This window comes from Dama dama, chromosome 5 (genome assembly GCF_033118175.1).
Source record: "Dama dama isolate Ldn47 chromosome 5, ASM3311817v1, whole genome shotgun sequence".
In the NCBI taxonomy this organism is placed as follows: Eukaryota; Metazoa; Chordata; class Mammalia; order Artiodactyla; family Cervidae; genus Dama; species Dama dama.
This window is the reverse complement of record NC_083685.1, coordinates 85,730,331-85,872,781: the sequence shown is the minus strand read 5'-3', so window position 1 is coordinate 85,872,781 and position 142,451 is coordinate 85,730,331. Positions and strand designations below refer to the sequence as shown.

General features: G+C 52.3%; 2 protein-coding genes across 2 annotated transcripts; one reads left to right on the top strand and one right to left on the bottom strand.

The window, feature by feature from the left end:
• The first annotated feature begins 44,096 nt into the window (after window positions 1–44,096).
• TMEM132E (transmembrane protein 132E) lies at window positions 44,097–102,529 on the top strand. Its single transcript, XM_061140738.1, has 15 exons — window positions 44,097–44,193; window positions 44,474–44,650; window positions 44,880–45,122; window positions 45,215–45,337; window positions 45,442–45,571; window positions 45,727–45,904; window positions 46,053–46,287; window positions 88,862–89,792; window positions 91,800–91,946; window positions 92,201–92,393; window positions 93,082–93,225; window positions 96,088–96,293; window positions 98,150–98,435; window positions 99,294–99,485; window positions 100,451–102,529. The coding sequence occupies exons 1-15, from the start codon at window positions 44,097–44,099 to the stop codon at window positions 101,504–101,506; spliced, it is 4,338 nt and encodes a 1,445-aa protein (XP_060996721.1). The 3' UTR covers window positions 101,507–102,529.
• Window positions 102,530–130,426: 27,897 nt separating this feature from the next.
• Window positions 130,427–131,329, bottom strand: LOC133055892 (cysteine-rich PDZ-binding protein). The gene has a single exon (XM_061140979.1). The coding sequence runs from the start codon at window positions 131,254–131,256 to the stop codon at window positions 130,951–130,953; it is 306 nt and encodes a 101-aa protein (XP_060996962.1). The 5' UTR covers window positions 131,257–131,329; the 3' UTR covers window positions 130,427–130,950.
• Between the last annotated feature and the right edge of the window lie 11,122 nt (window positions 131,330–142,451).

Sequence of the window (142,451 nt, the reverse complement as noted above, 5' to 3'; positions counted from 1 at the left end):
GGGAGAAGGGAGATTCCCCTGAAGGAAAGCTGGCGCGCTCTTTCCCCAAGAAGGGATCTCAAATGAACAGGCACAACAGGGCTCCATGACATGACTTTTCAACCTTCTCAAGAAGGCCACAAACCTCCCAGTGCCCTGTCCCCTTGTAATAACAGGTTCCTCTTATTCAATGCCCAGGACCTCCCCAGCGCTTCCCAGGGGTTTTCTCTAATCATCACAACAATGTTTCAGTTGGGTGTGAGGATCCCCTATTTTACAGACAAAGAACCCATGGCTCAGAGGGGTCAAGTCAGTTGCCCAAAGGCACACAGCTAGACCATGGCTGAGCTGGGATTCAAGCCCTGAGGGAAAATCAAGCCCTCGTTCGCCTGTTCCCTCTCCCTAGCAGAAGTCCCGCAGCCAGCTGGCATCCGCGCTCTCGTGGCTGGCACGGGTGTGCCCTGTTTGCTTTCTGACAATGACTGAAGGCTCTTGAAGGAGGCTCCCTTGCCTCTCTCCATTCCGCATCACCCTTGGGTGGGCGGGCTGGGCGGGCTCCCCCAGAGGAGGCCGGGATATCCATTACAAGGCTAACAAGCTCGTGTGCCTGTCGTGCGGTCACAGTGCCTGGGTGAGCCTTGCAGACTGGCACAGAGGGGCTGTCTCCACCCGGCTGGCATGGCGGGAGGTGCGCCAACGGGGCTAAGCCTTGCTGGGCATAGCCACAGCCACATCGGCAGAAGGGCCTCGTCACGGGCATCTCTGGCGACTGGTGATGGTCTCCTCAGACTCCACGCGGACCCATGAGAACCTGCGAGGCAGGGACTTCAGGTTCTATTTCCAAATCAAAACAGGCAATGTAGCATATGGGATGTGGAGCCAGATTGCCTGGTTTGAACCCCACAGTATTAGTCGCTCAGTCGTGTCCGACTCTTTCCGACCCCATGGACTGTGGCCCAACAGCCTCCTCTGTCCATGGAATTCTCCAGGCAAGAATACTGGAGTGGGTTGCCATTCCCTTCTCCAGGGGATCTTCCCAACCCAGGGATTGAATCCAGGTCTCCTGCATTGCAGGCAGATTCTTTACCAGCTTAGCCACAAGGGAAGCCCCGGGTTGAACACTAACTCTACCATTTATGAGCTCTAGACGATGCTATTTAACTCCTGTGCCTCAGTTTCTTCATCTATATTATCCTCAAGGTGTCATCATGAGGAAATTGTAGAATAATATTTGTAAAAGGCTTTGAATAGTTCTCTGTCAATACCAGACACTACTATTCTATTGACTCCTGACCCAGGGAACAGGAGGAAAGGGAAGAGATGGCAATCTCACCCTCCAGGGGAGAATGACTAGATCTGTCCCCTCCCAGGGGCAGCTATGACATCTCAGCTAGCCTCCCAGTTCTGGGTCCAAGATGTCCTATGACCCTGGACAGTTCTCTTCACTGCACGGAGCTTCAGCTTTCTTATCTGCAGAGCAAAGTTAGCAACACCTGATCTTCTCTGTGGGTTCTAGCAGTGACAGCATCATGTGTACCCTGAGTGATGGTCAGCCTTCACAAAGATGCCTTGGTAGGAATATCAGGAGAGTAGGAGCATGAGGAAGGTAAGCAGGAGCTTTGGGCCGCTAAGGAGGTAGAAAAGCAATAAACCAGGCTCTGGCCATAGGGATCTGTAGGCACTCTCATCACCATCACCACCACCATCATCACCATTACTGTCACCATCATCACCATCATCAGAACATTGACACTAGATGCCTGATTGTATATGGCAATGGATGGAACTATTTGTAGATTATTATGTGAACTCTAGAGTTGCCTGTGGATCAATTATTCTCTACCTCAGTGGTTCTCAACTGGAGTGGCTCCCCCTACCCAGAACCAGTTGACAAGGTCTAGAGATACCTTGACTTGTCACAAGGAGTGAGTAAAAGGTGAGGGATGCTGTTAAACATCTTACAACATGCAGGACAGGCCATAACAGAATGAGCTGGCTCAAAATGTCAGTAGTACCAAGGTTGCGACTCTGCTCAATATCTACACCCTTGATAATTAAAAGTGTGACTAAGATCACCTGGGAGCTTATTTCTCAGGCCTACTGAATAAGAATCCGTCTACATATTAAAGTTTGGAGTACATGGTCTGAAAAAAAAAAAAAAACATGCAGAGAGAATATAGAGCCAGCAAGCCAAACTCCTTGAGTAAGAAACTAGACATGAGTTTCCATGTCAATGGACATGAGTTTGAGCAAGCTCCAGGAGATGGTGAAGGACAGGGAGGCCTGGTGTGCTACAGTCCCTGGGGTCACAAAGAGTCAGACATGACTGAGCAATTGAACAACAAAACCAAACTACTAACCATATAGACCAAATTTAGGGCATTTGGGGTTGGGGAAAACAGAAGACAGACTAACATTGGTTGATGGAAGGATGGATGGATTGGTAGAATTAAGATTTGCTGAACACTTAACATTCTCCAGGCTTCATGCTAGATACTTTACATGGGTTACCTCATTTATCTCCCAAACAACGTGGTAGGTTACCGATGCCTCTATGGGCAAAGTCTGGAGAGACCACACCACACCATGGCCTCCCTATCACGTATCTTAAAGTTTTTCAACATCTGCCTACTCCCATCAAAAGTGGATTATATAAAGAACATGGTTTCATACATCACTTGCATATAAAATCTTATTTACAGTCAACATCTAAATGTTAATTTCTAGTTTCTTACTCAAATAGAGGCGTGCCATTTTTTTAAATTTATTTATTTTTTAACTGAAGGATAATTGCTTTACAGAATTTTGTTGTTTTCTGTCAAACCTCAACTTGAATTAGCCATAGGTATACATATGTCCTCTCTCTTGAACCTCTCTCCCATCTCCGTCTCCATCCCACCTTTCTAGATTGATACAGAACCCCTGTTTGAGTTCCCTGAGACACACAGCACTTTCCCATTCAGTTCAGTCATTCAGTTGTCTCTGACTCTTTGCGACCCCATGGACTGCAGCACACCAGGCCTCCCTGTCCATCACCAACTCCTGGAGCTTGCTCAAACTCATGTCCATCAAGTCAGTGATGCCATCCAACCATCTCATCCTCTGGCGTCCCCTTCTCCTCCTGCCTTCAGTCTTTCCAAGCATTACGGTATTTTCCAAAGAGTCAATTCGTCACATCAGGTGGCCAAAGTATTGGAGTTTTAGCTTCAGCATCAGTCCATCCAAGGGATATTCAGGACTGATTTCCTTTAGGATTGACTGGTTTGATCTCCTTGCAGTTCAAGGAACTCTCAAGAGTCTTCTCCAACACCACAGTTTCCATTGGTTATCTATTTTACATATGGTTATGTTAGTTTCCATGTTACTCTTTCCATATATCTCACCCTCTTCTCCCCTCTCCCCATGTCCATAAGTCTGTTCTCTATGTCTGTTTCTCCATTCCTGCCCTGCAAATAAATTCTTCAGTCCCATCTTTCTAGATTCCATATATATGTGTTAGTAGACGATATTTATCTTTCTCTTTCTGACTTACCTCACTCTGTATAATAGGCTCTAGGTTCATCCACCTCATTAGAACTGACTCAAATGTGTTTCTTTTTATGGCTGAGTAATATTCCATTGTGTATATGTACCACTTCTTTATCCATTCATATGTCGATGGACATCTAGATTGCTTCCAAGTTCTAGCTATTGTAAATAGTGCTGCAATGAACATTAGGGTACATGTGTCTTTTTCAATTTTGGTTTCCTCAGGGTGTATGCCTAGAAGTGGGATTGCTGGGTTATATGGCGGTTTTATTCCTAGTTTTTTAAGGAATCTCCATACCATCTTCCATAGTGGCTGTATCAATTTACATTCCCACCAACAAGAGGCACTACATTTTTATACATGCAAAAAATTCAATTTCCTCCTTGGTTTTCACTTGAAAGATCAATACACATTTTGTTTTGCCTTCAACAAACTTGAGTGAATTCTCTGTAATCTGCATTATTTCCTTCCATTAAAAGAATACATCTAAGATTAACAATAAAACTTAGTAACATTGAGTCTTTTTGGTCCAAAAGCTCAATGATTGCAGCACAGGAGTATAATAACAATATCTCTGCCATTAAATTAAACACCAACTCTTTGTGATAAATAGGCTTTATATCAGCACCTCTAATTGGCCACATAAGCTTATTCCCAACTTTCAGAGGAAGAAATGAAGGATAGGTTGGGCCATGGCATGAAGGGATGGGTTTAGGTTTAGACATGAGAACTGCCTGGCTCCAAAACTCAAGTTCTTTGCCTGCTCCAACCTGCCTCTTGGTCAGTGTAGTCCTTGGATCACCCTGGAATGTCAGCCAAATATAGCACAGGCTTTCAACTCAACATTTTCGTTCTAGCCAACTGCCTTCATTCAATCTCTGAGACCTTGTTTGCCCAGGTGTCCTGCTTCCCTCCATCAACTGGCCCACTTTCCCTCCAACCCCAGGTTAGCCTCAGGCTTGGAAGGTACCACATACCGCACAAGGGCCTCAGTGCTAATGATGGATGGCTATTGACCTGGATTGATGATCAGCAGATTTCTTCCATAAAAGGAAAAGATTTTCAATAGCTTAGGCTCTTTGAGATATAGTTTCCTTCGCATTTCCTCAACTCTGCTATCACGGCACCAGGGCGGTCACAGACAATATGAAAACAAATGGATGTGACTATGTTCCGATAAAACTTTACTGGTTAAAAAAACTCAGGTGGCAAGCCAGAATTGGCCCCAGGATATAGTTTGCCAACTCCTAACCTGTGCCATCTCTAGGGTTTCTTCACACCCTAGTATTCTGTGGCTTACATAGAAGAGAAAGTCCTAGATGAGAAGCTGAACATGGTGGTCTAAGGCACATCCAGCCCACCCCCACAGATTGTGCCCAACCCAAACAGAGTGTTTCTATTTTAAGAACATTTCAAGCACAGCCAGAAGCAGGGACTAGTACAATGAACTCACAGGAACCCATCATCCAGTTTCAGCAGCTATCACCCTTTACCAATCCCATGTCATCTATTTCCGCCCCCCTCCCCTGATATGTTTTTGGGGGGAGATATTTTAAAGCAAATCCAGACATCACATTATTTCGCCATAAATACTTCAGTACATCTTTTTAGCAAGATAAGTTCTTTAAAAAAAACACAATCGTTGCCATCTTAACAAAATGAAGAACAATTTCCTTATTAGCATCCAGTACCTCTTACATATTTCAATTTCCCTAATTATCTTGAAAATGTCTTTTTACAGGTGTTTTGTTCGGATCCAAATAAGTTCTACTCATTGTATTCACACAGAGCTTTTAAATTTTTGAATTGGTTGTCAACATTTGAAGATGTGGATTTCACATAAACATCAAATTTTCAACTTTTCCTGGGAGAAGAAAAGTTGAAATATTTGCAACTTGGCAGCTTCATCCTTGTGAGGGCAGCAGCACTGAGCAGACAGCACACAGGGGGTGAGGACTTTCATTCCTTGCCCACCCCCACCCCACACCCCCCAGGGTACCTGCGGGCATTAGAGTTTTCCATGCCTACTCTACATTTTCTGTTTTTCTCTCATTGCACACAGGAAGTCACTGCGGCCAATCTCCGGCCCACTTTTTCCTCCACTCAACCCCAAACTGCCCCTTTATCATTATTTTTCCTCCATCAGAGTCTACAGGATTCCTCCTGGAATTGGGGGTGGGGCAGAGAGGAGGGGTTTACCCAGAAAGACTGACCAGCCCTCTGGCTTCTTGGGTGGCTGCTTCCAGGGCACTGGGAAAGCTCCCCTGACCCTTAAAATGCTCCCAGCCGGCTCAGCTTCTGCCTGATGCTCGAAAAGAACAGAGCTCCCACCAGCCCCTCTCCCAAGTAGAGAACAGATCTGCCTTGAATTCACTGTGCCCTTGAAGGAATCATTCTTTTCTGAACTGCATTCGCACCTTCCACACAATGAGGGGGTTTGTGGGAGCAAAGTTAGGTTAGAGAACAATCTAAGTTGGGTTTCTGGGTGAGACCTGAGTAATTCTGAGCCAACAACCTGTGATCCTGTGAATTTATTGGTCAGGCATGGTCTCTCCATCCCATCTCCGGGGATGGTTGGCAGGAGCAGAGAGGTGCCTCCCAGGGGTGGAGGAGGAAACAGTCTGCACCCCCACTTTCCCTTCCATCTTTTCAGGCCACCGTCTTCTAACTGTGGGTTCATGCTGGTCCTTGATTCTCTTCTTCTCTGGATATTGACCAGCTGTGTCTGCCCGCACCTCTCATTGGCACATACAGGATATCCGCCAGGGCAGGACAGACACCCAGAAATGCTAACACTGCTTCTAAGCATGTGCAAGGGTGGGATGTCTGTGTGTATGCAAGAGATGGGATGGCAGTGGTCAGCTCAGGGTCTGAAAAATGGAATTCAGGCTACAGCCCATCCTGGGGTGCTCCGTCATGCACAGGACTCCAGCTGCAGGGAAGCCAGGTGGCAGTCGCAGCCCAGGAGGGGAGTCAAACACATAAACAAGCAATTATAATAAACAGTGATAAATGGGAGAATAGAAGCCTGCATCAAGCACCTTGGGAATACAGAGGAAAACGGTCTCTCTGTTTATCGAGATATATATGCCTCCACCTCATTCCAAAAATGATTTGAAGAGGCCAGCAAAGCTCATTGCAGAAAAAGTGGAAATTAAGTAAACAAGGAAAGAAAAATCATGTAGGAAGATGGAGGTGAAAACAAGGGTAAAGTTAACATCCAAAATATCTGCCAAGAGGTCTACACTCTGGCTAGAATCGAGGCATGAATTTGCCCGTGAGCTTCCTAGTAGTCAATGCAAAAGCAGAAACCCCCAAATTCGTACAGTTCACAGTATTCCTTAGAATAAAGCAGGGGAATAACTCCAGAGATGCATATGCAATCCCAGTGCCAGGATCTGAGAGAAATTCCTCTCCTAGTGGTTCTCAAGAAGAGACCCTAAAACTCCTGGGCTATATTTGAAAGCTCCCTATAAATCTAAAAGTATTCCAAAATCAAAGGTTTATTTACCAAAAAAAAAAAAAAAGTCATCCACAGATAGAGCCCCAGCCTTGCTCCAAGAATTGCCTCCACATTGCATGTGAGACACAAGTTGGCACTATCCCTACTTGTAACTTCACGGGGCACCACTCACATCTACATAGTCTCTGACACCTAACAGGGGTTTTGTGTTTTTGCTTGTTTTTAAACTTGATTAACAATGTTATGATGGTTTCAGGTGGGCAACAAAGGGACTCAGCCATGCATATACAGTATCCACTGTCCCCCAAACTTCCCACCCACACTTTACCAGATAACATTGAAGAGTTCCCTGTCTGCTGCATTTAAAAGGGATAACCAACATGATCCTACTGAATAGGTTTTTTATAAATATCTGCTGAAATATTTCTTGAGTGGTCAAAATGGACATTCAAGGGACATTTAGAAGTGACTGTACATAATATAGAAAGGATACGGACTCTGAAACCCCAAGGGTTTTAGGGGTGTTTTGGTGAGAAGCTGGGGGGTTGTTAATGTATCATATTGAAGTATAGTTAATTTACATATGTATATTCTTTTTCATATTCTTTTCCATTATGGTTTATCACGGGGTATTGAACATAGCTTCCTGTCCTATACAGTAGGACCTTGTGGTGTATCCATTCTATATATAATAGTTTGCATCTTCCAATTCAAAACTCCCAATCCATCTCTCCCTCCCCTCCCCTCCCCCTTGGCAACCACAGGCCTGTTCTCTATGTCTGTGAGTCTCTTTGCGGTTTGTGAATAAGTTCATCTGAGTCCTATTTTAGATTCTACATATAAATGATATCATATGACATTTGTCTTTCTCTTTCTGACTTACTTCACTTAATGTGATAATCTCTAGGTTCATCCACGTTGCTGAAAATGGCAATATTTCATTCTTTTTTATGGCTGGATAATATTCCACTGTATACATGTTCCACATCTTCTTTACCCAATCATCCATCAGTGGACATTTAGATTACTTCCATGTCTTGGCTATTGCAAAGAGTGCTGTTATGAGCATAGGAGCATGTATAACTTTTTAAATTATTGTTTTGTTCTGATATATGTCCAGGAGTGGGATTGTTGGATCATAGGGAAGCTCTATTTTCTAGGGTTTTGAGGCTGCTCCATCCTGTTTTCCTTTGTGGCTGCATCAGTTTACATTCTTTAGGGGCATTTTAAGCAACATCAACAGGAATCAATCTTTTGGGTTTTTTTTTTTTTTTTTTGGTCTCCATTTACTAGTTTCTGCCAATGTCATGTCCCTGGGCAGTGACAAAGTCATAGAAGAGAATTCAGAGTGGGATTTACAGAACATCACAAGATTTAGGAGAATCACCATTTTGAATAAGCAAGTGGACTTTGCCTTCTTTTTTTCTTTTTCACAACTATTAACTTGAAAGTGACACAATAAATTTTTTTCAGTAAGAATATAGCTGCTCATGGCCAGAACATTATTCAGGACATCTGACCTTAAGGCTACAAGGAAAACAAGACAGTGGGAAGGAAATTATGGAAGGCATTATGCTGAATTCTGCATTTTGTGACATCTGCCTTATTTTAGTCACTCAAGATCTTATTCCATTCGAAATTTCTAGGAGATCTCTAGACCAGTTCGGCAAACTACAGCATAAATATGGGATGTGCCTTGCAATAAATCACAAGATTCTTAATCAGAACATGATTCTTAGATTGAAAAATGCAATCATTTTATAAAAATGCTGCAGTGTACTGTTTAGCTATATTTTTATAATATGAATAAATCTATCTGCAGTTTCCAGCCTCTCCCCCCCTCAAAAAAGACCCTGGGTAATGGAATGAAAAGCAAAGGTCTCAGTCACAGCCTTGTGGTTGATACAATAATAAAACAGCAAGTTTCCCAGGGCAGGAGTATCCAGCTCTACCTGCAGAGATCAGGGAAGCCTTCCCAGAGGAGGTGACTTTGGACTGAGTCCTGAAGGATCAATAGGAGGTTGGAAGCCACCAAGGGAGAGAGAGTAGGACTTCCAAGCAGATGGAAAGGCACCAGTGCACCAGATGCCTTCCATTTGCCGCCCAAAAACACTCTTTTTGCTCTGCTCTGGGTCCCCTGGCTGGACTGAGTTTAGCCAAGGGGATGCTGAAGATGCCAATGCATTACCCATGTTGGCTAGGCTTGACCTTCTGCCTGAATTTATGTGGTATCCTAGTATGGCCACGAGAGAGAGAAAAAGGGAGAGAAAGAGAGAGGTCATCTGCCATGTGTCTCTTTTCTAAGAGCACTAACCCCATCTTTAGGGCCCCACTCCCATGACCTGATTACCTCTCAAAGGCCCCACCTCCTAATACCATTACAATGGGGATTAGGGCTTCAATGTGTGAACGTGGGGTTGATGGGGACACAAACAGTCTATAGCAGCAGGTTATAAACAAAGAGCCCCATCCAGCCTGCTCACCAGAGCTCTTAATTATTCCAGCCTTGAGCCAAAAACCCCATCCTGACCCATCGGGAAAGCAGAGGTGAGAGGGATACAGCTGTCTGCCTGAGTTCCAATCACAGGTCCAAACAGGTCATTTCAGGCATTTCCCCAGAAAGGACTGGAATGCTTGTCCAACACAGGAAGGTCAGGACAGGGTCAGTCACAAAGCCAGAGCCTGTGGTCTCAGAGAAGCTGCTCAGAATCTCCAGTGCTCCCACTCCCCTGCCCTTGCATCCTCTTGACCTTGGTTTTGTGGCATCTTTCCAGATATCACTAGGGAAAGATACAAAGATCAGAATAATAGCACTCAGGATTTAGTGCACATCAGGACTTGGGGAGCTTGTTAGCTTGTTGAGAATACAGACACTGAGATGGTTACCAAGCTGCCCTGGCGGCTCTGAGGCACACCAGAGTTTGAGCCCGATGGACCAGAGAAATCCTGGAATGGAATTTTTTAAAAAGTCTTCTCTATTTGGTGAGTATTTCTTATTGTCATGACTATTGCTAAATCACTGAAGAATTGAATTTTATAGCAAGTGTTTATCACAGTCAAGTAGAATAATGACAAAGGCTTCCCAGGTGACTTTAGTGGTAAAGAACTCGCTTGCCAATGCAGGAGACATAAAAGACACAAATTTGATCCCTGGGTTGGGAAGATCCCCTGGAGGAAGGCATGGCAACCCACTCCAGTATTCTTGCCTGGAGAATCCCATGGACAAGAGAGCTTGGGGGCAACATTCCCTAGGGTCACAAAGACTCAGACATGATTAAAGCAACTTAGCACACATGCATGCATGCAGAATAATGACAATGAAAATATCACAGGTCTTGTACCTCACATGTACTAGGTTCATTACACACGGTTAAAATGCATCCTTATATAAACAAAATATGGTATATGCAGACGATGGAATAGTATTCAGCCTCAATAGCTGGATACAACATGGATAAACCCTGAGGATATTATACTAAGTGAAATAAGCCAGCCCCAAAAGAATACATACTGTGTGTTTCCATTTCCTTGAGATTCTGAGAGTAGTCAAATTCACAGAGACAGAAGTTAAGAATGGTGGTTGCCAGGAGCTGAATGGAGATGGGAGCAGAAACTTACTGTTTGATGGGTATGAATTTTCAGTCTGATGGTGACGGTTGCACAGCAATACTTGACACCACTTAAAATAGTTAAAATAGCAAATTTTATGTTATGTATAGTTTTGCACACACAAAGTGCTTATGATAAAGCTAGGCCGGGAGATGAACCATGAACTTCGGAGTCAGGGAAGTGTGAGCATGAAGCCCAACTGTCTGAGTGATTTGGGGCAAATACGTCTTGATCTCAGAGCTTCTACTTTCTCTTCTGTGATACAGGCAGGAATGGGGGCCAGGACAGGAATTAACATCTCAGGATGCTGACAATGGCAGTCATTTCACAAACATCATCTCAAGTCACTGTTCCCAGCACTGTGAGATGGGTGGGTATCATTAACCTCGCTTTGCTGAAGAGGAAGTTGAGACTCAGAGAGGTTTGTGACACGTCCAAGGTCACACAGCTGGGGTAGAAGATGTAGGTGTCCAAACATAAATATGAGTATAAAACGAGGCTCTGTGCTTCACAGGGCTTCCCAGGTGGCGCTAAAGGTAAATAACCTGCCTGCCAGTGCAGGAGACACAAGAGATACAGGTTCAATCCCTGCATCGGGATGATCCCCTGGAGGAGGAAATGGCAACCCACTCCATTATTCTTGCCTGGAGAATCCCATGGACAGAGGAGCCTGGTGGGCTATGGTCCATATGGTTGCAAAGAGTTGGACACGACTGAGGCAACTTAGCATGCATGCATGCATCTGTGTTTCATACACTGTGATCCCCCTGCTGCCCCCTTGAAGCACATGCGGAATCTTGCTTTGGGTTTGAAGACTTGCAGGGTGCAAACCCAGGTGCTCAATTTAGGGGTTTAATCTTCAGGTTCTGATAACAAATGTGTTGTTTTTGAAGCCAATACCCAGCATCTCTCAGATTACGGGCCTCCTTTATATTTACAAGTCCTACGAATGTGCAATTGAAATAGACCCCCCCCAAAAAAAATGTGTCTCTAGAATCTTACGTGCTTGGAAATCAAAGCAGGACACATCGGTGAAGGGAGAAGCTGTTCTGAAAGCTGAAGTCTAAATTATGGGAATCAAGTTGAAATCTCAGTTCTGGGAGTAAAGTTCAAAATTCACAGCGAGCCAGACAAGATAACAGGTATCACTGCCAAGAGAAGGGAATGGAACTTCAGCTGGAGAAAAATAAACCCCATAGAGTTCTCCATCTGAGAACTCAAAGAAGTAGATTTTCCATCTTCGCCTCACTGCCAAGGGCACCATCACACAGAGACAGAGATTGTACACACCTCCAGGGGGTTCCATTTGCATGTTCAATAATACAAACGGCACCCCGCTCTCCCCAAAGCTGTGCATCATGGCAACCCTCTCTGCCTTCAGGTTAGGAGATTTCTAAGGACATCAGGCAGAGTGGGCATCCAAGGAGGATGGGGAAGAAAGATGTAGGAAATGTCCTGACTTCCTTAGGGCTTGGAGATCAGATTTTAGAAGGTGAAAGGAAGATATCACCAATATGTGTAGAACCCAGGGGGTGCCTCTACCATGCTAGGGTTTCAACCATTTTGTCTCATTTAATCCTCAGGGAGAATTGCTCAGAGAGTTTCAGTAACCTATGTACAGTCACACCGCTAGGGAGTGGTAGAGCCAGAACTGGGACCCAAAGCAGTGACTCCATGCCAGCACCTCTCTATCCAACCGCTAACTGGGAAGACTCTGAACCGGTCTGGATGTGGCTTCATCTAGGCAAGAACGGGCCACTGAGCCACCATGAGATGTAAAGAGGAAATTATGCCACATAAAAGTTGACCTGGAGGGTTCAGGGATAAACAGATCAGGGGGACAGAGACTCAGTTCCTCCAAGCCTTGAGGATGGAAGGGACAAGAGCTGGGGTTGATCAGTTATCAGCAGCAGGGGTGAAGCTGTCTTGGTCTATTCCCTCTCCCCTAAGTCTCTGCCCTTCCAGCTCTCACTGATGAATGACCAAGCTGTCTCCTGGATCCTGCACATCCTGAAGATGGCTCTGCTGGGACAAGGAAGGACTGAAACGTAAAACTCTGAATGGGGATCAAGAAACCTGTCTCCGGCACTTGGGTCCAGAGGTATGCTGTGAGCTGAACACTGGGAGACAGGGGTCTGAGGTCCAGGCCTGCCTTGACCACTTTAGGCTTGACGTGGGCACGTATCACTCTTCTCTGAGACCCCATTTCCTACCTCCATTCTGTGCAGGCACTTAGATTATTATCAGTGGGTTATTTCTGAGCTTTTTCCCGTCTCTAACATCCTTTGGTTCTAAAATGTACCTCTGCTTCAACCAGAAAGGCTGAGGGAAGCCTTCTCCAGGGTGCTGGCCTTGTTTTGCCGGCTCTCTCAGTCTGGGTGGCTTGGCTGTGTCCCACCCTCTCCCAAGCCACACACTCCCAGGCTCGGGGCTCATTAGCCAGTCGACAAGGGGAGAAGGACGGGAGGGGAGCAGATTCATCTCGCCTTCCTGCGTCCCAACACCTCCCTACCTTTCTAAATTTTTAAAAATGCCTTTACTCAGAATTCATCAAAGATTCATCAGGCTTGGGATTGGCCCAAGCATTTGCCTGCGGAGCCAAGTAGAGGTGAAATGTGAGAGGAGGCCAGGGGCCGGCAGGCTGGGCGGGCACCTGGGTCCCCGGAGCTGCTTTGGGGCTCGGCCAGCCCTGGCTCGCTGACTCAGTGGAGCAGGGCTGAGACCAAGCAGGCGCCCTAGTCCCCCGAGGATATTCCACCTGGGCTCTGGGCGCCTTCCCTCCAGCATGTGGATGGTCCTGTCCTTACAGTGGAAGCACCTCTGTCTGCCCTGCAGTTTACAGCAGGCGATGAAGATCCCCGGGGCAGGGCTAGGACCCAACTCTCTGCGGAGGACAAGTGGTTTGCGTCCCAGCTGACCCTGTGTGTATGTGTTAGTCACTCAGCTGTGTTCAGCTGCTTGTGACCCCAGGGACTGTAGCCCACCAGGCTCCTCTGTCCACAGGATTCTCCAGGCAAGAATACTGGAGTGGGTTGCCATTTTGCCTCTCCAGGGGATCTTTCCAGCACAGGGATTGAACCCCAGTCTCCTGCATTGGCAGGCAGATTCTTCACCGTCTGAGCGACCAGGGAAGCCCTCCTAGTTGACTGTAAAGGAAGGCATTTGAGAGTCGTTGGCAAAGTGTCCCAGTCAGAGCAGATGTCTGGGTAAGCGAGAAGCCATGGGTCAGACTCTCTGCCACCGGTTTCCAAGCTCCCTCTTTCCTCTGCCTTCATCTTTAGTTTCTACAGGAGATTCTCTTTAGAAAAAAAAAGAGCACCTTTAATGTTTTAAAGCTTGCAGATCATGCAAATGTTGCAAATCCTTAAACAATTTGCCCCTTCATTTTGCAGATGAGGAAACTGAGGCTAAGTGGACACTGAGGCTAAGTCTGAGGCCACTGACCAGTCAAGGGCAGAGTTGAGACTAGATAGAGCCCAGGATCCTGGCTCACAGGCCGGGAGCCTTCTCCTTCTCCACCAGCCTCACCTTGATGATGCCTTCACAAGGCCGTGCCCCTCCCAAACCAGAGGTGACCTTGCAGCGAGCAGACCCTGCCTGACACGGGAGGACATTCCCCGGGTCAGCATAACTAGGTTGGGTGGATCTTCATCCATTTCCCATGATGGAATATTCTGGATTGTGTTTGCCTTGTCAGTGCCCTGGTTTGAGTCTTTCTGTGGAACAAAGCAAAGTTCCTCCAGCCTCAGTGGATACTTGGACTTCAGCCCTCGGAGCACTGGGTCATCTGGTTCAATTCTCCAGTTTACAGAAGATGCTGAAAGCCAAAGAAGCCATGGGTCAAACTGGCCCAAGGCCTCCCAGGTGCCAGGTTAGTGCTCTTTCCACCACGTCACTGTCCCTCCCCAGATCTCTGTCCTCCTTCACAAGTATTCCTCTGTCCCCACTCCCCCCTCCTCCCCTAGGAGGTGTGACAAGGCCAGAAATCAGAGCAGACCCTCTCTGGGGGTCTTCACCCGTATCAGAGAGTCTTGGCCGGCTCTCAGCCCCGAACACCCACCTCGGACCTAGAGAGACAATAAACCATGATAATCATGCTTTTAATAATTGCCTGGAGTTTGTTTAACATACAATCACAGACAGCAATAAATCCAAATTAAAAGCCCAACCGGGAGGCCTAAGTTAAGCTGCCTGGTTGGAAGAAGGAGGGAGAAGAGGGGTTGGAAAAAGAAGAGGAGCCAGGAGAAGGGGTGAAACCTCCCCTCAAGGACAGGATGCCCTCAGCAGGGAAAGGAAGGCACAGCAAAGAAACGAGCAGGTCCAGGTCTGGCTGCAGCATCTAGCCTGTGTGGCTTTCTTACCTGAAAGCATTTCTTCAATGGTCCAGGCAGAGATAACAGCTAAGGTCCCAAACCTCAGAGCTGTAAAAGAGACAATATTCATCTCCCTGCCTGCAGGCACACCAGCTCCCTACGGCAGGACCTTGCTTGTCATACACAGTTCTGCTTCCCCAGGCCCCTGGCATCTAACAGGCAATCAGCAAATATTTGCAGAATAAACAAATGGATGAATGAAGGCAAGTGAAAGCTTCCCATCCTTTTATTAATTGCCTTGGGATTTTCCCCCTGCAAATACCTATTGTGTCTACGGCACCATTGGGATGCAGAGAAGCAAGATCTCTGCTGTCTAGGAGCTCACTGCCAAGGGGAATGGAAAACCGATAGATGATTTTGGTCTGTTTTATGTGCACTAGAGAGAGCACCCTAAAGGATAAAGGGCAGGATCAACAAGGGCTTCCCGGAGGAAGGGGCTTCCCAGGTGGCACTGGTGGTAAAGAATCTGTCTGCTGATGCAGGAATCACAAGAGACATGGGTTTGATCTCAGGGTCTGGAAGATCCGCTGGAGGAGGAAATGGCAACCTTCTCCAGTACTCCTGCCTGGAAAATCCCACTGACAGAGGAGCCTGGTGGGCTACAGTCCATATGGTCACAAAGAGTCGGACACAACTTAGTGATGGAGCGTGTGCGCGCCGTGCACCAGGAGAAAGTATCTTGAAGCTGAATCCTGAGAGCAACTCAGTGTTAAGTCTGAGGGGGAGAGGACAGCATTGGAAGGTGACGCTGACCTGAGCCTGGGGTTCCAGACAAGAGAAACCAGTTGTGCAGGGGCAGGGGAGGGAGGGAGGATGTGGCAAGTGTAGAGAACTGAGGAAAGGTCTGTGAGCTGGAGAACAAAATCAGGGCTGGAAGGGAGGGAGGCCGGGAGGGAGGGTGGTGGGTGGACGTGGCAGGGGCCAGATAGCAAGGCGTTATGTGAGCATGCTAAAGAGTTTGGACTTTATCCTGAGGCCAAAGGGAAGTTATTGAAGGGTTTTAAGCCCGGCAAGGACATGACCAGAATTGCAATTTGGAAAGCTCACTCTGGTTGCAGCGTGGAAAATGGATTCGAGGTGAGGGAGCCTGGGGCCAGGCAGAGCGGTTAGGAGGCTGCCGCACTGATCCTGGCAGGGAGCACGATGGCCTGGACCAGGAAACTGTGAGGAAATGGAGGGACCAGTATGTATCCACTGGGGAGGGTCAAAGACAGGGGCCAAAGAGCCACGGCAACTGAATGTGGGAGGAAGGCGGGGAGGCAGGGGGACAGGCAGGCGTCTTGGGTGGCTGGGCGGATGGACAAACTGCTGAGGATGGAAGCAGGACATGCTTGCAGAGGCACTGGGTCTGTTGCAAACACCTTTTGGGGAGAAAATAGCCAGTCACCCCAACAGTGTCCACAACTCTACAGGAAAGATGGGCAGAACACAACAGAGCTGCCCAGACCGAGAAAGCCCACCACCCAAGGCCACCACCCTGGGCGGGAAAGACTCACACCGACCTTCGTGAATGAAACAGAGGCCAAGTCCAGAACCTGAGGGGCCACTTGCCACCAAACCTGCCATTTCTAAAGGAGATGTCTGTCCTTCCATAGGTCGGCCTTCAATCCAGTTTGCTGCAGTGACAGGCCCAGGTCCTCCCCTGGAAGGTCAAGTTGTGAATCCTACAGTGTCTCAGCTGGAGCGGGCCTCTGGGAAACTTCTCCATCAACCCTTTCATTTGACAGCCAAGCCTAGGAGGACAGGGATTTGCCCGAGGTCAACCAGGGAGTTGGTGGCAGGGCTGGGAACAGAGTCCAGGCGTCCTGACTCCAGGCAGAGACTGTCTGCAGAGATTGCTCCGGCGCTGAGCATCTGGCTGGTGCTCTCTGAGCCTCAGTTTCCTCAGCTGTGAAAAGAGAACCAGATGGGTTGGAGATGAGCGTTGCATACAAAGATGCACCTGAAAGGCCTCTGGGGATCGAAAACACCACAGTTAGGTATCGGCTTTCTGCTTCCGTTATTTTTGAAACAAAGACTTGGCCTGTTCCTGGTCCAGTCCAGAGGTGCCTCTAAATGCCATGGAGGGTGCAGAGGTGACTGGCTCTGGGGCCGCCAGTGAGAATGGCTCGTCCTCCACTGGCTCTGCACCCTGGAGAGCAGCGCATTTCAGCAGGTGGGTCCTTCCTGCCCGGGTCCCCCTCACTGCCTCTGGCCTCAACCATACTCCCTCCAGCCCCCGAGACCCCACCCAGACCTATCAGCCCAGGGAGGGGACGGCTGGTAAGCCATCCAGTATTCATTCAACAACGCTTTATTGTATGCTGAGTTCTCTGCACCCAGAGAACCGACAGTCTGATTACCCTGAGGTACAGAGCCGTCCTATTTGCAAAGACATCATGTTTCCCATCACACTTGGATCAAAAAGCTGAAGCCTTCCCGGGGGTCTCGGGGGTTGGGGGTGGTGGTCTACCACACTGACCTCGCGGGCCAGGACTGTCTCTCCTTCAGGTCATTCCTGCCACATGTACCCTGCTCCCCACACACACACTTTCCTTTAAACAGGCCAAGAACAGTAAAACCACAAGGCCTTAGCATTCACTGTACCCTCTGTCTGAAATGATCCCCCCACAAATATCCACACGGTTCCCTCCCTCCCTCCATTCAAGTCCTTACATAAATGTCCCCTTCCTTGACAGGGCTTCCCTGATCGCCCTAGCTAAAAGCCACCAATCCCTTCCCCTCCTCCATCCTGCCTTCTGCATACGTGCGTGTGCTCAGCTGTGTCCGACTCTTTGAGACACTTTGTACTGTAGCCCGCCAGACTCCTCTGTCCATGGGATTTCCCAGGCAAGAGTACTGGAGCAGATTGCCATTTTCTCTTCCAGGGGATCTTCCCAACCCAGGGATCGAACCCACGTCTCACGCTTCTCCTGAATCTCAGGCAGAATCTTTACCACTGAGCTATTGAGGATTCTTGTCTGGAAAATCCCATGGACAGAGGAACCTGGCAGGCTACAGTCCATGGAGTTGCAAAGAGTCGAACATGACTGAGAGACTTCACAATTTTTTTTTTAATTGAGGAAGCCCCACCCTGCCTGACATGTCATCAAAACTCTGACCATGACCTTCATCTTCAGTGACTTAGATTAGGTTTTTATTAGGTTGTTTGTTTACATTTTGTTTCTCCCAATGGAATACAAGCCGCAGGAGATTTTGTTTTTGTTCATTGCTTCATCTCAGTGCCTAGAACAGATTTCCATAAATCTTGATGGACGGATTGAATGAGTAAATGAATAAAGTCAATCCTTGTGGCCCTCAGGCCATGAGAGAATCACCTCCTGTGTGTCCCTGTTTCTAAAAGGCAAGTCTTAAAAACATCTGCCCAATTCTGAAATGTAGATATGAGTACTTAAAGCAGGGTTTCTTCCCCCCACCCCCACAAGCTATTATGAAATCGATGGTGCATCTCACAATCAATGGCCTCTTCCAGTTGAGGAAATGCACAAGAACCCAGAGAGGCAGGGACTCCTCCTCCCCAAGGAGACTTGGTGGAAACTTCCCCAGACAGAGCACATTTAGCAGAGCATCATGGGATGAGTGAGCATTTTCTGTAATGCGGTTGTAGAAAGGGCATTCCAGTCAGGAGAAACAGCACACACAAAGGCACAGGTGTTACCTTCTCTTCTTGTGAGGTGAATAACATCATGATTCCCACTTCACAGATGAGAAAACTGAGGCTACTGTATCAGCACCTACATATTCCTGGTCCGTGTGCGTATGTGTGTATCACTCAGTCATGTCCAACTCTTTGTGACCCTACCCCGTTCCTCTGTCCATAGGATTTTCCCTAGTGAGAACAGTGGAATGGGTTGCCATTTCCTCCTCCAGGGGATCTTCCCCACCCAGGGATCGAATTCGTGTTTCTTGGGTCTCCTGCATTGCAGGCTGATTCTTTGCTGCTGAGCCACTGGGGAAGCCCCAAGTGCCTAGTCCATCATAGACACTCAATAAACACTTTATTTTCCCATAAGCATTAACTGAGCATCTATTGTGTACAGGCGCTCTGGCAGCCTCTACTTTTAAATAAAGTCTATACCTCTCATGCTTATTCTGGTCCCTCTGCATAGAGGCCTTTACCACCTAAAAAACTCCCTCAATACTTCAAGATGCTGCTCAGATACCATGCTGTCTGTAGCCTCCCCGTGCAGGACCTGTCACTCCTACTCAGCTTTCCTACTGCTTCACAGGGCTTTCTGCACAGCACGGGGGATTCACTTCTGCTTCCCCTTCTTTTAGGGCAGAGACTGGGCCCCACACACCATCTGGCATGCGTGCATGCATGCTCAGTTGCTCTAGTCATGTCCGACTCTTTGCAACCCCATGGACTGTAGCCCGCCAGGCTCCTCTGTCCATGTGATTCTCCAAGCAAGAATACTGGAGTGGGTTGCCATGTCTTCCTCCAGGGGATCTTCCCAGCCCAGATATCTAACCCATGTCTCCTTCATCTCCTGCATTGCAGGTGGATTCTTTACCCACTGAACCACCTGGAAAGCCCTTGGCAATCAGTAGGTTCTTCAAAACACACTGGCCACTTGTGACAACTGAGTGATCCACAAAAGGTGCTGCCCTAATGGAGACCAGAATCAAAAGGGAAAACCAGGCAGAGCTGAAATATGTGTCAGAGAAGGCCAGCCTCACCCTCCTCTGTTCAGCCAAGCCCTGGAATGCTCTGAGCAAGGAGGGAGGGTTTCTGGGCTTCCTCCAGCCAGGGGCGGAGGATGAGGAAGGCGTTCATGGAGGAGAAGCTATGCACAGGGCTTTGGATGGGGACAGGAAGCCCTTTCCATGGAAAAGAAAGGGGGGTTGAGGACAGCCAGGCAGGCTTGTCCTGACAGCAGCCACGCCTGGGGAAACCAGGGTCTAGAGTGCTCATTTAACAAATGGAGCTGGCATTCCACAGCCCTTCACCAGCAGAACAAAAGCAATCTTTGGATTTGCAGTTAATTTGTTCTTTTAATGGACCCATCTTGTTATCAGCTATTAAAATGGGCTTTCCCCATTAGCAATTGGAGTCCAGGGAGGCAGCTGGTTTTCCAGCCCCTCTGCCTTAACAAGGAGCAAATGGGCTGGCACCTGTGTGTCCAGGCACCCGGGGGCAGGGGAAGCTGTGAACTTGCCAATACACACACTAGCTCAGGCGCATTTGCACCCTGAGGATGTGCATAGTGAAACTTACACAGGGTGTGTTGAACACAAAGAGTTGTGAATTTCACAAATGTCTGCACACATGTGTGGAAAAGACTTAGTGACTCCTATTTATATAAAAAGGCAGAGCTGAAAAGGGCCTTAGGGACCACTGAGCTTAGAGCCCCTCTTGTGATAAATAAAGGGAAAAGCCCAGAGAAGGAAAATAATTTTCTTGAGGCTGCACAGCACCTTGATGCCAGAACCAGACCTGGAAGCCAGGTCTTCCAGTGTCCAGTAGCTCAGGCCTCCTAAAATATCAGCTCCAAAGACTGGTCCAGCTCCCTCAGAACTGGGCTTCACAACAGTTCCCTAGAGTCCCCCTTCTAGTTCATTTTCCACTGCACCAACCTGTCTCCCAAACCTAAATCTGATTATGGCATCATAGCTCAGCTCCCAATAGTTATAATAGCTACACTCCCAACCACCAGGCCTGCGTGCAGCACTTTACAGTTTACAAACAGTTCTATCTCATTAACTCTCCATCTCAAAGGTAGGCAGAGCTGGTATTATTTTAATCCCCATTTTCCAGATAAGGAAGCCAAGGCTCAGAGCCGGTAAGGGATTTGCCCAGGCTCACAGCTATTGGAAAGATAAGGCCTGGATTCAAAGTTTCAGGCCTCCCAAATCCAAATGCCAGTACCCCCAGGGCAGCATTGTGACTGCTGGGTGCAGAAACCAAGGCTCCTTCTCCTAAAACCATCCTCAGAAACAGGAGCTTGCAGGCACACACAAATGCACCCATCACCCCAAGACATGTGTCTGCACAAATGAGCAGGGCAGAAGTGTGTGCACAAATAGCCTCCCTCCACTCACATACTCCTCCCCCCAGCCAAGGCTGGCCCCAATCTGCCGACACTCTGGGCACTTAATAAGCAAAAACATCAAGTCACTCAATCAATAAGCTCAGCTGTTGACAACAAGCGAGGGCCGCGTGCTCCTAAGAGCTAATAATGCTTTGAGCTATAAACATGGCCATTAGCCGGGCTCCCGCCCTGCCAAGCGGGCTCTGTGGCGGTGGGCAGGGGCACCCGTGCCTGCAGCCAGCGGCCATGGCATTTCGAGGTTGGTTGAACCCACTCAGCTTGCCCAGACAGTGTTGCTGCTGCCATCTCCCTCTGTTGACTTGAATCCCCCTGGAGACCCCTGCTCAGGACCCAAGAAGGAGCTGCCAGGCTGAGGAGGCCCCAGCTGGGTGCTGCCAGAGCACGTGAGAACCCTGAGGGCCACCTCCAGGACTGCTCACTTTGGCACTCACAACCACCAGTGCCACCCTTGGGAGTTGCCAGGGGAAGATGTTACACACTCAGACCTCAAGGCGGCGCATTTTCAAAGAGGCTGTCTGGCTCCTGGCAGAGCCATTTATGAGCTGTAAGACTGTGGACAAATCACTTCTCTGTACCTCAGTTGCCTTATCTGTAAAGTGGGACTAATCATGATCTCCCAAGGTGATTGGGAGACTTGAGTGTGATCCCTATGCCTGACAGAGTGCCCAGAACAAAACAGATGCCTGATAATTAAAGAAGGAGGAAAGTGACCCCAGAAACCTCCTTCAAGGCTGGGGAAGCCAGCACAGTTGGAAGGGGGAAGGAAACAGGAGCCAAGTGACATACCTTGACGTCAACCCAGTCAGGCAGCCAGCAGGGGGTCTGCCTGTTTCCCCAGCTGTTTCTTCCAGATGATGCCTGACCTTAAAGACCCAGCTCAGCCAGGGCAGGTGGGGTATTAGCCAAACTGGATGGCATGGAAAGACAGTGACCTGTCAGAATGCCAGCCCTGTATTAAGGAGGGCACTGGGATCCCATTGCCGATCTAAATGCAGGCAGGAGATTCCACCAGTCTCTCCTCTGAAATGAATCAGCCCCGGCAGGATGTGGCAACATCTGAGGGTTACCCTTAATTAGTTGTTGTTTCAGCAGATAGAATCAGGGGGCATGTACTCCCCCAACTTCCCAGAGGAAAATAATATACCTTCTTAGTAAGTAGGATTATTTGAAAGTGATGTCAAAACAAAAGCCATTTTTCCCCCTCTCTGGAAATCTCTCAGCATTTCTGAATTTCCAGTGGCTTCTCCCATCTACCTCTCTCTCTCTCTCTCTCTCTCTCTTTCTCTCTTTCTCTGTGAGTCTGTCTTCTCTGTGTTCTTTTCTGTCTGTCTTTCCCTATGTGTCTCTACTTTGTCTCTCTTTTATCTCTGAGAATGTCTGTGTGTACACACGAATGTATACTCAGTCTTATTTCTCCTACTACTGACTCTTTACTCAGTTCAGAATTTCAGGAAACTTCTGAATAAGAATTCCCACCAATGACCCAAGACTAATAAAGGAGAATTGCCTTCTGGGTGCAGGGGCGGGGGTGTGGTGCGGGGGTGATGGTTCAGGACCATGGACAGAGTTTTGTGTGGTCCACACGGGACTTCCAGGCCCAGAGGAGGAGGTTCTGGGTCAGAGTGGGTGGGGTGTAGAGAGGCTGGGCAAGATGATGCGAAGAAGCTCCTGGAACTGATGAAGGCAGAATAGGAGGGGCCTGAAGTGATGGGAATGGGCTGGGTTGGGGACATAATGAGGATAAAAGTAGAGTGAGGGTGGAGGGTCTCACTCTATACAGTGAGTATAGAGGGTATGAGTTAGGGGTCCTGGAGAAAAAGTGAGGCGAGCAGAGCTGTGTACACCCATGAGTGTGTGCAAGAGCATGTCTATTTATTTGAGGGGATGTGAAGGCAGATATGAGGGATGGAGAGATGGGTTAGAGTCAACCCAGACCTAGAACTGGGTTGCTGTCAGTCTTTCGATTCCCTCCTCCTTACCTCCTGGGGGTGGGCAGTAGGGGCCCCTCACAGGGCTCAGCCCCAGGGCGGGGGTGAGAGGCGGGAGAGCTGAGCTCACGAACTGGGTTCCGCTCATGGGAGGGGAGGCAGGGAAGGGAAGTAGGCCATTCCACCAGGCTGGCGGGTAAATATTTAGAGGGCTGTTTCCATGAGTATAAAAACTCAGCCCGTCTGCTAGGCTGTGTTTGCAGAGGCTGGGAGGGGAGAGCTGGATCTAGGCCAGCAGGGAAGCCTGTTTAAACCCTCGAACACACAGCTCCCCCAGCCCACGCTGCACTGGCCTTCTGGCTCTCAGAGACACACACAGGGCACTCAGCCCACTGGTGCACAAACCTGCACTCACCAGCACCCTGCACATGGGGACATGATCACACACACACACATACATACATACATACCAGCCCCGCTATATCACACACAACCAAACCACATAGCTCACATATCATTACAAACACATCCATGGTGGCCCATACAATTCATACAATAATACATACACACACTCGGTTCATGAGGCATCATGCCCACAAATGTACCTGTGACTTAAACATGCATAGATCAGTCATCATGTCTGCATGATAAGTCACTTCAATCATGTCCAACTCTTTGCAACCCCATGGACTGTAGCCCTCCAGGCCCCTCTGTCCATAGGATTCTCCAGGCAATAATACTGGAATGGGTTACCATTCCCTTCTACAGTGGATCTTCCCAACCCAGTGATTGAACCCGGGTCTCTTACATCTCTTGCATTGGCAGGCAGGTTCCTTACCACTAGTGCCAGCTGGGAAGCCCCTCAGTCATCATAAATGAAACAATATCACAGGTGGACCAGCCATGTACACAGAACATATACACGATCCCTCCCAGGGGTCAAAAGACTTTACATAGCATGTCACTTATACACATAAGCACAGGTACACACAGAGAGGCATTGAACACTTAAGGGCGCACACATCTTTGACATGACCACAAGCACAGTTTATTTGTCAAAGGCCTTAGACATGTCCTGCAGCATCACTTGCTGTCTTGCCCAGTTGGCTCACCACCCTCTGGGAGGCTTTATACTGTAAGTATGTTTATTTAGTAAGAGTGAAAGTGTTAGTCATATCTGACTCTTTGTGATCCCATGGACTGTAGCCTGTCAGGCTCCTCTGAACATGAAATTCCCCAGGCAAGAATACTGGACTGGGTAGTCATTCCCTTCTCCAGAGGATATTCCTGAGCCAGGGATTGAACCTGTGTCTCCTACATTGGAAGTGGATTCTTTACCAGTTGAGCCACCAGGGAAATCCCATAATGTTTATAGGATAATGGTTAAAAGGCTCACTCTGGAATCAGTCAGCATGGGTTAGAATCCCACCTGTGCCATTTATGAGCTGGTCTTCGGGGAGGGGGGGCGGTGTGTAATAATTCAACAAATTCATGAACCTAGCATGGTACCCAACACATAGTGAACACTCAGAAAGCTCTATCTATAATTATCACAGAGTCTGCATATATAATTCCTGCCCCTATTCCATAAATAAGGAAGTTAAGGCCCAAAGAGTGTAAATGACTTGCCTCAAGCCATAAGAAAATGACAATGACGGTGGTAGAGATGCTGATGATGACGGTAATAAAACAGTAGATACTTATTCTGTGTTTATGAAAGCCAGGTATTATTCTAAGTACTTTCATTGTATACTATCTCATTCAATCCTCATAACAAGCATAGGAGAGGGGCCCTGTTATTAGCTCCACTTTACAGTTGTGGAAACTGAGGCAGAAAATTGTTGAGTAACTTGCCCCAAGCTACACAGTAAGGCTTAAGCAGGAGGCTGTTTCAGAGTCAGTGCAGAGCTGAGTAGACCCTGCCTGCCATCTTGGTCCACCTACTCCCCAGCCACCCTCCACATGAACTGCAGGCCCCTTAAGTGATCCTGTGGTTTCTCTCTGTGACTCTTATTCTCTCCATCTGTAGGGGTCTTTCTCACTGGCTGTTAAGACCTCTTTTCTGGTTTGCATTCTTTTCTCGGAGTCTCAGCCTTACCCTTGGTCCAAGGCATGAGAAGCCCAACGGGACTGGAACCAAGAGCCTAGATTCCACTCCCAGGCCTGTGACTCAAAGAACCCAAGGCCTGGCCAAGTTCCTACACCTCTCTGGCACCCAGTTTGCCATCTGTGAAATGGGAACGACTGTGTTTCCCTCGGATAGAATGAGCACATTCATGAGCACTAATGGCCTTTGTAAACTATAGAACCATCTATAGATATTGATGGCAGCATCAGGGAGCTAGCTAGCTCCCAGAAACCTTGGCTCTCAGAATCAGGACCTCAATTTAACTCTGGTGGGAATGTCCACAAACACTGGGGTATTTAAGAAGTGTTTATGGAGCAATGTCCTGGGACCAACAGGTGCCTTAGAAGCAAACTAGCCTACATGCTTTTTTATAGCAATGAGGGAAAGATATGTCTCAGGCAGGAAGGGTCACGTTACACTGTAGTAACAAATAGCCCAAAATCTCAGTGGTTGAAACCAGAGTATTTCTTGCTCACACTAATATCTACTAGCAGGCAGCAGGGAGCTCTGGTCATCACTGGATCCAGACTAAGGAGTAGCTACCATCTCTCCAGCCGCCACTCACTACTTGAAGGACAAGAGAGCTTTGGGTCTCACTTTGGCAATTAAGTGCTTGTCCTGGAAGTGCCAGATGTCAATTCTGCTCACAAGTTGGGAGTCAGAATGAATGTCGAGCCCCATGCGAGGAGACCAGGTAGTGCAAGCCTACCACGTGGGTAGAGATGGCTGGAAATAACTGGATAGCAGTCCTGAGGATGACCACAAGGAGGAAGGTGGAGTAGCTGTGACAACTCTGGGTGCACGGCACCCTGCAGCCACAGCTCCCGGGGAGACCCAACCTCTGTGGCAAGCCTGCCCAGTCCTGTGGATCATCCCCTCCCCATGACTTTCCAGAACTTTCCAGAAGGCCACGGGCTATGGAGACCCAGAGGCCTGGATTTGAACGCTGGCTCTGGGACTCAATGCTATGCGATCACGGGAAGTTCTGTCCTCTCTGAGCATGTTTCCTCTTCTGTAAAACAGAGTAAACTCCCTGCCAGAAACTATGTCATGAAGATTGCACCTATATCGTGTCTGCCACCACACCTGGTACATAGAAGGCACTGAATAAATAGTGGCTTCTTCTCCCAAGGGCTCAGGTACCAAAGAGACCCATCCTCTAACCTGGCTCCAGCCTTGCCCCCTGGGTCTCCCCTACCCGATGAGCCCCCTGCTGGCATGGGTTTCCACAGCTCCATCATGCTCTGCAGTGAGGCTGACCCATCTCCCGCTGGTGGTACCCACCCCCGTGGAAGGAGACACAGGGATGCTGGCCACCTGGCAGAGGGTGATCCGAAGAAAACCTCAGTGGCTGGTGTGCCTGCTCATTAATGAGGAAAACAGTCATCACTGAAATTATGGACTGAAGAGTGAGAAAGACGTTCCAAACAGCCCTGATACCCTGATCTTGAGCATCCTAACCTCCACAGAAGGGCCAGTGGGAAACTCTTAGCTCAGGTACCCAGTGAAGGGGGAGTCTGTCCTCTACAAGTCTATCCCTGCCCAGCTTCCTTGTCTTATCTCTCTATTCCTTCTCCCAAGTTCCAGGCCCAGATGCCCTTTTTGTCCTGGGCACCCCTGTGTCCGAGTCCACAGACAACCCCAATTCAACCTGCCAACCCCACTCATTGTCTATCTCCAGCCCGCCCCAAACCTGGTCTTCCCCTCATAATCCCTATGTCTGTGCAGGAACTTTTGAAGCTATTCATTTGTTCAACATGGTTGTAATGCTGTCTGCCTGCCAGGAGCTGGGGATGCTGAGATGAAAGACATAGTCTCAGCCCCCAGCAAGTTCTCTGTCTAAAGGGGAAGACAAACCGGGACCAGAACCCCAGGGCAATTGCAGGGGCTCATGGGGCAGGCAAAGGAGGGACCGACTTTGCAGATGAGGCAGGGGGTGGTCAGGAAACTCCCAGCAGAGGTCATCTGAGGGATGAGTGTCCTGGGAACAGCTGGGAGGGAGCATTCCAGGCAAAGGGAACAACGCTAAACAGCATGGTGTGTTCAAAGAACACAGTCCTCCGTGGCAAAAGCATTAGGGCAAAACTGGATGAAAGGACGGCTTCCCAGGTGGCACTAGTGGTATAGAACCTGCCAGCCAATGAGGGAGACTAAAGAGATGAGGTTCCATCCCTGGGTCAGGAAGATCCCCTGGAGGAGGGCATGGCAACCCACTCCCGTATTCTTGCCTAGAAAATCCCATGAACACAGGAACCTGGCGGGCTACAGTCCATAGGGTCACAGAGAGTCAGACACAACTGAAGTGACTTCAGATGCAGGCCTGCACAAAAGGAGTGAGTGGGGGAAAGAAGGGTGCAAACAAGTGGGGTCACATATTTCAGTGTTGCCTTGTTGGGTCTCTCCCTCCACCGATAGAGGCGTCGTTGGTAGGAAACACGAGAGACAGGTGGTCTCGCTGGGGAGCTGGAGCTCTCTGGGGATCCCCTAGCAGAGCCCTGGGCCACCCTAGCCTCCGACCTACACTCTGCTTCCTCCTCACCTGTGCTCACGTGACCCATTCAGACTCTGATTCTGCCTCATTTTTCTGGCCTCTTTCACACTCTCTAGTCCCCTGGCTTCCCAGGTGATATGGTGGTAAATAATCCACCTAGGAATGCAGGAGACCCAAGAGATGTAAGTTTCATCCCTGGGTTTGGAAGATCCCCTGGAGAAGGGAATGGTGACCCACTCCAGTACTCTTGCCTGGAAAATCCCATGGACAGAGGAGCCTGGTAGGCTGCAGTCCACAGGGTCGCCAAGAGTCGGACACAACTGAGCGACTTCACTTTCACGCATTGGAGAAGGAAATAGCCCACTCCAGTGTTGTTGCCTGGAGAATCCCAAGGACGGGGGAGCCTGCTGGGCTGCTGTCTATGGGGTCGCGCAGAGTCGGACATGACTGAAGTGACTTAGCAGCAGCAGCAGCAAGTGTTTTTGCATGGAGAATCCCATGGACAGAGGAGCCTGGCAAACCACAGTCTATGGGGTCCCAAAGAGTCAGAAACGACTGAGCATGCGTGTTGCCTCTACCTTTTTCTAGTCCCCTCCTGCCTTGGGTTCCCTGCCCCTGAGTTAGGTCCTCTCCAGGTCCAGCTGGCTGAGATCTAGGGAGGGGCCCGTGGCTGCCTCATGCGGGTTGGGGTGGGAGTGAGCAGCCCAGCCACCTCCAGGTCTCATGCTGGGGAAAATCCAAGGAAGAACTTGGACTCTAATTTGAGGGTGATGGGAAGCCATAGAGAGGTTCTAAAGAGGGACACGACCGTGCTGGATCTGTGAATTAAACAGATGATGGGAAGATGTAAGTGATGGCCCCACTGAGTGCTTGGCTGAGAAGAGCCTGCTGGGCCGCTCAGCAGGGGGGCAGCCCCGGCCCGTCTGCCCATAAAGCCAGGGTTTCACAGCACAGAGGGCATTGATGAGAGCCAGACTTGAAAGAAGTCAGTTTCCTTCTCTGCGGGCGGCAGGGCTCACCCATTCCCACCTCTTTGTGTCCATCAGAAGCTCAAGGTCACTGTGTGAGCTGTTACGTGAACTAAGCTGGCGCCCAGTCTCCAGTCCAAGATAGCAGAGCCTCTGTGGCTGAGAACTGACAGGGGGCCTCATGGGAGAGAAGAAGCCGTTCACGACCCCCTGCAAGGGCGCAGGGAGCCCCCACAGGCCCCACCCCAGCTCCCTTATGAACGCAGCCCGAACCTGCCACCTGATTGCTTCCAGGTCCCCATTTTTCTGGATTTAACATGACAAAGGCGAGGGGTGCCAGATCAACACCACTCGCTGGCTGCCGAGAGGGCAGGGCTAGAGAGAGGTAGAAAGCCAGGACGAACGTCCCAGCATCCTTCCTCTTGTCCAAACAGAAGATTCCCACAAGCTGCAACTCAACACATGGGGATGCACACATGAGCACACGAACACCCTGGAGCTGGGCTCACAGTCACAGCCCTTCAGAAGCACCTCAAGGCAGCACAGGCTGTCCCTTCTTTGTTGTTTGTTATTTAGTTGCTAGGTCGTGTCTGACACTTATGCAAGTCCATGGACTGTAACTCAAGTCAGGCTCTTCTGTCCATGGGATTCCTCAGGCAAGAATACTGGAGTGGGTTGCCATTTCCTTCTCCAGGAGATCTTTCTGACCGAGGGGTTGAACCTGCATCTCCCGCTTGGCAGGCAGATTCTTTATCGCTGAGTCACCTGGGAAGCCACCTGTCCCTTCCTTAGGCAATCCTCACTCTGAGACGGGACAGGAGCCGAGTGAAGAGACCACCGCACACAACGGCAGCCGATCCGTCCTGCTTTTCCTCCTGGGCTTTGGCCTCTGAAATCTCTGACATGTTCTTGGTTGCTTTCTGGCTTTCTGTCTCTGTCTCTATTTCTGTATCTTCCTGGATCTTAATGAGGCTTTCAGCTATGTCTTCTTTGGTCTCTCTGGATCTCTGTCTTGGTCTATGTGTGTCTATGTCTCCATTTCACTGTCTTTTTCTATCGCTTCCTCTCTTCTGACGGCTTTTTTCTGCAGCACCATCACAGCCTAGCAGGGTAGAAAGAGCCCTCAGACTTTGTCAGGTCCCAAATGTACTTGTGGAAATGAGAAAACTGGAGCCCAACAAGGGGAAGGCAAGTGCCCCTGGGCAGACACCTGGGTTTGTACTATTATGGCCAAAGCTCTCTTGTTGTATCAAAGCTAGAACCTTCCTCACCAGTTCATGCTGATGCCAAGTAGGAGGAGGAAGCACGGGAGAGAGGACAATGGTGATTCTACAGCAGCGAGGTGGGGGCAGGAAGAGCTTTGAGCCAGTGGCCAGAGCCCAGTTCTACTAATAGCTGGTCGGTGAGCTTGCTGTTGAACCTTGGGCATGTCACTTACCATCACTAAGCCTCAGTTTTCTCTGCTGTGAAATGGAGATGATCAGAAGAAGGCTGCCTGTTTCACCAGCCTGTGATTAATTTTTAATTAGACGGAGGATACAGAAGTGCTTTGAAACTGTAAAGCATCAGGCAGGAATGGAGGGTGGGACAAGGACAAGGACTGATGACAGTGATAAGGACAACCCTTGATGTGGATGGTGACGGCGATGATGGTGGTAATGACCTTGATGGTGGTGGTGACGATGATGGTGGTGATGGTATTAGTGGCAGGGAGAGTGGTGACAGTGATGATGGTCGTGAGCGCGATGGTAGTGGTGGTGATGGAGATGGTGCTGCGTACTGGGATGGTGGTGATGGTGCTGACGACAGCCGTGATGTTGGTGATAGTGAGAGGGGTGATGGTCGTGGGAATGATGATGGAGATGATGCTGATGGTAGTAATGACGGTGACGGTGGTGACGATGATGAGGGCTGTGATGAGAGTGACCCTGGTGGTCACGGGGGTGCTGATGGTGATCATCTTGTAATGTCTTGGATTCAGTCTTCTGAGGCTGAGATATAAAACAGCAAGTATTCTCTGGTGCAAGAGCACCCCCTCCAATTCCGCCTTCCCCTTTAAGTCACCCCAAACTGTAGATCCAGGCCTCCAGCCTTCCCGTCTCCTCCAGCTCCTCCCTGGCAGATGCCACACTAGCCGGAGCCCGCGTGTCACTTCTCTCTCTGCAGCCTCAGCTCCCCTTCCCCAGCCACCTTCCCAGCCTGTTCTTTCCCTCGACTCACTCCTACGCCTAGGCAAGGAAAAGGCGCACGCTCACCATAGCTATTTATACCCAGGAACACCTCACATTTCTCCTGCCTTGGCCTCCTTCCATTCCCCAGCGGCCTGCAGGCAGCTTTCTAAGATGGGAGGTAAGGTGCGCAGGGCCCTGTCTGCGACCCCCCACCAGCCCCCCACCACCCTGCTCTCCCTTCACCCCCTGGGACCACTGCTGGATGCTCACATGGTGACACCACCAGGTCCAGCCCCCTGCCTCAGTTTCCCCACAGAGAAGTGACCTCTTAGTCTCCGGAGACAGTGAGAAGAGCCCGGCACCGGTGAGGGTCAGGGGCTTCCCAACTCTGTCGTCGCCCTGGCCAGTCCTCAGCAGACGGGAGCCAGCAGAGTGACGGGAGGCTGAAGGATGGGTTGGGTCTTGTCTGTGTCCTGGGATACCCATGCCCTCTTCTACAGCCCTGCTCTCAGCACCGGGAAGAGTTGGGACTGGCCGGGGACCAGAAGGGATGGAGAGAAGGAGGGAAACAGAGCTATTGGCCAGAAATGAAGGCAGAGGGTTTCTCTGGTGGCTCAGTGGTAAAGACTCCAGCTGACAACGCAGGAGACACAGGTTCTATCCCTGATCTGGGAAGATCCCACACGCCTTGGAGCAACCAAGCCTGTGTACCACAGCTACCGAGCTTGTGCTATAGAGCCCAGGAGCCACAACTACCGAAGCCCATGCACCCTAGAGCCCGTGCTCATCAGCAAGAGAAGCCATTGCAGTGAGAAACCCGCGAGGAGCCGCCGATCGCCGCAACTAGAGAGAACCCTGGACGGCAGTGAAGACCCGGCACAACCACAAATAAATAAATAAAACTTTTTCTAAAAAAGCAAAGAAGGCAGAGCTTTGAAGCTCTGGCATCTACATCCCAATACCAATAACATTTTCCGTCATGTCACCCTCTCTTCTTGTGCCTCAGTTTCCCCTCTGCAGGAGGCAGAAGACCATCGGGTACCCTCCCTGAAGAAGCAGTCAGGGCCTGGCAGCCTCCCACCACCCTGGCCTCCCCAGAGTCACTCACAGACTCCCCACCCCGTAACCCTGCTGTGGCTGCACCTTTGACAAGAACCACTGGGAAATCAATCACCCCAGCAGAGCCAGGCCCGGGCCCCTGACATTCCAATTAAACACTTCACTCTGACCTTGGTTGCATCATCTCGGCTTGGAATAACGTCATCTATCTTCCCCAGACGGACAGAGCCTACAGGCCAGGCACGGGGGACCAGAAGTCTCCCACCCTCTCCCCACCAGAGCTGGCCTCAGCGCGACAGGGACACATTTCAATCAGGGGGAACGACAGCACTTTCAGGAAGAAAAGCCGTCAGCCTTCCCAGGGACAGGCATTCATCTCCGCAGGGGGAGAAAAACAGCCTTGGTCCCTGCCAAGGGGAGCCCCGTGTTTATGCCTCTGCCCTTCCCATTAGTCGGGCTGTCACCAGCCAGCTGGGCCAGCCTTGAACTCTGAAATCCCAGGGAAGGGGCAAGCAGCGGGAAGGGAGACCTAGGACAGGGTCTGATGGGACCTCTTTGGGGGAGGGCGGGGCCCCTGGGCGGGGTGCCCTTCTCTAATGAGGCAGCTTCAGTCTCTCCATAAGGCAGCCCCCAATCCGAGAGGGGCAGATGTGGTTCTACCCCAGAGCCTCTTCCAGACTGATGACAGCCTTGTTTTAGGGGAGTCCCAGATTAGGAGGAAGGTCTGCCCTGGGGATCCCCCTTTCTGAAGGGGGAGACATAACCCTGCCTTGTGGAAAGCCCAGTCTGAGAGACAGTCCCTGCCCAGGGGACCTACCACCCCACCCCAGGCGTAAAAAGGCAGACAAAACACCCACCTGGGGAAACATCATCTAATGGCTAAACCTGGTCTCTGCTCATGAACACGTGTCCTGCACGCCCACCTCGTGGGCACTGGGGATGGAGAGCTCCTAATGCAGGGCTTCCCAAAAGACCCTTGGCATCAGGCAGGCTTGACCAGAATTCAAATGCCAACTCTCTGCTTTCCTTCCTGTGTGTCCTTGAACCAGTGACTCAGCCTCTCTGAGCCTCCGATCTCGAACCCGGAACAGGGGACCTGCCTTGAGGAGGAGGTGGGAAGGCTGTGTATGTGAAACACCCAACAGAGTGTCCGGCACACAGGGACCCTCAGTGGAGGGCGATGGCCTCCACGACAGGTCAACTCAGAGGACCAGGCAGAGAGGCAGCCTGGCCAGCTCAGGAACCCCGGCCCTCGAGAGAGGGGAAAGGAGCCCACGTCCCACGAGGTAGTAACTGAGCCAGCAGTGGGACCAGCAATGGGGCCCCAACAGCCCTCCTGGGGCATCAGAAGATGTCACAAGGCCAGATGCCCACGAGTATACTGAAGATGACCCAGTGGCTTAGAGTCTGGGGGCAGGGAGCCAGGACCCACCACCCAAAGCAACTCCAGATTTTAAATTAGAATCTATCACCCTAGAAGCAATAGCAGAGGCTTCTTGGACGCCCCCTCCTCCAAGGAACAGCTTCGGGGCTGGCACCGCTTCCCTTGGGGTTATTTTTAGCTTGTTTTCCCAGTAATGATCCTTTTGGGTGGATTTCAGGGTTGTGGCTGCATGCTTTCTGGGAGAGCAGTATCCATACAAAAAAAAAAGAGAGAGAGAGAGGGGGTTTTTTATTCATAGTAATTCAACTGGATTTGTAAAGTTATTATTAAGCATTTGTCACCACAAAAGTCACTTTGACTTGGTTTTCTTTGGAGCTGCCCTCCCTGCCCAATTTTGCTTGCTTATTTTACACAGGACACCTAGGGAGTTTGGGGGTCTGTCAAGAACACACAGAAAAAAAAAAAAAAAACGAAGACCACTCTTCACAGAAAGAGAAAGGAGAAGGCAAAGCCTCTGGGGTTTGCCTCTCAGGGAGGAGCATGAAACTGCTAACAGTGACATAAAACACGCAGAGTGTTTGCCAGTTACTGCTCCCAGCTGCGCGGCACACTCCCCGGCGGGCACTACCGCCGTCCTCATTTTACAGGCGGGGACCTGGACACAGAGATGGTAAGGCAGTTGCCTAAGGTCACACAGATAGTAGACATCAGAGCCTGGGCCGTTTGACTCCAGGAACCAGACCCAAACCACCCTCTAGACCTGCTCAGACAGTGAAGGATCCACTTGCAATGCAGGAGACCCGGGTTCGATCCCTGGGCCGGGAAGATCCCCCGGAGGAGGGGATGGAAGCCCACTGCAGTGCCCTTCCCTGGAGAACTGCAGGGACAGAGGAGCCCCGTGGGCTATAGTCCATGGGACTACAAAGAGACGGACACGACTGAACGACTAACACTTTCACTTTCCCCACCAGACAGCCCCTGGTAACTGCCCACGAGTTTCTGAGAGACAGGTGGTGAGGTGGAAACCAAGATGCCTTCCAGTTAGCCTGAGGATGGGGGCAATCTCCAAGGAAAACGTTGTAGTCACTTCAGACTCTCTCTGGGATTCCCCTGCTGCTGGTTTCCAAGGTGGGCTTGAGGAGTCCTGGGGAGACCATCTTGGGAGGGTATTTATAATCCTATGTGCTCTGAACAGGTGAAAAGAACACAGGCTTTGGGGCTGACAGAACTGAATCCCAGCTCTCTCACTTTCAAGCTGTGTGTCTCTGAACAAGTTGCTTTGTCTCTCTGATCCTCAGCTTCCTCATCCCTCAAGGGGGATAATATTTACATACTGGTCAGAATTATACTGAACATTAAAAAAGGTAACAGGAAGTACCTGAGACATTGCAGGACACTGGTGTCCAGACTATTACCTCTGTTGCCCTTCATTCATTCATTCGTTCATTCAGTAGAGATTTATTAAACATTTGTTTAATGTATGGGACTGCATTCAGTGTCATGGGAGATTGAAGGATGAATAAGATATAAGCTTTGTCCTTAAGGATTTTATAAGCAGAAGCTAAGCGAGCAGGTGAATTCCAACTACAAGGTAGACAGTGATTGATTCCGTCTGGAGTGATGAATAAGGCTTTGCAGAAAAGGCTCCACAAGGAGCTTGGAAAGGAGGAACAGGTATTCCAAGCAGAGATTATGGCAGGCAAACGGCACCAAGGCAGAGAAGCGTACAGCCTATTTAGGGTAAAATGGTCAAAGGCGGGCGGGGAGTCAGGAGCTTCTCCAATGGCTGAGCTATAAAGAATCCATCTGCGACACAGGAGACAAGGGTTCAGTCCCTGGGTCGGGAAGATCCGCTGCAGAAGGCCACGGCAACCCACTCCAGTATTCTTGCCTGGAGAACTCCATGGACAGAGGAGCCTGGTGGGCTACAGTCCACGGGGTCACAAAGAGTTGGACACGACCAAGCAATATAGCATGAGTGTGGTCAAAGAGGGAGAAGGTGTGAATCAAGCACTAAATGCACATCTGAAGAATTGGGAATCAATCCTCCAGGCAGTGGGGTGCCATAGATATTTTGTAATTTAATTTTTCTTTTTATTTGACTGCACTGGGTCTTCAGTGTTGGGCACAGGCTTTCTCTGGTTGTGGCGAGCAGGGGCTACTCTTCATTGCAGTGCGAGGGCTTCTCATCACAGTGCCTTCTCTTGTTGTAGAACATAGGCTCTCATTCCTCCGACTCAACAGATGAGCTAAGTTGCTCCGAGGCATGTGGGGTCTTCCCAGACCAGGGATCAAAGCAGTGACCCCCCGCAATGGCAGACAGATGCTTAACCACTGGACCACCAGGGAGGTCCCCATAAATGTTTTGGTAACAAGAATGAGACAGGAGGAAATTGAGAATCAGATTTGAGAGGTGGGGTGGGAAGTTAAAGCGAAGATTCCCATCTTAAGGGAACAGGAAGCAGAACCTGGATTTTGATCCAAATCCTGAAATGAGTTCCCTCTGTCCAGCAGAGGGATCACTGCTCTCCTTCGCGCCTGAAACACTCATGGGTTTCCTGGATGGCCTCTAACAATCACACACATCCGCGGTGCAAGGACTTCCTACCCAGTCGTGGCTCCCCTCTCATCTTTCCCAGCAGCCCAGCCCGGCGATCTCTACCCAAAGCAAGAATCCTGGGCACTGCCGACCCCAGGAGCCGGGCAGAGCTGGTTCGACAATTCTGTGGGGGTGCAGACAATGGCTGTGGAGGCTATGGGGAGAAGTTGGGTCCCTGGGTCCTTCCTCTTCCCCCTGCATCTGGCAGCCCAGTTGGTGAATGAAAGAGAAGCTGAGTAAGTTGTAGGAACATCACAAGTTGACTGCCATTTAGCTGCTGGGCTGTGGCAGAGAGAGCGTGCTTGCTCAATCTGTATCTTTCTCTCTCTCTCCCTCTGGCTCTGGCTCTGTACGTCTCCGCTTCACATTTGATCAGAGCTCTGCCCTGGAATTAAGCGGAGCTGTGTGGGGGTGGGGAGGAAAAGAAGGGAGAACACAGCCCAGCCCGCATGGCCTGAGTCCAAATCCTCCCTTGGCTGGGCGCCTGGGGGGTGGTGCTAGCTTACAGTCCTCTTGTGCCAGAGGGAGGAGGGAAGGGGGATGGACGGCTAGATCAGGGTTTGGTAGGGGGTGGGGGTGGGACAGATGCACTGCCTGCTGAAGAACTCAAGGTGGGGTGCTCCAGGGAAATGAGAGTAGAAAAACTGTAAACAGTTCAGGGGGCAACTCATTTTGTAAAGAGTTGGGATGTGTGTGTGAGTGTGTGTGTGCACGCACGTAGGCGCTAAGATGCTTTACAAGCATCTCTGAGTCTTTGACCAGTGAACATGTGAAGTTTGGTGCAACTGAACATAATAACCCGGGGGCACGTGTCATCACAGGCGCATACCTTTGTGTGCAGAAGCTGTGCGCCTGCTCATCTCCCAGCCTCCCTCCCCAGCGCCTGACCCCCAGCTCTCCACAGTCCAGATTCTGTTTCCTGATCACGCTGTATTCCCCCCTCCACTTTAGCACTTTATAAATAATCTGCTCTCTCTTCCTACAACAGCCTCTTCTCTTCTCTCTCCTCCCCATCTCCCTGGCCCACACCAACTTGTCTTTCCTTTAATGCAGCTCAAAGCTCACCTCCTCCAGGAAGTCCTTCCTTTTCCTGCAACACCCACGACCTAGGCTAGATGCCCCTCTTTACAGCCCCCGTAGCGCCTAGGCTTCCCTCTACGGCATCCCTCAGAGCCACCTTTGTGTCATACTCCCATGTGTCTGCCCACTTACCTCTTTCACACAGGGTGAGCTCCTTGAAGACAGAGACCATTTTATTTAGCTAGCATAGCTCCAGATACATAGTAGCTGGTTAATAATTTATTTATTCAATAACCATTAACTGATGTCTTGAGGGTCCTTTGGAGATCAAACTAGTCCATCCTAAAGGAAATCAACCCTGAACATTCATTGGAAGGACTGAAGCTAAAGCTGAAGCTCCAGTACTTTGGACAGCTGATGCGAAGAGCCAACTCATTGGAAAAGACTGATACTGGGAAAGAGTGAAGGCAAAAGAGGATGTGATGGTTAGATAGCATCACTGACTCAATGGACATGAATTTGAGCAAACTCTGGGAAATAGTGAAGGACAGAGGACCCTGGCGTGCTGCAATCCATGGGGTTGCAAAGAGTCGGACACAACTTAGGGACTGAACAAGAACAACAAACTGATGTTAGGTGAGGGCACACCATAGGGACGCTCTTTAAAAGAGACAGACAAAGCAACACACTCTGACATGTGCTCAGATGCAGGAATCAGGGCCTTAGAGGCGCACAGAATAGGGATGGGATGTGGGCAGTGTCGAGCAAGGCTTCAGAGAAGAAGAAATGTCCAAAGTGAAATGGAATGAGTGAATGAGGATGTAAGGCAATGACTAAAACTGGAGTCCAAGATTTGAGCTAGAGCAGCAGCCATGCTGAATCAGGATTGAACTCCCAAAATAATGACCTGGGGAGCCTCACCCCCTCCATCAAATGGAAGACTGGTTCCCAAGTCCATGGTGGAGCTGAGCCAGGTATCGAAACTTTGGGGATGGGAACACTGCTCCTTCCCATTTGGGGAGGGAGCCAGGCCCGGCCTTACCTGGGGGTATACTCCTGTCCGTGTCCTTGGGCCAGTCACTAGCTTTCTCTGGGCCCTGTGTTTTTCCAATGTATCAAATAGGAGGAGGGTAAATTCTGACCTACAATCCTAATCGAGAACATGACCTCATCCCAGAGGGGATTTTCTATGTAGTGATGACTGGGTCAATCCTAAAGGAAATCAGTCCTGAATATTCATTCAAAGGACTGATGCTGAAGCCAGCTTTGGCCACTTGATGCAAAGAACTGACTCATTTGAAAAGACCCTGATCCTGGGAAAGACTGAAGGCAAAAGGAGAAGGGGATGACAGAGGATGAGATGGTTGGATGGCATCACTGACTTGATGGACATGCATTTCAGTAAGCTCAGGGAGTTGGTGATGGACAGGGAGGCCTGGCATGCTGCAGTCCATGGGGTCGAAAACAGTGGAACACAACAGAGTGACTGAACTGAACCGATGACTGGGTGCTCAAGATGCAGAGAAAGCTGGAGCAGAGGGCAACGAGATCTAGACTTGGACCCTGACTGATTCCCTAGACTCTGTTCATCCCTTTTCCCCATGAGGTCATGTAACGCTATCACACTGAGTCTGGGAAGACTCTTGAGCTGGAAAGTTAAGATGGGCAGGATTTCAATTGGTGGAGAAGAGCATCAGTGAAGCAGAGAGTAAGCACAAGGAGTAGTGTGGAGGGAGGAAATGAGTCTGGCAGGAAGAGGGACACGCCTGGTGGTGCTGGTGGCCAGCCTGGCCTATCTGGGGCAGAGGATTCAGGCTGGGGAATAGTAGGAGACGAAGATGGTTCTTGTGTCATAGCCCAGGCCCCCACTGGTCAGGGTGAGGTTGGCATGACAGCTGAAGGAACTCCAGCCTCAGCAGGGACTGGGACACAGCAGGATCTGGGACAGCCACAAGGAGCGTCAGGGACAAAGGCGACCAGGGCAGTGGTCTCCTAGGCTCTGGAAAGCCTGGTGAGTGAGGTTCCAGGCAGAGCCCTTAAGTGAACTCAGCCCCAAACCTGATTATAAAGACTGGGTATGATCAATGATCTGAGTACAGAAATCAATGAATGTGGATAAATAATCCCATCTATTTTTTTGAATGCATATGCCAGGCATTCTAGGCACCCGGATACACTGGTGAACAGTTCATAAGAGCTTACATTCTGTCACAGGAGACAGATTAAACAAATTATAAAATTAAATGCCAAAAAAATAATAAAATTAAATTAAATGTCAACTGCTGTTGGATCAAACTATAACAGGGTGGGACTTCCCGGGTGGTCCAGTGGTTAAGACTCTGCGATTCCAATGCAGGTGATGTGGGTTCGGTCCTTGGAGTCCCACATGCCACGAGATATGGCCAAAACAAAATTAGAGCAGGGCATGAAGATAGAGCAATGAGGCAGAGTGAGAGTTGTGTTATTTTAAATCAAGTGGCCAGGGGAGGTGTCTCAGAGGAGGTGATAGTTGAGCAGTACCTGAATGAAGCAAAAGAGCAAGGCACAAGTTCCAGGGGAAAGGCATGCCAGGTGCAGCTAACGGGAAGCCGGAAGACCCTGAGGCTGGGATATGTTTCATATTACTGCAGGGAGGCCTTTGTGGCTCCAGTGTAATAAAATAGAAGGAGAATGGTAAAATGAGTTTGGGAAAGCAGCTAGGGGTCAAATTATCTAGGGCTTCGTAGACCATAGTGAGTTGTGTGATTTCAGTAACAGTAACAGTCAACGTTGCAGAGCACGCGTTTTGCCCAGTACTACTGGGCAATCAGTATGCATTAGCTGCTAAGTGACTAGGGCTTGCTATGATTATCCACATTTAACCAATGAAGAAACAAACTAAGGCTTGGAGATGTGAGGCCCTGAGCATTTGCTCTTAGTTGCTGACAGTTTCCCAGTCTCCCGGCTTGAGGATCAGTGCGTGCATGTGTGTGTGAAAAGTTGCTTTAGTCATGTCCAACTCTCTGCAACCCTATGGACTGTAGCCCACTGGGCTCCTCTATCCATGGGATTCTCCAGGCAAGAATACTGGAGTGGGTTGCCATGCCCTCCTCCAGGGGGTCTTCCCGATGCAAGGATTGAACCCATGTCTCTTATATCTCTTGCACTAGCAGGCAGTTCTTTACCCCTAGCGCCACCTGGGAAGCCTTTGAGGATTGGTACTGGTCCTGGAATCTGAGCTGGGAGATCAACCTGCAGGGTTGAAGCAAGAGATTATTGTAATAGCTACACACATGCAAGACTGTGCATTAACCAGTGTATATCTTTCTTAAAATTAATTGTTAGCCGCACCGTGTGGCATGTGGGATCTTAGCTTCCCGACCAGGGATCAAACCCGAAGCTCCTGCATTGGAAGTGTGGAGTTTTAACCATTGGACCTCCAGGGAAGTCCCAACTGGGTGCATATCTAACAGCATGTAGGTTTGAGTCTGGGTGCTGAGGAAGGAGAGGCTGCAGAAAGAGCGCAATCCTTTCATCGCGGGCTCCTGTGCCCCCAGACCCCCGTGCTGGCCTCCACAGCACTGCCCCCTCCCTGCACTGAACGACTTGAGTCACAAAGGAGGGCTACTCACTGTAGCCCCTCCAGCCAGAAATGGTAGCTTTGTCATCTATGTAATCCTGGGATCTTATACCTCATAGTAAAGTGATTCAGTGGGTTACAGACCTGAGCTGTGGCTCAGCTACTTTCCAGCTGTGTGACCTTAGGCAAGAAACTTAACCTGTTCTGAACCTCAGCTTTCTCATCTGAAAAACGGCAGTAAGAATAGTAATAGTAGTAGTATCCACCTAACAGGGTCCAGATAAGGCATGCAAAATGCCCAGCACAGTGCCTGGCAAGTAAAAAGTGAAAGTGAAAGCGTTAGCCCTTCAGTCATGTCCAGCTCTTTGGGACCCTATGGACTGTAGCCCACCAGGCTCCTCTGTCCATAGAATTCTCCAGGCAAGAATACTGGAGTGGGTAGCCATTCCCTTCTCCAGGGAATCTTCCCCACCCAGGGATTGAACCCAGGTCTCCTGCACTGCAAGCAGATTCTTTACTATCTGAGCCACCAGACACATAAAAAGCACTCAGTAAATGTTAGCTATTAATAGGAATCGGAGCTCAATATGGGTTTGTGGAACTAAGCCCTTGAACTTCCCCACCGGGGTCTTGTCTGTCTATTCAACCTATGTATTCTGCTACCTAGCACAATGCTGCACACACAATTTAGAGCTCAATAAAAAAAAGTCAAGGTATTTAAGAAAATGAAAGTATTTGCAGCTGTAAAATGAAACAGCTAGCTTAGAAAATCCCCGAGCTCCTCCCCAGCTGAGCCAGACTAGGATTCCAGGGGGATCCCAGGAGCCCCACACAAATGGTGAGCTCTCCCAGGCCCACACTGGACCATCCTATCTTCCTCTATGGGCGTGCATGCACGCTAAGTCGCTTTCGACTCTTTGTGACCCTATGGACTTTAGCCCACCTAGCTCCTCTGTCCATGGGGATTCTCCAGGCAAGAATACTGGAGTGGGTTGTTGTGCCCTCCTCCAGGGGATCTTACCAACCCAGGGATGGGACCCACGTCTGTCTACCTGCATTGGTAGGCAGGTGCTTTCCCACTAGTGCCACCTGGGAAGTCCTCTTCTATGGGCAGGGGTCCTGAAAAACATGGGCGGATGTCACTAGGTCCACCTTGGTGGCAGGTCTGGCAGAAGAGGAAGAGGGGGCCAGATTCTGTGTGGGCTCCTGGTGGGCATCTATGCAGGGAACTGGGCCCAACCTCTGCCCAGCTACTTGGCAGGAGGCTGGGACTGTTCCAGGGCCCATGAAGGGTAACTGGAAGGCCCATAGATGGTAACTGGAACAATCTGAGGCTGAAGTTACATTCTCTGATGACAGCAATTTGCCTCCCCACGACCCTTCCTGACTCTGGGTCTGTCTTCTCCATAAGATGAGCAAAAAATGCCTAAGTTTTTATGCAGCATATCTTATCACAGCTGTAATCAATTACAAGCTTAGTGTCTGCCTTCCCCCCACCCCCAGAACGGAAGTTCCATGAGGACAGGCTAGGTCTGTCTTGCTCACTGTTTTGAGCAGTGGCTTGACATCAGAAATATGCACCATCTCTTGTAGGGACAGAGGGAGGGAAGGAGGGAGGAGGGGAAACTGAGTGGGCCAAGGGAGACTAGATTCTTATTACCGAAGGGTTGTAGGTGGCAGGGGGTGGAGAGAAGAACCAGTCTCCAGAGGAGGCCAGGAGAGTGGGTTGAGATAGCTGATCCACATCTTGGGGACAGTGGGTCCTCAGCTCAGAAAAGCAAACTTGTGTTTGTCCTCTGGACTCCTCTTTCTAAGCTCTGGGGCCTTTCCTTGGGGGGGAGGTGGGCAGAGGTGGGAGACCTCCCTGCCCCCACCCCCCATTCCTCTACCCCAGCAGGGTCTCAGGAGGTAGTTTGTTTCCCCCTTTCTCCCGCACAAATCTTGATTGCTGGCTCGCCTCTCAGTGGGATGGTTAATAAGCCCTTGGGTGACATTAATTGCTAGCAGGCATTAGGGGCCTAATGAGAATCGCCTGCCTTGACGACTCCAGCTCCTTCCATCCCCAGGGCCTCCGAGGGCCAGTCCAGCCCGCCCCACGCTGCACCCCCGGAGCTTCAGACAGATGGGGGGGCGGTGGTGGGGGCCCCCGCAGGCCCCAGTACTGAGCTGAGGAGCCACAGCCAGCAGGCGGGGAGGAGGGAGGCTTCTAAGAACCGTTCGAGCCCATTTTCCAGACAGGAGATGTCACTTTTCTAGATGAAAAGAACACTCACCGTGTCCGAGGTCTAGGACCAGTCGAGCAGATTGAGGGACAGAGGGGAAGCACCCCAGGGGGACTTGCTCTGCCTGCCTCTACCCACACCCTCAGTCAGGATGGGTGAAGAAGTTTGGGGGGGGGGTGACCCTAAAGGTCCATACACCACCGCCCCCTCCCGGAAAGAGCTATGTCCATAGGACTGAAGACCCTCTTCCTCCAGAGTAGAGTGGGACTGAGACCCAGCCCTTGGAGGGTTGGGGCTTGATTCCCAGCGAGACTATAAAATCATTTCTATTGATCCGATGCCTGGCTGACAGCTGACGGTTGACTTGTCTGGTCTGATCTGGGTTGCGCTCTAATGGAACCAGCCTGACGGTGAGAGAGAACGCCATCCCAGCCCCCCTCCCCACCCCCATCAGCAGGTGCCTGGGCGAGTGTGCAGAAGGGCAGTTTCCCACCCCCACCCCACGTCCCTTTAAAGGTTTGCAAAACAAGTTGTGGGAAGGCACGTTCCCTCCTCTCCGTGCCCCCTCCAACCCCAGCACCGTAGAGGTTTTCCGGGGCACCATCCCCAAACGAAGCTGGGCGCGGCGGCCCGGCTGATTCCCACCCGGGGCTCTGGAGAGACCCCACGCCCAGACTCTGCGGGTGCAGATAGGGTACCCTCGCTCCGCGCCTCTGGCCGAGAGGCTGCAAAACAGCTCTGGCGCCCGGCGAAGAGCGAGCATCCTTTGAAAAGGGACAGCGGGCGGCTGCGGTTGGCGTCTACCGGGGGCGAAATGCGGCCGCCGCAGCCGGCCGGCGGGCCCCACTCGGGTCCCAGCGCTAGCCTACACTGGGGAGGAAAAAAATAAAACCTAAAACAGGGGATCGCGGAATCGCGAGGTCGGCCCTCTCCCAAGTCTCATTAAGGAGCCGCGCGCGCCCCCAGGCTGGGAATGCGGAATGGACACGTGGACCAGGGAGGGGGAGTTCGGGCGGAGGTGGGGGGGTCTCCGTGGCGCGCGAGTCGTGGGCCGCGCGCTCCGAGGCCACGTGACCACGGGGAATCTGGGAGGGGAGGGGAGCGGAGCGAGCGCGCCCGGCTCGGCGCCCGCTGCCGCCGCCGGGGTGGGCGCTCGATCCCGGACCGGGGAGGAGGGCGGGCGAGCGCTAGTGTGTGTGTCTCTCTCTCGAGTCATTTACGGCGGAGCAGCCGGCGCGATCGCCGAGGAGGCGGCGGCGGCTGCTTCGTGCAACTGTGGCTCCCCCACTCCGCCCCACCTCCTCTTCCTTTTTGCTCCTTGATTTTTCTTCTCCCCACGCCCCCCCAACATTCGTCCATGGGGAGCCGGCCCTCCTGCCGGCACCTCCTCTCCGCTTGGCCCGGTAGGCACCAGCTGCCGCCTCCCCGGCCGCGGGCTGCGCCGGCGCCCGGTGCCCTGGCCCCTGGCGTGGCGCCCGAGTCTCGCCGCCCGCAGCCCAGCCTGGCGCGGCGCTCCGCTCACCCAAACTGACTCGGCGAGAGGGAGAGAGAGCGCGAGCGGATGCCCGGCTGCACCGAGACCTCGGGCGTCCGGGGGCAGGGCGGGGGCGGCGGGGAGAAGGAGGCGTCGGAGACTCTGAACCCCGGAAAAGTTCAAGGTTTGTGCAGGCTCCCCCGGGGAAGGCGAGGAGCGCGGCGGAGCAGCGCGCCCCTCGGCTGAGACAGCGAGACCCGGGAGGAGAGGGAGGCGACCCGGGGTTGCCGCGGGCTGGCCGAGCCCCTCTCCATCCCACTACGCTCGCGGCCAGGAGGCTGGAGTCGGCGCCCGAGGCCGGAAAGGCTGGGCTCGGGCACTGTAGCCCGCCTTCCTGCTCCGTAGCTTCTCCAAACCCCATCTCCATGGGGCAGCTCGTTCCGGCTGCCCCACCCTCGCCCCAGCCGCGGTGCCGCTGCCCGGGCAGGCGGCGCTGAGCCTGCCCGTGTGGAGCCCGGGCCCTGGTCGAGACTGGAGGGAGCGCCAAGCAAGGGAGCTCGGCGAGGGGACCAGCCGCTGGCCGCCCACCCCGGGGTCCTCGGTGCGGGCGTTGTCTAGGGTCGTGGCGACCCGCGCTGCCGGTCTCAGCACTGCACGGAAACTTTTCCTTCTCTAGATGGATTAAAGTTGCTTGGATTTTCTCTTTCATTGCGAAAGAAATTATTCATTTGCGCCTAACCTGGGATTTTTATGCTGGAGCTGCTGCTGCTGTTGCAGGCTGTTCGGGAGGAAGAAAGCCGCGCTATCCATGTGGGGTTACTACCGAAGCCGAGGAAACTGGGACTTGCTTTGGAAATCTACACCCTCCAGCTAGTTCGGATTCGAGCTGGGCCGCGGGGCTGGGGAAACGGACACTGGGCTCTCGGCAAGCCTGCGAGACGCTAGTGGCCACCCGGCCCGGGGACCGCACGTGCGACTCCCCCCCTACTAGCCGCACTGATCCTGCAGGGGGCACCAGACGGGGGGAGTTAGAGGCTCCTCCCGCCCCGAGCGGCGCCCCCACCAGTTCCGAGGGTGTAGCCGGCGGCGCCTGGGACGCCCCCTCCCCTCAAAGTGCCCCCGAATTGCACTCCCTGGCCCCGGGAGCCTCAGCAGAGACAGCCGGACGCCCACGGCCACCTGAAGTTGGATGTGACCAAGCCCAGCCTGGGACCAAGTCGTCGTCGACCGCTGCCCCCTGCCGCCCCCTCCTCGGCCGGCCATGGCCCCAGGGATGCCGGGCCGCGGCGGCGCCGCCCTGCTCTGCCTCTCGGCGCTGCTCGCCCACGGTAAGTGTCGCGGCGCGGACTTGGGAGTGAAGATGCGGCGGGGACCGCTGGAGCCGGCAGACAGGAGCCTGGAGTAGACGAACCCCCACCCCCTGGACTCGCAGCCGCCGCTCCCAGCTTAGCATCTCGGGCTGCAGCTCCAGTTACCTCTAGCCCCCGCAAACCCTTTGGCGGGAGCGGAGGCTGCGAGCCCCGCCCTGGGGGCCGAATCCGGCCCCGGAAAAGGGCGGGAGGGTGGGGGGTGTATCCCTCCAACCCTCTCCGGATTAGAAAAAAAGGTCCAAACCCGGGAGTCTTGGGGGCGTGTCCACCCACGGAAATCTAAAGGGACCCGAGGGATCCGCCGGATCGCGTCCGGGCCACCCCTCCTGTCGCTCCCAACCTGGCAGCCGGCGGGGCCCCGGGGGGCTGCTCGGGTCCACGGGGATCGTGTCTACCCCTCCACTGGCGCGCAGCCCGGTGCGGGGCCGCGCCGCCCACTGCCTCGCTCCCTGCGGCGGTGTTGGAGAAGGGGAGTGGACTGACAGGGGCCCGGGGAGCCGCGGGGACTCGCCCGCCCGCCGTCCTGTGAGCTGCATCTAAATGGCCGGCTGAGCCCAGCCGGAGGGCGGGGGTCTGGGCCGCGGGCGCAGGCCGGGCCGGCGGGCGGAGGGAGCCGGCTCCGTTCTCGCTCGCTCTCGCTCGGGTTCTGCAATCTGTTGCGTCTGCTCCCCAGGCTCGCCTCGGGCTCCGCGGTAAAGGGGGTGGGAGAGGGAGGAGCCGGGGTTGGCGCGCTTTGGCAGTGGGACAGCAGGGATACGGATGGGGGCCCGAGGGTCGCGGAAGAGTACCCCTACCCCCGGAGTGGGAGCTCAGATCCGACGGAAGGAGGCTGCAGCGGGCCTTACGCAAGCTGGAGGCGCTCCAGGAGGTCAGGGGCGCTGACCAAGCCGGGAGGGAGAGAGCTGGAGGTGGGGAGGAAGAATGAAGAAAGAGAGGCTCCGACCCCTCCCAACGGGAGACGAGCGGAGCTGGGACACACTTAGCCAACCGGCAAGGGGGTGGGGGACCTGGTTGCCCCTCGCCTCGCGGAGGGGTGAGCCTGGACAGCCTGGAGAGGGGCTAGGATAGAGGGGGCGGAGGACCATCCGCAAGGGCGGAGGACCATTCGTGTGCCGCGCTCAGCTTTTGCCGACGTCGACCCGGTTCTTAGGAACCTGACCAGGCGGGCCGTGAGCGCGGTCAAGGTCTCTAACCAGCGGCCTCTCTTACCCTGAAAGAATAAGAGAAATAGGCTCTGGGAATCTAGGGTCCTGAGGCTAGGAGTGGGTGGGGAACGGTCTGACTTCCCTCTACTAGTAGATTGATTCTCCCCGGCTTCAGGGGACGGGGGTGGCTCGGGGTGGGGGGCTATTTTGCTTTCATTTCACCAAGAACAGCCAACCTCGGTGCTTTAACAGAAGAATGGGCTAGGGGAACGCAGCTGAGAACCAGAAATCTCTCGGGCTTTGCGTGCAAGATTGGGGGGGGGGGGGGTGCAGATGGGGAGGGGACCTCTGGATGTCTGAGCACTGGAACCACGGGGGTTGTGCTTGTGACCTGATCCCAGGGAATTTGGGGTTGCAGTAGAAAGGAAACACAGCTCAAGGCTGGGTCTAGGCATGGTTCTGCCCCCACCCTCTGTGTCTTACTACCAGAATTCTCTTCCAAAAGCCCAGCGAGGGTCTTACCTCCAGGCAGCTCAGACACTCTCAGTAGGTTCCCATGTGCACCCTCCTCACCCCTGAGCCTCCTATTAAAGATTCTTTGGCCTCCCTCACCTGCCAGAATCTCACCTGCTTCCTAAAACCCAGCTCCAGTAGGGCCTCGGTGTCCTGGCTTTGCTTCTCTTGGAGTAAATCTATCTACCTTAGCTTCTCCTTAGATATCGGTGTCTTCTCTGTGCTCGGCTAGTTATGGAGTAGTGGAGGCAGGTGGTGGGCTTTTTCTGCCTTGTCCCCCACACTGCCAGGGTTAGCACAGTGCCCGGGACACTCAGGGCCCTGGGTGGACAGGTGATTTGTTGTTGACCAGTCGCTAAGTCATGTCCGACTCTTCGCAACCCCATGGACTGTAGCCTGCCAGGCTCCTCTGCCCTTGGGATTCTCCAGGCAAGAATACTGGAGTGGAAACATATACACTAACATATGTAAAATAGGTAGCCAGTGGAAACTTGCTATACCACTCAGGGAACTCAAACTGGGGCTTTGTGACTACCTAGAGGGGTGGGATGGAGTGGGAGGTGGGGCGCGAGGCTCCAGAGGGAGGGGACATGTGTATACCTGAGGTTGATCCGTGTTGATGTATGGCATAAACTATCACAATATTGTAATTATCCTTCAACTAAAAATAGATTTTAAAAAAGAGAAAAACGTAATGTGGACACATTTTGCTAAGAAAAGAATACTGCAGTGGGTTGCCACTTCCTTCTCCAGGGCATCTTCCTAACCCAGGGATCAAACCCTAGCGTCCTGCCTTGGCAGGCGGGTTCTTTCCCACTGCCACCATGGAAACCCTAGACAGGTGGTTAGAAGGAAGCAATTTGAGGAGATGGAGCAGGGTCCCCCCATGGAGCAGGCATTTCCCCCTCCTGGTTTTCTGTCTCCCTTTCCAAGTTTCTTCCCTGAATCCTCATCCCATGCCTCAGTCTCCGCTTCCTTAGGGGAGGGTACCAGCAGATGCTCAAAGTTTGGGAACCACCCCCAGATGGATAAGGCCAAAGAAGTTCCTCCCCCCGTAATATCATCTCCCCTGGGCCTTCCTCCTTCAGGAATACCTAACACCTGCCCACCAAAAGCATGCCTCTATCAGGAAACGGGTACATGGATTTAGTCTCATTTCAAACTCACTCTTGGTTGAGTTCGGGGCTCTTCGAAGATGCTGGGGTGGAGGTGGGGGTGCAATTGCAGCTTTTCATGCCTGGCAGGCTCCTGAGGCCACAGGGCTCTGACCACACAGCCAGACTGGGAGCCGAACAGCCTGGGTTTCTGACTCTGGCACCATCGGGTGGGGTGACCTTGGGCTGCCTCCCTCATGTCCCCCATCTTTCCCAAGCAGTGTGGCCTCTGGCCCATCCCTCCCCTCCTCACTGTCTGTCAAGACTCCCGGGCCAATGACATCTGTGAACAGCGTCCTGCTACCTTTCAGGGCCCGGCTCAGCCCCAGGGGTGGCAGTCCCTACACTGCTGTCACCGTCAAGCCTTCTGCCAGAAGCCATCTGAGAAGGCCACTTCCCTGCATCTGGTCCCTGGGGAGGCCTTCTGCTCCATTTTTAGTTTGGATAGGAGTTTGGTGAGGCATGGTGGTGGTTTAACCTATTCAAGGACTGATTATGTCAGCTTCCCACTCAGTAGCCCTCACTGGTTCCCCACTGCCTGTATGATCAAGGATACACTCTTTGCTTTCTTAACATACAAAGCGTTATCTGTTCATGTCTCAATTTACATCTTCACTTCTGTGGTACTGTCCTCTCTTCATCCTCCATGCATCTTATGAGGTATCATTCTTCTCACCTTCTTGCCTTTCTGCTTTTGCACCCACCAGCCCCTCTCTATCTGGAATACCTTGCCTTCAGAAAGCCTTACCTTGCCTTCAAAGCCCAACTGAAATGTCACCTCTTGCAGGGAGCCTGCCTAGATTACTCCTTGGCTTCTCATCAGCAGCATCAAACCCCCAAGAGAAATAACTGGTCTCTTTCTGGTGCTGCTTTGGCCCCTCATGCCACCTTCCCAGCACTCCTCAGGGACAGCAGTGTGTGTGTGAAGGGTATGTGTGGGCATATTTACAGTCATATTTATATGTGTACCCCTCCTCATCCCCACATACTTGCATTTAAGGCAGGAGCCGTGTCTTGTTTTGGCCCCACTCTCCAGTGATGGGAAGACAACTCTATTGTGGGGCCCTCACAGTATTAATTGCAACTGGAGCTCTGGGGTGTGGAGCATAAGAGGGCAGAGGGAAGAGACAGAGACTCCAAGAAGAGAGTCAGGGGGTGGGGCAGGACTGTGCCACACCCCTTAAGTGGCACATACAGGATACACATGTCTGGGGTGACGTTATATAACACAGATGTGAAGGTAATGTCTCATGATGCTCTGAATACATGATCTCAAGTGCCTGTGTCCTCACCTTTGTGGTCACCAGTCCGGCTTCTCCTCGGTCTGTGCCTGTGCTCTCCCCACCCCGCTGATCACCCAAGCTCTGGGCCCCTTTGGAGATGCAGGGAGGACATGGCAGGAGGACAGGGTCACTGCTGCCCTTGGGAGGCTCCCTCGCTGCTGGAAGTGAGACATGGTGCTCCCCCGCACCCCCCAGCACACACACCCATCTTCCAGGCCACATGGAGCCCTACACAATACAGCCTTAGTTAATGTTTAAGACCAGTAGGTGGGGATGTGTTATAAACTTGGTGGCAGAAAATGAGCTTTATTGGAATCCATTCTGAAGATAGCTCAATGCTTGGCTGCAGGAGGTAAGGCCCCTTTGGAATACCAGGGTGGGACCTGGGCACCTCCTAGGTCCTCAGCGGGGGCCTGTCTGAAACCGATAGACCCCCAAGCCTGAGATCAGTTGTAAGTACTTGTGATGCTGCAGACTCTGAGACCTAGAGAGGCACCAGGGCAGAGGGATGGAGTGGCCGGGGGAGGGGGTCTCTCTCTGTTGCCCTGCCCACAATGATGTCCATTCACAACCCTGAAACTAAAAGAGATCACAGAAGCTGCAGTCCAGCCCTCGTGTGGAGGTGGAAATGGACACTCGGGGAAGGACCAGCCAAGGTCATCCTGCCAGTTCATTCTGGAAGCAGAACCAGCACTGAAGTCCAGCTTTCGAGACTGGCAGTCTGCTCCTGGCCCCTCGGCAGAAGTTCCATCTCCTCTGTCATACCCTCTGTCTGTGGCTTTGGCTTCATGCAAAGATACACTTCCAGCCTCAAGCTAGCTTCGGGTCCCACACAGTCAAGATAATCAATCACCGGTAGTGTTAATAAGCCTTGCCAAGTACTCCAGAGGGCACGTGGATGGTCTCAAAACCTAGTCATCAACTCCTTTTCATGCACTTGAAGTCCAGTTGGGGAGAGGAGAAAAAAGACTCTGATTCTGACATTCGAGGCAGCCTGGAATCAGAGTCCCCAGGATCCAACAGATAAGGCTTCAAATCCGGACTTGGTCATCCACCTGCTGTGTAGCCACAGGACAGTCATTCCCACTCCAAGTCTTGTTTTTTTCTCTGCCAAGTGAGAGCAGGTGATGCCCACCCTGCCCCCTTCCAGTTCACTGGCTGTGCCACGGAAAAGCCTCTGGTCACCTCCCTGGTCTTCCCGTCCTTGGAGACCAGCCACAGATGCTAACAACTGGATACGATTCTTCCTCTCTGTCCCCTCCCCAGGTCTTCTTTACTTCTTCCTTGCCAGTGCTCAGCACAGAATTTTAATAAGAGATTAATGAACCAGTTGTGGGTTTGTTGTTTTTTTTGTTTTTTTTTAAATAAATTTTTTTCTACTTTCCTGCTCTATTTTTTTAAATGAAAAGTGGGCCTCCTTATCATCAATTCAGCTGGCGATGCCATACTCCACAGGTCCGCAAGGATGGGGCAGTGTATCAGGGAGCGTCAACACTCAGCCAGCTACCGCATCCATCTCCAGAGGACCAAGAGGCTGCCAGGGTAGGGAAGGATGCCCTAAGACAGGTGTGGCCTCTTGGGAGGCAGGCTGAGGATCCAGAAGTCACTATCTCCTTTCCTCTGCTGTGTTCACCCCTTTCTGATCCACCATCACCTCCCCAGCTCCGCCTTCCCACACCTCCGCCCCAGGCCCTGCTGGCTGGCAGACAACCCAGCAGGATGAAGTGGAAAATGGAAGCAATTACCTGGATATTCAATGCTTGTTGCACAAATGAATGAATGCAAGAATGAATAATTCAGTGCCAAAAAAAGAAAAGGTAATTGAAGAAAAAAAAATTTTTGTCCAAATTATCTAGATAATTATCTGCCTTTGCAAAGTTCTGCTTTTTATCGAACTTGAGTCCTTTCTGCTTCATTCTTGCCCACATTTTTTCTGGCCCATGAGGGTGAACAACTGGTTACTCTCTTCTCTTGTGTGACATCCTTGTCCGTTCAAGCTGTAGGGCAGTGGGCAGGCTGTGTGCTTGCTGGAGGAATTTCTCAGCTTGTGTCTGTTTCCTGAGCCCGCCATTTACTATCCTTGGGGCTAGGAGAGTCACCTGGATAGAGGATGATGCTCAAAATGGTCCAGGTTCTCAGAGGCATCTCATCCAAGGATCCAGGTCTGAACACCATCAGACCCTATAGGACGGGCCTCTCACTCTGGGAGAGAACAGGCAGCCAGGGCACCCTTAAGCCTGACCCCCTTCCCAGGGACACCGCCCCAGAGGTGGTCAGCTCTTAAACAGAATCAGCCAGAGTCACATTGAATGACAACCTCACTGCTATTCGGGGGAAAGAGGGGAGATGATTCCTGCTCACAGGGAGTGCCTCTTATGGCAAGGGAGACAGTCTCATCTTCAGAGAGGTCCCGGTCTGATGGGGGAGGCACCAATCTGATGAGAGAGGCCCCTGTCTGATGGGAGAGGCACTGCCCCAGCCCTCAAGGGTGACCTTTGTCCTCCTGCACATTGAGGGTCCGATGGTGAGAAACAAGATGACCTCATTGGCTCAGCAATTGTAGCACCCCACTTTTCAGGCCTCCCTTCTTCCCCCCAGCCTCCAAGGCTGTTGAGGAGCCTGGCTCGGGGCCAGAAGCAAGTGTATTTTTGGCATCTTGGGACAGATGATGCTGCAGACTTGTCACGGCAGGAGAACGGTGTCGGTGGGAGCTGGCAGTGCAGTGCGCTCAAACGCGCGCCCACACGGTCATGGGCACTCACCCGGACGCTTGAGGGTCCCAACAGTTCTTTGGAGTTTAGCTTCGCGATCTCATTTGATTCTCCCAGCAGCCGCCAGGTAAAGACAACAACCATGATCCCATTTTACAGAGGGCAAAGCTGAGGCTCAACGGAGTCCTGGCCACACCAGCTCTTGCCATCAGGTTTTCTGACCCTGAATATGGAGGTCTTCTTGCCCTACCCCCCTGTTTCACGCATACGGGAATCAGCCCAGATGGACCGACGGCCACATGCCCATGTACTTGAGTGAGGGTCCCACCTATCCCACCCAACTCAGCTCTCCAGTCCTTTAAATAAGTCACATTCTTTTTCACGTCAGAGCCTTTGTACATCCTGTTCCCTCTGACCAGAACACTCTCCCACCCCATCTCCTACTCAGCCTTCAGGCTCAAGTGTATCCACACTTCCTCCTGGAAGCCCACCAGATTCTGAGTTGAACACAGACCCACCAACCCTGCTACCCTTTCATTTTGCCTTCTTTGTAAACTGCATTGCCTGGCCTCCCTGATGGCTGCAAACTTGGATGGACCTGGAAGGTATGGACCACTTGCCTGCTGCTGTATACCCTGGGGGCTATCAAGATGTAAGGAATAAAGTAGGCATTTAACGTTTTGTCAGATGAGTCAGTGATCATACAGTCACTCAAATACATGTGGCAGAGACCTCTTCCTTGTCTCTCAGCAAGTATTCAGCTAGTAACTACTGTTCTAGGTACTTGGACTTAATCCATGAATATAGCAAAGAGTCCCGTACTCCTGGAGCCTTTATTCCTAGGCAGGTGGAAGAGAGGCAGATAGTAAGTAATAAATGTGAAAGTGCAAGTCACTCAGTCATGTCTGACTCTTTGTGACCCCATCGACTGTACAGTCCATGGAATTCTCCAGGCCAGAATACTGGAGTGGGTAGCCTTTCCCTCCTCCAGGGGATCTTGCCAACCAAGGGATTGAACCCAGGTCTCCCGCATTGCAGGCAGATTCTTTACCAGCTGAGCCACAAGGGAAACCCAAGTAATAAATACATACGATAAATAAATTATATGATGTGTTAGAAGACAATGAGAACCAAGGAAAATAAGAAAAAGATAGGGTATGGGAATTGGGGATTCCAGTGTGTGTGTGTGCATGTGTGTGAGTCTGTGGGAAGAGGTTGTGCAGTATTTAAATGAATGATCACTTGATTAAGTGTCATTAAGCAGACATGAATGAGGCAAGAGAACAAACTAAGCGAACGCCTGAATATCACACTGGGACCAGTCCTAGGGCAGGGCTGAGTACCATTCCAGACAGGAAGGAGGCCAGAGGGGCTGAGCACAGGGGAGGCGTTGTGGGCTGGGGAGGGTGCAGGGAGGCTAGGGGAGCGGGGAGGCCCTTGGGAGAAGATGAACTGGTAAGCTGAGTGAGATGGGGAGCCATAGCAGGCTTTGGAGCGGGAGTGACCTGAGATGCTGGGAGCTGCAAGCTTGCAGAGCCCCAGACCTGTGGGGGTGGAGACCCCACCCCCGGCACCACAGAGGGGTACCTGCCTCAGCTCTCTTTATAGCCCCTTGCCCCTCACCATCCTGGCTGTGACTGTCTTTCCTGCCTTCCTGCGGCCATCCCGTCAGAAGCAGGACCACAGTGTGCAGGGGGCAGGCTGCTGCAGAGACCGCCCAATGATTGGCAAGGCTGGCTTCCAGACGCGTCCGGCCAAACTAGCAGCCTGTTCCGTGGGCTCAGGCCTCCTGTCTGTAAAATGGGGCTGCAGCCAAACCCAGTCAGCCTGGATCTCTGAGAAGTCCCACAGGTGGCTCCAGATTACCTGTTGCTTTGACCCACCCCCCTCCCAGCCCCGCCTGACCCTGTTGCATGTCTGCCGGGGTTCGGTCGGTCACCTCCTCCTCCCACGTCCAGCCCCCTGCCGCCGCAAGACTGCAGTAGCCCACGCCTCTTAGCCAACATGGTGAACTGCCCCCGGGCTAACCCACACTCTCCCCTGACCTGCCTGCCCTGGGAAAAGAGAAGTATGTGGGGCCTTTGTCCAATAGGAAGGATTCTTGGATAGGAAATAGGAAAATTTGCCATTTTCTCAGCTGCCAACACAGCAGAGAAATGATCTCAATTTTCTGTGACTGTTCTCTGCGGGAGAAAAACTGCTAGCCGCCAGCCCCTTGCATGAGGCCTGATGCTGGGGAAAGGGGGCTGGAACTAGATGGGGTGGTCTGATGAGAAGCAGGGGTGGGGGCCAGACTGACTTGGCACAAAGGACTGGGCTCACCACTTGGCTGCAGCCCTCCTATCTGGGAAGCCCTTCCCCACCCAGCCCCGCTGACCACGCACATGGGTCTGAGCAGCTATTGGACTATCTAGTTATTTTAACAGTCATTACTACTAACAGAGCACCTAACACGTGCCATGGCCTGTGCTGGACACCCTTGGAGCCAGCAGTCGACTGTCTGGTTTCTCCTGACGCTCGAAGTTCTCTTTTTCCACCCCCACCCTCTCCTGTACTGAGCTCTAACACCAAACTGCCTGGCTTTGTCCATCCCCTTGTGGTTTCTGGGCCAGTTGCTTAACCACTGTGCCTGTTTCCTCATCTGAAAATGATTATCAAAACATCCAGCTTAGAGGACTGTTGTGATGATTGAGTCATTATTCCAAGTCAAATATTTAGAATGGCGCCTGGCACAGAGTGTCTGAAAATGATAGTTCTCAGTATTATTGTTACCAATATCATCAGCGCCATGCCAGGCACTGTGGTAAATGTGAAAATGAAGACAATACAAGGCCTGTCCCACGAGGAACTTCTAAGGTGGTGTCCCGGGGAGATGAGCCATTTCTGCACAGACCGTGATGAAATTCAGCCATGGATGTGCTGGAAGGGATACAGAGTGCTGTGAAGGGAGAAATCGTGAATCTGCTGGAGAAATCAGGGGAGGCTTCATGGAGGAGATGCCACTGCAGATGGCTTTAACAAGCTCAGGAATCCTGCCTCTCAAGACTAATCGGTCAGCATCCACTGTGTGTTCAAGACCCTGAGGGAGACAGAAACATCGGACAAAAGTGGTCCCTGGCTTACCAGCTCTGACCAGCACGGGAAGAGCCACAGCTGCCTGTGAGGGAACAGCAGGCTAGGGGGCCAAGTGCAGGGTTACCTGGATGATCTCTTAAGATTTCTCAGAACTTTGACCCTGTGTTCTGTGGAGCACTAGGGAGCTGTGGAGCATTGTGCAGCGAGGGAGTGGCTTGATCAAAGCAGGAATCAAACAACAGTGACTTTTAGGGGCAGTTTGCAGATGGTAGCAATGCTAAGGAAGGTATTCCAGGAGCTGATCCCGGGGGCTGAGAATAAGGGCTCTTGGGATGGGGGATGACCACTGGAAATCATCAGAGGAGCCAGCACATGGCAGAAGGCGCACTCTGAGAAGCAGGGAGGTGGATCTGAGAGCTGGCTCTGCCTCTTAGCTTCAGCCTGGCCTCTCTTTTCTACTCCTTGGTTTCTGCCTCTGTAAGACTGGATGGTGGGCTTCCCAGGTACTGTGAGTGGTAAAGAATCCACCTGCCAATGCAGGAAAAGTGAGAGATATTGATCCCTGGATTGGGACAATCCCCTGGAGAAGGAAATGGCAATCAGCTTCAGTATTCTTGCCTGGAGAATCCCACAGACAGAGGAGCCTGCTGGGCCACAATCCCTGGGATCACAAAGAGTCAGACACGACTGAAGTGACTTAGCACAACACTGGATGGCAAATGGGGAGTCTGTAGCATGTGGCTCAGTAGTTGGAGCTTTTTTGTTTATTATTATTATTTTAGCAGTTAAAGTCCAGAGAGCAGAAGGGACTTCCCTGTGGTTCACAGCCCGTTCTGACTCCCTTGGGTGATGACTGGAATGTTTACTGTCGGTTCCGGAGTCTTGGGGAAGGTGGCCCAGTGGGAGAACTGAGACAGATGGGATCTTCTTCACGATTTTTAATAGAGGCCCAGCCCCCCTCCTCATCCCTCACCCTGACAGCCTGAAGCTGAGGGGTCGAACCCATCAAGGGTCATTCTCAGTGTTTGGATCCAGGAAAGCCTCAGAAGAAGTCAGTCACATCAGACTGGGGTGGGTTTTCGCATTGCCCCAAACCAAACATAGATTGGAATCACAGCCCTGCTACTGTGTGGCCAGGTTACCCAGGAACCCTTGTCCTCTTTGTCTTCCTGAGCCTCAGCTTTCCCATCTGCAAAATGGGAATAATACCATCACCTCTCTCCACTGGGCTGCCACAAGGCTAAGACACCAGTGTGCGTGGACATGCCCAGAACAGAAGCCATGTGCCTTCCCCAAGGGCTCAGGAAACAGTCCGTGGGTTTGTCTCCTTCCTTTCTTGCATGGAGCCAGGCCCCGCTGCCAGGAAGCATGTTTAAGACAGTGCCAAAGAGTTCCCGGAGAGCTGTTTTCTGGAAGTTGGATTTTTGGTTTGGTTTTTTAGGGGGTCTTTTTTTTAACCCTTGATACCTCCTAGCAACATACTGCTTGTTTTAAATGTTTTAAAAACAGCAGTGGCCAGGTGCCCGCCCCTCTCCCTCCCTGCCTGCCTGCCTCCTTCCCTTCCTAGGAAAACAGTCTCAAGCCTCGCCCTGCCTTCTCAGGATCTCTGCATCTCTGAGTGGAGGAGGCCTTCCTGGGAACACAGCTAGCCCCAGCCCACACAATGCCAAGGTGGTACCCAGTCCTCAAGGCCACGGCATCTCAATATTTGCATCTCCTCCGCGGCATCCCCCAAGCTGGGCATAAAAGCTGCCTGGATACCATCAGGGCAGGCAGCTGGTGCCATCACCAGAAATAAGATCTAGGGGTGTAAGAAGTTTCTGACAGAGCCCAGGGGTCCCTGAAATTCTTCCTCTGGCGCCTCCTGCAGCCTGAAAGCTTGTGGGAGACCCCGATCCCAGAGCTGACTCCTCCTGCTTTTCAGTCTCAGATTCCTCATCTGCAAACAGGAAGAAAAGCAAAACCATCCTGGATGGTTATTGGGGCCTGGAAGCAGAGACGTCATCTGCCAACAAAGGTCCATCTAGTCAAAGCTATGGTTTTCCAGTAGTCATGTACAGATGTGAGTGTTGGAACATAAAAAAGGCTGAGCGCCAAAGAACTGATGCTTTTGAACTGTGGTGCTAAAGATTCTTGAGAGTCCCTTCGACTGCAAGGAGAGCCAACCAATCAATCTCAAAAGAAATCAACCCTGAATATTCATTAGAAGGACTAATGCTGAAGCTGAAGCTCCAGTACTTTAGACAGCTGATACGAAGAGGCAACTCATTGGAAAAGATGCTGATGCTGGAGAAGATTGAAGGCAAAAGGAGAAGGGTGCGACAGAGGATGAGATGGTTAGATGGCAACACTGACTCAATGGACATAAATTTGAGCAAACTGGGAGATAGTGAAGGACAGAGGAGCCTGACCTGCTGCAGTCCATGGGGTTGCAAAGAGTTGGACACAACTTAGTTATTGAATAACAACAACAGAAAATAGTCAGAATTCAGTGCGGGGTCTCTATAACCATTTATAATTCATCATGAACCCTTAGGAGTCCTCAAATGTCCCGATCCACCCAGTGGGCCCTCATCTCCCCAGTGTCCTACCAGGTTCTTCCTCTGCCTCGGGTGTTCTGTCAGCCAATTACTTGCCTTTGGAAAAATCCTTTCCTCCTTTTGGAGTTTAGCTTCCCTGCCCATGAGACCAGGGTTGCCATGCTGGGCCGGTGCTGTTCAACAGAAATGTACCATGAGCCTCATATATAATTTCAATTTTTCTAGTTATCACACAAAAAAGTAAAAAGAAACAGGTGAAATGAATTTTAACAGTGTATTTCAACCAAAATATTCAAAAGGTGATCATTTCAATATGCAAAGATTTTTACATTCTTTTTTTTTCCCCTTTGTGTTACATCTTTGAAATCCCCCATGCCTTTTACACTATCAGCAGCTCATCGCAATTCCAGACTGGCCCCGTTTCAGCTGCTCAGTAGCCACACGTGGCAAGTGGCCGCCCTCCTGGATGGTGCAGGCCTGGGTGATCCCCAAGGGCCCTACCACCTTCTCTCCCTCGAGAAGTATTTTTGGGGGTGAGGATTCAGTGCTCTGGGGACCTGTGAGCCCTGGGGACTCTCTGCGGTCCTTCTTGGAGGTTCCCTGCCCAGCCTGGAGCTCACTCAGCTCCTCCCCAGCCCTGGCATGGTGCCTGCTGGCCCTGGGGGCTCCCATTCAGGCAGGCAGCAGCTCTCAGCTCCTTCCCCTTCTACTGGGAGATTCTGTAGACCTGGAGACCGTAGGTCTGATCAAGTCACCCTCCTGCTCAGAACCCTTGAGCTCACTGAAAGTGAAAGCTTGAGTCCTTCGGGGCGGACAAGGCCACTCGATTGTCCCTTTTCCCGGCAATGCTTCTCTGACCGTATCTTCCTCTCCCCCACTCAGCTCCAGCTGCACTGTCCTTTTTGCAGTCCATACCCATGCCTGGCACCAAGCCTCAGGTCCTCGCTACCTCTCCGCCTGGCCTTTCGCCCCACAGAAGCATGTCTCACCACCCCCTCCCTCTTTCAGGTGTGTGCTCGAGTGCATCTTACCAGAATGGCTCTCCCTGGCCACCCCTTCCTCTGCCCCGACCCTGCTCCATTTTCCTCCTTCTGACATACTATATAGTCATGTCTCTGCTTGTCATGTCTCACCCACTCCCCTTGGAATGGAAGCCCCCGAGAACAGGGCAATGTCTGTTCACAGCTGTACTCCCAACACCTGGACTGGCACCTCACCCAGAGGAGATGCTCAGCATGTATTGTGTGGAATGAATGAACAGAAATGTTGCTCCTTTCCTTCCTCTTACTGCTTCTTCCCAGGGCACCACCAGGAAGAAATGTCTGGGCGCTGAGTGGATGACAGGGACCAGAGGGGTGATGTTTATTTCTTCCTGCCTACTTGTGCTCAGTCCAGCACTTTGGGATCCCATGAACTGAAGCCCTCCAGGCTCTTCTGTCCATGGAATTTTCCAGGCAAAAATACTGGGGTGGGTTGCCATTCACTATTACAGGGGATCTTCCTGACCCAGGGATCAAACCCACGTCTCTTGTGTCTCCTGCATTGCAGACAAATTCTTTATCACTAGCACCACCTGGGAAGCCCCCCGCCTGCCTGCCTTCGTTCAAACATTCAGCTGCCGTGTCCTGGCTTTGAAATCTCGGGAAAAATGACTTTACAACGCCATGGCTTAGGTTCCACATCTATAAAGTGGGATAATAAGAGTACCTTCCTCATAGGGTTGTAGTAATGAATAAATAATTAATGCATGCAGTGTGCTTGGAGCAGAGCCTGGCTTGTAGTAAGTGCTCAATTAAAAAGTAGCTACAGGTTGATTCAGTGTGGGTTTTTGAATATCTGCTCCATGCCAAGCACTGTGACAAATATCAGTCACGTGGCAGGAAGATATGGTTACCGGCTGATGTAGGTAGAGGATGCAAATTTCAGTGCAGGGTGGAAGAGGTGAAGGCAACCAGAGACTGGCTAACCTGGACTTCAGAGAGATGCTACCAGTGCCCAAATCTCTGCGATCTGGTGCGATGAGTTCCAGCAGCCACATGGGGTGACCTTTGCCCACCTGCTACAGTGAGAAGTCCACAGCATGGCAGCAAGGAACCCCCACTCTGCCACCAACCCGGAGGGAGTTACTTCTGTTCCCTAAGCCTCAGGCTTCTTATCTATAAAGTGGGAGAAGAGCAAGTACCACCTGCATCTCAGATCACGGGGATTCAATGAGCCAATGTGTGTAGAGTGCCCAGCACTGCCTAGAGGCTGGATAGACAAGAGAGGCTATCTGTCCCCTCCCTGCTGAAGTACTGGCCAAAGGGAGGAGAGTGTGTGAACCTCCACGGCAGTGCCTGCATGCAGCTGGCCCTCCATCAGCGCCTCTTGGATGCACTGGAAGCTGGTTTGCACCCTGAAATCCTCTCTAGACTGTGGCACAGAGGGGCCACTCAGTAGCGGGGGAGATACTTAAAGTCAGGGGAGATAGATGGGAGCTTCCGGCATCTCTCATCCTGGAAACACACCTATCTGGAAGGTGGAGACTAAGGTCCAGAGAGGGGACCAATCTCAGTCCAGCACACACAGCAGTCAGGAATGGCAGAGCCAGACCCAAGACCCAGGTCTCTTCGCCCAGGCCAGTGGGCTTGCTGTTGTGTCTTCAGAGGTTTCACACGAGGGTGTTTGAGGTTGAGGGGGAGTCAGCATGGCCAACCACCACGAGAGGAAGCTGATTGGTCACAGATCAGAGCACCCCACACCCCACCTTCAGCTTCCCTAGGGGCATTTCCGAGGGATGGGCCAGCCAGCATGCTGTTTCCATGGCGTAACCAGATTTCATCCCCAATAATCACATCACAAACAGCCTGAAATATAAACTGTGGGGACGATTTTGATAAATGTATGGCCGGTTTTCTCTTTTTCCCTCCATTTCCCTCCCTAGGATCCCCACTCCTCTTCCACATCACATGCGTATGTACACACACACACACACACACGCACGCACGCACGCATGCACCCACACACCTGCATTCCCCAGGCATCCCATCAGGCCTCTGATCCCAGCTCAGGGAAGGTCAGTTTTGTCCTAGTCCAGCCCTAGAAGTGTGAGTTCCCCATCTTGGGGGTGGGCTCAAGGAGCGGGTATTCGAAAGTCAGGTCCTCAGCCCTGAAGTTTCCCCCTGATCTCCACCATGACCAAGGCTCCTGGAGCCACTGGCAGTTGAAAAAAATGGCTACACTTTATGACCTCATCACAGGTAAAGCCTCACCTGTGAGGCTGACATGCCCATAATGTGGATGGATGAGGAAACTGAGGCTTCAAGAGGTGAAGTGATGGGTTCGGGTCTCAGAAGAGAGGAGGTGGAAAGACTGTGTCTCCCACTCCCCCTGGGCCCTAATCTCCTGAGTCTGCAGCTCTAGGTCCCAGGGCCCCTCCTCCGGGCCCCAATATCTTAGAAGTGACACTCCCGTTCAGCTTGGTCCCCGTGTGGTTCGCTCACCCCTGCAGGGGTCCTGATTACAGAAGAGGAAACTGAGGCAGAGCGGCTGGCTCACCAGCCCGTGACCCTGCTTCCTGCCTCCTCCTGCGTCTCAGCCATTTCTGCTCAAGGCACCTTCCCCACCCATCCCTTTTCCTCGGTCCCTGGCTGCTGCCTGGGGCAGGGGGGTGGGGGTGCTCCCACCCAGATTTATCAGACCGGAGTCCTCCCATCCTCCCCACACCTTTAAGAATCCAGACTCTCCTTCCTTCTCCATATCCCTGCAAAGCCCATCTGCATAAAGCCATCCCCAGGCCCTGCCTTTAAAAGTCTTCATCTTTTCTCTTCTCCCTAAACGGCCCCTAAATGATTTCTGTAAATTGCTCTAAGTAGCTCCAAAAAAAAAAAGAAATAATAATAACTCAGCCACTGGCTGCCTGACCGGAATGTTGATGGCTCCCCTCCTGCCTGGCCGCAGCTCCCAGCGCCTTGCTGCCAGGCACCCAGATGCATGCTCCTCGGCTCCAAACCCAGGAAGGGGCGCATGGCCTCTGAGCCCCAGCCTCTCCTCCTCCTTCAGGCAGGAGGCTGCCCACGTGCGTCTCTCATTAGTCGGGGAGCTCCCCCCAGGCAGCAGCATCTTTCCCTTCCTTTCCCTCGCCCCCACCAGACTGCAGACTCTCCCAGGAGACAGCTGGGTTCCATCATCACTCTGGGGCACCTCCAGAGAATGCTGTGCCTCTCTCATCAGACTAGGGGCTTCCCCAGGAGAGACTGCTTGCCAGGGGATTCTCTCTGGGCAGGGCTGCGGGGGGCATTCAGCAGCCCCTCTGATTCTAACTTTCCTGGTTCTGCAACCTGCTCCCTAACAGGGCCTCATTTCTTTCATCCTGGACTAGAAATCTAGGTCTTGCTTCCTAGACTGAGATCGGCTTTGTTTATTCCTTCCTTCCTTCCTTCATTCTACAAAGCTTTCCTTAAAACTTGCTGTGTTCCAAACACTGATCAGACATATGGCCTTCTGTAGATGTGGCCCCTTTGAGGTGCTCCTGTCACCAGAGCCCCCAGACATGACCTGGTTCCCCATGGAGTAGGGCATCCAGCCAAAGGGCCCTGTGGGCATGAGCCCAGCCCCAGCCCCTGGTCACCACCCTTGACATCCTGGCCTCTTTTCAGGATGGACCAGAGAGGGGTCCCTCTTGGAGGGCAGAGGCCAGAGGTGGGAGGTAGGTGCTTCCTACGAGACCCCAGCCTGGCTCACCCTTCCATCTGATCCCCACCTCACTTCCTGCTCCTGGAGCTCCACCATCTCCTGGCCACCAGAGAGTGAGATCAGGGCCAGCAGACCTTGATCCAAGCAGCCTAACCTCTAAAATGGTGGTGGTGTGTGGCCATGAGCAAGTCCCTTCCACTCTCTGGGTCTGTTTCCCTTTCTGAGATGTGATAGGATTGCACTCAATCATTGATTTTCTTTTTTTTTTAAACAGAAAAATACATAGTACATATAACTTATAACACATTATACTATACAACATATTGGGCTTGCCAGGTGGCCCAGCAGTAAAGAATCCACCTGCAATGCAGGAGACTCAGGAGACTTGCTTTCGATCCCTGGGTCGGGAAGATCCCCTGGAGGAGCGCATAGCAACCCACTCCAGTATTCTTGCCTGGAAAATCCCGTGGGCCGAGAAGCCTGGAGGGCTACAGTCCACAGGGTTGCAAAGGGTCGTTGGACACAACTGAAGTGACTTAGTACAGACGCACCTATTACGTGGAGTACAGGTGGCATATAATGTAGATCAAAGCAGAACTGCCGGTTGGGTGGAGAGCAGCAGTGTCTCCCTATTATCTGTCCCCCGCTGTCACCCCGTGGCCGCCCTGGAGACCCACGGTGAGCCCAGCGGTAACCTGTCCCTGGGGCCCTGATGCTCTGCCATTGAAGGAATCTGGATGGTGCTGCTTGATGGGGGGAGGGGGAGGTCCCTTCACTTTGGCCACTGATTCTTTAGGACCCTACTCAGTTTGGGGGGCAGGGGAGCCCATAAGAAGAATCGGCTCTTGCCTGGGCCCCCAGCACCCACTAGAACCGTTGCATGAGTCCAACAACCAGTTAAAAATTCAGGCATGAGAGTCGCTCAGCAAGGGGCAGGGCCCCCAGCCCAGGACAGCCACGCTCACCCCAAAAGAAGGCAGGACTATTCCAGATTCACGAAACCGAAACCCTGTTTGTCATCCTTCCTGCTCTCTTTGATGTGCAGAAGGAGGAAGGGGGGGTACAAACACAGACACAGCCCTCCACTCCCTCTCTGATGTAACTGGAACCCAATTAAGTGAGTAATTGTTACAAATGTGAAATCACCTGCCAGCCACCTGAGGATGGAAGCCCATGCTCAGGGCGAGCCTGGGTGACCCAGGCTGGGTCCCGGCCCTGGCCCAGCAGTTGAGGGTTTCCACGGGATGACCTACAGAACTCCTGACCACCCCACCCCGTGGGAAGAGCTTCAGAGCAATCCAGTCCAGCCCCTGCGGCCGGAGCACAGCCTCGGGCCCCCAGCCTCTGCTAACCACATTGAGCCACACAGTATTGACCCAAGATATGCACCTGCCATCCCAGGTCCCAGCAGATGGAAATAGTGTCATCGTGGAGGCACGGACCTGAGTCCCAAGGAGAAACAGGGAGGTGGAGGGCAGTAGGGAGAGAGGGCAGGGATGAGTTTTGGTCATCTGTGGATGCAGGGGTAGGGAAGGGAAAGCTTCTATGAAAAATAGAACAACTCAAGCAGTGATTCTCAGGGCTGCCTACACAGTCAGGCTTTGCTTTTTATTGGAGTATAGTTGCTTTGGGCTTACCCTGGTGGCTCAGATGGCAAAGAACCCTCCAGCAATGCAGGAGACCCGGGTTTGATCCCTGGGTCAGGAAGATCCCCTGGAGAAGGGAATGGCAACCCACTCCAGTATTCTTGCCTGGAGAATCCCATGGATGGAGGAGCCAAGGAGCCTGGCAGGCTACAGTCCCTAGAGTCGCAAAGAGTCAGACACAACTGAGCAACTAACACCTTCACTTTTCCTAGTTGTTTTAGCACAACTGTACAAAGAAGTGAATCAGCTACGTGATACATATTCCGCTCCCCCTGGCCTCCCTCCCACACCCCCATCCCTGCTCTGGGTCATCACAGAGCACTGGGCTGAGCTCCACGTGCTACACAGCGGCTTCCCACAAGCTGCTTTACATGTGGTCGTGTGTATATGTCAAGCCTAATCTCCCAATTTTTCCCCCGCTCTCCTTCCCCCGATGTGTCCACACTGCTCCTGCCCTGGAACTAGGTTCATCCATACTGTTGTTCTAGATTCCACACACATGTGTCAATATGCAACATTTGGTTTTCTCTTTCTAATAAATGCGTGTGTCTTGGATCCCAGCCCCGGAGATTCTGGATTCACTAGTCTGGGCTGTGGTCTGGTCTCCCGGGTGATTCTAAAGGGAAGCCATGATTGAGGCTCGCTACTACAGCTGAACAAGTGTAGGGGCAGAGGGTATATGGACTTCCCTTCCACTTGGTTTTGCTGTGAACTTAAAGCTGGTCTAAAAACTAAAGCCTAGGGACTTCCCTGGTGGTCCAGTGGCTAAGACTCTGCACTCCCAATGCAAGGGGCCCGGGTTTGATCCCTAGTCAGGGAACTAGATCCCATATGCCTCAACTAAAGGTCCCATGCCACAGCGAAGATCAAAGAACCCGAGTGACAAAACTGAGAGCCATTATAGCCAAATTAGTTAATCTAAAAAAAAAATCCTAAAGTCTGTTTCAAAGGAAAATCTCTGTATTAGCAAGTTATTCAGTGTTTTTTTTTCTCCCTAAATATGAGAGTTTTAGAAATGTTCCAAAGGACAGGAACTTGGGCAAACTCCAGGAGATGGTGAAGGACAGGGAAGCCTGGCGTGCTGCAGTTCATGGGGTCACGAATAGTCAGGCATGACTTGGCGACAACAACGGCAACAACTAGAGCAAGACCCTCTAAACGTGGTAGAGGCAGTGGAAATAGAGTAGGAGTCCCCTCTCAGGACCCACCCAGAAATTCTGAATTAGTTTGGCTGGGGAGGAGCTTGGGAACCTGCATTTTATAAAGCTCCCTGAAACTGGGATGATCCTAGAGGAGCCATCCCAATGCTGGGGGTTCCACTGGGGAGGGGAGACTTGGAAGTCCCAGAGGAGAGGGGCCCTGGGAAGGAGGAGGCATGTGAAAAAGGTGTTGATGATTGGACTTGTCCTATTTTTAAATGATTTGCATGGAAACTTCTTTCTCTCTCCTTCCCTTTCTCTCCCTCACTTAGTCCTCTGTCCCAGGACCCAGACCAGCTTAGAACCACTGTTCCGTCTCATGATAACCCATAGTAGGGGCTCCATAAATATTTATGGGATGTATGATAAGTAACAGCTCTTTGGTGGACTGCCCTGGGATGTAGCTGCTATTGATAATACTGTCTCTATAGAGAAAGGGGTGGAAATGTGTTTCCAAGTTCTAACAGCCAGTTTTCAAGTGGCCCATGGACAAGTTGGAGAGAGGGTGGGAGAGAGAACGTCTGGCCTTATTGAACCTAGCATGGACTCCACCCTTGGGGGTCTGTGCTTTGTAATACTGGCACCCGACATTGAGTGTTTATGGAAAGGAAGAGAGGAACATGGCCAGAGGGAGATGCACAGTGTTGGGGCACTTTCCACACAGCCTCTGTTGGCGATGCAAGGACAGTCCTGGCAGATCAAGATTCCCAGCAAGAGAAAGACAGGTGCAGCTGGAGAAGGGTAGCTATGAGCTGGAGGCCCTGAGGTCTCAAGACCAGTGACCCGGTCACGGGACCAGCTGAGCCCAGGCCCAGCCCCCAGTGGGTGCTGTGGGAGGGGAAGGGAGGAGGGACAGTCCCCACCAAGCAGCAGATAGACACCAGGAGGGGGCTGGTGGGGAAGAGTGTCCTGCCGGCCATCTCGTGGTACAGGACTTCAGCAGTAACAGCCAACCGTGATCCTGGTGACGGTGTCACCAGAGGCCAAGGAGGGCTGCGGCTTGAAACCTTCTAAGGGTTTGCAGGAGACTCCGGTTTGATCATCACCCCAGCATCACCCCAGCCATCATGGTGGAAAGTGGAAAGAGAAGTGAAGCCGGTCTGGAGGCCCGGGCCCCCTGCCCTTCCGTGAGCCTCTGTAAAGAGCACGTGTTGGGCAGCATCTCGGAGAAGGCGTGCTGGTCAGCCGGCCCCAGGGGGAGCCCTCTCGCTCCAAGGGGTGGCCATGGAGCCCAGAATGAGGGGCTTGGGAAGAACCCCCAGCTCCCGGGGCTGCCCCGTCTCAGATCAAGCTGTTTCTCCTGAAACCAGGCTCCGCTCTGCAGAGCGCGCCGACCCCTGGCCACTAAGGCTGTCTTTGTCCCCAAAGTCGCAGCCCTACTTCCTGCTGACGGAGGACACTCCAGAGAGGCGGCTTTCATTAGGGGAGATGACCCTAATGGCCTTGGGGGAGAGGGCCGGCCCCGACCACACAGGGTGACAGTGATTAAATGTACCGGCAGCTGGGCCATCGGGGCCCTCCCTGCTGCTAATTTGGGTCAATTAAGCCAATTTGTCTTTGTCGACTTGAAGTCCCTCCTCTGTAATGGCCCTGTCCCCTCTGGGGCCTCCGAGGAAGGAAGGAAGGAAGGGCAGTGCCCTGGCTACAGGGCGGCCTCTCTCCCCGCTCCTGTCCCAGAGCCCCAGGTTCAGGGACATTCCTGAACCTGTGACCCCTCCCGTGACATTGCCCGGGAGACTCCACAGCTCCCCTCCCTGTAAACCGCCCCTAAGGCAGGTCAGGCAGGGTTAACCCTCCTCGGGCAGATGAGCAATTGAGTGTCCTCCGGGGAGGAAGTGGCTCTCGGTTAGCGGAAGAGAAAGGATCTGAGCCCTGCACTCTGTCCTCCTCTCGCTGCATCATTTGGGCTCCACCATCACCTCCAGGTGCTCCGTCTGGGGTCCCTGGGGAGTCCTGGGCCTGGGGTGGGGTTCCCAGGAACACACGTTGGGAACCACTCCCCCACCCCATCAGGTGGTGGGGAGCAGGAAGAAGTGGCTGGGAAGTGAAGTTCTCCCTCTCTATGTCCATTCCCAAACAGGTGTGAGCAGGGGGCACACGTGTCACCTTGGGAGACCGGCAGGGATGAAGAAGATCCAGAGCTTTCCTGTGTCCCCTTCAGGAGCCTGAGTTCAAGTTTCAGCCCCATGGATCCAGTTAGAACCTAACTCTCATTGCAGAGGGAGGGCATGACCCAGGCAGTGGTTTCTGGGGAGGTCATCGGGGGAAGAGAGTCTGGGAACCGTGTACTAGCAGGGCAGCGTCCACCATGGAATTAGCAAAGCTGCCCTTTCAGACCCTGCCAGTTGGCTGCCTTTAACCCATCTTGCGACCAGAACCATGTACATCAAGGGCAGAAGGTGGGGAAGCAGGTCTAAGCGGGATGGAAGTAATCGAACTGTCCACAGAGAAAAGAGCCACCTCCCAGGACATCTTCCTGGAAGTGCTAGTGCAAAACACCAGCAGAAGCTGCAGGAGGCAGGGTGGGAGTACTGTCTCCCAGGGAGGAGGGTCCTCCTGCAAGATCTGTCCCCTGGCCGAGGCCCAGCTTGCATGGGACCGAGATGGATCAGATGGTCTGTGCAGGGCCCAGAGGTAGTTTCTGAGGGTTAAGTCCTTAGATGATTAATTCATCTCTGTGGCTGCATCTTGGCTGATAGAGAGTGGGATGGGGGAGGGTCAGGGTGCAGGATGGTGACGCATGGAGGAGACTGTTCCCTCCTGTTTATCTTCTCCTGCCTTATTCCCTTTGAGGATAAGCCAGTGCTGCATCTCAAATGTGTGTGAACTCAGAGTCCCCAGCCGATGGGTACGGGGGCCACCAGGGCAAGAGGCTGCAGGGTGACAGACCACTCAGAGCCTGAGGGTAGAGGTCGTCAGGGCTGGATGAGTTTTCAGGGAACCCCCTCTTATTATTACTGGTGGGGAGACTGAGGCCCAGATGGTACACAGCCTGTCTGAGGTCACACCATACAGAGGTGCTCCCTGGAGGACAGCAGATGACCCAACCCACGTGGTGCTTTCTTGATCATATTTCATAAGCCTCCACTCCATGCCACAACGGACTGGTTTCAAATTGAGAAAGGAGTATGTCAAGGCTGTATATTGTCACCCTGTTTATTTAACTTATACTCAGAGTAAGTATATCATGCGAAATGCTGGGCTGGATGAAGCACAAACTGGAATCAAGATTGCCAGGAGAAATATCAATAACCTCAGACATTCAGATGACACAACCCTTATGGCAGAAAGTGAAGAGGAACTAAAGGGCCTCTTAATAAAAGTGAAAGAGGAGAGTGAAAAAGCTGGCTTAAAATTCAACACTCAAAAAACTAAGATTACAGCATCTGGTCCCATCGGTTCAGTTCAGTTCAGTTCATTTGCTCAGTCGTGTCCAACTCTTTGCTACCCCATGAATCGCAGCACGCCAGGCCTCCCTGTCCATCACAAACTCCCGGAGTTTACTCAAACTCATGTCCATCGAGGTAGTGATGCCATCCAGCCATCTCATCCTCTGTCATCCCCTTCTCCTCCCGCCCCCAATCCCTCCCAGCATCAGGGTCTTTTCCAATGAGTCAACTCTTCACATGAGGTGGCCAAAGTATTGGAGTTTCAGCTTCAGCATCAGTCCTTCCAATGAACACCCAGGACTGGTCTCCTTTAGGATGGACTGGTTGGATCTCCTTACAGTCCAAGGGACTCTCAAGAGTCTTCTCCAACACCACAGTTCAAAAGCATCAATTTTTCAGCACTCAGCTTTCTTCACAGTCCAACTCTCACATCCATACATAACCACTGGAAAAACCATAGCCTTGACTAGACGGTCCCATCACTTCATGGCAAATAGACGGGGAAACAATGGAAACAGTGAAAGGACTTTATTTGGGGGGGCTCCAAAATCACTGGAGATGGTGACTGCAACCATGAAATTAAAAAATACTTGCTCCTTGGAAGAAAAGCTATGACCAACATGCTGCTACTACTACTGCTAAGTCACTTCAGTCACGTCCGACTCTGTGCGACCCCATCGCTGGGATTCTCCAGCCAAGAACACTGGAGTGGGTGGCCATTTCCTCCTCCAATGCATAAAAGTGAAAAGTGAAAGTGAAGTCGCTCAATCATGTCTGACTCTCCGCCACCCGTGGACTGCAGCCTACCAGGCTCCTCCACCCATGGGATTTTCCAGGCAAGAGTACTGGAGTGGGGTGCCATTGCCTTCTCTGATGACCGGAGCATATTAAAATAGACAGCATATTAAAAAGCAGAGACATTACTTTGCCAACGAAGGTCCGTCTAGTCAAGGCTTTTTCTAGTCAAGGTTTTTCCAGTAGTCATGTATGGATATGAGAGTTGGACCATAAAGAAAGCTGAGCGCCAAAGAAGTGATGCTTTAGAACTGTGGTTTGGAGAAGACTCTCAAGAGTCCCTTGGACTGCAAGGAGATCCAACCAGTCCATCCTAAAGGAGATCAGTCCTGGGTGTTCATTAGAAGGACTGATGCTGAAGCTGAAGCTCCAATACTTTGGCCACCTGATGTGAAGAGCTGACTCAGTAGAAAACACCCTGAGGCTGTTTTCCTTCCTCCAGGAGGAGAAGGGGACGACAGAGGATGAGATGGTTGGATGGCATCACCAGCTCAAAGGACATGAGTCTGAGCAAGCTCTGGGAGATGGTGAAGGACAGGGAAGCCTGGTGTGCTGCAATCCATGGGGTCACAAAGAGTCGGACATGACTGAGTGACTGAACTGAACTGAATTATTATAAAATTATTTAATAATGATGATTTATTGTTTTTAATGTTTATTTATTTATTTAGCAGCATGAGGACTTAATGCAGCACAGGGGATCGTCATTGCGTGATTCGAGTTCTTTCATTGTGGCGCTTGGACTGTATAATTGCGGCATGAGCTAGTTGCTCCATGGCATGTGGGATCTTAGTTCCCCAACCAGGGATCGAACCCGTGACCCCTGTGTTGCAAGGCGGATTCTTAACCACTGGACCACCAGAGAAGTTCCTGGCTTATTATTAATAGCCCTTGCTCACATGTATCACCGAGCACTTCTGTGCCCAGCATCATGCAAAGGACTTGCATTCATCCTCAAGGCAACCCCATGGAGTGTCTACTACTGTCACAAGCCCTTTAGAGGAGAGATGGCAGAGGCTTAGCGAGGGTGAGCTGCTTGCCAAGGGTCACACAGCTGGAAAGAAGCAGGACTGGTATTCAAAGCCAGGTTTATCTGAGCCTGGAAGCTAAGCTGCAGACTTCCACTGCCTGCAACTCAGCTGCCCAGAATCCCGAGGCAGAGGGCCAGCAAATGCTTAGGCAGCACTGAGAGAGATGTGCCTGTCCCCCGCTGCCTAAAGAGCTGCTTGCATTTCCTTATGTAATCAGCCGCGAAGCCCTAAGTGAGCAGACTCAGGTCCCTCGTCCCTGACTGTCACACGGGCAATTGAGGCCCTCGGAGCATGAACTGTATGATGAGACAACACAGCTCCAGAACCACGTGGCTCCTCAAAGCTCAGCCCAGCAAAGATGCCTCCTTTTGGAATGAGAGCAGCCTCAGTGGTGGGGTCAGCGGCCCCTTCTTCATTATCCAGAACAGGCTCCGTTGGGCCAGGCTCCCCAAAGACACCCCCAGCCTCAGAGCAGGCTGGCCCTGTCCTGCTGTCCCCCTTGGGCGGCAGGGAACCGCCCTGTGCCTCCAACAGGCTGTGGCCTTGTCTACAGACAGAAGAAGGGCTGAGACAACCCCTCAAAGCCCCTCCTCAGCACCAGGATTCCATGCACCTAGGAAAGATGTATTAGTCAGCTATGACCATGATAACGCCACATAACAGACTGCCCCCAAAATTCAGTGGCATAAAATACTACACATTTGTTTCTTGCAAGACTTCTGGTGTCTGGGGTTTGGCTGTTGAGGACTGGGATTGGCTGGCAGGACTCCAAGTTGATGGTTACTCCTTTTGTCCATGTTTCTTGCATCTTTGGACTGTGTGCGACTTGAGGCTTATTATTCTGATGAAAAGGCCCAATTGTGCAAGCACATTTCAAGACTCTTTGTGTGTGTCATTTGCTAAAATCTCATTGGCTCAGACAAATCCCACGGCAAAGCCCCGAACCAGAACTTGGGGAAGTAGATCCACTCCCCATAGGCTGAGGCAGGGGCATGGCTGTGTCATATTATTGCAAAGCCCAGAAGAATAGAGATGATAATTCTGTCTACCATGCAGGGAGAGAGTGGTCCAGAGTCAGAAGGGGAAAGGGCCCGAGAGGTCACAGGCACAGAGGCTGAGGCCACGGGAGGGGATGGGACGTGCCCATGTCACACAGCAGACGCCAGGCAGAGCTGGATACCCAGGGTTCTGGTTTGGTTCTGCATCTTGGGAAAAACTGAGGGCAGGAGGAGAGGGGGCCGACAGAGGAATAAATGGACTCAGCATTGAAGAGGATGTCCTCTGTCCTTGTACAGCCTCTTCTGGAATCTCAGGGCTGTAGGGACATCAAAAATGTCTGGTTGGGTACACCCATCTGATGCCAAGAGTCAGGAGGGTGAAGACAGTGACGATGTGACACTGAAACCACTGTTCCCATCCGGCACTCAGAGCAGACATCATTCACTGATTATCGCTCTTTTTCCCTGAGTAAGGGCTCAGATTCTGAACCATTCTCAGCTCAGATTCTGTTATAGCAGCCCAGACAGGCTTCCTGGAAGAGGTGGGATTTCAGCATCTGTTAAAAATGGCAGGCGAATCACAGTGAGCAGAAGTGGGGAAAGTGTGACCTAGGTGTGGCGTCTGGGGGGATGTCTGGGGAGCATCCTGTGTTCAGTTCTGCACGTGGGCTGGAGGACCAGCCTCTCGGCTACTCTGCTCTCTCAGCACCCTCATAACAGGTCCTGGGCAAGGACAGAGGAGGGGCGGGTTAAAGCGGGTGAAATGGGGATGGGAGAAGGAGGAAGGGGAAAGCAACTGTGAGCAGAAATGGTCATCAGGTGAGAGGGGAGTGAGCTGGGGATAGTGCCTGCCCGGGGTCTCTGCCCCTTCACCTCAGGATGTCAGGAGTTGAGCCCGGGGCAGGGAGCCCAGGCCAACCTACCAGGTTGTTGAGATAACAGAAGCTCAGGAAATTAACCACAGTGCTTGCTTCTCAGGCTGTGTATCAGCCCCTCACAGCAGCAGCTTTATCCATCTCCCCTGCTTTTGCTCTGCTGTCTTGAGGGTATGTGGCAGGGAAGGGGACAGGGAGACAGGGCCAGGCACCGCCTCCTGGCGTCACTCCCTGCCGCTCCAGAACCCTAGCGGCTCCCTATCACCCACGGCATGTGGGCAGGCTTTCAAAGGCACAGGAGCCATTATTTCCTAGGTGGAAATTCATGACTACCAAAGTTGATGGTGATGGCTGTGAATCCTCCCCACTCTGGGCCTAGATGCTTCCATAGAGCCTCAGGGCTCCACAGAATACAGTTTGAAAATCCCTAGGATGAAGTCCACAGATGCCTCTGCCTGGCATTTGAAACCCTCTGCTCCCTGATGCCCACCAGTCTCAGCTCTCCCTGGGACATGCTGCTCAATCCAAAGTGGCCTTTAGCCCCCCTGACCCCTTTGCCACCCTCTTCTCTCTACCTGAAAGGTCCCCAACACATCTGGGCAGCTGGTGAATTCCCACTTATTCTTCAAGACCCTGCGCTCCCATCCCTCCTCCTTCTCCTCCTTCCTGCATTGCTTGTGTAGGCATCTGACCCTTCTTCCCACACCCAGGGAGCTCTGCTCTTCTGGGAAGCCTTACAGCACTTCCTACCTTGTAGCGTGGTTATTTATGTACTTGTCTGGTCTCCCTGGTAGCCAGCAAATTCCTTAAGGGCAGAAACCATCTTCTTTATCTCTGTCTCCCTGGAAGTTCCCAGCAGGATCTTGAGCAGAGAAAGGGCTGAATAAATATTTATTTGTTGAATATCTTTATTGAGTGTTGGTTATGATACGGTACTAGGCAGTCAGGCTGCAGAGTGAAGGGCCTGCTCTCTGCCCTCAGCAGGGCTTCAGTCTAAGAGAAAGCAGAGGGCTTGCCTGATGGTGTAGGGGTTAGCACTGCGGAGCAACTGAGCCCCGCGCCATGACTACTGAAGCCTGCGTGCCTAGAGCCCATGCTGCTCAACAAGAGAAACCACCTCAGTGAGAATCCTATGCACCGCAGCTGGAGAGTAGCCCCTGCTCACCGCAACCAGAGGAAGCCCACACACAGCAACCAAGACCCAGTGCAGCCTAAATAAATTGTTTAGGAAAAAATAAGAGAAAGCAAAATCTGTAAATGAACAGTACAGAGGGGGAAAAAGGTACATCATGATGTAGGCAGGCGGATTCTTTACCACTGAGCCATCAGGGAAACCCATTATACTGTGACAATCTTGAGCAAACCAAGACAGACTGGTACCCCTGTGCATTCTGCAGAAGGGGAATGGGAGCCCAGGTCTCTCCTTGCAGGTGGTGGTTCCCTGGTCCTTGAGTTACTTCCATCTCCAACACACCCACACACTTTCCTCCTTCCCAACGGCCTAATGTGCAAGGTAAAAGGCTCCCATCTCCAGACTGCTGTCAAGACATTAGGGATGGTTCTGTGGACCAGCAACAAAATCTTGCCTTCATAATCGTGCCTTGAGCTCCAATACTTTGGCCACCTGATTAAAAGAGCCAACTCACTGGGAGAGACCCTGATGCTGGGAAAGACTGAGGGCAGGAGGAGAAGGGGGCGACAGAGGATGAGATGGTTGGATGGCATCACCAGCTCAGTTGACATGGGTTTGAGCAAATTGGGAGAGAGTGAAGGACAGGGAAGCCAGGCGTGCTGTGGTTCATGAGGTCGCGAAGAGTCAGACACAACTTAGCAACTGAACAACATAACAGTCATGCCCACCTGCAGTGCCAGTCTGGGAACACTGTCTCCAACTTCCAGGCTCCAATGCTCCTTCTCAATGAGCTCAGAGAACTCATAGGGGCCACTGGGGCCTCACCCCAGCAGTGTGCCCCTGGGCAAGCCCCTTAGCCTCTCGGAGCTTTGGGTTCCTTCACAGGCAAAAGCAAGGATGCTAGTCCCCAGGGTTATCAGTGAGGAATCTGGGACCCAGTCCAAGTGCCTGCCCTCCATAAGCAGCCTCTACATATAAACCCTGGACCCACCCTCCACCTCCAAGGGGGTGGGGGGGCTGCTGTTGGCTGCAGCCCTGACCCCTGACCTGATGGAATGAGCTAGAACAGTGATGTGGTTCTCCTGCCACGGGAGCAGCAGGAGGAGGAGAGTGTGTGTGTGTGGTAGGGGGGAGGCCCAGCTCCAAACCCACCCCCACTCACCGCAGGCGCACTCAGGAACATGCTCTCTCTCTCTCACATACACACACACACTTTCTTTTTCTGTTGTTTGCGGCTAATTGTTTATTAGGAGATGCAGGCGGCTGCGCCAGTGGGAAGGCTCAGCTTGCTCCGCTATAATTAGGATAATGCACATTAGTCATTTAGTGTAACTCGGAGAGCAGCCCCCTCCCCAGGCTGCCCTCCCCCACCACTCCTGCCACAGCCCCCGAGTTGGGCTGTGCAGGTTTGCCCAGGTTCCTGGGTCGGCGGGCGGGGAGGCAGTGTCCTGGGCCTGGGCCACCAGCCCCAGCCTCCGTCCTACCCCCCAGCCCTCATCACCTGCCCACTGCTCACCTCCTCCACCCCCTGGCCACCCGCTCAGATGGAGTTACCTCCTCTCTCCCCCACCACTCTCCCCCCACCAGTTTCCTTTCCCTCTGTACCTCTCAGTACCCCCACCTCCTGCCATCCTTGCCTTATTTCTGTTCTTTCTCCCTCCCCGAGCCCTCCCTGGCAGCCTGACCAGTGAGTAGGTCAAGGCCAGGTTTCCATGCCCTTGGGGTGGGGCCGGTCCTCCTGGGTGGGGTGACCTCCCTCGGGCTTGCTCCCTTAGAGGGTACTCCGCCCCCGCCCCGTGGCTGTCCACCCCTCTTCCCTGCCTGAGGCCCCTGGTACTTGCTGGCTCAAGGACTGGGCTGGCAAAGGCAGCCCTTTTGTCTCGAAAAGGCCCTTCCCACATCAGTGAGGCTCCGCTCCTCATTCACTCAGGGAGGGTCTTCCTGAAGTGGGGGAAATCGGGCTGCAGGAGAGGCAGATTTGTGTGTTTGGGGGTGAAACGGGGGCTCCCCGAGGGCTGAATCCCCATACAGCCTTTTGAGTCACTGAAAAGACGTCACATCCGGCCCACTAGGCGGGGCAGACTGAGGTCTGGGGCCGAGGTCATGCCCTGGCCTTGCCGGTGGTCACCGGGGCCAGGGGTGAGGATGGGGCCCCTCCAGATTTTCAGAAGTAAATAAAAGAGCTGTTCCTGGGGCAGGGATGGGGGAGCGATGCCTGAAAATACAGGCCTCCTTGTCTGCAGGAGCCTGTTTTGAGCCTCTGGTCCTGATCATAAGGTCACAGATGCAGACAGACTAAGAGACAGACACGTGCTCACAACTCCCAAGGGCAGGCTCATGGAGCAGGCACTAGGAGGGGGCCACCCGCAGCCCAGGTTCACAATCTGAGTGGTCCATTTCTCAAGGTCCTCACCCCCCAACTGGACCACATCCTCACCCCCCCCCCCCCGGGCTACCCTTTCTCACCCTCCCTCTGTGTCGTAGGTCCCAAGGCTCCGCACCTCAGGGTCATGTATGAAAAGGAAAGTCACTCAGTCATGTCCAACTCTTGGCAACCCCATGGACTTTGCAGTCCATGAAGTCCTCCAGAATACTGGAGTGGGTAACCGTTCCCTTCTCCAGGGGATCCTCCCGCCCAGGGATCGATCAAACCCGGGTCTCCTGCATTGCAGGTGGATTCTTTACCAACTGAGCTATCAGGGAAGCAGCTTACAGGATTCCGTGAGAGCAGAAGGTGGAGGGGAAGGAGTGATCGCAGCCCAACCAGTCTCTCAGGACCAGGAGACATTTCCTCAGTCTCCCGTTGGGATTGCTTCTGTCTAGCATCAAGGCTCTGGGGCCGGTAAGAAGACACTCCTGGGAGAAGCAGGGCAATAAGAACCCTGTTTCCCTGGGCCTGTGGCCTACTTTGCTGTGTACCCAGCAGGTCTTCCTTCCATCCTGGAGCCTCAGGTGCCCTCCCCCATTCCCAGGAGCAGGACTAGACAGTCATTTCCAGCACACAGGGGCTGTCCCAGGAACACCTGCCTGGGGGCCCGTGGCTGCCTGATCTTCCGGTGCCCTGGTCCTCTTTTGACCTTCCGGAAGCATCCCTCCCTCCCACCTTAGCTGAGTTTGGTTCCTTCTTCCATCCACCAGCATCTATTCCTTCCCTCCTCTTTTTCACCTGTGTCTTTCTGATTTCCCGCAGTATGTGGCCCAGTGGAAGGACGGATTTTAGGCTGTGAAAACAAAAGGTCAGGAGATGAGAGATGGCCAGGTCAGGAGAGATGGCCCAGGATAGGGCCACTCCAGCCATTGTTTCATTCATTCATAGCTCTGTGCAGGGTGCCAGGGAGTAAGACAGCAACAGGGCACCCACCCTTAGTGGCACGCAAGTCAGCCACCTGTCAAAGCATGAGACGATCAGGGTAGGGGTTCATGCATGGGGAAGGGGAGCCAGTCACTGGGTTTCCAAGGGTTTCCGGACCCGGGCTCAGGAGGCTGTGTGGGCATCCATTTAATGATGAAGGTAGTAACACCCAAACAATGGCTAACATTTCAAGAGGGCTAACTGGGTGTTAGGCTTCCCAGGTGGTACAGCAGGAAAGAATCCACCTGCAATGCAGAAGATGCGGATTCAATCCCTGGGTCGAGAAGATCCCCTGGAGAAGGAAATGGCAACCCACTCCAGTATTTCTTGCCTGGGAAATCCCATGGACAGAGGAGCTGACAGTCTACAGTCCATGGGGTCGCAAAAGAGTCAGACACGACTTAGCAACTAAACAACAGCAGCTGGCTGTCAGGCACTGTTGAAATGCTTTGCTTCTTATAACACTAGCATTTAATTATCAAAGTAACCCTCTCTAAGAGGCATCTCTGACTTTCCTGATAGTCCAGTGGTTAAGAATCCACCTGCCTATGCAGGGGACCCAGGTTCAATCCCTGATCCGGGAAGATTACACATGCCACGGGGTAACTAGGCCCATGGGTGACAACTACCAAGCCCATGCACCCTAGAGCCCAAACTCTGTGACAAGAGAAGCCAGCTCAATAAGAAGCCCAAGTACCGCAGCTAGAGAGTAACCCCACTCACTGCAAATAGAGGAAGCCTGGGCATAGCAACAAAGACTCAGCACAGCTAAAAAAGTAATAAGTATTTTTTTAATAGTTAAAGAAGAGAGACTGCTATCATCTCATTTTGCAGTTTTTCAATGTGAAAGTAAAAGTCACTCAGTCTTGCCCACCTCTTTGCAACCCCATGAAGTATACAGTTCTCCAGGCCAGAATCGTGGCGTGGGTAGCCTTTCCCTTCCCTTCTCTAGGGGATCTTCCCAACCCAGGGATCAAACCCAGGTCTCCTGCATTGCAGGTGGATTCTTTACCATCTGAGCCACCAGGGAAGCCAGGAAATACAATAGAAGGATGTTAGACCTCTTGCCTAAGGTCACACAGCTAATAAATGACAGAGCCTGTCTGACCCTCAGTTGCTTTATCTGTAAAATATGGGGGAAGGGGCCCTGCCGTCCTTCAGCTAAGACTCGGGGAGTTCCCAGGCAGATGGCCGGAAATGACCTGGCCAATCACCCAGTGCTGTTGGGGCCAAGCAGGCCAAGGGGATTTAGGGCAACGTGGGGGGTGGGGGCCCCTCCTACTCGCCCCTGCCCCAGCTCACTATTCCAGTGTTGTGCCAGCCCCATGAGGGATGGGACAGTATTAAGAAGCTGCTGCCCCAGGATTTGCACCCTCCAAGGAGGCAGCAGGAGCCCCTGGGGGCTACGGGGGGCCACTGGAGACTTCAGGGGCCCACCCTGCCCCTGCCCCCACCCCTGCAGTGAGTTATTAGCATACTCACTGAATGGAAGTCCTCCCCACCAGCTCCTGCTGCTCCCAGCCCAGCCCAGGCTGCTGGCACACAGGGGTCCTCAGTGCTGGGGACACAGGGGCTAGAGGACAGGGAGCCTCCAGGTTGATGGGGGCCACACAGCCCTGCCCCAAGGGCGCTGCTTTGGGAAGGGGTAGAGCTAAGTGGAGGGGAGAGGTGCAGGGGTGCTCGGAGCGGGGGTGGACATCTGTCTCGGGCCCCAGGCCTCATGGGGCCTCCCTCTCCTCTGCTGGACTCCTCTTGCTCGGGGTGGATGACCACCGTCCCACCTCGGGTGGGGTCTTGCCTATATGGACCAACCTATAAAGCATCTTTGTCAGCTTGAAAAGAGACAGAAACAGCCCCGCCCTAGGCACTGGGTTTGATGAGCAGAGGTGGGGCTGGGTTTTAACATCTTTTTGCAAAACCCAGACTGCCCTAGAGTACACAGGAGCCCTGTCCTAGCGGAGAGGGGGCCATGTTTGGGGCCTGCTGGGCCCAGCTGTCACCTCCCCTTTATCTGGCCATCCCTGCCTGGATGAGAACCCACCAGGATTCCCTGCACACATGGCCCCTGCCCAGCCCGAGGTCACCCATGTGGCAGGCAGGACAGGGACTAGCCTCTTCTCCCAGGTGAGGACACCGAGGCCCGGAGGGAGGAGGAAAGTGCTGAGCGTCAGGTTCCTGGGCTGGGTTCCAGGGACCCCAACAGCGAGCCCTCGTTCCGGCCTCGATGCCACTTTCCAGGTCCTCGGGACATTCTGCTCCATGTGCCTGTCACCTCAGCACTTGTCCTGTTTAACTTAACAGATGTTGACAGGGAACCTGCCAGGAGCTGAACAATGCACCAAGTCCTGGGGAAAAGCAGGTCAGCACTTCCCTCCTCTCAGAACCAAATAGCCAGTAAGTGATGAATGAATGAATGAATGAGCACTGATCACTGACTCTGTTCCAGAAACTCCGCCAAGTAATTTCCTTATTTAGTCATGACAACTCTATGAAATAGATTCTATTACCCTCATTTTGGGCTTCCCTGATAGCTCAGCTGGTAAAGTATCCACCTGCAATGCAGGAAATCTTGGTTTGATTCCTCGGTCGGGAAGATCCCATGGAGAAGGGATCTTCCCACACCAGTATTCTTGGGCCTCCCTGGTGGCTCAAACGGTAAAGAATACCCCTGTAATGCGGGAGACCTAGGTTCGATCCCTGGGTAGGGAAGATCCCCTGAAGGAGGGCATGGCAACCCACTCCAGTATTCTTGCCTGGACAATCCCCATGGACAGAGAAGCCTGGAGGGCTATAGTCCATGGGGTCGAACTGAGTGACTAAGCGCAGCACAGAACATCCTCATTTTACAAACGTGGTAATACAGGCTCAGAGAGGGTATATAACTGACTCAAGTTTACACAGCTCACAAGTGTCAGATCTGGAATTTGTATGTGAATTTGTGTGCTCTCAAACCACATAGATTCTTCTTCCTTTTATTTTTTAATTTCCTTTTTTTTTTTTAATTCTTGGAACAGCTTCAAACACTTTCCTTCATTTTTAATGACATTTATTGTTTTCTTTCTAATTTTACAAGCAATACATGTTCTTTGCAGACAACTAGAAATACATAAAAGCATAAAGTAAAAAATAACAATCATGCATAATCCTCACCCCCCAGAGATAACTACCATTAGCATTTTGATGTATTTCCTCCCAGTGTCTACATATTTTTGTAAAAAATTGATATGCTGCCATATTGCCAGTTTTGCATCCTCCTTTGTTTAGTTCAAACTATTTGGGGAGCATTTTCCCACCTGAGTAAATATTTTTTGAAAACCTCCATGCTTAGACATTTGCTTTTATTGAACAATACCCTGCTTTTGGACATTTAGGTTGTCTCTAATTTTTTTTACTAATAAGCATAGCATTGTGGTGAATATCTTTCAGCATAAATCTTTGAACCAGTTTCTGCTTATTAGATTCCCAAAGGCAGAGTTACTGGGGCAAGGAGCATGAATGATTTCAAAGCCTTTAAAACATATTTTGAAATTGCTTTCTAGAAAGTTTGCCCAGTTAACCCCTCAATAGTAGGTCATGTGAACATCTAATATCTTATAAACCCTTACTGACACCGCATACCACTAATTTAAAAAACAAAATCTTTCTCAAGATGTAGGTTTCTCCTACTCCAGCACTCACTTTGGAGCAACTGGTACGTGTGTGTGTGTGTTAGTCACTCGGTCGTGTCCAACTCTTGGCAGCCCCACGGACTGTGGCCCACCAGGCTCCTCTGTCCATGCAATTCTCCAGGCAAGAACACTGGAGTGGGAAGCCTATCCCTTCACCAGGGTATCTTCCCGACCCAGGGATCAAACCTACATCTCCTTCATTGCAGGCAGATTCTTTACCGTCTGAGCCAACAGGGAAGCCCAGTAACTAGTACATTGGTTGCTAAATCCTCATTTTGCTGATGGGGAAATAGGGCCTCAGAATGCAGAAATGACGTGCTTGCACTGGATCAGATCCACCCATCAGCCAGGCATCCCTCCTCTCTCTTCTAGATCTTCAGGGTCTCAGTGGAGAGTTTCCTCCACTGCCAACTCCTGGGCCAGGGGAGTGTACTCTGCAAGTCATACCCCTCCTGTGGGCCTGGAGGTCTGGGTTGAGGGGTCACTGGGTATAGCCCATCCATGGGCTCTTCATTCTGGACCGCGTGGCCTCTGGAGTTGTCAAACCCTAGCTCATGTGCCCAATACCCAGTAAGGCCAAACAAACTAAAATGTTGACATTTGGGGCAGAGAAAGGTTTACTGCAAGGGTCAAGCAAGGAGAATGGGTGGCTTGTGCTCAATAGACCCACATTCCTGAATGGCTTTCAGGTGAGGGTTTTTAAAGATGATGTTAAGGGAGAGGTTTGGAGGATGGGTGATCAGCTCACGGACCTTCTTCTGATTGGTTGGTGGTAAGGTAATAGGGTGATGTTTTGGGAATCTCAACCTTCTAGTCCCAGCCACTCTGGGGTTTGCATGCTTGTGGTCAGCATATAGTCACCATCCTCCACCTGGATCAGGAGGGAGTCTTAGTTTCTGCAGAACAATTCAAAGTCATGCATCAGACTGTTATTTTCATCCTTGCAGGAGGACCCAGGAGACCTGTGACTCTATTCTCCGAATCTTTAACTGCTTGTGCCTGCTCTTTAGAACTCAGGGAAGACTTCCCCGAGTTCCAACTAGGAGACTGAAGCCTTTTTCCTACAGACAAGAGGCAAGGGGACAGGGAAAGGCTTTTGTATCCAGAAGGGTGCCGCAGGGTCCTGCTCACTTTCACTAGCATCCTCACCACCTACGTCAACCCCGCCTCTTGCTTCCTCTCTTCTGTCATTCATCCGTTTGTAGATTTGGCACCAGTGTGTGCCCAGCACTATTCTAGGCTCTGGATGCTTCATCCTGCACCGTCAGCATCATCACATGATGGCCTGCAGGTCACAACCCTTCAGCATCTTCCAATCCCTCCTGCTTAGTGCTGTGTGGTCCAAACTCCAATGATAATGGCAATGCCTGGGAGGCTTAATAAGCATACAAGGGACCAGGTCTCTCCCCTGAACATTGTGACTGTGTCATCCTGGGTCCAGCCCTTCTAGAATCTATTTGCTATGGCTGCTTGATTTTCTGTGGCTGAGTCTTACATTCAGGCAAGTTCAAGAGTAAGTGCTAAAGGATCCCTAAGCACCAAATATTGGGTGTGGTGCTTACACACAGACACACACACACAGACACACACACAACACACGTGAGCAGGCTGTCTCCCAGCACAAACCTGCACCCTCTGGCCTTGCTGACATGCCCTGCTATGACCCCACAGCCTCAAACTCATAAAGCTAACGACAATATTTTTTTTTTCTGATTTGCAAGTGATTAGTTTTAATTTGGGGGCAATTAGAGATAGAAGCAGGAGGCATCTGATCTTGATTAGAGACAGGGAGATGGCCAGAGATGCCCCCTCCCTTGGCCCTAGCCTCCACACAGATTCATTTATAGATTTGGAAGGAAGTGGCCTCTGTGTCTGGGGAGAAGATATGACGTGTATCTGGGGGTAGCAAAGGCCCCTGCTGCCCTCCTAGACACCTAGGGCCAGGCTGAGGTGAAAAAGGAGGGTGTATGTGCCAGCCAATGGCCCTAAGCAGGTGCCCCAAGCCTTAGAGGAGGATAGAATTGACATTCGTTAAGCACATACACACACCTGCGTGTGTACCACGCTGTGCACTGTGTGAAGCTGGTCAAGTCCAGTGTCTGCCCAGATCCCAAGCCAGCTAGAAAGGCGAAAGCATTAATAAGTACCTGCCCTCTGGTGCTGGAGGTGACTTGAGAGATGAAGAGACACCAGCATCCTGCCCACCCTGCCTCCCAGGGAGCACTCACAGAGGTGACCAATGAGACACAACATCAATTTTGCATCTCACACTCATACCAGGGCCAAGCTCCAGATCAGCCGGAGCTGGAGCTGCACAGAACAATTTTCCCACCCAGGTGGTGGCAGTGGAGATATCCAGGAAGGCTTCAGGGAGGAGGTGATGCCTGAGTCAGGCATGGCAGAGTGAGGGGTCCTCACTACCCCACCCCCACCCCTGTGCAAATCTTCTCTTCCATGCTGGTGGGTCCAGTGTCTTTCTCACTCCAGTGATGCCTTAGTCTCTTTCTGGAACAAGAGGGGAAGGATGAAGCCTGCTGCCTCCCAGCTGGGCATTGTCCTGAAGTGGCCCCAAGGATGGTGCTCCCAAGGGTCCCCAAGCCTGGGTAGGTTCAGAACCCAGGGGAGCAGGTGGGAGATTGATGGAGGTCAGGGGATGGGAGTTCAGACCTCTTACATTCACAGACTCCCCATCCTTAGTTCTGAGCCACCAGGGAAGCCCCATCCTCAGTTCCCAAATGGTAAAGACCTAGATGCGCCTTCCCGGGGCTGCGGGAGGGAGGAGTGAGCTCATCCTAGCTGGGAAGGGTCCCAGGCCAGGCACAGTCAGGGGAGGGGGCTGGGAATGTACCATCATTATCCCCGGGGACAAAAACTGCATGATTCCAGGAACTTGCCTGGTGGTCCGGTGGTTAAGACTCCACACTTCCAACGCAAGGGCTGCAGGTTCGATCCCTGGTTGGGGAACACACACCGAGCAGCCAAGAAAAAAAGTTGCATGGTTCCAGCCTGTCTTCCTCCTCCACCCCCTTACAGTGTCTCCACATCTCAGTGGGGAAACTGAGACTGTGAGGGGTGGAAACAGCCCATCCCACCTATCATTAACCTGCTTGGACTGCCATAACACAGTGCCAGAAACTGGGTGGCAAAGCAACAGGAATTTATGTTCTTGCAGTTCGGGAGGCTGGAAGTCTGGGATCAAGGTGATGGCAGGATGGGTTCCTTCTGAGGCCTCAGAAGAACTGAGGCCTCTACAGGCTGTGACCTGTAGATGTCCACCTTCTCCGTGTGTCTTCGTCTCATATGTGTCTATGTCTTTTTCTTTTTTAATTAATTAAGTTTTTTCATTTATTTTTATTAGTTGGAGGCTAATTACTTTACAATATTGTAGTGGTTTTTGCCATACATTGACATGAATCAGCCATGGCTATGTCTTAATCTCCTCCTTTAGGGGCACCAGTTCTATTGGGTTAGGGCCCACCCCTATGACCTCATTGTAATTTAATCACCTCTTTCAAAGATCGCCATCTCTGAACACAGTCACATTTGGAGGTGCCAGGGGTTAGGACTTTGACGTATGAATCTGGGAGCGAGCACAACACAGCCTGTAACGCTGATCGTGAGATATGATGAGACAGGGAGAACCGCCTCCCTAGGGAGACAGAAACGGGGTTGGGGGCAGACCCATATCATTCCTTAGGCCCAAGGCTGTGTAGATGGTGGGGTGGGCAGGGGAGAATTCAAGTGATGCTGCTCGGGGAGGGGAGGCCACCAACAGGAAGACAATACTGTCTGGTTCACAGGGCGAGCCGAGCCGAATCAGAAGTCAGCAGGTGGAGTTTGGGGTCTGGCAAGTCGAGCGGAACCGATGAGAGGCCAGGGCAGCAGGGGTTTGGAACCACCTGTCAAGGGGTGCCTGCTGTGGGGTTTGACAGACAGGTGTGTGCCTGGCTCTCTGTGAGCACGAGTGTGTGTGTGTGTGCGCGCGCGTGTGTGTGCTTCCCACTAGTCTGGAGGGAGTTGAGTTGTTTCCAAGGCCAGCGGCTCATCCACCCCTGCAGGACCCCTCCCCACCTCAGGACCTAGCTTTCGATGGAGGCCAGCATGCACGTCGGCACATGCGCGTGTGCATGCACATTCACACACTGTGTCCCTGAAAATTTGATCTGTTGGCAGCTCCACCAGTCTCCCCTTCCTGCAGCCCCACCAGACTGCTTCCAGGGCCTTCCCCACCTCCCTGGGGAAACTAGGGCCCAGAGAGATCAAGCCACCTCCTTTAGGCTCTAGAGTCAGTGAGCCGGAGAGCAGAGATTAGCGCAGGGGTCTCAGGGACACCTCCATCCCTGCTCGGCCCACAGAAAGTCCTCAGGGCCCCAGAGGATAGAATGATTAGTGGTGGTGATGGGAGGGGGGCCATGTTTGTGTGTCATGATGCCATCAGTACCAAAACTGTGGTACCTAACATTACCTTTCCTGGCTCCCTTTTTTAAATGCTAGTTGGTTTCTTAAGATAAGTTGCTTCCTGTTTCAGAAGCATAGTCTCCTTATCTGCAGGGTTGCTGGGAAGGATCAGGAGTCCCAAGCCTAGGGCCAGCAACCCTCCGCCCACTGGCCATCAGGTCTCCCCTGGAAGCCCCATTGAGGGTGGTCTCATTAACCCACGGTTTCCCAGTTGGTGCGGAGAGGTTCATTCAGAGTACTGCATTGGTCCCACTAAAATCTGTTGAGGGTGGAGGAGGGCAGGCAAGCATGTTTTTCCAGTCCCTTCCTCCACGCTCCTTGAGTCTGCTGCCCGTCTGACGGTCCCGCCCCAACTGTGCCTCCAAGGGGTCCAGATGGCCCGCCCTCAGTTTGGGACCGTGAGTGGGTCAGAGGGGATTAAGTGCCACTTAGCAGCCTTCAGGGTCTCCTGGGGATGATAAGCGAGGCAGGGCCGGTGATTCTGACATCCATGTCCCCGCCCTGTCCACCCAGCCTGAGCACGCAGAGTTCATGAGAGTCGTGACAGCCACTGCCCTGCTCCACCCCAGCAGGACGGGCACGGTGGCCTCTCCCCATCTCGACTCAGTACCCACAGGCCCTGGACATCCCATCACATGCAGCAGTGCCCCACCTCTCCCCCCTTGGTCTTTCAGCTCTCCTCAACATCTCCATGAGGGGCCTGATGTTACCACCTCGATTTTAGAGATGGAAACTGAGGCTCAGAATGGGAAGCAAGTTGCCGTTTGAGTGTGGTGAGGATAAGCCTTGAATTTGAGTCTCGAAGCTTCTGTTTGCCTGCTTCCTGCTACTTCCAAAGCAGTTGGTCAGCTGTGTGCTCTGGCCCAGGTCACCATCCCAGATCCCACCTGTGTGCCTGGGACCAGCCCCTCCACACACACCTACTCAGAGACTCCAGTGGTAACCATGGAGCAGGGATTCCAGGCACCACCCAGGAAGGCTCTGTCGTCTCTCCAGACACCTTCCCATCCTCATCTGGGACCCGGCCCCCAACTCCACCCCATCACTGGCAACTGGCTTACTTTGCAGCACTACAGAGTGTCTAGTGGGGAAGGGTGGCCTGAGAACAAAGTTCTCTTGGAAATGGAGGGAGCAGTCTGATGATTAAAGTACAGGCTGTCCAGAGGATCAGGGACCAGAGGTTTCCCAGGTAATCTGAAGGGCTGCTTGGGAGGGGCCCTAAAGAGTCACATACACCAGGTCCCACTCTTCTTAGGACATTTGACCCAGGGCCTTTGTCATGCCCCTAGCTAATTGCCTCATTTGTTAAATTAGAAAATTAAACCACAGATTTAAATAAAAAATCAGACACGGACATCAGATCTTCAAGAGCAGGGAAGTTTTAGTTCATTGAGTTTATGAGGAATTGGGTGTGAATGTTTGTGGAACTGTCAAGGTTTCATTGATGGTAGTAAAATAATAATATGCATAAGTGGCAATAACCACTGCATAATCAATTAGGAGTCTCCTCCTTGGGCTCGAAGTCTCTGTGAATCACTCAGTGTAAATCAATTGTGATTTGTTAAAGGCTTGCTGAGTGCAAGGCCTCATAGATAACTGTCCCGCCAGGCAGGATGAGAGGTCCCCACAGAGAAGGGCAGAACTCTAAAGAAATTCCCAGGAGTAGAGGTCATATCTTGGAGGGCTTCATGGAGGAGGCACCACTCGAGCAGGGCCTTGGAGGAAGGTTTGGATTTGGATGTGGGCAGATAGGAAAGGAGGCAATCCAATGCAGAGGGTGTGATAAGGCAGCATCATGCTAAGTCACTTCAGTCATCTTCAGCTCTGTGCAACCCTATGGACAGCCTGCCAGACTCCTCTGTCCATGGGATTCTCCAGGCAAGACTACTGGAGTGGGTTGCCATGCCCTTCTCCCAGGAAGGCAGCATCAGCAAGCACTAAAGCCAGAAGTTGTTTAGTTATGCTAGCAGCAGGGGCTTGGGAAGAGGAATGCTGGGGAATGGGAAGCCTAGAGCCCCCTGTTAGAGGGCCCTGAATGCCATGCTCAGGTGCAAGGTGAGTTTGAATTTTATTCTGTAAGCAGAGAGTCTTTAATAGTACAAATGTTTGCATTATGTTGCATGAATTACAGGGGAATTTCTTGATTCTCAAAAACAAATAACAACACAACATTCAAAGTGAAGAACACAGCTCAGAGGTCCATCAGAAGATCCAGACCTGATTCTCAAACCTCAAACCTCCCCATATTGGTCCTTCTTGTTCCCTGACGTGTCCACCAGGTGCTGAGCTGAGAATGAGGAGCCAAGAATTGGTGTCTGGAGGAAACAAATCCCTCTGGCTACGATGCAGGGAAGAGCTGCAGAGAGGACAGACCCAGTTAGATGCTGTTATGTTGTCATAACAACAAGAGTGAAGCCAAGGCTGGAGCAGGAACCTGGGGAGGGGGCCAGCAGTAAGATTTGAAGACGCGCCCACCTGGCTTTCAAACGCAGAGACAGAGCACCAAGAGGTGGAGTTGCTAGAACCTGGCGCAGCCCTGCGAGAATGGGGAGAGGGGCCAAGAGGAGGGAAAAGTCAAGCCCAAGACCCATGTTTGGGTTTGGGGGGTGGCGATCAACTTCCCTGTGTGTATTTGCGAGGTGGTAGGGCTTCCCAGGTGGTTCAGTGGTGAAGAATCCACCTGCAATGCAGGAGATGTGGATTTGATCCCTGGGTCCAGAAGATCCTCTGGAGAAGGAAATGGTAATCCACTCATGTATTCTTGCCTAGAAAAATACAGTACATGGGGTCACAAAAGAGTCAGACACGACTTAGCAACTGAGCATGCATGTAAGCATACAGGGAGTAGGTGGGGGGGGGGGTGCATGTGGAATCCCTGGGGACCCTGCACCACCTGAGGCAGCTGGAGCCATAAAGCCTTGGGTCTGAAAGCCAGGTGGCCCCAGGTTCGAATCCTACTGCAGGCCCCTTTCACTCATGTGGACTTGGATAAGTTATTTAAGCTTCTAGCACCTTCATTTGTAAGAGATAAGTATAGGCTCTCAAAAAAGAGAACTTGCTAATAGAAAACTGGTTGAATCAATGGAGATCATAATAATACTTGGTTCAAAGGCTCGATCGGAGGATCAAATAAGTCACTGCCTGTCATCATAATGTACAAACAATCATTTGATTTTAATAAACAATTTTAAACCATTAAATATGTACTGGGCATGCGTGCTAAGTGACTTCAGTCATGTCCGACTTTTTGCGACCCTGTGGACTGTGGCCCACCTGGCTTCTCTGTCCGTGGGATTCTCCAGGCAAGAATACTGGAGTGGGTTGCCATGCCCTCCTCCAGGGGCTCTTCCTGACCCAGGGATTGAAGCCACATTTCCCGAGGCTCCTGCATGGTAGGCGGATTCTTTACCGCTGGGCTACTGGGAAAGCCAGTACTGCACTATACCATTAATAACAGTGAGAATGAAAACTTACTGCCTCAGTACCACACTCTGCTCTGGGCCCTCCACACACATGACTTTGGTAAGTCCTCACGATAGCACTTGGAGGCGGAAACAATTTTTATAGTCATTTTACAAATGAGGATGCCTGAGGAGAAAGCCTCTTTAAAGCTTCCCAACGCTTGATACAGGGATTAGCTTTACCCTTACCTCACCGAGGAAGGAATGAGCAAAGAGGGCAATTAACACCAGAAAAGGTGGGGCCAGGCTTGGAGCCTCAAGGATGGAGAGCAGGGTGTGGCGGGGAGTGGACAGCCCTCTGTCAAGGTGAGAGGCTGGGGCGCCCTGGGGTCCGAGAGCCCGCTCCCCTGACCACTCCGGGCTCTTCTTCTGTCTGTCCCCAGCCTCTGGCCGCTCCCACCCGGCCAGCCCCAGTCCGCCAGGGCCCCAGGCCAGCCCGGTGCTGCCGATCAGCTACCGCCTGTCGCACACGCGACTGGCCTTCTTCCTGCGCGAGGCGCGGCCCCCGCCGCCCACGGTGGCCAACGGCTCCCTGCAGCGCTCCGAGCCCTTCGTGGTGTTCCAGACCAAGGAGCTGCCCGTCCTCAACGTCTCCCTGGGGCCCTTCAGCACCAGCCAGGTGGTGGCCCGGGAGCTCCTGCAGCCGTCCAGCACTCTGGACATCCCCGAGCGCCTGACGGTCAGCTGGAAGGTGCGCGCCTTCATCGTCCACCCGCGCGTGCCCGCCTCGCAGCCCGTGGCCCAGGTGCTGTTCTACGTGGCCGGCCGCGACTGGGATGACTTCGGTGTCACCGAGCGGCTGCCCTGCGTCCGCCTGCACGCCTTCCGCGACGCCCGGGAGGTCAAGAGCTCCTGCCGCCTCAGCGGGGGTCTGGCCACCTGTCTCGTGCGGGCCGAGCTGCCCCTGGCCTGGTTCGGGCCCCCAGCTCCGGCCGCGCAGCCCAGCGCCCGCCGCAAGTCTCCGGATGGGCTGGAGCCCGAGGCGACCGGGGAGAGTCAGCAAGCCGAGCTCTACTACACGCTTCATGCCCCCGATGCATCGGGGGGGTGTGGGGGGACCCGCCGGGGCGCCGGACCCGGAGCGGGGGCGCGGGCCGAGAGCCCCACCCAGCACCCGCTGCTGCGCATCGGAAGCATCAGCCTGTTCCGCCCGCCCCCCAGGAGGACCCTTCAGGAGCACAGGCTGGACAGCAACCTGATGATCCGGCTGCCGGACAGGCCCCTCAAGCCGGGCGAGGTGCTCAGCATCGTCCTCTACCTGGCCCCCAACTCCTCCTCTCCCTCCAGCCCCGGCCTGGAGCACTTCACTCTGAGGTAGGGGGCTATGGCTGGGAGGTGGGGTGTGGGGCGGAGAGGGGAGGGAGGGGAGCTGGCTGGCCTCCTCCCAAGGTCTGATGTGCACCTGAAAACCTTGTAGGGGGCGCGCGCAGACCTGATCCTCCAATATCCTAGTCTCAGTTCTTCCTGTTATCACTTGAGCAACTTCAGAAAGACAACTCACTGATCTGAGCCTCAATGTTCTCATCTGCCTAATGGCCACAAAATATCAGCTCTGACCTCCCTATCTCACAGACATAGAGTCATGGTTGGTCAGTTCCATCACTCAGTCATATCTGACTCTTTGCGACCCCATGGACTGCAGCACCCCAGGCTTCCCTGCCCATCACCAACTCCCGGAGCTTGCTCAAACTCATGTCCATTGAGCCCATGATGCCATCCAACCATCTCATCCTCTGTCATCCCCTTCTCCTCCTGCCTTCAATCTTTCCCAGCATCAGGGTCTTTTCCAATGAGTCAGTTCTTTGCATCAGGTGGCCAAAGTATTGGAGCTTCAGCTTTAGCATCAGTCCTTTCAATGAATATTCAGGATTGATTTCCTTTAGAATGATTGACTGGTTTGATCTCCTTGCAGTCCAAGGGACTCTCAAGAGTCCTCCCCAACACCACAGTTCAAAAGCATCAATTCTTCAGCACTCAGCTTTCTTTAGTGTCATGGTAGAGAGGAAGCACATATTTTCACAAGCAAGGACATCCAAAATGATAGAACTGGGGCTGGAAGGGCCCTTAGACATTAGTGGGTGCAACTCCCCCATTTTACAAATAATGAGACTGAGGCCAAAGAGGAGAAATGGACATCAGAGAGCAGCCCCTTGACTGCAAGCCAAAATAAGAACAGGAGAGTGTCCATGTGTCAGGACATTTGGTTAATCTTGGGGTTGGGAGAAGATTTGGGGGGAGTCCCAGCTTTTTCTACACCCTCAGAATGATACAGTTCACAGATTCAGTATTGCCTTCAATCATATCACATCCCCACAAAATATAATGACGTCTCACAAGCAGAATCCGTGGTTTGAGCCTTACTGAGTGATTCTGAGGATATAAGAAAAGTCCCACCAAAATGCTCCCCTCCAACCCAAGCACAATACATGGGGCCCGAAACAGCACCCTTAATCCAGCCTTCTCTCCTAAATGTAATACCCTGAAGTCCAGATATTCCTGGAGAGCTGCAGCTGTGTCCGACGCTGTGAGAACCTATGGACTGCAGCCTGCCAGGCTTCGCTGTCCTTGGGATTCTCTAGGCAGGAGTACTGGACTGGGTTGCCATGCCCAGGGTGATACCTAATTCAGTGATTAATACCTGAATGTGAATGTGAGTTAAATCAGTCCTCAGAGATCTTAGGCTACATTAATAGGAGTAGAGCGTGTAGAATTAGGGAGGTGATAATCATTCTGCTTTCGTTAGTGTTAATTAGAGCACCGCCAAAGACACTACACTTTAGATACATCTCAGTGTCCAGAGGAGGGTGACTAGGCAATGGGTGACTTGAAACTATGGCCAAAATTGAGAGTTGGAGGCCCTGAAGATTTTAGGCCTGAAGAAAAGAAGACTCAGAGAATATCTGCTCACCTCACCAGGTGTCTATTTGGGTGGAGGAGAATTGTTCTTGCCCCAACAAGAGCCCATAATTGTTCTATTTCAGCTAAATATAGGGAAGAGGTTTCTCCTTTTAGGGACTTTCTGAAAATGCAATGTGATGTGTGCCGAAGTAGTGAGTCCCCTGTCACTAAAGTATGCAAATAGAGGTATGGCAAGACCTGGGAGAGATATAATAGAAGGGACTACAGCTTCCACTGAGGGCCAGAGGCTGCAGCTATGTGATACCAGAGTCCCCAGATTAGTTTCAAGCTTTGAGTCTAGAACTCGGGATAAGTTACTCACCCACTCCCCCTTCTCCCAGCCCCAGCCTAAGCGTGGCAGCCAGGTGGGCAGCCTTGGGACCCCAGGCTGACCCTCTGCCTCTTCTTCCTGCTTTGTCCCAGGGTGAAGGCCAAGAAGGGTGTGACCCTTCTAGGAACCAAGTCACGGAGTGGCCAATGGCACGTGACCTCAGAGCTGCTGACTGGGGCCAAGCATTCAACAGCCACCGTGGATGTGTCCTGGGCCCAGGGCACACCGCTGCCCCCCTGGTGAGCCAGGGGGCTCTTCTGTCCAGCTCTTTGCAGGACGCCATGGGGGAGCGGGAGGGGAAGTCTTGATGGAGGAGGCCAAGCTGGCAGAAGGGCTGGGGCTTAGTTTCTGGGGACTCCCCAGGCTGGGGAAGGCTCAGAGGGCCCCGGGGCAGGCTGTCGACGAGGGATAGAGTCCCCAGCAAGGGTTTTGAAGCTCCTGAGCTGCTCCCAGCCTTTCCTCCTGGGCTCTCGTCCCTTCCCCCACCATGCAGGGAGGGCCAGGGGCCCCTGGAGATTCTGCAGCTGGACTTTGAGATGGAGAATTTCACCAGCCAGTCAGTCAAGCGCAGGATCATGTGGCACATTGACTACCGGGGCCACGGAGCCCTGCCGGACCTGGAGCGGGCCGTGACCGAGCTGACGGTCATCCAGCGGGACGTGCAGGCCATCCTGCCCCTGGCCATGGTGAGTTGTCCTCGCAGAAGGCAGGCAAGCTCTGTGCCCGGTGCTGGAGTGGGACAGCGGCTGCTGAGGGGTACGGAGGTGAGAGACGTCGCCATGGGGGGCTTCCTGGAGGAGGTGACCATGCAGTGGAGCTTTGAAGGGCTCATGGAGGAAAAGCTCACCCAGTCAGAGAAGATGATGAGGGTGCTCTAGGCAGGGGATTGTGTGCACAAATGTGCAACGATGGGAAAGGGAATAGTTTGTTCCAAGAAGCAATGGGTTTTAGGGAGAGTGCACTGGAATGATTGTCTGGGACCAGCCCAGGGGCATCTGGAATGGCCAGGAGGACATGGAGCCAGCCCAAGGGCAGGTGGAAGAGCCAGGCAAATGTGCTGGATGTTATTCTGAGTCTGGACGAGCATCGAAGATGTTGAAAAGATGGTGCGGGACTAGGGAAGCATTGTTTTCTCGCAGCAGAGTAGGGTAAACCCCGAAAGCACCCATGGGAGTCCACGTCAGCAGAGCATCAGAGAAGACACTTGAGGCTGGGTGGATGCATCTGTCTGGGCCTGTGTACCGGTGTCCTTCCAATAAGGACATGCATCTGCGGGATGGGGGCAACCAGGAGCTGGGGGCCTTGGCTGGTGGTCCTGGGAGAGCAGGGGACCTCAGGCAACTCACAGAGCTCGCCCTCCTCTCCTCCCTGCAGGACACAGAGATCATCAACACAGCCATCCTGACGGGCCGGACAGTGGCCATCCCTGTCAAAGTCATCGCCATCGAGGTGACTGGCCTTGTTCTAGATGTCTCTGCCCTGGTGGAATGCGAATCTGATAATGAGGACATCATCAAGGTGGGCTTCCTGGAGGTGGGGGCCCCTGGGAAAAAGGCCTTAGACCTTCAGGGGGAGTAGGACACCAACCCAGAGGGGAATTCACATCTCAAACAGGTTCCCTTGGTAGACAAGAGGAGGGAAGTTGTAGGGGATGGGGGAGGAAGAGCATCCCATGTTCAGTCTGAGCAAGGGGAGGTCCTAGAAGAGAACTTCTGGCAGGCCGATGGAGGCAGCACTGACAACTTGAATTCAATCCCCAAGTCATTATGGAGCCCTGCTGTCTGGCAAACACTGGGTAAGGCAATAGGGGAGGAGGGCCTAGGGGTACTCAGAGACAGGCCCTAAACCTGGGGGCTGGTGAACAGATGGAGATCCAGCCCAGGGTGGAAGCCTCCAGAAGAACATGAGTTAGGGGATTTCCCTGGTGGTCCATTGGTTACAAATCCACTTTGCAATGCCGGGGATGTGGGTTTGATCCCTGGTTGGGGAACTAGGATCCCATGTGTCGTGGGGCAACTATACCCACGAATAGTAACTAGAGAAGCCTGCACACAGCAACTAAGACTCGATGTGGACAAATAAATAAATAAATACTAAAAATATGTAATAACATTGTTAAACATTTATTTAAATTAGTTTATTTTATTTATTTTATAAATTTTATATTTTATTTTATAATTTATTTTATAATAAATTTATTTTTAACATAATAATTAATATGATAATAAAATAATATAATTTATTTTTATAAATAAATTTATTTATAAATTTATTTTATATTTTCTATTATTTAAATATTAAATTTAATAGTATTAAAAATAAATAAATATTAAAAATATTATAAAAATTAAGAAGCAGCAGCTCATGAGTTAGGCCAGGAGTGAAGGTCGTATGAGAGGACCCACTCTGGGAACACCCACTGCAATCCCTCCAACTCCCAAAGACCTCTCCCTGAGCTCCTCCCCAGAGACCCCCTCTGGGCCAAACACCCTCCATGGAGTGAAGGCCATCCCTCCCAGTTTGCCACCTCCCCCCGGAAGGCCTTCAGATTTCCCCTGGCTTTAGACAGTGGTCATGGGTGAGATGTGGGGAGAAGGCAGTGGAGTGGGCAGTGATGCAAGAGGCATCCAGCTCTGGTAGCTGGCGTGGGTGAGCTGCTTGCCATGGCAGCCTCCAGCTGGTGTCAAAATCAAATGATCAGACAGCAGGATCTGTCTCTGTTCCTGTAAATCCTTCAGCAGGGGCACCGGGGATGTGAGTTTCCTTCTCCCTCCCTGAGAATGTGTGCTCTCTCTCTCCACATTCTGTACTAGATCCCTCCAGGAATGGGGGTGCCCGAGGCACACCTCCTCCTTCCCCCGCATTCAGGAATAACATCCCCAGAGTGAGCCAGAGCAGATGGCTGGGTACCACACCCCCACAGCCTCCTGAGGACTAGAAGCCTTGCCCAGGCCCATGGGGCTCTCCACTGCTGGCAGGCTGGGATGGGGAGAAGTGGGCCTGCCCCCCCACCCAGCCCCTTCCTATGCCAGCCAGACTCCCCCAGCCCCACCCCAGAGTGGACCAGAAGGGTCACCGTGGCTTAGACACCAAAGGGAATTAGCAAAGATTCTAAATGGAATTAGTTTCCAATCTCAGCGAAATATGCCCAGGTTCTTTCTGGAGTTTGCCAACATTCTAAATGGGATCTGCCAGCCTTCAGCTGGAATTCTCTGCCTTCCAAAGTGGGAAATGAGCATTTCTGGCAGGGTCGCCATCCCACGCCCCTCCACCCACCCCCCGCCCCCAGATGATTAAGAAAGCTTGAAGGAGCTTGGGACCTCAGGGGCTCCTCTCCACAGATGAGCTGCTGTCCCAGCCCCCTCCCCACCCCCACCGGAGCCTTCAGGGTGGCATCAGCCTACAGGCTGCCTGATAGACCCTCCTCCAAACGCAGGGATGGGCACCCCTGGGTGTGCACCGGTAGAGGCACCTAAATGCATTGCACGCAGGACTCTCTCCAGGCGTGCCAGGTGTGTGCATGGGCACTTCCACATACACCAATTGCATCTACCCTGAAGTACTGGCATGGACACCTCGGTGAGTGGGCACAGCTGTCCGCCAAGATGTGTTCAGCGAGCACATGCTCACCCGGGGAATCTCTAAGAATGCAAGGTGGTGTCCCGGTGGGCATGCGTTTGCAAAAAATCCCCTCCCATTGGTGGCAGTCATCCACATGTCTGTGCTTAGGGTTCTGTGGTCCTGAAATTCCCCCTCTCTTTCCCTCACCTCCACCTCTGGCTGGAACCACCCCCTTCCTGAAATTAACGAGGTGGCCCATCTGCCCGGAGCCTCGGGGCCAGAGGCACCTTGGAGGAGCTGTGGGCCTGCCCTTCCGCCACCCTCTCCTCCATGACTTCCTCCCCACCCAGTCACACCCCAGTGTCCTGCTCAGGACAGGTCACTCCTCTGTCTTGTGGAGGACTCTGCTCGGCAGACACATGCTCCAGAGCCCAGGCGGTCATGCTGGAGGGGAGCCAGTGCAGGGGACCCTCAGCTTGCAGACTTGGTGTGGCCTGGCACATCGGAAGCAGCCCCTTTCAAAGGAATGGCACATTGACTTCTTGCCAGGGAGCGAAAAAGCTCCCACAGGAGCCACTAAGAGATAATCTCTGGAGACAAAGAGTGAAAGCTGACACCTCCTCCCAGGGGATTAAAATTAGGAGCCTTCTCCCACCCCGCCCCACCCCTTCAGCCTCCTGTGACTGGCACTTTCTCTGTCCAATGGGCTTCTGGCTGACTTTCCTGGTTAGAATGAAGTCCCTCCCCTGCTTTGCCCCCCAGGATGACCTGTAGGGCAAAATAGGTCAACCAGGTTCTCTCACCACCCCCCACCCCCAGGTATCCAGCAGCTGTGACTATGTGTTTGTTAGCGGAAAGGAATCCCGCGGGTCCATGAACGCCAGGGTCACCTTCCGCTACGACGTCCTCAACGCCCCCCTGGAAATGACCGTCTGGGTGCCCAAGCTGCCCCTACACATCGAGCTCTCGGATGCCCGCCTCAGCCAAGTGAAGGGCTGGAGGGTTCCTATCCTTCCTGACCGGAGGTACGGCCCCGCCACACACCACAGATGTTGGGGAGACTCATCTGCATGTGTGTGTTAAGACCCTAGATGTACACAGTCTGCAGGTCGGTTATGCAATCAACAAACTTTTATGGAGCAGCTACTGTGTGCCAGGCCCTGATGGGGGGAGGGGGTCAGCGTGGCCAGAGCCTGACCCAGCCGGGCTCTGGGCCCATCAGGGAAGCCGTCATATATATGCTGCTGAGCAGTGGATGGGGGAAGCCCCGAGTGCAGAGAGTCAAGTGGCACCAAGCAAAAATCCATCTCTTCCTCCAGGAGAAATCAAAGCAGGCTTCCTGGAGGAGGTGACTCTGGAGCTAAGTTTTAAAGGACAAGTGAAAAAGGAGTTGGCCCGGTAGCAGTCAAGGAGCAGACAGAATAGAGTAGAAACACCAACACAGGCACACCCACAACTGTACATGCGTGCCCCAGCCTGGGCACACTAGGGGCACACTTGTGAGTACATCAGCCAGGTACACAGTGACTTTACACTAGGCCCCCTCACTGGGATCCAGGCTTACACACCTGGATGTGTGCCCATCTGTGGGGCAGGCCCATGGGTACTCAGCATGCTCACTCACCCACTCATCGCTGCTGGAGAGAAAAGCCAGCAGGGAAGAGAAGGGAGGCAGGATGGCAGGCAGCTTAGCGCAGGAGCGGTGGGGCTGGGGAGAGACGCGGGTGGCACAGTGAGAGTTGGGCTCAGCTCAGTTCTGCAGAGATTTGGAAAAGCAAGGCGGTGTCGACCAGAGCCTCTCATACTTGCACATGAATTACCTGAGGACGCTGTTAAAATGCAGATTCTGATTCTGTGAACCTGGGACGTGGCTTGTAAGTCTGCATTTCAGGCCAGCTCCTGGGTGATGCTGAAACTGCTTTGAGTAGTGAGGACCCTAACCCTATAAAGTCTGAGCACTGGCCACCTGGGTCTCATAACTAGTTAGCATGCCAGACTCTCATTTGTTATCCGAATTAACCAGAATTCTGAAGCCAGATGGCCTGGATTGAAATCCTGATGCTGCCATTTGTTAACTGGGCAACCTGAGGCTACTGTGCCTCAGTTTCCTCATCTCTGAAATGGGCACATTAACACTTAACTCAGAGGACCGCTGTGAGGATTAAATTAGTTAACATAAGTTAAAGAACCCTCTATGTGAATGAATATTCCAGTGGTTTGATCCTTCTGAAGCACTAGCCACACCCTTCTGTCTCTCCAAAGCCTGCTTTCCTGGCTGAACCTCCTGATTTTCACATTTTTTGGCAATCTGAAGAGTTTGAGAATTTCCCCAGTTGTCAAGTCTGGGTTCCCTTTTGTCTGCCAGTTCCTCCCTCCCTTTATCCCTCTCCTCTTGCATTTCGCTGTGAGCAGTCAGAGGAAGCCAGGACACACCTCCCACATGCCGCTTGGAAATCTCATCAGCTAATCATCCAAATTCTGCCTGCCACACAGCTGTCGGACACGAGGCAGCTAAGCCTGCTGGCGCTTGAGCAAGGATCGCCTTTGCTCCAATTTAGAGCTGAGCCCAGGCCCCAGCACATGCTCAGTGCTGAGAAAGAGACAGTATTTGCTGATATTTGATGCCAGCTAGTCACAGGTGTGGATTCAGCCAAGCAGGGGTGGAGAGGGACCTGGAGTGGATGGGGAGGGTCAAGAAGATACCCATCTAGGAGAGCAAAGCCTGGGACTCTGGGCTTCAAGCTTGGCAGAGACAGAAGGGACGAGCCCAGGCTTCCACCCACGGGAGCCGGGGAGGGGCCGGCGGGGCAACGGAGAGAGTGGGACGTGTGCGGGTCCAAGCTGAGGTGGGGAGCCCTGACCTCTGGCCTCTCCCACCCAGGTCAGCCCGGGAGAGTGAGGATGAGGAGGAGGAGGAGGAGAGGCCCCAGAGCGCGAGTCGCGGCTGCACCTTGCAGTACCAGCATGCCACCCTGCAGGTTTTCACCCAGTTCCACACGACGTCATCGGAGGGCACCGACCAGGTGGTCACCATGCTGGGCCCGGACTGGCTGGTGGAAGTCACCGACCTGGTCAGTGACTTCATGCGGGTGGGTGACCCCCGAGTGGCACGCATGGTAGACAGCAGCACGCTGGCTGGGCTGGAGCCAGGCACCACTCCCTTCAAGGTAGGCATGGGGCAGGGAGTGTGCCATGATACAGACATCCCCAAGACAGGATTTCTGGGACCTCAGCTTCAGGGAGTAAACTCAGATGGCGCCCGAGACACACTTGCTTCCCCACCTGCCCTTTTGCTGGAAATTCCATCATCGAAGGTCAAGGTCAACTTCACCTTGGTGAACGTTGTCTCTCCCAGGCTCATCAACCTCGCATGGCTCAATGTGGTCCCTGAGTAGATGGGGATGAGGAGCAGGGGGCAGGGGGGAGGGCTCAGCCAACCCAGAGGCCAGGAAAGGGAATCATGGAGATCTAGGAACTCAATTTTGATCTTCCTCCTTGATAACTGGGTGCCTGGGCAGATATCATCCACCTAAAGGACTATAAATAGTGACCCATGGGCTGAAATATGCTTGTAGACATATTTGGTTTATAAACCAATGGATCCACCATTTAAAAATTGGGAGGTTTCCCTTCTTTTTTTTAATATAAATTTCTGATTTTACAAAGTATGTATCTAGCAACACTGGGTCTGCATTCCAACCTGCAGTCATCAGCCGGAGTCAGTACTGATGCCTTTTTGACATGGGCACGAATTCTCCCATTTGCCCCAATCCCCACCAGTCCCTTTTGTCTCCCTGACATTGAGGCTGACCACCAGTTGCTATTTACCACTGTGGGGGAGGGGCGGAGGGCTGTTGCTTTCTTTAAAACTCAACCCACCCCTCTCATCTGTGCTCCTGTGAGCCCTTGACCCTCACTTTGCCTCTGGACCCTCCTCCTGGTTGCAGATTCCTCCCTGGTTGGGGACCTGGGGGGGCGGTCCTGCTTTCTTGGCTGTCACCCACTCTCACCCCACTCTGCTGCAGGTGGTGTCCCCCCTGACGGAGTCCGTGCTCGGGGAGACACTGCTGACAGTGACGGAGGAGAAGGTCAGCATCACACAGTTGCAGGCCCAGGTGGTGGCCAGCCTCGCCCTCTCCCTCCGACCCAGCCCTGGGAGCAGCCACACCATCCTGGCCACCGCCGCCGCCCAGCAGACCCTCAGCTTCCTCAAGCAGGTAACCGGATGCCCAACTGGCCAGCCTTGGGGCTTGGAGTGTGGAAGGAGAACCTGCAGGTTCTGGCTGTGGGTCCCCCAGATTAGGGCTCTGATAATGGAAGATCCGTTTACTCTTCATGCTCAGCAAGCCTGCCCCACCCCACCCTCTGCCATCTGCATAGGAGTCTGGCCAAGGTCTCGCTTCCTGCACCTGCTGCCACAAGACATTCCAGTGGAGGGTTCCCTCCTGGATTCTCAGAGGGCCCATTAACTTTTCCTCCACCCCCAGGAATTACCCTCACCCATCTCTGGACTGCCCTTCCCTGCCGCAACCACAGCTCCCCTCCCCACAGATACACCAGGACACTGGCCGTGGGACTAAGGTGAAAAGTTACATATGGGGTCACAGGGAGGGCAAAGGTGGGTGTTGAGCACCAAGCCAGAAGTCAGGACTCAGGAGTTCTCTGCTTCAACTTGCTTTGTGACCCCAGGCCAGTGGCTTGTCTCTGGGCCCTCCTTCTTCATCCACAAGGAGGTCAGTTCTCAGGAGGTTTAAGACACAGAGGACAAAGCTGAGGTTGAGTATGTTGTGTTCTCGATGTCCACGTGTCTGCTGGGGGTGATCCCAAAGTCAGGCATGGAGATGGGGTGTGGCTCCTAGAGCAGGAAGGAGGATTCGTACTAGACCCAAGGTGGGATTTACCATCAGCTCATCCAGGGGAGAAGGGTGAAGTGGGTGAGGATATTCTCGGGGAAGTACGAGTCTATAAACTTCTATGTACCCTCTCCACCACCTCCAAAGAAGAACTCCCATGCAGATAATGGTTCCAAGCACTGGTCACCCGCCAGGCTCTGTTCCAGCGCTGGGAGTACAGCAGGGAGCCAGAGCACCTTGGCCCCACCCTCAGGGAGCTCAGGGTCTAGCAGGGAAGCCAGCCCTAAGAGTTCTCTGACTCCCGTCCTCTCCTGCTCCTCCACCTCCAGGAAGCCCTCCTGAGCCTCTGGCTCTCCTATAGCGATGGCACCACGGCCCCACTCTCCCTCTACAGCCCCCGGGACTATGGGCTGCTGGTGAGCAGTCTGGACGAGCGCGTGGCCACGGTGACCCAGGACCGGGCCTTTCCACTGGTGGTGGCGGAAGCCGAGGGGGCCGGGGAGCTGCTCCGCGCGGAGCTCACCATCGCCGAGAGCTGCCAGAAGACCAAGCGCAAGAGTGTGCTGGCCACGACCCCCGTGGGCCTGCGGGTGCACTTTGGGCGGGACGAGGAGGATCCCACCTACGACTACCCGGGCCCCAGCCAGCCAGGGCCCGGCGGGGGCGAGGACGAGGCCCGGGGAGCTGGCCCGCCGGGCACGGCGGGACCCCGACCTGAGGCCGCGGGCCCTGGCACTGCCAGCTCGGCTGTGCCACCCACGGAAGACTTCCTGCCGCTGCCCACCGGCTTCCTGCAGATGCCCCGGGGGCTGACGGACCTGGAGATCGGCATGTACGCGCTGCTGGGCGTCTTCTGCCTGGCCATCCTCGTCTTCCTCATCAACTGCATCGTCTTCGTGCTGCGCTACCGGCACAAGCGCATCCCGCCCGAGGGCCAGACCAGCATGGACCACTCTCACCACTGGGTGTTCCTGGGCAACGGGCAGCCGCTGCGGGTGCAGGGGGAGCTGTCGCCGCCCGCCAGCAACCCGATGGAGACCGTGCCCGCCTGCTGCCACGGTGACCACCACAGCAGCGGCAGCTCGCAGACCAGCGTCCAGAGTCAGGTGCACGGGCGGGGCGACGGCTCCTCGGGCGGCTCGGCCCGGGACCAGGCCGAGGACCCCGCCAGCTCGCCCACCTCCAAGCGCAAGCGGGTCAAGTTCACCACCTTCACCACGCTGCCCTCGGAGGAGCTGGCCTATGACTCGGTGCCCGCCGGCGAAGAGGACGAGGAAGACGAAGAGGACCTGGGCTGGGGCTGCCCGGATGTGACGGGCACCACGCGGCCCGCCCCGCCTCCTGACCTGCACAATTACATGCGCAGAATCAAAGAGATTGCGTAGAGGTGCGGTCCCGACTCCTCCCGCCCCATCAGGGCAGGGTGGGCTCTGTGTGATTCTCAGCCGCTGCTCACATGTGATGTGGGCCGGAGCGAGTGGATGTTATAGTCCGGCCCCTGCAGCTTTGCTCCTCCGGGGTGGGGAGGGCCGCCCCCCGCACCACGGTGGTCCTTCCTCCCCGCCTCACCCTCACCCTCCTCTGCCCCCAAAGGTGGAGGCGCCTTCCTCCTGGAGCTGGCTACGAGGAAAGCAATCCCAGCCCTCCTTCTCCCCTTTCCAATCCTCCTCCCATCTTAGACAACCCCTCTGCCCCAAGTGGGGGGCATGGAAGTCAAGCTTGGGCCGAGGGCCCCGCCCCGCTTGTCTCCTGCTTCCCCCATGCAGGGGGGCGGGGCGGGGGGCGCGGTTCTGGGGGGAGCCTTGTGTTACAAGCTGCACAAAGACTTTTCTCAAACCACTATTCAGGGATTTCTGTCCTGCAGGGTGGGGAGGCAGCGGCTGCCTGCCCTGCCAAGGATCTTGCTGTGGATAAAACATTTGGGGGGGAGCAGGGAATATTTGTAGCATCTGCTGGCTTCCGGGTGCCCCCCTCCCCTAAGATCTGGGAGCTAACTCTATAGAGAAGGCTGGGGTCAAGCCAGGCGCCTCTCTGAGATCTCAGGACTCCGTCCTCTGCCCCCAAGGGCTGTGGGCAGGCCCTCAGGGGGAGGAGTCATGGGTCCACCCCAGAGCACTGTGGTCTGGGCGCCCAGGAGCCCTGGGTGCCTCCCGCCCACCCCTCAGCAAGATCAACACCACGCCTTAGCCGCCCCTCCCGCTCCGCCCACCCCTCCTTCCTCTCTGCGGGGGTGGCCACCCACTCCCCCACTGGGCAGCGTCCCATGGGAGGGGTCGAGGGCACCAGGCAACTGCTGGGAAGGACTGTGGGATGAGCAAGGCAGAGGGAGCCGCGGCTCCCTGACCCCGTCCCACGGCCGCCCTTCTCTCGGGTTCTACCCACCACTGTGTCAGATTTTTCTTAAATAAACGGAGGCAACAAGACTGGGGGTGGGGCAACAGCTCCCGGAGAACAGACAGTACGTGGTGGCTGGCTGTGTGTCCTTTCCTTGCGGTGCAGGTGCGTGCACACACGCACGTGTACACACACACACACGAAGGTCACACTAAACGACGTGAGGTGGAAACACGGCTGAGCCGCCTGCGGTTCTGTGCCTCCTTCTCCGACATCCGGGTCCCTTTAGACCCCCGGGTGCTGGAGGGGTGCTCACACGGGGATGCAGGACTCGTAGACCCAGAAGTGTGCCCTCATAAAGAGATGCCTCCTCTAGGAGAGAGGTAGGGGGGCAGAAAAATAAGGAGAGAGGTGAGAGGGCTGTGTGCACAGCTGAGCTCGCTCCAGTTTCCTCCTCTGCCTTCAGTCCAGTTTTCAGAGGGTGACCCTCCTGTCACCATCAGCCTCTCCCAGGGAAGCCTCTCTTCTCCAGGGATTGATGGGGACAATCTGGGGGTCTCTGAGTCAGAAAACCAGGCGGGAGAGAGCAATGGCTGTTGGGTGAGCCCCTCCCTACCCAGGGGACCACCAGCTGGCCCACACCTAGTCATGGCCTCCCTTGGCCCTATGAGACCTCTCTCCAGTGCAGGCTGCAGCCCTGGGGGCCACAGGAAGCCTGGGGGGAGCAAGAGCCCAGCCAAGGCGCCCTGGCCAGCCTTCAGCACCCTGAACAGATGGCTCCAGCTGGTTGCATCTGTCCCAGGAGGGATCGGGGGCAGGACGAGTGCTGTGTTGGCAACTGCCCCAAATGGCTGTTGCCCATGACCAAAGGAAGACTGCCGGCCAGGATCCTCTGCTCAACCGACGGGGCAGCCCTGGGGTTGGGGTGAGGACTGGATGAGATCATGTCTGTGAAGTGTTCTGCACAGTGCCCACCAGCAGACAAAGCTGCGGGCACAGATCCCGGCAAGCAGAGATGGTCAGTAAATGGAGATCGCCACATTCAGTTCTTCGTGTTCAGGTAACACGTGAGCCTGAAAGAAGGCTAGCTCTGCCCCAGATGTGCTGGCAGCAAAGAACAGGTGTGGCTCAGCGGCAGGGAAGCAGGGAGCTGCCGGAAAGCCATGTAGGGCAGAACCATAGCTGGGCTGGGCGTGAAGGTGCCCCTGGAGTGTCCAGGACATCAGGTACCTGCTGTTCCAATGTGCCCTGATGGTGGCCTCCTAGAGGGTCCTAGAGGGGCGGGGAGGGGGGCTCTCTGTCAGTTTCTTTCACCCATGGTGCCCAGAATTGCCAAGTGCTCAACAAATATTTGGTAACTAAAGTCCAGACACAAGCTATGAATGGCTTTCCATTTCAATGGCTTTCCATTTTTATTTCCATTAATCCCCATCCACTCTGCCACCTCACCACATAACCATGCAGAGTTTCAGGGAGAAACAAGAGGGACATAGGTGTGCATCAAGGAAGGATGAACATCTTAGCTGGGGTGTGTCTGCATGGGAGGTGCTGGTGTGGAATCTGGAATGAGGGTCCAATTCGTTTATTTGACACATCAAGCTCCTACTGTGCACTGGGCCCTGCCAGGGAGAGGACGCAAAACCGTGGACTGGTTCGCAAGGAGCCTCAGCCCCACGGGGACGATGGACATGTCAGCTGACCACGGTCACCTGGGATGATTGATGATAGAGCTTTGCCCTGGGTTGGCCGGACGCAAAGAAGGGAGGGGGAGACATACTCAAACTGAGTTTGCTGGAAAGAAGGCCAAGGGCTTTCCTGAAAGGGAGGGCAGTGGGTGTGGGGGCCCAAAGGCTGCATATGTGACACCCCAGGGGCTTTCTTTTGTGGTCTTGTCTCTGCATGTACTTTCCCTGTGTCTGGACTATGGGTCTCGGGTGATGGAGAAACACACAAAACATATATGCCAAGGAATGGAGGCCAGCGGGTTCAAAATGGACTGGGGAGTCAGGCTTAGACGTGAGGTTCAGATCATTTCCCTCTTGCTGGATGAAGGAAGGAAGGGTTGGAGGGGCAAGGGGACCAGTTAGGAGGAGGCTGCAGCAGAAAGGCAGTGGCAGCAGACAGCTGGTGGACGCCGTGGCATTTGGCTCACGTGTTACCTGAACACGAAGACCTGAATGTGAAGAATTTGCCAGCTGCATCACCCCACGTGAGGATGAAGGGATGACACATGAGATGCTACTGACACCGAGATTGCCTTCCCAAACGAGCCTCAGAGAACTGGCCACTCCAGGGGAGCCCGCGGAAGCGATCGTCATGGTGCTTGTCCGCATCCATGCTTTCACAAACGGGGAAACGAGAACCCAGAGAGTGGGCGCGCTCAGCCGACAGTCACACAGCCACCCTAGCAGCAGAGCCCGAGCCCTGCCTGCCATCCTGGCTTGTCATTTGGGTCCCTTCCTCTCCATTCATCACCCCCGCTGTTCTAAGGCGAGGACCCAGAGAAGCAATTGCCGGAAACAGCAAGTCCTGACCCACATAGGGATCAAGAGGCAGGAAGCTTGGAGGGAACGAGGCGGGACATTAAGTTAACAGCCCCTCTGGAATGGCCCGGGCACCGAACTCTGCTTTAAAAATGTGTCTTCAACCCCAAAAACGAGTCACGGGAGCTTGTAAAGAACAGTTATTGACAAGAGAGCGGCTCACGGAGCACGGGGGAACCCGGCCCATGAATCAGCTTGGTGGCCAAATGAGATTTCTCAGACAGCCAACAGCCGGGGGCGGGTGAGGGCAGAGCCAGGGTGCAGAGAAAACATCCTGAGCGCTCCCCCCTCCCCATCCCCCACACGGTCTGATCCCCCTGCACACAGGGGGATCACCTCCTGGGATGCACCTCCAAGTCTGTCTTCAATAAATATTAACAAGCACCTACTCTGTGCCAGGTACTATGTCCCCTCCTTAAGAGAAGGGGGAGAGACTTGGAACCAAAATGAGAGCATGGGAAATACAATACAGGGGCCAGAAAAGGAAATTCTCATTTAAATGGATAAAACTTCCTCAGACCAGTGAGAAGGACTCCTGGGGTGTGACAGTGCATTTGCTGTGTGACCTTCAGCCAGTACATGACCAGCTCTGGGCCTTCGTTTCTCCAGCTATGCAAACATGGAAGCTGCCACTACCAGACAATGTCCACTGCTCTTTCCGCAGGGGCTCAGCGCCTGTACTAAGCAAAAATCCAGTGAGATAGGAACTACTAACTCCTATTTTCTAGGGAAGGAGAGGGGTACACAGAGAAGGCAAGTAACTTGCCCAAGGCCTCCAGCTTAGAAGTAGGTTGGCAGGCTGCTACAAACCTACCGTCTTTCTGCTGCAACGTGAAGCAACTGATGATATTAACAATTGAAGGAGAGATGATGCTGGAGAGTTTGGGAGGTGGAAAGGGCCTCCAAAAGGTGGAGTGTAGAGGGCCCTGTAAGGATTTGATGTGCTCGGTGATGGAAGCAGGTGGCACCAGTGGTAAAGAATCCGCCTGTCAATGCAGGAGACTTAAGAAACGGGGGTTCAGTTCCCTGGGTTGGGAAGATTCCCCTGGAAGAGGAAATGGCAACCCACTCCAGTATTCTTGCCTGGAGAATCCCATTGACAGAGGAGCCTGGTGGGCTACAGTCCATGGGGTCACGAAGAGTCGGACATGACTGAAGCGCCAGCATGTGATGGGAGCAAGGCTGTGGGACCCCCATTTAAGGTATAGATTGTGGATACTGTTGGGGGACAGATGGAACACGCTGAGCACTATGGTTCCTCTCCCGTTGTTGGAGGGGACTCACTCCCTCCCCTACTGGGAGCTCGACCCCCAGCTGACCATCACAACAGACTGCCATCCAGCTCTCTCGGTCACCCTAGGAGCAGACAGCCAGCGGGGCTTTCCCAAGCAAGACACTGAGCTGGGCTTGTTAGCAGAGCAGGTCGCACAGACAAGGAAGTGGGTCTGAGTTGTACCTGCCCTTTCCCTTGGGGAACTGGTGGTCCCTTCAGCCTGCGGAGCGTAAGCAAGAGACACTGGGAAGTTGAGGTCAACCCCTATGTTCCCACCCCGGGCACAGTAGCACAGTGGATGTTTATTAAATTCTTGTCATGGATCGGTTGGAGTGCCAAGCACAGAGGAAGCAGAAGGATTAAATAGCTATCACTAACGTTTCCTGAGAGCTTACTCCATTCTTTGTCATTGTTTTGTTGTTCAGTCACTCATTCTTATCCAACTCTTGGCAGCCCCATGGACTGCAGGACTCCAGGCTTCCCTGTCCTTCACTGTCGCCTAGAGTTTGCTCAAACTCATGTCCATTGAGTCTGTGATGCAATCCAAATATCTCGTCCTTTGTCATCCCTTTCTCCTCCTGCCTTTCACAGCATCAGGGTCTTTTCTAGTGACTCAGCTTTTTGCATCAGGTGGCCAAATTATTGGAGCTCCATGCTAACCACTTTATATTCATCATTCCATTGACTCTTAACAGTAACCAAGTAAGGTAGGTGTTATCATTATATTCATTTTACAGATGACAAAACTGAGGCCCAGAAGTTATATGGCTTGTCTCACGCCACACAGCAAACAAATAGCCGCAGAAAGATTTAAACCTGGAGAAGGAAATGGCAACCCACTCCAGTATTCTTGCCTGGAAAATCCCATGGATGGAGGACCCTGGTAGGTTACAGTCCATGGGGTTGCAAACAGTTGGACATGGCTGAGCAACTTCACTTGCATTTACTTGCTATACTTCAATTGGAAATAAAAAGGTTTTTTTAAAAAAAAAAAAAGAAAGAAAGATTTAAACCCAGGTTACATTGGTTCAAGCTTCCCATCTTTCCTCTGCCCCACACTGCCCTCCTCCGTGGGGACCAGGAGCTCAGAGAATCATTCCAATGCAGTGTCAAGAGCATGAGGCTGAGAGTCCAGCGGTTTGGTGGGATGTCTCTCTTTGCTATTGACTGGTCGTGTGGCCATGAGTCTGGCACTGCCCGTGTCTGGAACAAGCCAGGACCTCAGCTAGAATCCAGAGGCTGATGGTCCCTCTAGTGCCTTCCATCGTGATGGCCCTCAGATCTGGATGTGTGAAGCCTGGAGCACCAACCAGCCCTGCCAGTTCGCCCCATCTACCCTCCCCCTCTTAGAGATGCTGTGGGCAGGAGGTGGAGTGACAGCTTTGATGGTTCTCAGCAGCTCTCCAAGCTTTGCCGTCTCTGGCATTCTCTGCTTGATGCTGCTGCTGGCAGTTGCTTCTGTGGGTTTGGGATTTGCCAGATTGTGGGTGAGGGGTCCATAGGGATGGAGCTTGGGGGGAAGGGAATGATAACTATCCCTGTGTATGCCAGAGAGGCAGCGACTCCTGGGGCTAAGACAGAGCTTAAGCATTCAAGTTGTCAATCTCCTGCCCACCGGGAGCGCTCAGTCTGATGGAAGGGCCCCATAGTCTGTTCCATGGGAGATCGCCGTCTGATGGAAGAGGAACAGGCCCTGTGCTGTAACTGCTCCCAGTCTGAGAGGAGAAATGGACACAGTTGAAGAAATGCCATCAAGCATTCAGCAAAATACAGGAACACATGCAAATAAGCTCAAAGTAACCTACACATACACTTAGCCCACAGAGCAGAAGTCAAGCGCACGTGGAAGCTGGGAAATTTTATCCAAAAATGCAGCCTGGACAAGGCTGTAGGTGGCATTGAGGGAAGGCATTAGGAAGGGTCTACCAGATGGCTGGGAAGTCAGAAACAGACATTTGAAGATGAGGAGGTGGGATGGATTTACCCTGGTAGCTGGGAGATGGAGTCTGCAGGGGCCTGGCTGAGAGGCGTGGGCAGGGGAGGTGAGGAAGGGATGCTGCCATGGGTGACCCTGTGCTGCTGAGAAGGGAGCTGTGTGGGTCCCAGTCCCCTGGGTGCCCTGACCACTTGCAGTGTGGCTTTGCATGAGCCTCTGGCCCTCTGCTGCGAGAGGAAGGGTCTAGACTAGATTCTGACTGAGGTCTGTCCCTCTGTGCCCTTGTCTGGAGCCCAGCTGTGAGCCCATCTGTCAAGAGGGTTCAAACACAGGACTCACGGTGCCTGCCAGCCCCCCCCCCCACTGGGGCACAGAGGGGTCCTCAGACCCTGGGGGAGCTCTCAGCTCCCTGGGGCAGGCTGCTGTAGGGACCCCCGAAGATTGAGGCCAGAAGGACTTGAGCCCCAGGTCTGCTGCCATCTTCCTGTGAACACTCAGGCAGCCCCCCGCCCAGCTCTGTTTGGGCTTCACAGAAGTACCCTCCCAACCTTCTACAGTTCTAGAATGACCTTCTTTCTCCTCCATTGCCACAGCTCCCAACAGACCTCCTGCGATTTGTCCTGGGGCAGGGTCTCTGGGGTTGCTTCCTGCAGCTTCTCCCATTAGGAGGGGTCCAGCCAGTTAGGAGAGTTGCCTGGGAGTGCAGGTAAAATGAGCAGTGTCCTGAGAGTGGACCCCTGTGCTTCTGTTCTTTAGTGAAGCCAGCAGCTGAGCCCTGGTCCTGAAATGGACTCCACCTCCACCTGCAGACCCCCAGCCCAGACAGATCAGGGAAGGGGGAGGCTGGGAGGATACCAACGGTGGGAGGTAGCAAGGGAAGCGTCTGGCATGCCTCCCCCTCTCTGCCCCTTCTGATTTATTCTTTACCGCCACCTCGACACAGAGTCCACCCCTCGAAGGGGCAGAGACAGTGGAGCCCAGCCCTCGCCTGATGAGACGCAATTCATCAGCACTGACAGAAGCTGAGATGCTGTTCCAGGGTCTCCTCCCTCACATACACTAGCCCACGGGGTGCTCCTTCCGCAGTCTGTTCCCCACCCCATCTGGGCTCCATTCCAGATTTCAGATCTCCTGTGAGATGGCTCTCTATCTAGGGAAAGGGCGGGCCCAGGGGAGGGAAGCTGGACCACGGTTAGCGCACCAAGCAGGGACCACATCTCCCAGCGAGGGAAGAGAAGGGAAGGAGGGGGAGGAAAGGACATTCCAGGAGCTGCAGTGTCTCGAGGAAATCTCCAGAGATGCCAGAGCCACGGGGTGACCCTCCACCCCAGCAAACCTGCTCCAGGAACAGACACGACAAAGCACCAGATGCATCCAGTGATTAAAGTGCTGCCGTTGTTAGAAGACTAGGAACCGGGCTCTTGTGGGCAGGGCACCTAGAGCAGGCGTGCACACCCGCCCGACCGGCACACAGAGCACGCATCACAAATGCAAACTCTCTGAGCATCCCTGCTCATTCACATGCCCTTCAACCGCACAGATGGGAGCGTGCCCCTTACACACCCACACGCATGCACACTGGCAGCTGGAGCCCATAGCTCCAGTGCGGTGATCACCGGAGGCGAGCGTGATCACACGACGGGGCAGAGCCCTCAGAGCCCCTGCCCCAGGAGGGCAGGCAGAGATCACAGGAGTGGGGGCCAGATCCAGAGCTGTGAGCCAAGGATGGATGGGTGGCCCCAATAAAGAGAGGCTGGAATAAAGACAGACAGCGCTGTAGGTTCCAGTGTACCCACCGGGTGTCTAAAGACAGGGGTGGCTGCCCATCCTGTAAATAACCTACGGGGGTGGCTGTTTGTATAAGAGCTTGTTGGAGAGAGGGATCAAGGGTGTGTTTACCCTATACTTGAAACAATAACCAAATAGTCTCACAGCATTCAGAAGAATACTTACATACAAGCCATCACTGAGTTAATTACAAAGATTCTTATCTGTTCATTAAAGCAGACTGGAGGGCCTTCTATTTGGAAATACTTTGCAGTTAAAGGGACTTCGTTATTAACCCTAATGAAATGATTTATTTGGGGATCGAGCCTGGTGAGGTAGAACCAGAAGGCTTCACACAAAGGGTGTGCCCTGGAGCCTGGGTTGACATTCTTGGCATAGAAGCCAAGAAGACTTCTGGGAGGAAAACTTCAGATGGAGATCCTGAGAGACTATGAAAACACCTATGGATAGAGCGAGCCCTGCAGAGGCTGGCTGGGAGATAGGGGCACCCCAGGTGAAGGCCAATCTGACCCAGCTTGGAAGGCAGTGGAATTGACTCTTCCCTGATCCAGTGCCCTGTCTATGAGGTGGTCTGATGAGACTCTGTCTCAGGCTGGTGTCCACTACCAGGACTCTCTCCCTCGCACTGTGGATATGGAATCCACAGCCACTAGGCAGGCATGACAGGAGTTGTGTTCAAAGACTGGGTTGGAAGAACCCTACCCTGGGCTGCTCAGACTTGCCCCTACCTGTGACTCAGTCTCCTGTGAAAAGAGGCTCTGCGGTCTTACCTGGAGGGTTCCCCCCGGGGAGCGAGGAGCCGGGGTGAGGATGGAAGGATGAGAATGAACACAGTCCAACTGGCCAAACAGAAGAGGTACCAGGAAGGTCAGAACTTCCTTCTGGAAGCAGCACAAGGAGGACTTGTGCTGGCAATGGGGGAGACCCAGAATCGAGCAGAGACTCGGAAGCAACAGGGGGCCCTGGGATTTTTGGAAACTCACAGGACTTCTCCCCATGAGCTCGTGAGCAAACTGGCAAGGCAGGCATGATGTGCCTCAGTGGAGACTTGTACAGAGTGGTCCGAGAAGATTGGGCTTTGGATTTTGCAGGACTTCCCTGAAGGTCCAGTGGCTAAGACTCCACACTCCCAGGGCAGGGCTCCCAGGTTTGATCCCTGGTCGGGGAACTAGATCCCACTTGCCGTAACCAAAGTTTCCACATGCAGCACCTAAAAGTTCCCTCACAGTGCAACTAAGACCTGGTGCAGCCAAATAAATAAAAATAAATAAATTTTTTTTAAAGAAAAGAAGATGAGGGTTTGGAAAGATGGTTATGATGCAGAGAGATGAGGATGGACCGGGGCCCAATGAGAGATGGAGATATGCTAAGTGTTAACTGAAGCCAAGAATGGAAATACTTTCTCAAACGGCTCTCTTGAGGTTTCAAATCCTTCCTTTCAATTATTTATTCCTCCAGATTCCCTGGGTTCAATCCCTGGGTTGGGAAGATCCCCTAGAGAATAGAAAGGCTCAGTATTCTGGCCTGGAGAATTTCATAGACTGTATAGTCCATGAGGTCACAAAGAGTCAGACATGACTGAGCAACTTACACTTTCACTAGATTCCCTACGGTCCACGCTCCCAAGAGTCTCTGTGCCCTGGGACCATCACATCATCTAGTAAGAAGAAAGGACTTAGGAGTTAACAGGGTGGGTTTGAATCTTGGTTCAGCCATTTACTTCCTACAAGGGACTTCAAGTCAGTATCTCAGGTACCTAATCTGTAAAATGGGGCTGAAGTTAGCTTCTTAACAAGGTTCATGTAAGGCTCGATGCTCTTTTCCATACCATGCAAGTCACATAGTAAGTGCTCGACAGATGGGTGAGTATTAGTGTCATGACTTTAAATCCCCAGCACAGGACCGACTACCAGCACGGGAAGGAATCCATTCCAGTTTTGGAAGAAAACTAGACCTAGAACCATGGGTTGATTCATCCAAATTCCTAGAGTTTCATCGATTAAAGGAACTGGGTTTGGGATCCGGTCTCCTGACCCCTCTCCCATCTTCTTAGCTGTCTCCCTCCTGGGCAGACTTGACCTCCAGGCGTTTCAGTGACATGACTGCCCCATATCATGCTTTCAGACTGTGTTGGATTATCAGGTCTGAACCCAATGCCTTCTCGTCGGCTCTCTCCTGATCACCACCCATCTTCTGTGTCATGGAGCGTCTGCTGCCAAGTGCAGTCAGAACCGAGGCCGGGGGTGCTGCCTCCGGGGGTGCACCACCTGCTTGAGTGGGTGGATGATCTGCAGCAGGGGAGGGAAGGGAGAGGCAGAGCAGCACTGAGGAAGGGGGGATGCGAAATGTTCATCTCGTCTCCACGGTCTCCCCCGGGCTCGGAGCCGGGTTGAGGGATGGGCCTGTGCCCTGTCAGCAGCCCTGGCCCACGATGGATGTGGAACCTGGTAGGATGGTGTCGGCAACACTTGGTGAGATTCATTTCCCTGCTGTGAGGGGAGAAAAATGTGGCCTCCACGTCATCCATCGCTCTGCAGCGAAGTAGTAAACAGGCGAGCTCTCGGAGAGCAACCTGGAGCTGAGCCCAGCTCATCAGGCTTCCTGCAGGGGCTGGGAGGCTGGGAGGCAGCACTAGGATTCGTTTCCTTGGGTGCCCAAGGCTGGGAGGACTCCTGGGTGCAGACCTACTGGGTGGAACCCTCTGTGGAGTCACATGGCACCTTCAAAAACCAAAAGTTACCAAGTGAGATGGACCATAAATTCTGCTTCATAATTGTTCTCACTTCTGTGATGGATCCAAGGGGGCAACGGCTGGGCTCTCCCATGTTCCTGAAGCCCTGCCTTCCCCCAAGCCTTGCTCCCCAATGCACGTCACTCTGGGGAGCCTACCCATAAGCCAGCACACACGTCACCTCCTCTGAGGGGCCTTCCCAGATCCTCCCAGCTTTATCTCCCAGAACTCAGGGGTTCTCTAAAGTAGGCTTGTTGGTAGCTGAATAACTTGTATCCACCTCCACCCCACATAGGCGTATCTTTTCTGAGCCTTGTTCCTCCCAGCTTCCCCTGTAGTGAGTTACCTGCGTTCTAGGGCAATCAAGGTCTCGGCTGGAACACTCAGAAAACCAAAGTTCCCCATTTCCCTCCGAGATGAGAGGCCACCCCCTGGCATGTTCTGTCAAAGGCTCAATGTCAAGTACATTGTGCTTCTTCCCGGCCCGCCCCGGCCCTGACTCCCCTACCCCCTACCCCCACCCCATCATTTCTTTCAACACCCGCCTTCTTGCTGAGTCCCTGTCTCTTCTCAGCACCAAAGTGCTGTCTCCAAACCTCACTTGCTAAGAAGGGCAGCAGCTATGATTAGTTCATGTCACAGATGGGGTCCAAATGTCCCGTCTCGTGTAACAGACGGGAAAACTGAGACCAACACAAACGCAAGTCTGGCCCAGGGTGACACGAAGTCGGAGCAGGGACTGGGGCTAGATTGATTCTGAACCTGCAGAAGCGATTCCTTTCTGCATTTTTAAAGCTCCCAGCCCCAGCGTGAGGCCCCTGCTGGCTCCTTTGTCACCAGCAGGGACCAGGCTGACGCCAGTGCTCTTTCTATCTGCTTTCCCAGCCCCTCCTTTACCCCAGGTCCACCACGGCACCCTCCTCCCTGGCCTCTCCGCCCAGCTCTCCCCCACTGCAGACTTGGGTTTCAGAATCACCTCGAACCTGTATCTGACCTGCCCTCCGCCCCTCTCCCTGCCCTAGGTAGGCATCGTTTGCAGTGGGGAGAGGGGAGATAAGGCTCCGCCCCAGGTGAGAAGTCCTTGTAGGTGCTTCTGGTCCTTGATCATCAGCGTCCCCCTCCTCACTGTTAGGACCACCTGGGGAAGTGGGAGGGCAGTACATCCACGCAGTTACACCTACCAAGACTTTGCTTAAACCCCCTAGTGTTACCCCCACCTCTTGCCGCCCCCCCCCCCCCGGGCCTTCTGCCCCCTGGATCACCAGGAGAAAGAGCAGGGGGGGAGGACCGGGTTCTCCCCTTCAGTGCCCCTCTTTAGCCAGGCAGGCATTGGACCGTAGAGACGGTGGGGAGGTAACCACCCAGACACGCACCCGGATCCACAGACCTGCCACGTGGTATTAGACGAGCCCCTCTCCTCTCCATTTGTTAAACAAGAGGGCAGGACCCCTGAAATCTTAACTTGGGTCCACTGCCCACACTTTCCTACTTACACAAATTTTCACACACTACTCAGGGAGGGCGGAGGACCCCTCAGGACCCTTCCACAGACTCCCCCTTAAAACTCCAGGCAGGCTATGTCAGAAGCCTGTGAAAGATGGTTCCTAAGGACCACAGCTTCACTCTCTGAAGCGCATTACTTCTGTGTGCCCAGGGGAGCAGTCCCTTCCTGCCCCCAGGCCTCCAGTCCCAGGAAAGGGGAGGGGAGGGGGCGTTTCTCCCTCCTCTCTCACCTAGGGTGTTTGTAGAGCCAGCAGAGCCATTCCTCACCAAGCCAATCTCTCTCTCGCTCAACACTGGCCCACCCCCTCCTCCGAAGAACAAAATTGAAAGAGATCTGTCCTCAAGCTGCAATGGCTCATCCCTCTCTCGTTCAACAGCAAGGGGTTCCCGGGCCAGCAGCTCGAGGCAGGGATTGCCCGCTGAGAGGCTGGACAAGAGGCTCCATCTCCTTCGCCTTGGTCCTCCTGCTCCCAGCAGCCCTGTCCCTCCAACCCTCTCCTCCTGCCCTCCTTTCAGCCGAGGGACATTTTAAATGAATTCCATTTAAAACTTCAGAAGCAATCCCTTTCCACATTTTTAAAGTCCACGGCCCCAGCATCAGGCTCTCGTTCTCATCTGTTCATGCTTTCGTTCAACAAGTAGCTCAATTTGTCACCCCTTTGCAGAAGCCTCCTCATCCCGCGAAGCTGCATTATGTGCCCTGCTTGGAACCATCAGAGGGAACGTTTGCTTGAGGCGTCTGTCCTTAGAGTGAGGGCTCCAGTCGCTGGCCTCTCTGCCTCTCCCTGGGGTGGGGGGTGAGTTACTTGAGGAGCTGGACCCTTTTCATTCTTCTTTTTAACCCCAACCAGTGCCTGGAATAGAACACGTGCCAGGACGACAGATGGCATCTCTTGATGGTGGGTCCACTAGGTGCCCAGCACTGTGTAGTCACAAAAGGGCTGACCAAGAGCGATGTATCTAGCAGAAGTGACAGGTGCAAAATCAAACAAAATGCTGCTGTGACCAGTGAGGCCACAGATATGGGGCAACACCCACACTATGCCCTTTATCTACTTACCCTACATCTCCGGCCACACTGGCACACACTCAGGCCCCCCAGGCAGACAAGGTGCCCAGCTCAGCAAGATCTCTTGGCCATCACCACCTCTGCCCAGGACACTGGGGCCAGAAGAGAGAGCTTAGTGCCAGATGCGCTCCTGGAAAGGAGAGTGGAGGATTGTGGGAAATTCCCTCATGGCTGTTCTTACCAAGGCTGGGGAGGGGCTGGCAGAAGGAAGGAAGGGGAGAGGACCATTCTCCCAGTCTGCTTAACCACTTGGTTACTTTGGTCTCACTGGTGAGAGAACATTATCCCAAATGACATGGGGACTCACTGCAGGGACAACCGAAGCCCTAAGAACTGAACTTGGGGGCCTCCTTTGGGGAATCTCCTCTTTTAAGGGGCTTGCAACTACAGGAGAAGTCTAGACCAAATCCCCATGGCACCCAAGGTCTCAATTCAACAGGCCCCAAGGAGGGGAACCACTCAGACCCAGTCAAGACCCTGGTCGGCAAATGTCTTCAAGTGGCAGATAGCAAATATTTCAGGCTTTCAGGCTATACGGTCTGATCTCTGTTAAAACAACTCTGATCTTTTAGCCCAAGAATAGCCACAGACAATGCCTGAATGAGTGGGCGTGGCCGTGCAGCCATACAACCTTATTTACAAAACCAGGCGCTGTCCGTGGGAACTTCCATATCACACACACGCATGCACACGGACACACACCTTAAAGAGCGCGTGGGCCCCTCTTGTCGCTCAGGATTGGTATGCTCAGTGCTGGCATGGTACAGCCCCTAACCCTAAACCCCTGCTCTCACAATTAACACTGTTCGGGCTCCAGGGAAATGGGGGTCTCCACAACTTTTGCCCTGGGTTTGCAGAATCAGAGAATCAGAATGCTGAGAAGGTTTCTGGGGCCTGCTGTGGCCGCCCTCACACTCCTCTGGGTGGAATGGAAAACACAGGGTCCGTGAGAGCTACAGAAGCCCTTCCACGAGAAGATGAGTTAATTAGCTTTTCAAATCCTTGCTCTCAGATAGCATGAATGCCAAAGATTCTTAAAAAACAAAGTATCATTTCTAAGTAATGCCGAGTGTCCTTTTCTAGCTGTCTGACTGTTCCAATTAATGGTTCTGGAAGTACTCACAATTATCAAGTTATTATTTGTAGTCTTTGCTCTAGTTGACAGGGCAGCTAAGGAACATTTTGCTACCTTCAACAATTCTTATTAATCATATGGTGTAAATGTAGGTCTAGATGTAAAAGGCATGGTACTAATTCATTACATTAAGAAAAAAAAATTGGACTTTTAACACTAGAGTTGTGAACATTTTTTTAATAAAAATATTTAATGATACTTAAAATACCTTTTCAGGGCTTCCCAGGTGGCTCAGTGGTAAAAAATCCATCTGCAATGCAAGAGATGCAAGAGACTTGGGTTTGATCCCTGGGACAGGCAGATCCCCTGGAGGAGGACATGACAACCCACTCCAGTATTCTTGCCTGGAGAATCCCATGGACAGAGGAGCTTGGCAGGCTACAGTTCATAAGGTCGCAAATAGTTGGATGCAACTGATGTGACTGAGGATGCATACACGCCAATACCTTTGCAAAAAATTTTTTTTAATTTCAGCTTTCTTTAAATAATTTTCATTAATTTTTATATTCATTGATTACAACCTGGATTACACCTTTTAATTTTAATAGATCATTTTTAATACTTTTTTGAAACATATATAGCTTTTAAATTTTTGTTATCATTTGAAATTACGTGTTTAATGAAAATGTATTCAAATATTGTATACTTTGAATAAAATTACATTTTATCTTTTCATTCTTTAGTTGAGCTGTCAAATAGAGTAGCTATTCTCTACAGATTACAATTGAGTACTTGCAATATGGCCAGTTTGAATTGAAATGTGCTGTATGTGTAAAATGCATACTAAATTCTGGGGTGCACTAGTGCTAAGTCACTGCAGTCGTGTCTGACTCTTTGTGACCCCGTGCACTGTAGCCCGCCAGGTTCCTCTGTCCATGGGGTTTTCCAGGCAAGAATACTGGAGTGGGCTGCCATTTCCTTCTCAGGAGATCTTCCTTATCAAGGTATTGAACCCATGTCTCTTATGCTTCTTGCATTGGCAGGTAGGTTCTTTACCACTAGGAGAACTTATATGAAAAAAAGAAACATAAAATATATCATTAATAATATTTTGCAGTGATTACCTGTTTAAATAACAGTTTGGACATCTTGGATTGAATAAATGTGCTATTAAAATTAATTTCACCTGCTAATTTTTTGCATTTTAAAATGTAGACTAGAAAATTTTATATGTGACTCACATTTGTGGCTCACATATTTCTATCCAGTAAGACTGCTTGAGATCATTACTGTCAAGAGAACACAAATTATATGAAATCCTGATTATAACAACAATATAAGTGATTTTGCTGACATAATGGCAGGAAAGATAAATTTTACGGAGTAAATATGTGATCATTTAAGCATTACTCACATCTTGTTTTTTACATGATTTTGACACTAATCTGTTCTAACTTTCTCATGATTCTGATCTTATCAAGTCTTTTATGGTTGCATTTGAGGTGCAATTTACATACAGTGAAATGCCCTCATTTAAGAATATAGTTAGATGTGTTTGGATCCATGTAAACACCCATACTCCCAACCCTCTAATCTAGATATAAAATGACTTCATCAGCTCACACAGGTCATTCATACCCCTTTCAATCCCTGAGGAAACTGATTTTTTCTGATTTCTATCGTCATAGATTCATTTTGCCTGTTCTTGAATGTCACATCATCAGAATCATGCATTATCACTTTGGTGTCTGGCTTCTTTGATGTGTCTTTATTGTATTCCTCACCCCAACATCAGCCCCATTCCTTCAAAGGACACCAGGACATACATGCATGGTAATAAAAAACTCTTCGAGGTTTGCCACTATAGTTCTGTATATTCTTTTCAGTTTTGTCATTATAAGGGTATGTTTGCCAAAGGAGGGGAAGGAAACACATTTTATTTGCCTGTCTGATAGCTGAATCAATGACATTTTGGTATTTAGATGTGGCATGTGGGCATTATTTGCACTCGCCCTGGGCTCTGCCAATGGTAGGCATGGGCTGGCTGAGGAGGGAGGGAACGCAGGGGCCAGAGCTGCTGGGGAGTGGAGCCTTCACCTTCCATAGTTCAGGAGGCTGGTCTGGCCGGTGGGACTCAGCCTCCGGGGCTTCCTTGGAGAGGCTGCTGCAGCTGTCTGAGGGCCAGTGGAGAAATCCCTTACACAGGAGTCGAGTGCAAAGGTGAAAAGTCCAAGGTGTGCAGGAGACCCATGAAGGGAGGAGCAAAGCAGAGGGTCCCAAGATGGCGAGCTAAACCAGCCCTGCTCATCCGACTGACAAATCCGTCTTGAGCATCTGGTGTATGCCCTCAATGTGCTCAGGTTCAGGTGGATGACGGAGAAAATGTGAATAAAAGACGTCCCCTCTGCCCTCATGGAGCTTATTGGTAATTGATAGAAGATAATCAAATAATCACATCTGTAAGGGATAAAACCTATAGAATCCAGCCCAAACTTTCTAGACAGGCACTCAAGCCTTTGTTCCTGCCACCCCCTTCCCCCAGAGAAGCCCTTCTGGCTCTTTCTTCCAACTACAGAAGCCTGGACTCATTCCCCAAACCTCAGCTCCAAACGCCTCGCCTTTGTGAAATCTTCCTTGGTGTCTCCCATCTGAATTTTTGGCCTCTTCCCTTGAGTTCCCAGCGCACCTTCCCTGAATTTCTGTCATTTCAGGTATCATGTTTTGGGGGGTCATTTGTCTCTGCCTCTGTACTTCCCACCACTGGGGGTTGGGGGATGGAGAAAGAGTGGTGTACTTGAGGGCTTCGTTTGAGACCTGGTGCCACCCCCTGGAAGCTCTAAGACATTCCCCGGGTGGATGATTGTGTCTGAGCCTCAGTTTCCTGGTCAATTCAATGGAAACAATGATAGTTACTTTGTAGAGTTTTGTGATGATTAATTTTGGCACAGATAGATTGAGTAAATGTTACTCCCTACACACCCCCACCCCCACCCCCATGCCTCCCACCTTTGCTTGGAGGTCCAGGATCCGCCTAAAACTGGAGTTGACCCCTCTCACCTGACCTTGTAGCCTCTGCAACCAGCTGGACAGAGAAGACAGGTAGCTAAAGCAGGGAGTGAAGGGCAGAAAGAGGAGCTGGAGGCTCAGGAGTCCTGAGCCCAGAGAGGAACTCAGTGGATCGATTCCCATCTCCGTGTAGCTAAGGGTAGGGAAGAGGCAGTTTCTCTCGGCAGCATCCAGGCTGCCAGGGTGGACCCTGTGTGGTGGCAGGACTGGCCCAGAGCAGCTGGGATCCAGGGGGACAGTGAGTGCCAGGAGCAGGTCCAGACTGCTGGAGCACCGCCCATCGCCACTTCCCAAGTCCCACTTCATCCCCATTCCTGGAGTGTGGCAGCCATGCCACCAACAAGCCTGGCAGCCTCTGGTCCCTTGGTTTCCAGAGCAACCTGGGAGCCCAGGACCTTGCCATGACAGCCACCATGAGCTGAGGTGCCCCAGCCTGAGCCCCAAGGGCAAAGCCCCTGTCCATCCCATTACCAGGCTGTGTCTGGGCTCTCAGACTTTACTATGGCCTGTTGTCAAGTAGGCTACTGGCCCCAGCCCAGGTCCAGGGACAGCCCTCATCCCAGAGGGAGAAGGCTGGATGGGAGTCTAGATCCTGAACTCACTGCTCCATCACTGATTCATTCTCTGACCTGGGCTTGAGCATCCCTTCTCTGTGTCCACTTTCTCATCTATAAAATGGGAAGAATACCTTCTGGCCACCCTACCTCCCACAGCTCTGTGATTGTGAAATGGGGCCGCGCGAGAGGATGCGTTCACATGTGGGTCTACCCGCTGTGTGACCTTAACCAAGCTGCCATCCTGCTCTGTGCCTCCATTCTATGAGGCAGCGCTTGGACAAGATGAGTATAGGGCTTCCTCCCCTCCCAGCCCACATCTCCATCTTCCAGAAAAGGGGAAGAGCATCTCAGCAGCAGCTGCCTGGAAGGAAGGCTAAGTTTCCTTTTTTGCCCTTAGAGGAAGCTGAGGCTTGAATCTCACATACCCCCACCATCTCCAGCCATCCTCAGAGATCTCCAGGGCGAGTTCCCGTGTCCTGGAGGAAATCCAGGGGCTCCTTGTCCTGAGAGATAAGCTCCCAAGCAGATGCTTGCCCCTCCTCTCAGCAGCCAGCCTTAGCTGGGTCGGTCCTTCCCTCCCTCGCAAGCCAATTACCACCATCCCTGGCAGCTCTGCTTGGCAGCTCAGACCTCCGCACCTGGCCTGGCTAAGTCTCTCTGTTTCTATCAGTCCTTCCCTGTCCTTCCACTTCTGTCGTCTTTTTTCCGAAGTCATTACATCCAACGGGGATTCACGGCTGGCCCGCTGAGGTCCAGGCACTGCCCCAGGCAGGGGTGTCACAAAAGGAAGTGAGACACAGCCCCGCTCAGTGGGGCATCTGGACAAAACTGAGCCCAGTGATGGAGGCTGATATGCTGTCTCCTGTGTGTGTGTGTGTGTGAGTCACTCAGTCGTGTCTGATGCTTTGTAACCCCATGGACTGTAGCCCTCCAGGCTCCTCTGTCCATAGGATTCTCTAGGCAAGAATACTGGAGTGGGTTGCCATTTCCTCCTCCAGGGGATCTTCCCAACCCAGGGACAGAACCCAGGTTGCCTGCATTGCAGGCAGATTCTTCATCATCTGAGCCACCAGGAAAGTTGAGTTTGAGAGCTCAGATGGAGCCTGGTGATGCGATGGACAGGGGCTTTACTCTTGGGGCTCAGGCCAGCTAGTTATTATATTATAACCTATAATCTCATAGGTCATAGTAATAGCTAACATTTATTGAGCACATCCAGGTTCCAGGGAAGGGCTGAGGGATTTATAAGCATTATCCCCTGGGAACATCACAGCACTGTGAGGTGGGAGAAAGTGAAAGAAGTGAAAGTGAGGTGGGTATCGTTACTTAAATTAAACAGTCTCATTGCCATTAAATTTTTTTTTTAATTTTTTGGCCACACCGTGCAGCATGTGGGATCTTAGTTCCCTGACCTGGGATCAAACCCGCACCCCCTGCATTGGAAGCACAGAGTCCTAACCACTGGACTGCTAACCACTGAAAGTCCCCTATTGCAATTTTAGAGATTTGAATATTGAGGTTCAGAGAGACTGTCCTTGCTCTGCAAAGAGGTGGCAGAACCAGTTTAGACTCAGCCTGCCTGACTTTAAGTCCCTTGCTCTTCATCTACTACATTATAATGCAGCTGAATGAAGAGGAGCCATTCCTTATGCCTAGGAGCATCTTGAATGCTGAAAGGAGACGATGTTCCAACAGGATTGGCCTTGGTAGATGAACAGGACTTTGCCAGGCAGCCAAGGAAAGAAGGGCATTCCAAGCAAAGAGAACAGCATGCACAAAGGCACAGAGGTGCAAGACAGGTCTCAATTCAGTTCAGTTCAGTTGCTCAGTTGTGTCTAACTCTTTGTGACCCCATGGACTGCAGCACACCAGGCTTCCCTGTCCATCACCAACTCCCGGAGCTTACTCAAACTCATGTCCATTGAGTCGGTGATGCCATCCAACCATCTCATCCTCTGTCGCCCCCGTCTCCTGCCTTCAATCTTTTCCAGCATCAGGGTCTTTTCCAGTGGGTCAGTTCTTCATATCAGGTGGCCACAGTATGGGAGTTTCAGCTTCAGCATCCATCCTTCCAGTGAATATTCAGGACTGATTTCCTTTAGGATGGACTGATTAGATCTCCTTGCAGTCCAAGGGACTCTCAAGAGTCGACAGGTCTGGAGAACACCAAGCTCTTGAGTATACCAGACCCAAAAGCAATCAGAATTAATGGGGCCATGCAGGTCCTCTTGAGTCACCCCCACCTCCAGCCAGTGAGAGGCTGAGTCCCCAGTGGGCCCCACCCGGAAGGCCTGGCAGCCAGAGCTGAGTGTGGGACCCCAGACCCAGATTTCCGGGCTAGGTCTTTTGCTCCCATAGCAAGCTACCTCTCTGTTTCTCCCCTCCTTTCTCCTTTTCCCTCCCCATCTCCCTCAGTCCCTGCAAACCCCTTCCCTCCCTCCCTGCCCCACCCCACCAGCTATGGAAGCTCCTAACCTCCTGTCACCCTGGGCTCCCCGTCTCTCCATCGCCTCCTGCATCTGGGTTTCCATTCACTGCCCTGCCAGCTCTAGTGGTCTTTGTCCATGACGCAGAGGGCACCTTCCTCAGCCTTTGCATGGATCATTTACAAGTCCACGTACAGTGCTCACCGGCAGGTAAACACAGGTCTCAGATCCTTAGCTTGCTTCAGCCCACTTCCGGATTGGGCACAGGTGTGCAGCACACAGCCGCTGCAGGTGATGCCCTGCTGGACCAGCCAGACCAGCCGAGGCTGTCCACGCAAACATGCAAATGCAGGACCCCTGTTCTGAGCTTTTTCCTTCGACCTTTGCCCTGCTGTCATTCACATCCCAACTGATAATAATGCAAATAATTCTTGCCCATAGAAATGCAAATTGTTTTCAGCCAAATGCCATTGCTTGTTGTTCTGTGGCTACAGACTAGATTTGCCAGGTTTTGCATCTATTTATAAATTCATTTCAGGATGCCTTCTTTGACTCTTTACATGAGGTACTTTGAATTCTCCTTTGAACAGGTTGTATCATCTCATGGGGCCCCTCACTAATTAACGAGTTAAACACAATCTTTGACACATGTTTATTTTATTTCAGTATGAGAGTCATGATGGTACTTTTTCAAAATAAATGATCCTTCAATACTCCAGCAGCCAGCTTGGCATCTGGACCCTGGGACGGTGGGGGTTAGGGGCAGGGTGCCCCCAGTGACAAGAGTGTGACCCCAAAGGTCTGACTGGCCCCAGGACTGCTGCTCCCGGCTAGCTGTTCCCTTGGCATTGGGCAGGACAGGCAGGGAGCAAGGACGGAGGGGTCCTCATGATTCTTCTCAACAGTTGGCCCACTCTGTTTTTGCTAACAGAAGTGTGGAAAGATGTCAGTGCTGCCTCCTAAAGGGAAGCCCCAGTCCCACATTCTGAGCAGAAAGGGGCCATCCTTCCAGTCTTGCCCAGTCCAAGGATCTCAGAGAGGAGGGCTCTGAAAAACGGGCACTCGGGATCTTTTGCTGGGCTCCTCGGTCAGCCATGCATTTAAGCAGCATTAAATGAGCGCCTGCTACGTGCCGGGAGCTCTAACAGTAGAAACAACCAGGAGGGCCCCCCATCTGGTCTCTTTCACATTCCCTAGGCCTCAGTCCTGCTGCCACTCATCTCTCAACTGGCCCCGCCTTCAGATGCGACCAGAGAGGACCTCTGTTTCCACCCCCAGCAAGCGTGGCCCCCCAGATCCTCCAGGGGATGTGGGGGCTTCTGGACTCCTGGGCAGCTGACTTGCCTCAGCGGCCACTCCCCCCACCCCGGGGAAGACTTCCTTACACTGGGGCCTCCTTCCCAGGGGAGGAGATCAGCACCTTTTCTCACCAAAGCCTCTGGGTCTTTGGGGCCCCCGATGTGGGTCAGTGAAAAGAGAAGCGGGCAGTGCATCACACACCCGCTAGTCTCTGAGCGGCCTCGTGCTGGGCTTCACCTGTTCACGTTCCCACACAGAGGACAGGACCGCACCTCGTGAGGCTGTGAGCATGGACTAGAACCACGCTGAGAAATCCCAGCCTGGGGCCCAGAGCACAGCAAGCTCTGAATAAATGCTGGCTGCTAGCATTGTCTTTATTAATTATTAATCCCCCCAGGAAAGGTTAAGTGAGGTCAGCATTGTTAATTCCATCCTATAAACTGGCAAATTGAAATCTAGATGATAAGGAGATTCAAAATGTCTCCAAATGTAAGTTCAAGTACAGAGCCAGAAAGCAGGAACCAGGGACCTCCACCCACCCCAATTTGAATTCCCCCCATCAATTCCTCAGGAAAGAAAAAGGCCGGGGCCATTTAATAAGCAGATAGGGCAGGATTATGCTGGCTGCAAAGGCCTGGCCATCAAAATCCCAGGAGTCCAGGGCCCAGTTTGCTGTGCCCACCTCAGTGTAGTTAGGGGGCCCTGTAGGTAAGCAAGCTGCTCCTGGCACCAAGGTTTAGAGCTCCAGGCACCCCCTCCAGGGAGCATAGGGGTGGATACCCCTCCACCCACTGCTCAGAATGACCTCCCACCCCGCCCCCAACCCCCTCTGCAGGCACCACCCTGCTGGAATCCACAAGCCGGTTTCCTGGAAAGCAGGTGATCTGAAAGCCCCCACAAAGGCTCAATAAAGAGCTTCTGAGGCTTGGCTGCAAGCTTGGAGATGGAGGGATGAATGGATGGATGGATGGAGGGATGAATAGGAGAGTAGAGTCAGGTCTTCCCAGGAGATGACAGTCCTCTGGACTTCCCAGTCCTCTGGAACCCTTGATGCTTGGGAGCCCCCTTACAACCCCACTTAGGATCGACACTCTGTCTCATGGTCTCAGCCTTAGGGGTACACTGCTCCCCTCCACCCCTGGGTGACCTTGGGCAGCAGGTTCTTTCGCTCTAGGCTTTGTCTCTGCAGGAGAAGCAGAGGGTTCCATCCTGAAGGCCCCACACAAAATGACCCTTAAGGGGACCCACCCCAGTGGAGGCAGAGGGTCCAGGACTCTCAGGAACACCCACCCCACCAGCCACTGAGATGCCCTCGCACTGGGGTAGGAGGTATGTCTTCTCTCTAAAGGAGAAGGGCTGCCCACCAACGCCTGGAGCCTGATGTGGTTATCTGAACAAAGTTCACAGGATACAGCTGGAGAGAAGAGGAGAAAAGACAGACAGAGACCAGAGAGATGGGGGAGATAAATAACAGGCAGGAAGAGAGATGGAGGAGGGAGAGAGAGAGATGGAGACTTACAAAGAAGCAGAGAAAGAAAGAGAGAGAGAGCTAAAGAGATTCACCAAGACAGAGAATACACACACACAGAGATACACCTACAAATCCAAATATAGACCTGGAGGAAGACAGGCAGTGAGAAAATAGGAATCTATCAGCTATAACAAGAGAGAGGAAGAAGGGAAGGGAGAAGGGGAAAGACAGAGTGAGCGAAAGGGAAATTGGAAAAGGAAAACGGACAAGGTACAAAAGAGACAGCAGCAGAGAATGGACAGAGAGAAGCAGGAGGACTGTCGGGACTGGGAGCGGGGCCAGCAGGAGAAAGGGCAGCCGCAGAAGCATCCTGGCCCCGCCAGCCCCACCACCCACATGGCTCCTGATTTCCTAAAGGCATGAAAACGATAACCATTAATCTCTATAAATAATTTTATCCACCGAGCCTCCTAAATGGGTTCTCTGTGTCTATGAAAGCTTTTAAAAACCATTTGCTTGGTAAACATGCAGACAGCAAAGGCCTTTTCCTAGCAGTGGGAGGGGAGGCTGAAAGACCAATTAGGCGGGGGGGTAATTAAAAGGGAGAGTGTGCCTGCTAGCCCCCTGCCCACCTCCTCCCCTCCCGGCCTGGGAGCCAGCAGAGGCTGCCGGTCTGGACCGGGTTCCTGGCCCTTCATCCAACTCCCCACCGGGTTTCTGTCATCCTGGCTCAGTGCCAGCTCATAGCCACGCCCTGGGGCTTGTAGGGCCACACCTCGCCCACTGCCCTGCACTGTCAGCCACCCACACAGAGAGGGCATCTTATTCTTTTTATTATTATTAAATTTTACTCATAATTTTATTCATTATTAATTTTTTTAGAATATAGTTGCCTTACAATGTTGTGCTAGTTTTGCTGTGTGGCAAAGTGAGTCAGTTACACTTAGATTTCCTTCCCATTTAGGCCCTCAGAGCGCTGAGCAGAGTTCCCTGTGCATATATCATGCTCTCGTGAGTTATCTAGTTTATACACAGATTTGTGTATCTATGTCAATCCCAACCTCCCAATTTATTCTACCTTCCTCCCCTCCTTGGTAACCCTAAATTTGTTCTCTACATCTGTGACTTTATTTCTGCTTTGCAAATAAATTCATCTGTACCATTTTTCTAGATTCCAAGTATAAGCCATATTATACAATATTTATTTTTCTCTTTCTGACTTACTTCAGTCTGTATGATGGTCTCTAGGTCCAGTCATGTCTCTGCAAATGGCACAATTCTATTCCTTTTTATGGCGGAGTAATATTCCACCATATATATGTACCACATCTTTATCCATTTATCTATTGTTGGACGCTTAGGTTATTTCCATGTCCTGGCTATTGTAAATAGTGCTGCAATGAACATCAGGGTGTGTGTATCCTTTCAAATTCTGTTTTTCTCCAGATACAGGCCTAGGAGTGGAATTTCTGAGTCACATGGTAGCTCTTCCCTGGTGGATCAGGTAGTAAAGAATCTGCCTGCAATGTGGGAGACTTGGGTTTCATCCCTGGGTTGGGAAGATCTTCTGGAGAAGGGAATGGCTACCCACTCCAGTATTCCTACCTGGAGAAGTCCATGGACAGAGGAGCCTGGCAGGCTACAATGTATGGGATTGTAAAGAGTCAGACACAATTGAGGGACCTTCAGTTTTTTTTTCCCTTGGTAACTCTAGTTTTAGTTTTTAAAGGAACCTCCATACAGTCCTACATGGTGGTTGTATCAAGGAGGTGGAGGAAAGAGAGTATCATATTCTTAATAGAAGCCTGAGGGAGGTGAAACCTTGGCACTGGTATTCTGATGGGTTTAGAAAGTTCTTCTTTGTCACTAGTCTGAGTCTCTCAGGCTTTTCAATGCCCTCCAGCCTTTAGATCTGAGTTTTCCCAGATGTCTAAAAACAGACTGGGTGACCTCTCAGACAGGGAGTTTCCTATCCCTGGATTTCAATGTCTAGTATCAGCCCCAGGCCCTCCTTTCAAATAGGTTTCAAGGCCCCTTCTGTGCCCATCTCTGGACTGGCCCACTTTGTCAATATCCCTCCTAAATCTTCACCTGGAACCAGACTTGCCCAAAGAAGAACCGCCTTCCACTTATTTTGGCTCCTGTTTTGTATGACAAAAGCCCAGAAGTTAGCTGCTTGGGTATCCATACCTCCCCCACCAACCCACTGCTGCCAGGTATCAGCTGACTTATTTGCTAAAGCCCCCAAGTCCTCGTTATCCTGCTGGCATAGCCTCAAAGCAGGATGCCCTCTCTGTCCCTGTAAAATTTCATCTGGTCAGATTCTAGTTTTTGCTACAAACAACCGAGATGCTCTTGGATCCTGATTGCAGCACTCAGCTTATTTGCAATCCCTCCTGGTCTCCATTCAACCTCTGGGCTGGACTCAGGGGCGCTGCTGGGGACACTCTGGGTGTCGCTAAGAACAAGGCTCCCATGTCTCCCCTTGCTCCTCAGCGGTGACCTATGTGTATACTGCTCTGGCTCTGTGAACTGCCCACCGCCTTCAAGCGCCCCACTCATGCTACACAGAGTGGCCAGCTATGCCAGAGAGCAGGGACCCTGGCTTCACCAGGCAGGTCCCCACATGGCCCAACGTGGTCCACTGATGCTGAGTCACCTTCATTCAACCCTCTCGGACCCCAGAGTTCCCTGGCTCGAGGAAATTAGAGGTCACACAGGCTCCAAACAGCAAAGCAGGAGCCGGCACCCTCCCACCAGTTGTGATGAAGCAAGAGCCTACCCTTCTGATGTCCAGAGGCCTTGATGAGAATGGCTGTGGGAGGAGAAGCTACTAGATGGCAGATCATTTCCACGCGCTGGTACTTAACAGCCCTCGGCACAAGGCCCAGGTCTCCCAGGGATGTGGTAGCTTTCCCAAATTCCACCCGTGTCAGACTGAACACAGAACAGCCCAGGACTCCAGCCAGCCTTTCCCCGAGTCCTGCGTCCAGCAGCAGCCACAGCCAAGGAGGGTGGGCAGGGCACAAGTCACCGGCTAGAGCTCATTCTGGGTTAACAGACATCTCAATTTAGTGCCTTACATCGTGTCTAAGATTGTAAATTTTGTGTGACTGCAGCTCTGCCATTTGGCTCCCTGAGAAAGTTACTTAACCTTTCTGAGCCTCTGTTTTCCGATGTGTAAAATGAGAATACTACTGCCTCCTTACAAGGGTCATCTGGGTATTTAGTGAGTCCAAGGAGCCTTGGGGGGAGGGCTTCAAGTCAGCCCCATAAACAGGTACAAATCCATTTCCCAAAGCTCTTGGAACCAGATTTTTGAAAAGTCCTTTAGTGCCAATGCTGTTTCTTTCATGCTGCTCCCAAGGATGCACGCCACAGTCAAAGACACTCATGAATCTGCAGAGAATCACATGACTATTGACAGGAAGCAACATGAGTAAACAGTATGGTTACAGCCTCGTTTCTGGTCAAAGTGTTAGTCACTGAGTCATGTCTGACTCTCTGTGACCCCGTGGACTGCAGCCCGCCAGGCTCCTCCGCTCATGGAATTCTCCAGGCAAGAATACTGGAGTGGGTTGCCATTTCCTTCTCCAGGGGATCTTTCCAACCCAGGGATCAAATCTGGGTCTCCCACATTGCAGGCAGATTCTTAATCATCCGAGCCACCAGGGAAGCCCTCTATTTCTGGTCAAAGTCTCCAAGAAATGAGTTTTGAAACAAAGCTTAGGTTTCCGGCATCGTTGGCTTCCTGAATTGCAGATTCCCTGATGGACGGCTCAGCAGATAAAAGAGTTCACTGGCAATGCAGGAGACACAGGAGACACAGGTACGATCCCTGGGTTGGGAAGATGCCCCGGAATAGGAAATGGCAACCCACTCCAATATTCTCGCCTGAAAAAAATCTCATGGACAGAGGAGCCTGGTGGCTACAGTCCATGGGGTCGCAAAGAGTCAGACACGACTGATTGACTAAGCGCGTGCGCACTGAATTACTGTCCCCATTTAAGAGGTGAGGTGACAGAAGCCAAGACAGAGGGCTAAGGCTTCATTGCCCCAGGATGCCCAGCCCATGTCCTCAGCCCAGGCTGAGGTCTGTCCATCTGCATCTAGGACCTGAGTCCTTCCACAGCCACCTCACCTTTTAGAGGGACCAGCACATAATTTTGTCTTCTGCCTCCCATCCAGTGTCTTCATATCAAGACCCCCTTCCATTCTGGAAACCTCCGAGGGGCAAACTGGGAAGGTTTAATGTCTGTGAACAAGGCATTAAGTCCAAGACTAGGGCGTGACCTTTGCAGCAGCATTTCCAGGGGTTTGTCCTTTCTGCCCCCCACCTGCCTGCCTAGCTGGCCTCTCTTCCCAGCCCAGGCCATCTCCCAGACAATGTCCCTCCCCCAGGTCTCATGCAGGCCAGGGTCAAAGGTCCACTACAGCTCAGCACCCATGGGGGCCTGTGTGGGCTTACTTGTGAGCCACAGGCAGGCATGGAGGGGACGGGACAAGGGCTGAGAACCCTGCCATGCCACAGGACTGCAGATCAGGGGCATGGCTTCCTAGGGCTCTGGAAAGCTCTCTCCACCCAGCCTGCATTCACAGCCAACAGGCCCTAGTCCTAGCAGGGGGAGCATCACCAGGAATTTAGACTGGCGATGTCTTCCTGCTGGGCATCTCCCCAGTCCACAGGCAGTGCCTTCCCCCAGCTGCCTTCCCAAACCCTGAAGGGTCTCAGGTTTACTGACGGTCTGTGTACTGGGCCGTCCCCTGGTTCAACCACCCCTTCTGTCTCTGTCTTGTGGCTGGGCTCCCGGCCTGAGGTCATTATATGTATTCCTTCCCCGCTTGCATGCTAAGTCGCTTCAGCCATATCTGACTCTGCAGTGCTATCTATGGACCACAGCCCACCAGGCTCCTCTGTCCGTGGGATTCTCCAGGCAAGGATACTGGAGGGACTTGCCATGACTGTTTCCCTATTGCTGCTGTAACGCAGCACCACAAACTTGGTGGCTTAAACACATTTGTTATTCTATGGTTCTAGGGGCCAGAAGCATATCACTTGGCTAAACCAAGGTGTCAGCTGAGCTGTGCTTCTTCTGGAGGCTCTAGAGGAACATCTGTTTCCTTGCCTTTTCCAGTATCTAGAGGCTGCCCGCATTCCTCGGCTTGTGACCCCTCCATCTTGAGGGCGAGTCTTCACCATCCATCGTTCCAACCTTGTTTTTTTTTTTTTTGTTTTTTTTTAATTTGGGTCTGGGATAATTTATTTAAGGAACTATTAAACAACAATGGGCTCAGATATTTAAATGCCCTATGATGCTGCAATTAATTAAGGAACGGCTGATTCTAAAGTTACACAACCAACAGGGAATGAGGGAAGGATTACAAGTCCGAATGCCAAATTCAAAGCCATATATCAATAACTTCCTTCTTTTGCAGTATCTATAATGTAGAGGGAAAAAGAATAAAAATTATGAGTAATGATAAATTAAAAAGTGCATACAGAACTAGGAAAATACTTTTGTTAGATTTGCTACTTACTCCAGTTAAATAAGATGTTTGTAAAGAAAATAAAAGCTTAAGGCAGAAAACTAGTTACATTGCTGCTGAACTTCTTAACAGCAAAAGAAAGAATACCAGTCTACTTCCCTGGTTTAATTGTCTTAAGACATGTTATTTTGTAACTTGAACATCTAAGTTGTGCCTTGAAAATTCAAAGCAAAAAGTAAAATCGTACAGAAAACCAGAAACTTCAATACACCTAAACAGACGTTTGCTTGTAGTTTTTGGTATCCAAAACCTTTTTTCCACACATAGCGCAGATGCCCTTTTTGTAGGCACAGCCCTGGCAATAATGAGAACCCGGTTGGTGTACAGAACTTTTACAAATTCTGCAAGTGGAGAATTTATTCTTTCCATATGGATCAAATCTTGCTTTTTTTGAGGTCAAAGCCTTATTTTCGTTCAGCTTTCTTCCACCACTTTCTGTGGTATTCCTTGCACCATCTTTCCATGTATCTGGAGTGATAACAGTACCAAGTTTCTTTTCACATTTTTCGCACACCATCCTTTCGCGACAATACCCTCAGCCGCAGTACAAGCAGCAGCTGGAAGATACCAACACTACAGCCAGGAAAGAACTCCTCCCCAACCTTGTTTTTGCCATCATATCCTCTTTGCCTCTTCAGCTTCCTTTCCCCATATTTAAGGACCCTTGTGATTATTTGGGGTCCACATGGATAATGCAAGATATCCTTCTTACCTTAAGGTCAGCTGATTAACAAACCTCATTCCATCTGCAACCTTAATTTCCTTTGCTATGTAAATTAACACATCCACAGGCCCTGGGGATAAGGACGCAGACATCTCTGAGAGGCCACTGTGTGCCTACACCATTATGCCAAGAGCTACAGAAGCCAGGGAAGCAGCATCCTGAGGGCAAAAGTGTGTGGAGAGTAAGGAGGTCTCAGCCCACAAACTATTCTGCCCCGAAATGCTGGTGTGACCTTAGGTCAGTGACTTAACCTCTCTCTCTTCAGCTGTCTCATCCATTCAACAAGGATGGTGGAATACCTGCGGTATGCTGAGCAAGGACTCCCTCTCAAGGAACTATGTCTTAGTGGGAGGGAGACGGAAAAGAACCAAATCAATATATTAAATGTTAGCAGGTAGGAATAATTGTTACAGAGGTAAACCAGCAGGCAAGGGTATAAGGATGGGAAACTATTTTAGGAAACGTAGTCGAGAAAAGCCTCTCCGAAGAAGTGACAGTAGAGCTGGGAAAAGTGAGTGGATGGATCAGGGCCTGTGAGTGAATACTGAGAAGGACATTCCAGGCAGATGTGAACAGGGGCAAAGGCCCTAAGGCAGGGGTGTGCCCGGAGAGTTTGAGGAGTGGCAAGGAGACCAGGGTGGTGAAAGGAAGCGAGTTGTGAGGAACTTGGAGAGGCAATGGGCTTCCCTGGTGGCTCAGATGGTAAAGAACCCCCCTGCAGGAGACCCGGGTTCGATCCCTCAGTCGGGAAGATCCCCAGAGAAGGAAAGGGCAACCCACTCCAGTAGGCTTGCCTGGAAAATCGCATGGACAGAGGAGCCTGGCGGGCTACAGTCCATGGGGTTGCACAGAGTTGGACACAACTGAGTGACTAACACTTTCATTTTTCACTTTTTTCGGGGAGGTAATGGGGGTCACAGTGGGGGCCTGGTGGGCCATGGCGGGGGGCACTTTGGGTTTTACATTAAATGAGATGGTGAAGGTGGGAGTAATAACCTTTCGGGAATTAATGGTCTGTAAGAATTCGTAGCACAACGGCTGACATCACAGCAACTTAACGAACTGAAATCCCTAACTTCCGGGGCAGAGGCCATGTCTCCTGGTGGATCCAGGAGCTCTCTCGGGGTGCCTGCATCTCCCCTATCAGACTAGAGCATCCTCCATGTGTGAGCTACTTCAGGGCCCTGCAGGGCCTCGTCCATGCTCAGACATCACATCCCAGAGCCCAGCCGGCTCCTGACAGCCTCCAGCCTCCCAGGCCTGTTTGTGTTTTCTCAGTATTTCCCGCAGCCCCCGCGGTTCTGTTAGTTTTTGTTGCTCCTTTATTAATTGGCTTTTCTGTCCTTGGGATTATTTGATTTCGGCCTAATTGCTTAATGACAGCAAGGCTTATTGCTGTTCTTTTCTTTCCCAGAAGACAGGGCAGGTGCTGGAGAGTGGGCCAGGCTGACTGCTCAGCGCCTGTCTGGTGTCCTCTGGTGCAGCCCTCCTCTCCCACCGGGCCCCTGAGGTCCCCTTCCCGCCTGTCACCCTGGAGGGGACAGAGCGGGGAGCCCAGAGGTTGCTGCCGTGGCAGCTCTAAGCTGAAGGTTGCGGCCACCCTGAGTGTTGGGGGAGGGGGGTGGGCTTGCAGATCCAGTTAAACCCCTTCTATGGAGCACGAATCCAAACCGCTGGGCTTGGCCTTGAATACACACCGTCACTCACTCTCAGCAGCTGGAAGGTGGGAGCCCTAAGATCACGGCTGAGGCAACAGAGGCTCCCAGGGAACCTGCGGGGGGCCACAGGGCCAGCGCAGGGCGGAGGAGAGCCAGGTCGGCCAGAAGCAAAAGGTGGGCCCTCCCCTTTCCGTGGGCGGGCCCTGCCCGCTAGAAACTCTCCGAATGGTGACTGACAGGCAGGGGAGCCAATAGTGACCGCTGAAGGTAGCCATCAGGCCCACCCTAGGGCTCAGTGAAAAAGGCAAGTTGAAAAATCTCTACAGCCTGATCCCATTTCAGTTGAGTGAACGCTACACAAATGCACGTAGAAAGATCCATTCTTTCAACAGGTGTTTACAGAGTTCTATGTGCCTGATCTCATCTGGTTACTAGGGATACAGGATGGGGAGACAGATAAGACCCTGCTCTCCTGGAAGTTACATTTCAGAAGGAGCTATGGGTCATAGATGAGTAAATCAGCAACTGGTAATTCCAAATAATAATACATGTTGGGGGATAAAATAGGGAGCAACAAGAAATGTCGTGGCCAGGGAAGACCTCTCCAAGAAGGTGGCATTTTGTTGAAACCTAAGTGATGAGCTAGTCGTGTGATAATCAGGGTGAGACTGTTTCAGGCAAAAAAGAATAGCTTAGGCAAAGGCTCTGAGGTGGGAATGAGCTTGCTGTGTTGGAACAGACGGAAGCCCTTTGGGAGCAATTGCAATTTTCCTCTCTGTGTTGGGCAGAAAAGGCTTTGCAGCTATGGTGTGGTTTTGGAATGCTATGTTAATAGGATGCTATGGAAGGATTTTGAGCTCTGTTTAAGGAAATGTCTGAAAAGAAATCTGGTATGCTCTGAATGGGCTTCCCTGGTGGTTCAGTGCTAAAGAACATGCCTGCCAACACAGGAGACTCAGGTTCGATCCCTGGGTCAGTAAGATCCCCTGGAGTAGGAAATGGCAACCTACTCCAGCATTCTTTCCTGGAAAATCCCATGGATAGAGGAGCCTGGCAGACTACAATCCATGGGGTCGCAAAGAGTTGGACACGAGTTGGCAACTAAGCAACAACAATGCTCTGAATAGTGGTTATCACTGTGGAGAGAGGGTTGAGGGGGGTGCAAAAAGGATAGGGTGTCAGACAGCAAGACTAGTGTCAAGTTATAAGATAGGAAGCAAACATCCACACACTCATGGTTGGGGGGGTGGGACCCAGCACCGGGAAAGCAGGAGGCTTTAATCAGAGGTCTGGGGTGGGGACGGGGGAAGTGGTCCCCCGCCTCCAGTGGCAGAGGCACTGGACAGAGGTGGGAAGTAGCTGGAAGCTGTGTGTGTAGCCCCTGTAAGGCTAGGACCAACAGGAAGTGGGCTTCCAGGACGTGAGCAGAGGGCCGGCTCTGCAGACTAGGTGCTCATGGTGGGGAGAGGGGAGGGTTGGGTGAGGAAGTTGCAGCAGAGGCTTCCAGGTACTAGGTCTCTAGGAGCTATTTTTACATGCATTTGTTTATTCAGTGAGCACGTTTTAACTGTCTGTGAGTGCCAGGATCACTCTCATCATCAGGGGCGGGAGGATGAATGTGAACCAGCATCCTGCCTTCTCGGAACTCAGAGCACAGCAATAAGACCTGTGTCCACTTGCCAGACTTATCCCGTTGAAGGAGGAAGAAGGAGGAGGGAAGGAAGTTCTCTGATTATGTATAGGTGCCAGGCGTATGCCGACCTCTTACATTCACTGTATCGTTTAATCCTCATGACAACTCTAGGAGGAAAAACACTGCACATGATTTACACATGAGGAACCTGGGGCTCAGAGAGGTTAAGGGATTTGCTCAAAGTCACACCACTGTAAGAGTGAGCTGTAACTGGAACCCAGATCTATCGGAATCCAAATCCTGGGCTCCTCTGAGGCCACCACGCTGGAGGTTAGAGAGGCATCTTGTTTTCACAGGCTGGACAGGGCAGGTGTGAACCCGTGGGTGGCAGGTGATCACTGGGTGTGTGGTTGAGGGGCCAGCTACCTGAGACTGACCATACTGGAGGAAGGGGGTACTAGGGAATCAGACCCCTTCATGCATGTGCTCTTGGCCCAAGCCCTATAGGGAGCACCCAAGCAAGGCTCTCTGAGCTGTCCCCTGACCCTTGAAGCTCTCTCTCTGGGGACACTCAGGGTCTAAGCTTTGGGGACGTCCCTTCTGCTACACTGGGGCTCCCAGGGCTGCTCAGAAACCTCAGTCACCTACACACAGTCTGTGAACTCTCAGCCCAGCATTCAAAGCCCTGCCCAATGTGGCCCCAAACTCCTGAGGCTCATTTCTAACATCAAGCACCTCCCAGCACACACACCCCATCCTACAGCAACCCAGGAATCTCCCTCCATGCAGGGGTCAGGAACATAAAGCCATCCATTCTCATTCAAGGGAGGTTAAGGGAAACATATAGTAAAGAATCTGCCTGCTAATGCAGAAGACACAGGAGATGTGGGTTCAATCCCTGGGTCGGGAAGAACCCCTGGAGAAGGAAATAGCAACCCACTCCAGCATTCTTGCCTGAAAAGTCCCATGGACAGAGGAGCCTGGCGGCCTACAGTCCATGTGGTTGCAAAAGAATCAGACACAGCTTAATGACTAAAGCAAGCAACAGAAACACAGAGGACAGCTCATGGGGGACCCAGGCTTCTCTCTGCTCCCTTCTGCTCCTCAAGCACTCCCGCTTCTTCTGCCTACTCACGTTCCCTGGGCTGGCACCAATTCCTGCTCCTGGGATGAGCTTCCTGTCTGTTCACCTGCTCACCATCATTCATCTGACTAGTTCTCTGGGTTCAAATTCCCAGGAGCAGGGCTCTGATTGGCTCAGCATTAGGTCAGGTGTCCATGCATGGTCCAATCAGCTCTGTTGACAAGTAACTGTATTCGCTGGACATAAGACGGTGTCCTGTCTAAGGGTCCACGGTCTCTAAGAATGGGCAGCAAGCCTAGAACCACGGTTGACGTTGGGCCATTTCTTGATCCTCACACAGACCTATCTGTCCCCTCCGCCTGGAACACCCTGCCCACAGATCTCTGTCCCTCGTGGTCTAGACCAACTATGATTTATATCTTCATGGTATAGATCCGTGGTATAGCTCTCCAAGTCCTGCAGCTAGGTAACAACCCCGCTCTCCCCCCTCTCCCACCATGGCCTCACCCAATGATTCCCTCCTGTTTTGTCTGGGCTTCCCTCCCACACACACGTGGATTTGGTCCCGCCCAGCCCCAGTTTGCCTGAGCACCACACCCTTCACCCGTCTATCTCCCCACCCTGCCCCCCATGCCCTGCCCTGGTGTTCAGACAGACCGAGCAAAGGAAAAGCTAATGCAAGCTCTGGAGACCCGGTCAGGCTGGAGAGGCTGTCACTGGGAAAAACCACCCACCAGGCTTTTCCATGGCAAAGCTGACTCCCTCTCTAGACTGAAGGTGTATCCTTGCCAGCCCAGCCTTCAAGTTAACCTGCTACCCTCAGGCCAGACTGATTCAGCCAGACTCCCCCAAGGGCCCCCATCTCCCCCAGATTCTCATTCAGGAGCCCACCTCCTCCCCTTCTTAACAGCTAATCTGGAACTCAGGTGGGGGTTCCTCTCCCACCCCCTCACCACACCTGCAAAGTCTTTTAAAGCAGACATCACAGTCAGAATGCTCAGAAGCTAAAGATAATAATCCCACCCACTTTCACCCCCTTTGTCTACAGAGCAGGGTTTGACTTGGACTTTCCATTCTAAACCCCATTAATTTTTTCCCCCTTTCTTCTTTTTTAAACACAGGGTGGTATCAGTCCTCTTTCCATAGATGAGAGGCTTTCAACTTTGGCACTAGAACTGGAGTTTGATTTATTTATTGTTTGATCTTTTTTTTTTTCAAAATAGATTTTCAGAATAGAATTTTCTTTTTCCCAGCCAAAGGGACCCCCTGATCCTCTGGACCAAGCTGGAGCTTTTACAAAAATAATTGCTCAGATCCAGGAGGACAGGTGACCTGCCCAAGGTCACACAGCACAGGTGAGTTGAGGACCCAGGTCTCCCGACATCCCTCTTCTGCACTCCCCTCTTTCAACTGCAGATGGTCATTTTTTATAACTAGCAGAAACTATGTACTTAAACAGAAAAATAGGATGGAACTAGACCAATAAGCATCATCCAAGAGAAGGCAGAGGGCTTCCCTGGTGGCTCAGATGTTAAAGAATCTGCCTGCAATGCAGGAGACCAGGGTTCCATCCTGGATCAGGAAGATCCCCTGGAGAAGAGAATGGCTACCCACTCCAGTATTGCCTGGAGAACCCCATGGACAGAGGAGCCTGGTGGGCTACAGTCCATGGGGTCGCAAAGAGTCAGACACAACTGAGTGACTAAGCAAGCACACACAAGAAAAGACAAAAGCCAAAACCAGCTCTCGCACAGCCCAGCACAATTAGGAGGAAGTCCTTGCAGGACCACAGAGCTGGAGACTGGGCCCTGGGGGACAGCACTAGAACCACAACTGCCTCCAGAGCCCCCTGGCACCTAAGCAGGGTCTTGGGCACTAAGAAATAGTGGCCTTGATGCCTCTGCCTCCCTGATGCTCCAGGTGAGGCCAGGATCCCGGGATCTACTCCTTGTCTGACTGCTGTCATCACAGAGCCTGAAGTTCACGGGGGTTTCACTAGGTGTCAGGTCCTTTGCACACGCAGTCACATCCAGCCTTCCCAATGACCCCATGAGGCTGGATGTGGGCACATTCCACTGTGCCCACTCTACAGATGATGAAACTGAGGCTCAGAGGAACCCAGGAGCTTGTTCAAGATCACACAGCAGGTATAAGGTATAGATCTGGGATCAGAAGCTGCCTGGCTCCAGACCCCAGAGTCTTTCCCATATTCCTCTCAAATTAAGTTTTTTTTAGAGTTCCACCACTGAGAAGGAGCCAGGGGGACAGAATCAGAGTAGGACTGAAAGACCATTCTTTCCACTAATTTAAAAAAAAATGCTGTCTGTCAGGAGTGCCCAGGGCCATGCAAATCAGCAGATGGTTGACCTCATGGCCAACCGGGGTGCACCCCAGCCAGCAGCATCAGCAGATCAGACGCTTACCTGGGATCAGGCCTGTCTTCTCTTCCCCTGGAAGCTGGCCCTGTCTGCGTGTTCCCAGCCATTCCCAGGCCAAGACAGCTGCATGACCCAGAAGAGGGGCATGGTCCTGAACCATGGGGTTGGGTGGCATCAAAGTAAAATTAGATGGAAGCAGTAAAGAATCTGCCTGCCAATACAGGAGATGCAGGCTCAATCCCTGGATGGGGAAGATCTCCTGGAGTAAGAAATGGCAACCCACTCCAGTAGTCTTCCTTGGGAAATTCCATGGGTAGAGGATCCTGGCAGACTTACAGTCCATGGGGTCACAAAAAAAGTCAGACATGATTTAGCAACTAAACAATAGCAAGGGTATGCCAGGGCCAAGGATGGCCCTGTCCCCATTCCAGAAAGTCCTGCCCTGATGGAGGGGAGGGGAGAGGGAGGAGGTTCTGGAAGGTGGGAAAATGAAGCTTCCCTCTCCTTGGAACTTGGGTCTTAGGCGGACTCTCCGTGGAATTGGTGCTCAACCAAGTAAAAGCCCATGGTCTTGAGATGACCGTCAGGGCCCGGTATGACGACCTTGCTGACCCCCTGTTCTGTCCCCAGTGCTTGCTCCTCCCAGCCTCATCTGCCACCTCACTATTCCTCAGGTACCCCAGGCCCAGTTCTGCCCTTGGGCCTCCACAATTGCAGTCCCCTCTTCCTGCACCTCCTCCAGACCTCACACGCTGATTCACTGCTTCTCATCCGGAACATAATCTAGAATCGCAAGTCAGTCCACAGTTGCTCAACCACCCTTTCTTGCCTTTTCTCCTTAATACCTCTGGCCATCTAGTATATTTTGTTCTAATGGATGGGTGCATTTGTTTGTCTGTCCCAAAAAAAGCTTTGCGAGGGCAGGGGTTTCATCCACTTTGTTCCATTCTTGGAGTTTCCAACAGTACCTGGCACATACACGCACGGCGCTTGAATGAGGTCTTTCAGCTTTCTGAAGGCAGGAGCCAGCATCACCTGGACCACAGTCTGAGTTGGTGTTTGGAAGCGGCAAACACCAACCGCTTCCAAACACTAACTGCTTGTCACATCCAAGCACCTGTAAGACCACCCAACTGTGAACGAGAGAGTGTGAGGGAGGGCAGTGGGAGGCAGGCCAGGGCAGGAAGGAAATTTCCATCGGGTGGTCCCAATTAACATGGTAATTATAGCCTCACGTTTCTCTCCATCGCAGCATATGCTTCTCTTCAACCCAGAGGGTCTAGACCAACACTGAGGGTGTGTGTGTGTGTGTGTGTGTGTGTGTAACAGACAGAAAGAGAGACAGAGAGGCAGAGACAGAGAGACAGAGGGGAGAGGAGGGAAAGAAGGGAGGGAGAGAAGAAGGGGAAGAGAGAATGAAGGGGAGACAGAGGGGGGAGGGAGATGAGAGAGAAATTTTTAGAACATATTCAGAGTCAACTGGCAGCCACAGACCCATGGCACCCAAGGGGTATATGCCAGCAAGAACAACTGCCTTCTCCCTTCTAGTAAATCCCTCACAGGGGCTGCGGGACCTGAGTTAATATGGAGATTCTAGGAAAGAGCAATTAAGAGCCCCCCCAGGCTGTATTTACTTGACATCCAACATCTGGATGAAAAGTGAAAGATCATCGTTGTCAGAATGTTTTATTTTTCTCTGCACAAAGCTCTAGGTATTTAGAAGAAACATCTGGGTGATGGGCTGGCTGATTCTGCTTTTCGTCCAGATGCTCAGCATTACCTGGCTCAGCCTGACTGTGGTTGCCGTAGAGGCAGGTTCAAGCTAAAGAGAGGCAGGGGGGTGGAGATGGTGGGGGAGAAGGGAAACACAGCCCTGTCCTGTGAAACCGTCTGTCCCTCAGTTCACTTGAGTCTTTGCCACCTGCCTCCTCCAAGGCTGGAAGGATTCATTCTCCCCAACCCCCTCACACAACCCCCAAGATGCACAGGGCTAAGAGACATTGACGTTTATTCAACATCTTCCACTGGGAATCGGCGGGCCCAGCACAGAATTAGCTGGCATCTTCCTGCTCTTGGATTATACAGTCAGTGACTGTGATCGAATCTGGCAACCAGATTTATGAATCAGTCGATATTTATTGCGGGGAACAATCCATCTTCATGTCTGGTCTGTGCACACACAACCCTGCTCCAGGCACACCCAGGGGCCCTTGGTGCGAAATGTTGGAAAGGTCTGGGTGAACACCTCTGAATAGGGGGCAAACGAGAGGGGTTTGACACCATAAAAAACAAGACAAAATATAATGTGGGGGAAGTCTAGGTGGTGGGGATGGAGGGAGGAGGTAGTTACCTCATCCATCCCCCGTGTATCCTGGTCTGCCCTTCTCAGCCCTCTCCCAATCTGTCACATCCTCCAAAGAGCAAAAGTCAATCAATTATGAAGTCAAACATGTTGCAAAATGTTGATGCAATGTGTTCCAAACTGAACTGAAAGGGTGTGTGTATGTTCTAATTATCTAGGCGCTTTTTCTCTTCCCTGCCCACTGGCCTATTAAAGAAACAGCCTGACCGCCCGAGCCCCCCACCCCCTCTCCCGCCTTCTGATGGGCCAATCAGAGAGCCGAGGTTGTAACTCAGCTGATGAATGACTGGGGGGACGTCTACTCAGGATTCCTTCGTTTGCATGCTTGCACTGATTGGCTAAACCACTGCCCCTGGGGTAGAAAGTAAACTCCTAGTTAAAGCAGAGGGAATCCAGGCGTCCCTCCATCCAATGGCTGTCAGCTCGTGCTGAGGTCTCGGAAGGATGGTCTGAGGCTTCTCAGACTAATTAGAAGAAATGAAAGGTGGAATTTAAGAAGTAAAATAGAGCCCCCTTCTCAGCCCTAACTCTGTCGCCTTCCCCAACCACTGCTTGTTCCTCTGGCCCTCTCCACCAAGGCTACCACCTTTCTGGCACTGTACCCATGGCCCACTCCACAGATCCTCCATCCCCACTCCGTGGAGCTTCTTTTAGGAAATACAAGGCATAAGGGACATTGAGGGGAAAGGGAAATGTTTGAGGGGCTTGGTGGCCTTGCAAAAACTATAGAGCAGAGTCACTACCAGCAGGGAGATGAAAGACACTCTGAACCTTGTTCATTTTTCCAGATTCACACCATTTAGGATCTCGGGAGCTTTTCTAGCCATGATGGAGGAGCTGGTGCAGAGGGAGGCAGCAAGGCTGGGTTGGGGAGATGGAACCTGGCATCATCTTCACCTACCCACAAGGCCTTGGCCTGAAGTTGAACAGAGGAACTGCTTTCATGTCTTAGAGAGATGATAGCTCTGAGGGTGAAGAGGGGAGGCCAGGTTCAGGAACTAACTCCACAAATGGTATAGACAGGAAATGGACTGGGCTAGCCCCCATCTCCCAAACGGGAGGAGAATGGGAAGCACCCAGAGGAGATAAGAGACAACTGTCCCTCACCCTATCCACGGACCAGGACGCCTGGGCTTTAACCTGGCTCTGGTCAATTACTTCACCCCTCCGGATGGGGAATCACATATCTCCCCCATACCCCGACACCTTTCTCATACCTCCACCAGAGCTAATCACACAGGACAAGTGAAGGACTAGAATCTCCGTGGCTCCAAAGGACAGAATCTGAACTGATGGGTAACAGACAGGAGATCAGGCTTACACAGTGTGTGAAGGAGCTTTCTGCCTTCAAACTGCCCAGCAATGGAAGCCCCTCAGAAAGTAGCATAGCTCAGTTCAAACACCCAAGCTGAGTTTGGATGACCATCTGTTGTAGAGTATAATTTCTGGCACTGGATAGGATCATCTGTCAGCTGTCTCTAACTCTTGAGGATTCCATGATTCATTCATTGAACAAATGTTTCTTGGTTGCCCACTAGACCCGCCTCTGTCACTGATGTTCAATGTGACTACCAGTTTTCCTCTCTGAAGCCAGTTTCCTGCATCCAACGTGAGAGTGTTGGGCCAGTGGACCTGAGGGCTCTTTCGGCTCTGAGTGTTCTAAGTGGGATCAGGAGGAACTACAGAGGCTCACTCTCCGCCCCCTCGTCCTCCTCCTTCTCCCGCTTTTTCCCATAATTTAGCGGAGTTGGGACAGAATGAACTTCTCCTGGCCTGGATGCCATGTAAAACAGATGAGCCTGTTGCCATGGAGACCAGGGAGCTACTTGTCTTGAGGGGATAGGAATTGGGTGGGGGGTGAAGGCAGACACGG

Excerpts from the sequence above, each read along its gene's own strand:
- TMEM132E (XM_061140738.1), top strand. The coding sequence starts at position 44,097 with ATGCCCGGCTGCACCGAGACCTCGGGCGTCCGGGGGCAGGGCGGGGGC. Across the intron at positions 45,905-46,052 it reads ACTCGCCCGCCCGCCGTCCT|GCTCGCCTCGGGCTCCGCGG; the intron begins GTGAGCTGCATC and ends TCTGCTCCCCAG. Across the intron at positions 93,226-96,087 it reads ATAATGAGGACATCATCAAG|GTATCCAGCAGCTGTGACTA; the intron begins GTGGGCTTCCTG and ends CCCCACCCCCAG.
- LOC133055892 (XM_061140979.1), bottom strand. The coding sequence starts at position 131,256 with ATGGTGTGCGAAAAATGTGAAAAGAAACTTGGTACTGTTATCACTCCA.